The sequence below is a fragment of the Oncorhynchus masou genome, chromosome 33 (genome assembly GCF_036934945.1).
Source record: "Oncorhynchus masou masou isolate Uvic2021 chromosome 33, UVic_Omas_1.1, whole genome shotgun sequence".
Lineage (NCBI taxonomy): Eukaryota > Metazoa > Chordata > Actinopteri > Salmoniformes > Salmonidae > Oncorhynchus > Oncorhynchus masou.
In genome coordinates this window covers 37,869,923-38,013,248 of record NC_088244.1, presented here as the reverse complement: position 1 = coordinate 38,013,248, position 143,326 = coordinate 37,869,923, and the positions used below count along the sequence as shown (strand labels likewise).

At 45.4% G+C, this 143,326-nt stretch overlaps 6 protein-coding genes across 10 annotated transcripts in view; 3 read left to right on the top strand and 3 right to left on the bottom strand.

Annotated features, from left to right (window-relative positions):
* The window catches only part of LOC135528488 (rho guanine nucleotide exchange factor 25-like), a 133,507-nt gene extending 120,714 nt beyond the window's left edge, over window positions 1-12,793 (bottom strand). For all 3 annotated transcript variants that reach the window (XM_064957601.1, XM_064957602.1, XM_064957603.1), the window contains exon 1: window positions 12,375-12,793. In XM_064957601.1, the coding sequence (XP_064813673.1) occupies window positions 12,375-12,470 (96 nt within the window). In that variant the 5' untranslated portion in view covers window positions 12,471-12,793. The remainder of the gene's footprint in view (window positions 1-12,374) is intronic.
* A 14,217-nt stretch (window positions 12,794-27,010) lies between these two features.
* Window positions 27,011-30,873, top strand: LOC135527593 (photoreceptor ankyrin repeat protein-like). Its single transcript, XM_064956083.1, has 5 exons — window positions 27,011-27,268; window positions 27,654-27,783; window positions 28,123-28,263; window positions 29,574-29,753; window positions 30,086-30,873. Exons 1-5 carry the CDS (start codon window positions 27,011-27,013, stop codon window positions 30,757-30,759), a joined length of 1,383 nt encoding a protein of 460 aa, XP_064812155.1. The 3' UTR covers window positions 30,760-30,873.
* Window positions 30,874-33,847: 2,974 nt separating this feature from the next.
* On the top strand, window positions 33,848-52,034 carry LOC135528486 (serine/threonine-protein kinase receptor R3-like). 2 transcript variants are annotated; one of them, XM_064957599.1, is made up of 11 exons: window positions 33,848-34,575; window positions 45,231-45,303; window positions 45,759-45,788; window positions 46,808-47,044; window positions 47,457-47,653; window positions 47,819-47,918; window positions 48,181-48,327; window positions 48,822-49,097; window positions 49,435-49,632; window positions 50,360-50,490; window positions 50,850-52,034. In XM_064957599.1, exons 2-11 carry the CDS (start codon window positions 45,234-45,236, stop codon window positions 50,994-50,996), a joined length of 1,533 nt encoding a protein of 510 aa, XP_064813671.1. In that variant the 5' UTR covers window positions 33,848-34,575; window positions 45,231-45,233; the 3' UTR covers window positions 50,997-52,034. The 2 variants fall into 2 exon arrangements, with proteins under 2 accessions (XP_064813671.1, XP_064813672.1); XM_064957600.1 differs by lacking the exon at window positions 45,759-45,788.
* A 1,436-nt stretch (window positions 52,035-53,470) lies between these two features.
* Window positions 53,471-82,586, top strand: LOC135528476 (activin receptor type-1B-like). 2 transcript variants are annotated; one of them, XM_064957585.1, is made up of 10 exons: window positions 53,471-53,632; window positions 72,975-73,214; window positions 73,498-73,651; window positions 73,783-73,895; window positions 74,133-74,363; window positions 74,558-74,725; window positions 78,140-78,296; window positions 78,480-78,604; window positions 78,870-79,000; window positions 79,268-82,586. In XM_064957585.1, the coding sequence occupies exons 1-10, from the start codon at window positions 53,572-53,574 to the stop codon at window positions 79,391-79,393; spliced, it is 1,506 nt and encodes a 501-aa protein (XP_064813657.1). In that variant the 5' UTR covers window positions 53,471-53,571; the 3' UTR covers window positions 79,394-82,586. The 2 variants fall into 2 exon arrangements, with proteins under 2 accessions (XP_064813657.1, XP_064813656.1); XM_064957584.1 differs by having other exon boundaries at window positions 78,110-78,296.
* A 73-nt stretch (window positions 82,587-82,659) lies between these two features.
* kmt2d (lysine (K)-specific methyltransferase 2D) lies at window positions 82,660-125,937 on the bottom strand. Its single transcript, XM_064957575.1, is given in 51 exon segments — window positions 82,660-85,700; window positions 85,875-85,983; window positions 86,063-86,136; window positions 86,338-86,623; window positions 87,576-87,706; window positions 87,948-88,084; window positions 88,342-89,743; window positions 91,276-91,412; window positions 91,613-91,745; window positions 92,002-92,111; window positions 92,295-92,470; window positions 93,666-93,747; window positions 93,993-94,140; window positions 94,437-94,601; window positions 94,850-94,993; window positions 95,167-98,319; window positions 98,935-99,167; window positions 99,351-99,417; window positions 99,575-99,786; window positions 99,921-101,611; window positions 101,799-101,902; window positions 102,207-102,374; window positions 102,534-103,411; window positions 103,414-104,257; window positions 104,487-104,611; window positions 106,305-106,613; window positions 106,819-106,992; window positions 107,199-107,499; window positions 107,743-107,873; window positions 108,171-108,311; window positions 108,589-108,771; window positions 109,152-109,340; window positions 109,557-109,604; window positions 109,714-109,823; window positions 114,754-114,918; window positions 115,282-115,463; window positions 115,704-115,808; window positions 115,979-116,098; window positions 116,350-116,466; window positions 116,688-116,837; window positions 117,240-118,102; window positions 118,308-118,621; window positions 118,835-119,013; window positions 119,320-119,434; window positions 119,694-119,865; window positions 120,050-120,212; window positions 120,602-120,717; window positions 120,958-121,169; window positions 121,578-121,689; window positions 122,080-122,156; window positions 125,299-125,937. Coding segments are annotated over 50 exon segments (15,522 nt in total). The 5' UTR covers window positions 122,129-122,156; window positions 125,299-125,937; the 3' UTR covers window positions 82,660-85,607.
* Window positions 125,938-129,409: 3,472 nt separating this feature from the next.
* On the bottom strand, window positions 129,410-136,056 carry dhh (desert hedgehog signaling molecule). Its single transcript, XM_064957586.1, has 3 exons — window positions 135,039-136,056; window positions 131,119-131,380; window positions 129,410-130,888 (listed from the first exon to the last, which is right to left on the bottom strand). Exons 1-3 carry the CDS (start codon window positions 135,348-135,350, stop codon window positions 130,029-130,031), a joined length of 1,434 nt encoding a protein of 477 aa, XP_064813658.1. The 5' UTR covers window positions 135,351-136,056; the 3' UTR covers window positions 129,410-130,028.
* Between the last annotated feature and the right edge of the window lie 7,270 nt (window positions 136,057-143,326).

The window sequence follows — 143,326 nt, the reverse complement described above, 5'->3', positions numbered from 1 at the left end:
ATTACGCAGGTACTTTCCCGAAACAGATGACACAAACAACTGGATTTGTTATCCCTTTCATGCCCTGCCTCCAGTCCACTTACTGATATCTTTAACAAGAGAGACTCATCGACATTGCAACAAGCGGTTCAGTGAAAGCCACTGCCAGATTTCTGGACTGGGCTGAGCTCAGAGTTTCCTGCCTTGGGAAGTTGTGGGTAGTTGTCTTCCTTAATGCATGTATAGACTTACGGAGCTTCACATTTGTTTTGTTGTTTATTGAAAATGTACGCTCACCACGCTGCACCTTGGTCCTGTCATTTTGACGAGCGTGACAGAATCCTTTCAAGCACACCCTTCTCGTTGACCTGTGGTGAGTTATTCACAATTTTCGATGAACAAATAAGGTTTTATATGTAAGATGGTTAAATAAAGGAGCACAATTGTTGATTATTATTGTATTATTATATGTGCCCTGGTCCTATAAGAGCGCTTTGTCACTTGCCACGAGCTGTGTTGTGACAAAAACTCACACTCATTCTTATGTTTAATAAATGTATCGTATAGTGTGTGAATGGCAGGCTTACAATGATGGCAGAAAATAAAATGTTAAAGTACGCTGACCATGGTGCTAGAGGGGGTACACAGATGGAGGTTGAATGTTTGAAGGGGTACGGGACGATGAAAGTTTGGGAACCACTGAGCTAGACAAGTATCATAGGAACGTTGCAAGAACATTCATGTGTCCGGGTTTCTGCGGGTTAGGAGAAAATCCCATCAACGTCCCACCAGACATACACAGAACACGGTTGCCATGTTCTCAAAACACATGTATTTAATTGCATGTGTCCTCAGAATTACATTATTAATGTTCTTAGAAACATTCGATGAGAACATTGCTAGGACATTCATGTGTCCAGTGTTCTATGGGTTGGGAGAATAAACCATCAAAATCAAATCAAATGTTATTTGTCACATGCGTCGAATACAACAGGTGTAGACCTTACCATGAAATGCTTACTTACAAGACCTTAACCAACAATGCAGTTCAAGAAATAGAGTTAAGAAAATATTTACGCATTTCTCTCTGTAGCACCTTACGGTCAGATGCCGAGCAGTTGCCATACCAGGCGGTGATGCAACCGGTCAGGATGCTCTCGATGGTGCAGCTGTAGAACTTTTTAAGGATCTGGCGACCCATGCCAAATCTTTTCAGTCTCCTGAGTGGGAAAACGTGTTGTCATGCCCTCTTCACAACTGTCTTGTTGTGTTTGGATCATGATAGTTTGTTGGTGATGTGGACACCAAGGAACATGAAACTCTCGACCCGCTCCACTTCAGTCCCCTCAATGTTAACGGGGGGGGCGTGTTCAGCCCCCCTTCTCCTACAGTCCACGATCAGGTCCTTTGTCTTGCTCACATTGAGGTAGAGGTTGTTGTCCTCTGTCACGACTTCCGCCGAAGTTGGTTCCTCTCCTTGTTCGGGCAGCGTTCGCGGTCGGTGTCGCCGGTCTTCTAGCCATCATTGATCCACTTTTCATTTTCCATTTGTTTTGTCTTGTCTTCCCACACACCTGGTTTCAATACCATCATTTCATGTTGTGTATTTAACCCTCTGTTCCACTCATGTCCTTGTCCGGAATTGTTTATTGTAAGTGCTTGTGCACGTTATGTCTGGTGTACGACGTGTTTTGTACCCATTGTATTTGATTGCTTTGTTTACGGTGATTGTTATTATTAAACTGTGCCGTTGTAACACAGTGTTTGCTGCTGCACCTGACTTCTCTGCCGCCAGTATGCACCCCTTACATCCTCAAATATAAAATATATTTTGATTTGTTTTTTTGGTTACTACATGATTCCATATGTGTTATTTCATAGTTTTGATGTCTTCACTATTATTCTACAATGTAGAAAATAGTTAAAAAATATATATAACCCTGAAATGAGTAGGCGTGGAGTTGAAACTCTGTGTTGTGTATTGGTTTGGTATAACTGGCATAATCCTTGCTTAAATGGCAAATGTGAGACAGTTCAGACATGCTACTGTAAATATACACATTTCTGATATTCTGAGAATATGGCTACCATGTTCTGGGTAGATTTCCAGAAGCAACACTACCGCCAGGGCCATGTTTCCACAACAAATTAGGAATGTTAAAGAACAGAAATGCACGAGACCTGATGCGATTCCTTACCAGAGACACGTTTTTTTCCACATGGCAATATGTGGTGTGGATTTCAAAAAGATTCTCAGCTATCTAGAATCCTTACTACCGATTCCCATCTTTCGATGAGGAAATCGGACAAAAATCAAACAAGTTAGGAACTTTAAAAAATATGATGTGTTTCAATATGAACCTCGCCACATGGCCTATCTTTCATTGTAGTACTACATTAAAATGCAATTAAAATACAAACAATACAGTTGTATCTGTTGCCAAGTAATGACATTAACACGTATTGCTGAGAATCTGAGAATAGTGCCCTTGCACATCTTGTACTCAGAGCACCAGCATCAATGATGAACACCCTAACCACAGTCCCGATAAGAGATATTTCTAGGGCATGTGCTTATTGGGCCTGTATAGTTAGGCCCTGGCCAGAAGAAAGCCTATCCCCTCCTCCGTAGGTACTTATGTAGATCTGAAACTACTTGATATGTGTAATCAATAAGGGGAATTGCCTTTGAAGTAAATCTCAGTGTAGCAGGAAGATCTGACTGCTGTAGAACCAGAAGGTTGTGAGTTCAAATCCTAGTTGAGTACATGCTCCTGAGTGGTGCAGAGGTCTAAGGTGCAGCATCTCAGTGTAAGAGGCGTCACTACAGAACGTGGTTCGAATCCAGGCCTAATCACATCTGGCTGTGATTGGTCCCGTAGGGTGACGCACAATTGGCGCAGCGTCGTCTGGGTTTGGCCGTGGTAGGCCGTCATTGTAAATAAGAATTTGTTCTTAACTGACTTATTTAAAAGATATGGAATAATAATTACTGTATAAATGAACATGAACAATGTAATCATGTGTGTTAAATATTTAAGTTGAAGACACTGTATGTTAAAAGTACACGGTGTGGGTATCCCTTGCCAACAGACAATATTCTCAGACAACTGGACACAGGAATGTTCTCGCTACGTTCCCATGAAATGTGTCTAGAACCTTAATATCTTACATTCTGACAACATGGCAATCGTGTTCTGTGTATGTTTGATGTGACATTGGTGGAATATTGTCCTAACCCTCAGAAAACTGGACACATGAATGTTCTTCCAACGAAAAAACACTAGAATGGCAATGCAATGGAAAGCTGCCATTTTATGCACTCCTGACCAAGTTGGCTACTTTTGTGTGTTTTTTTTTTTGCGCTGATCGTTTCCTATGACCTAAAAGATCTTCTGGACATCAGAACAGCGATCATCAACCTCGATGTGGATGAAGATTTCTACTCCAACGAGTCGGTGGCGCAGGACATACTGCTGACCCCGGACCAGATCCCAAACCCGAAAGCGAGCATCCTGACAAAACTACATCGGTGAGAAAAATAGCAGGTTTCCTAGCTGTTTTTTTCTATATGTCGGCAGGATCGATCCGCAGCCTCGGAGAAGCTCAAGGCGTGTCTCTTTGTTAACAACTATCAAGGCACAAGACGAGACCCAGATGATGACACAGGAGGCAGATGGTTGGAGTATTCCAATGTTTAATAATCCAAAGGGGTAGGCAAAAGAATGGTGGTGGACAGGCAAAAAGGTCAAAACCAGATCAGAGTCCCGGAGGTACAGAGTGGCAGACAGGCTCGTGGTAACGGCAGGCAGGATGGTCAGGCAGGCGAGTAAAGAATCCAGAAACATGCAAAGGTCAAAACCGGGAGGACTAGAAAAAGGAGTGCAGGAAAAAACACGCTGGTTGACTTGACTAAACATACAAGACGAACTGGCAAAGAGAGACAGGAAACACATGGATAAATACACTGGGGGAAATAAGCAACACCTGGAGGGGGTGGAGACAATCACAGGAACAGGTGAAACAGATCAGGGCGTGACAACAACAGCTGGTGCGCGATCTCTAATATTAAGGAAGTCTCGAGGTTTTGCTCGCCTGAGTTAGAATACCTGATAATCTGTAGACCACACTATTTACCAAGAGTTTTCATCTATATTTTTCATAGCTGTCTATTTACCACCACAAACTGATGCTGGCACAAAGACCGCACTCAACGAGCTGTATAGGGCCATAAGCAAACTAGTAAATGCTATTTCAGAGGCGGGGCTCCTGGTGGCCGGTGATTTAATGAAGGGAAACTGAAATCCATCTTACCTCATTTCTACCAGTATGTCACCTGTCACACAGGAAGTACCAGTAACGCGATCAATACGGAAGTGGTCCGATGAAGAGGCTGCTAAGCTACAGGACTGTTTCGCTAGCACAGACTGGAATATATTCCAGGATTCATCCGATGGCATTGAGGAGTTTACCACATCAGTCGCTGGCTTCATTAATAGGGAAAGGGGGATACCTAGTTACTTGTACAACTGAATGCCTTTAACTGAAATATGTCTTCCGCATTTAACCCAACCCCACTGAACCAGAGCGGTGCGGGGGGCTGTCTTAATCGACACCCATGTCTTTGGTGCCCGGTGAACAGTGGGTTAACTGCCTTGCTCAGTGGCAGAACAACAGATCTTTACCTTGTCAGCTCGGGGATTCAATTCAGCAACATTTTGGTTACTGGTCCAACGCTCTAACCACTAGGCTACCTGCCGCCCCTCCATAAGTTCATCGACAACATCGTCACCACAGTGACTGTACGTACATATCCCAACCAGAAGCCATGGATTACAGGCAACATCCTTCATGACTGGCTTCACCACTGCTTGGTATGGCAACTGATTGGCATGGCAACAAGCTCCCTGCCATCCAGGACCTCTATAACAGCTCGGAGTCAACTCAAGTGGGAAACTAGAGACGTTGCTGATAGTGTGTTTGCGAGATGCGGGACAAAGGCAATTTTAAAACCATCGCACCGCTCCTGATGTGTTTACAGACATCCCCAATCAAACAAAAACATACTCTCTGAGAATAAGTGCACAGCTGGTAAATAGTTGCTTATACTATTAATATCAGTCCATCAGGTGGCTAGCTTCCAGCAGAGACTTCTATTGCAGTAACATTGAGCTTTGGCTAGTAATTACTTAGCCAGCTAGAAGGAGGAAGTAAGAAGCTAATGTTAAATGGAGCCTACCTCAGTCAGAGCAAACAAAATAGGCTAATAATAACGTTTCTTTACAGAGAGTAGGCTACTGAGACACACGGAGATGTGGTGCTCAGTGGTGAGACGGAGGTAGGCTGCAATGCATGCAGGAGTAAGCAGAGGAGACAGGGAGAGAGAGTGGAAGCAAGCAGCGAGATTGGTTAGTTACAAAACTTGGGGTCGAGGCCCCATGTGGGGTCCTCTGAGAAAATCTGTACTAATCTTATCCATCAACTTAATAAGATATGTTTCAATATGAACATCTCCACATGGCCTATCTTTCCTTATTGTCTGACATTAAAATGGAATCAAAATGGAAACAATACATTTCTAAAAAATATCATGTGTTATATCGGTGGTTGTTCATCTTATCTGGGGTTTAGTTGACCCATTACCCCCTTCTTCTTTTGTTACCGAAACATCACTGATATTCACACAGAATGGTGAGTAATATTCTAACAATGAATGTGAATGTGATATGATCATCTGTGTGCTCCATTGATGTCTGTTTGTGTGGGTCTTGATTAGGACTGCCTAGGAATACAAATGTGAACGCTATGTCATTTGAGAAAATGAGGTCTATGTGAAGGGCCGATGACTTTATGCAATTCGTCATTAAAACTGACTGAACAGTCGCTGATGCTACATGTCAGTGTGAATCATTTCTAATATAACATTAAACTGTATACTAATAGGCTGTGTGCTTGTAGATCGACTGAGGTGAATGAACCTACAGCAGCCAAGGCTGGGGACATTATATAGAAATGCAGTAAATGAGTTTCAACTTTACAAAAACCCATCAATTACATTTTTTCCCCAAAGAGAATTAACAACATTCTCCAGCAACTGTAATTTATACATTTATATGAGCTATTGATAAGAACTGGGTAAATGAGTAATCCATTTGGAGAAGGGGATTGTAACTACACGTAGCAATTGTTGAAGGTGATTTTTCCTTCCACAGTGAAATAGGACATCATTCTCATAATCTGCGTGGATGAAATTTGGAGACCTAAGTTATTGGCTTCAGTAGGGCTGACCCTGACGAATTGATTCATGCGTTTAATAATGTATTGATTATATGCCTGGGTTTATCTACGTTTCATTGTACAATTTGTATCATGTTAAATATTAGCCACTATCCGGAGCCACGTCAGTAATGCCGACATAGATTTATTTTAGCGTCATTCCATTCCGTTGATCTTTCTTTCCTCTGTCACAACCATGTAAATTGCTCATGAGGGTTGCTAGCAATAGTGGATCACATTAGGCTAAGGTTGTGCAATAATTTGGGACATGTAGCCTATCATTATGGAACTCAGACCGCACGTAGCAGGTTAAACCTGGAGCCTGGAGCACGGTTCACAAGGACTGGACCGTTGTCATACAGTTCCGTGATTAGTGAGAATTAGAGTAGACTATAGTTCAACCCCTATTTCCACCTTCCAATATCTTATGGATTTAACTTGAATATGACCACTTTCCGGATGAATCAAACCAGTGTATTTTGTATTCATCAATATTTCGTGTGTAAAGGCTCTCCAAACTGTTTTTAAAATATATTTGATTCATTCTTACTTTTCTAACCCCAAAAATCGGATTACTTTTCAATCTACCAGTTGGTGCTGAAACGGAAACGAATATGCGTAGATGGCTTTCTGTCATTGATCCCAATATTCTGACCCTGTTCTCTCCGTGTAATCTATTGAGTCTGTCAACAAACTTCTAATTAAAGGTACACCATATTTAAAGGGATGGGTTAAGATCAATGTACTGAATTACATTTATTCAGAGCGCGCGAAGTAGCCACACCTGCAGAGCGCGTTATGCGACTGAAAAGGGTACATCTGAATGCCGAATACTGAGAAGTGCATATAAAGGCATGTGTAAGAAGGGCATAAATTCTTAAGTAGGGATCGGGCCCATACAGTATATCTAAGCTACCTCAATTACCTCATACCTCTGCACATAAACTTGGTATACCTCTGCACATAAACTTGGTACTGGTACCCTAAGTATATAGCCAAGTTATTATTGCTCATTAAGTATTTAGTATTACTTTTGTTATTACGTGTTATTATGTTTCTATTATTTCTCTATTTTATTTCTCTGCATTGTTGGGAAGGGCACATAAGAACGCATTTCACTGTTTAGGAAGCATGTGACGAATAAGATTTGATTTGATTTCTTGCAACGTCCCATAAAACGCATCTAGAACAGTAATATTGTATATTCTGAGAACATTCTAGCCACTTTCTAGATAAGTTCCGCTTGACATTTTAAGGGAATGTTCTGCTAACACTAACAACAAAACAAGCAAAAAAGGTTATAAGGATTTTGCTAGCATAGAGGAGAACAAACAGGAGAACATTATGAGTAACATTACAAAAACGTTCTCTCTCTCTAGAATTGTTAGCTGGGTTAGTTGATTCTCAATGCTGGGAACTCTGAACTTCTAATGAGCTTCTGAGCTTTGAATCTTCTATTTTTATTTATTGTGTCACGACTTCCGCCGAAGTTGGTGCCTCTCCTTGTTTGGGCGGCGTTCGGCGGTCGTCGCCACCGGCTTTCTAGCTGCCACCGATCTACATTTCTTTTTCCATTTGTTTTGTCTTGATTGTACACACCTGGTTTCCATTACGTTATAATTTATTCCCAAGCGGGGGAACGCTTGTTCCATCTCAGACAGGGGATGAGGAGCACACAGGACTTCGCACTGGACTTCAGGACCCTGGCTGCCAGCGCGGGATGGAATGAGAGGGCACTGATCGACCATTACCGGTGTAGTCTACGTGAGGATGTTCGTCAGGAGCTGGCCTGCAGGGACACCACCCTTACCCTCGACCAGCTGGTGGATTTATCCATCCGGCTGGATAACCTGTTGGCCACCCGCAGATGTCCGGATTGGGGTCCGTCCATTCCATCCCCCAGCACCTCCGATCCTACACCTATGGAGCTCGGAGGTGCTGCTCTAAGGGTGACCGGATGGGGGGCCGTTTCCTGAACCACCTGTGGCCGCAGAGGGCACACTGCTGGTCGGTGCTGGAGAGGTTTCCCAGGGAGTCGAGGCAGCAGGCAGGGCACTGGTGGATCATCCCAGGTGAGTAGGCACCCGGCTCACCCAGAGCTCCCTATTGCGCACATGTGTGTATGTATAGAATTTCCCAGCATAAGGCGATAGTAGATTCAGGCGCAGCTGGGAACTTTATTGGCCGTTCATTTGCACTTAGATTAGGGATCCCTATTGTTCCTGTTGATGTGCCCTTCCCTGTACATGCCTTAGATTGTCGTCCTTTGGGGTTGGGCCTGATTAGGGAGGTCACAGCTCCACTATGTATCATAACGCAGGAGGGTCATGAGGAGAGAATTAGCCATTTCCTGTCCACATCAGGGGTGGAGATGGAGAATGACCGCATTTCAGCCATGAGTAATTGGCCGACTCCAACCACGGTAAAGGAGGTGCAGCGGTTCTTAGGGTTTGCCAACTACTACCCGAAGTTTATCCGGGGCTTTGGTCAGGTAGCAGATCCCATTACCTCCTTGCTGAAGGGGGGACTGGTGCGATTGCAGGGGTCAGCTGGGGCGGGCAGGGCTTTTGGTCACCTGAAGGCTCTGTTTACCTCGGCTCCCGTGTTGGCTCATCCTGATCCCTCCTTGGCATTCGTAGTAGAGGTGGACGCGTCCGAGGCTGGGATAGGAGCTGTGCTGTCTCAGCGTTCGGGTACGCCACCAAAGCTCCGCCCCTGTGCTTTATTTTCGAAGAAGCTCAGCCCGGCGGAGCGAAACTATGATGTGGGGGACCGGGAGCTGTTGGCTGTTTTCAGGGCTCTGAAGACGTGGAGCCATTGGCTTGAGGAGGCTAAACACCCTTTTCTCATTTGGACTGACCACCGCAATATGGAGTACATCTGGGCGGCGAGGAGAATGAACCCTCGCCATGCAAGGTGGGCCATGTTTTTGTTTTCACCCTATCCTCCTAATCCTATCAGGTTCCCAGAATGCTAAGGCAGACTCATTGTCCCAGATGTATGACACAGAGGAGCGGTCCACGGATCCCACTCCCATGCATCCGGCTTCGTGCTTGGTGGCACCGGTGGTGTGGGAGGTTGACACGGACATTGAGCGGGCGTTACGTGCGGAGCCCACTCCCACCCAGTGTCCAGTTGGGCGTCTGTACGTTCCGTCTGATGTCCGTGATGGATTGATCTGTTGGGGCCACACGTCTCCTCTGGTCGTCCTGGTATCCGTCGGACAGTGCACAGTCTTAGTGGGAAGTACTGGTGTTCCACTTTAGCTAAGGATGTGACGGTTTACATTTCCTCCTGCTCGGTGTTTGCCCAGTGGAAGGCCCCTAGGCACCTGCCCAGAGGGAAATTACAACCCCTACCCGTTCCACAACGGTCGTGGTCACTCCTATTGGTGGATTTCGTGATGAATCTTTCTCTGTCACACTGAAACACCACAATTGTCTCGGTCAGCCTGACCTCAGGGTTTCACCCCCAGAGTAATGGGCTCTGCGATCCTATTGCCAGGACCGGCCGGGGGAGTGGGTGGCTTTCATCCCCTGGGCAGAGATGGCCCAAAACTCCCTCTGCCACTCCTCCACTACCCTGTCTCCCTTTCCAGTGTGTACTAGGATATCAGCCGATCCTGGCACCGTGGCATCAGAGCCAGATTGAGGCACCTGCGGTGGATGAAGGCTTTCGGCGCTCGGAGGAAACATGGAACGCTGCCCATGTGCGCCTGCAACGGGCCATCAGGCGACAGAAGGCGAGCGCCGACCTCCACTGCAGTGAGGACCCAGTGTAATGCACCGGGGGATCGGGTCTGGCTCTCGACCCGAAACCTGCCCCTTCGCCTGCCCTGCCGGAAGCTGGGTCCGCGATTTGTGGGGCCATTTAAAGTCCTAAGGAGACTGAACGAGGTATGTTATAGGTTACAGCTTCCCCCTGATTACTGTATTAACCCCTCGTTCCATGTGTCTCTCCTCAGACCGGTGGTGGCTGGTCCTCTCCAGCAGTCTGAGGTGCGGGAGGTTCCTCCGCCCCCTCTGGACATCGAGGGGGTCCCAGCGTATACTGTGCGAGCCATCATGGACTCAAGGCATCGGGCGAGGGGCCTTCAGTACCTCGTGGAGTGGGAGGGGTACGGTCCGGAGGAGAGATGTTGGGTGCCGGTGGAGGACATCCTGGACCCTTCCTTACTGCAGGAATTTCACCGTCTCTACCCGGATCGCCCTGCGCCTCGTCCTCAAGGTCTTCCCCGAGGCCGGTGTCGGCGCGCTACAGGAGCTGCGCGTCGGGGGGAGATACCGGCACGACTTCCACCGAAGTTGGTGCCTCTCTTTGTTCGGGCGGCATTCCACGGCCGTTGTCACCGGCTTTCTAGCTGCCACCATTTCTTTTTCCATTTGTTTTGTCTTGATTGTACACACCTGGTTCCCATTATGTTATAATTTATTCCCTAATTAACCCTCTAGTTCCCACATGGTTTTGTGCATGTTTGTTCTATGTTTAGTGTTCAAGACTTCTTTGAGATGGTGTGTTTTCTCTTCATGGAAATGTTGTTGTTTTTTTTGAGTAAAGTACGTCTTTTACTCAGTTCTGTGTCCTGCGCCTGACTCCGTCCTAACCGCTGCACATTGACACATGACATATCGTGTCTGATACTGCACTGTAACACACCGTTTTGATTTCATTTAGCATCTGACTGGCTTCCATGTAAAGGCCTACAGCAGTTGTGTGTTTATAAAACAGTCATGAGAGAGAGAGGGGAGAGAGGGGGAGGGAGGTAGAGTGGGAGAGAGAAATATAAAGGGGGAGAGGGAAGGAGGGAAAGAGGGAGGGGGAGAGAGAAGGAGCAAGAGAGGGAAGAAGGGAGGGTGAGACAGAGAGGCAGTGAGGGTAAGAGAGAGAGACAGAGAGAGAGAGGGAAGCCTTAGTTAGAATCTCATGAGTTTGTTTAAGGGGAGATGTCTTAATCAGTACTACTCCAATTCCTGTGGCTGAGACACATCCAAGATTCCTCCCAACCACTGAAGAGAGACAACCAGGCACATACACTCTCACGTATCCTACTTGCTCTCTCTACCTATTACTCTGTCTATCTCTGTTAGTCTTCCTGTCTCTCTATTGCTCTTTCTCTCCCTGTCTCTCACTCTTGAACTCTCTCACCCACTCTTTCTTTATCACTCCCTCCCTCTCGGTGTCTTTCTCTGTCCCTTTCTGTCCTTATTGCCCGTCTGTTTGTGTGACTTGCCTTAAGCAAGAGTTATCCTTAAGAGTCAAGCTATCAAAAAATGTGTTAAAGTCCAAATGTAGCTTGGTGTTCCTGTTGAGAATGTTATTGATGTCAATGACTGATCGGATTATAATGGGTTACACACACACACACACACACACACACACACACACACACACACACACACACACACACACACACACACACACACACACACACACACACACACACACACACACACACACACACACACACACACACACACACTCTCTCTCATCTGCGGAACATGTTTGTTAACAGTCCATCTGAGGAGTGTCTGACCTATTGTCTTTAACAGATGAGGGTTAAGGGTCATGCCAATATGCGCACACACGTGCGTACGCACATACACACATATACACACACACAATCTCATCTGTGGAATGTGTTTGCATTGTAAACAGTCCATCTGATGTTGTCTGACCTAATCTCTATAACAGACGAGGGTTAAGGGTCATGCCATTAGAGTACTGGAAACTCTGGACACTTCAAAGACGCTAGAATTGCTAAAAATAAAGTCTGCACTATTGTCTCCATTCACACATATGAACAGGGGTTCATGTTCCTGATATGAAATCAGTTAGTTAACTTTACTGTCTTTGATTAACTTGTATGACCTATTTGGTCATTTTAATCTACAACAGAGATTTCCAAAACCATAAGAAACAAATAACCTGTTATAATTGCACTGGCCTACAACACACGTTTCTGAACTACAACACACGTTTCTGGACTACAATCCATTTCTATTCTAGCTTATCTCTAGGACGCACCAAAGAAGTGCTGAATGTGAAGAGAATATCGCAACCCAATAAAACAACACCAATTAACAACACTGCCACCAACCAAAACTTGATATGTCACTCACCCACTGTTGATTGGGCAATGCCAAGGAAGTCAGCATGTCAGCCATAGCACCCAGCATCTGGTCTGTCCGCCCCTGGTTCTTCTGAAGCGCCTTCATTCTTCCCTCAAAAACCTCTCCTTTTCTACTTTGCTCTCTCTCCTTCTTCCTTTCTCACTTTCTCCTCCTGTAAGTCCTCCCTCTGTTTGTTGTTGCCGTTCTTCCTTTCCTCAGTTCACCACGGTTTTTCCTCCTCCTCCTTTCCTCCACAGTCTGTCACTCCTCCTCTCCCTGTTTCTCTCCCCCTCCTCTCCACTGTTCCTTCTCTCTGTCTGTTCCCTCCTTCACCTCTCCTCCTACAAAGCACGGTGCCAGAGTTTAGAGCCGCTGCCTTGTCTCGTCCTGGCCTGGTCTGAGCCACAGGAACTCACACACACGCACACGCACACACACACACACACACACACTACACACACACGCCCACAAACACAATAAACACACTCACTCAGACACACACACCACACACGCACCTACACACACTGAGCGTGAGTCAGAGGATCTCGCATACACATAAACAATTACATTTTGAATAGGAGAACATGTTGTTGTCTGGAGCGTGCCTGGCTGGAACACTCACACATGCACGAAACACACACGCTGCCTGGGACTAAGAGTGTGCCCAGGCTTGCTGCAATGAGCTCAGTCCTGTCCTCACACACACAAACACACATACACACACAGGTGGTGGTTCACAGTGTCTCTTCTTCAGGTCACCTAGTCCCCTCTATACAGGGTTCCCTCTGGATGAAAATACCATCCTTCCCTTTTTTCCCCCCTCTATTCAGTAGATCCTTCACTCTCTCCCTTTTCCTTTCCCAAATGGATTCCTTCCTCTTTTCCTCTCCCGAGTGGCTTTTTCCTCTGTTCAGTAGATCCCTCTCTCTTTTTCTCTGACCACTGGATCCCCCTCTCTTTTATTCTGTCCAGAAAATCTCTCTTTCCCCCTTCCTCCTCTGGCTAATTCAGTGGACAGGGAGTGTACTGTTAGGTCCACGCTGAGATGTACTGCCCTGGGGCATTCTCTTTCTACCTTCTCTTCCCTTTTTCTTCTTCTCTTTTCTTATTTTACCTCAACATTCTCCTGCCTTGTTGTCATTGGCTGTCCATGATCACCTCCCCATCCCCAAACCCATCCTCCCTCTTTCTGTCTGTCTCTCCCCTCTCATCATTGCCTTCCTCCACCCCACTTCCTAGAGTCCCCCACTTCCCCTAACTACTTCAATCCCTCGTTTCCTCGAGCTCTCTCCCCTCCCTCTCTTCTCTCAGTTTCTCTACTGCTCCTGACAGTCTAACTCTCTTCGTCCCTATGGCCCTCTCTCTCTCTTTATCTCTCCCCTTGTCTGAGGGTGTGACACATGGTTTGGGTGAACTGTAAAGGGTCAGGACAGGCCCAAATAAGGACTGCAGCACACTGCCCCTCAGTGCAGGATGCCTCCATTTAGATTACGCAGTCACTGATTATACAGTAACAGTGGACTCACTCTGCAGACTGCACGCACACACACGCGCACGCACACGCGCACACACACGCGCGCACACACACACACTCAAGTACTTAGTCAACCCCAGATGTGTTCTCAGATAAGTGATTCACAGGCAGGGAGAAGCAGTAGCCTAGTGTTGTTGCTATTCTGCAGTGAGAGATTGGCCTGATAAGTGCTTGGTGATGGTGTATTTACGGTAGATTGAGACCCACCGGGTGTGATGGAAACGGCCTAGTTTCAAGTTTTAATAGTGTTATGTGCAGGATACACACAGAACACACCGGCCAACACACCGTCCAACAAAATGCTTACTTGCAGGTTCCTTCTGGACAATGCAACAACAACAAGCTCTTGTCCGTGTGCATTAGTACACATTCCTCTAGTCCTGCACACAGGGGCGTCATGCCCCTCAAACATCTGAGGGGGCACAAAATATATGAGGATGGCGTCTTGGTAGATAGTTATGAGGTTGGGAGCTTCATAACATTATCAAGTGGCTAGTAGTATTACAGAGAAAATAAATGAATAATGTTATTTGAAAAATCTGGCCCCTGTTCCCCCTATGGGCACGGTGCCTCTGCCTGCACATGCAACTGGTTGTTGTCATCGCTTGTTGGGACCATGGCCTGTATCCACAAAAGCCCTGTTTGTATCCTAGGTGCCGACGTGTCGTTTGTCTTGATCTTGTCCACGTTCTGGGTGTGCCCACATTTTTTGACAGGTGTACATGATTTAAAGATGCATTTTGTGATCTGATTGATTTTGTGATCTGATTGATCTGATTGAGATCAGTTTTTCTGACCACCTCCAGAGGTACTCAGGGATGCGTTGTGTCTGAATATATTACACGTGTTAGATGGATCTGGACAGTGATCATTATTACCCCGCCCTCAGTCATCATTACCCCGCCCTCTAAAATCATTGACAGGAGGCACCACTGACACATAGTATCAATATGTGTCTTAAAAAATATATATGCAGAACCGGTCAAAAGGTTTTAGAACGCCTACTCATTCAAAGGTTTTTCTGCATTTTTACTATTTTCTACATTGTAGAATAATAGTGAAGACATCAAAACTATGTTAAACAAATTCAAATACATTTTAGATTTTAGATTCTTCAAATCAGATGGAATGGCATATCGCTGCAGAATGCTGTGGTAGCCATGCTAGTTACAGTAAGTGTGCCTTGAATTCTAAATAAATCACTGACAGAGTCACCAGCAAAGCACCCCCTCACCATCACACCTCCTTCTCCATGCTTCACAGTGGGAACCACACATGCGGAGATCATCCGTTCACCTACTCTGCGTCTCACAAAGACACGGCAATTGGAACCTAAAATCTCAAATTTGGACAGATTTTCACCGGTCTAATGTCCATTGCTCCTGTTTCTTGGCCCAAGCAAGTACATTTTCCTGATTGACTGATCTACATGTCTTAAAGTAATGATGGATTGTCATTTCTCTTTGCTTATTTGAGCTGTTCTTGCCATAATATGGACTTGGTCTTTTACCAAATAGGGCTATCTTCTGTATACCACCCCTACCTTGTAACAATACATCTGATTGGCTCAAATGCATTAAGAAGGAAAGACATTCCACAAATTAACATTTAATTTGTTTTGGCACACCTGTTAATTGAATTGCATTCCAGGTGACTACCTCACGAAGCTGGTTGAGAGAATGCTAAGAGTGTGCAAAGCTATCATCAAGGCAAAGGGTGGCTACTTTGAAAAATCTGAAATGTAACTTGTATTTTTATTTGTTGAACACTTTTCTGTGTACTACATGATTCCATGTGTATTATTTCATAGTTTTGATGTCTTCACTATTATTCATAATGTAGAAAATAGTAAAAAAATCAAGTAAAAATCTGAAATGAGTAGGTGTGTCCAAACTGTAAGTCAACATCTAAGTATTAAGAATGAAGTATTTGTATTTTATGGCTGTATTGTTTTAAAAACCCAATAATGTTGTAGGTCCATCAGACCCGCAAACATTGGGTGAATAACAAAAACATGAACGCCACACAAGGGTTAATGTGTGTCTTATTGTCTATACAGTCATTCCCTTGTAAAGTTGTGTATTTAATCATTGCCGTTTTTCCAAGCTCAGGCATTAATTTACAGCCCAGTTTCATGTTAAGTTACATTGATTCAGTTCGCTAGTGAAAGTTTATTATCTTTAATTATTCCATGTCATTTATCTGCGGTTTGATCCGCTAAATGGATGCAGTGTTTAGAACCTCAAGATTCATCATTTTTATACAGTTGTTTTGTTTTGTGTATTTTTTCTGTTCCTATGCTTCACCAACCGGTCATGTTCTCCACTGTGTATACAGATGAGTGTCTTGATGAGATCTTGATTTGTTTTAGAATTAGGCCTAGGCAAAACTATTACTTATTAGTGAATAGACTGTTGATTTAAGTACTCTGACTCACAGGCACCAGTCCACTTCTGACCCCTATGTTGTGAACTTTTGGGGGATAGCCCCAGGAGAGACTCGAACCCAGATCCAGCAGCTGTCAAGCAAACATCTTATCCATTACACCAAGACGGCCGGTCAACTTGATGAGGTTGCTCGGTGTTAGGTTAAAGGGGAAATCCACCCCCCCAAAAAATGATATTTTGGCATTTTTTTCATTAGTCCAAAATGTTTTGCGTGTCAGCACTCAGGTTTTCAAGATATTGGACTTTCGAGAAGCAAAGTGTCACTGACCACACCATCAGCCTGGTAGACACCTCCTGTGAAAAGATAAACAAGGTGCTAGACTCCACCTTATATTTTTTATTTATTTTATTTTTATTTTAGCTTTATTTTACCAGGCAAGTCGGTTAAGAACAAATTCTTATTTACAATGACGGCCTCGGAACAGTACGAGTACATTTAGGTTGGGTGCTGAATCCTCGTATATATAATCCACAGTACATAAATAGGACAGCACTCCGGTGAATAAATGCAAAGGTACATTTTTATTGTCGTACGAACATTGGGTATAAGCCCTTCTTCACCGTGCCATGGCAAAGGCAATCAATGTCACAAAAACGATACCACACACAGGTGGTCATAATTATGAATAATCAGTCAGTATTGGCCCAATCAAGAGATCCCAGCAGGGGAAGCTGTGGGGGAAACATGAAAACCAAATAAAAATATATAAACGCACAATACAGATACATTATGACATCATTGCCTAAATGTTTGACCTGCATGTTTAAAACCTACAACAAAAACAAGAGAAATAACATTCCTCATTAAGGCCGCTGGAGAAAGAGTGCCTAAACAGTCTATCCAATTATGTGTCTCATTTATCCCTATCGCCTCCTGTGCCAGTCGGTGTTCAGATACTAATACTATAGCGCTTCAGGTACACACACACGAACGTACACATCCTAATAACTTTAAGACTATCCAAATGTATGTCACACCACTGATTCTTCCCTCTTCTCATCTAGCCTGGAGTCAGGAAGTCACACGTTATTCCTTGCAGAACTCCAAACTCTCACACACACACACACACACACATTCCAAGAACTCCAAACACTAGTTCCTCGCCCTTCCACTGCCAGAGCCTACTTGGCATGGACAAATATGGGGCTGATTTCTCTAACAGACTCATTCTTCACTGGTGATGCTGTAGAGCGATAGAACTTTGGGCTTTGCTCTTCAGAACGAGAGGAGGAATTATGAAGGTGGGGTGGAGGAGAAAGGAGAGACGTGGGTGACAAGGAGAGGAATGGGTGAGGAGGAAGAGGCTGTCAACCAGGCACATAGCTGAAAATAATCTAGCAGATCCCTGCAAGAGAGGAGTCTAGCAAAGTTAAGATCGGTGCTGGAAACTGCCAACAGTCTAATATTAGCTATGCACACAGCTGTCTTTAGAACCAGTACTGTGGCTAAACTTAGTTCTCCCCTCTTTCTATCCCCAGACCCCTCCCTCTCTATCTCACCAACCTGGAATCAGGGGTAAACGTACCATAGTAAAAGTTCATCCGAGACACACCAATTAGCATGATATGGTACATTTCTTATAGTATGTATTAATTTGAGGATGTCCATCATTAATTTCGTATGATAGGTTACGAATTGCAATTTGCATAGTATGTTACAAATTGAAATTCGTACGATATGTTATGAATTTTCTAAGTGTATGATATGTTAACGAATTCCAATTTGTTTAACTTTAGCTAGTTGGTTAGGTGGCTAATGTTAGCTAGGTCACCAACATAATGTAGGCTAGGGGTCAGGGTTACGGGTTAAAGTTAAGGTTAGGGTTAGGATTCAGGTCAAAGGGTTAAGGTCAGGGTTAAGGGAATGGTTAGCGAACATGCTAAGTAGTTGCAAAGTAACTAAAAAGCAGTAAGTAGCTGCAAAGTTGCTAATTAGCTAAACTTGTTCTCTATGAGATTCGAACGGCCAGTCTTTTGGTTGCTAGACGTTTGCATTATATGCGAACCCAACCACCCTATTTCGATTTTGACTTAAGTAACCTTCTGTCTTATATAATCATACCAAACTTAACATATGATACAAAATGTTCCGTATTTACATTTACTATGTTACGTCTAGTCTACACATTTATATTTTTGTCATTAGGCAGAGTCTCTTATCCAGAGCCACTTACAGTTGGTGCATTATCTTAAGATAGCTAGGTGAGACAACCCCATATCACAGGCAATAACGTAGCTATCAGTAGAGTCAGAGCTAGGGGGGTGGGTCAAGTGCTGGTTAAATTTGTTTTGGTGGGGGTTTTTTTGGGGGGGGGGGGTCGAGGTGAGGAGGAGTATTATTTAATTAAGACTTTTGAAGAGGTAGGGTTTCAGATGCTTTCAGAAGATGGGCAGGGACTCTGGCTTCATGGAGATGCTAGTTCCACCATTGGGATGCCAGGACAGAGAAGAGCTTGGACTGGGCTGAGTGGGAGCTGCCCTCCCGTAGGGGTGGGAGGGCTAAGAGACCAGAGGTGGCAGAACGGAGTGCTCGGGCTGAGGTGTAGGGTTTGAGCATAGCTTGAAGGTAGGGAAGGGCAGTTCCTCCTGCTGCTCCGTAGGTAAGCAGATATGGTCTTGTAGTGGATGCGAGCTTCGACTGGAAGCCAGTGGAGTGTGCGGAGGAACAGGGTGACATGAGAGAACTTGGGAAGGTTGAAAACCAGGCGGGTTGCAGCGGGCTGGATAAGTTGCAGGGGTTTGACGGCACAAGCAGGGAGCCCAGCCAACAGTGAGTTGCAGTAGTACAGATGGAAGAGGACAAGTGCCTGGATTAGGACCTGCGCCGTTTCCTGTGTGAGGTAGGGTCGTATTCTACGGCTGTTGTAGAGCATGAACCTGCAGGAGCGAGTCACTGCTTTGATGGTTGCAGAGAACGACAGGGTGTTGTCCATGGTCACGCCAAGGTTCTTTGCACTGGGGAGTTGTCAACCGTGATGGCGAGGTCTATGAGACCAGGCTGGTCTCCCTCCTACTCTGTGAGTTTGGGCTCATTACTTCATTAAGGTCAAAGGACAGGCAGGTACAAAATGTGAACTCGGATTGCTGGATTCAGTACATCATAGAACCTGAAATCAACTTACACACTCACTCTGTCACTCTCACACACCGAGGCACTTCCCCATTTTGTAACCTCAATATTCATTAGGACTCTGGAAAGAATTTGCATCCAGACAAATGAATCAGCATGGAAGGGAACATCAGGAAATGTCTGGTTTGGAAGATGTTTATAAAAATGTCATCCATTGAAAAAGTATAAATTGAATTCACATGTTCAACTGGATTTAATCTTCTTCATAGGACAAGTAAAATCTCCAATCTTTCAGTTAGTTTCTCATACCCAATGTCCACCAGATGCATATGCATTTTGATTTGCCAGATGTCTCGCCCACATTGTCCGTACTTGACACACACCTACATCTCTTTGCAACTAGCTAAAAGCTAGCTAGTTGGAGTCTGTGTGTGTACTTCCGTTTGTACCACCGCGCGCTAAAGCCGCCCGCGGGTTGAAAATATTGAATGCATGCGGTACACATAATGTACCGCAGCCTAGTGTGGCACCCCCAACGTAGCGTTGCGGACGGCTCCATTGACAATGAATGACTTCCTCCTTAACTCCAAAGAGTTTGATGCCTCTGGTGGACATGAGCTGTAACCAACTGTTGCGGCCATAGACTACATGGTTGGCGCATGTGGACTATGCTCTGCTGCCCCTGTCTGGTACTGGGTGGAGTTGCAGTCTGATCTTTTGTAATTCAACCTCCCCTTCTAAGAGGTGGAGAAAGGCATGTTGTTTTTCATGACATGGGTCTGTGTTCTCACAGACTGAGCTAGTCGTCTCTTCAACAGTCATTCCTTCTCTTCTCTGGGTTTGCACGAAATGGCGCCTCGTTCTTTATATAGTGCACTTCCCTATTCAGGCCCGGGTCAAAATTCATTCACTTCATAGGGAATAGGGTGCCATTTGCGATGGGATTCAGGTTTTGAATTTCCACTTAGGTGCAAAAGCCAGGCAGATTGCACTGAGGTTCGAGCTCAGATCACTGGATTCAAAGTCTGATAGTGAGGCTTGATGTCTCCTCCGCTCTGCTTCTACCCCCTCGCCCCCGCCCACCCCATTGATCGCTCTCCCCCGCTCTCATTCCCCCGGTCTCTCTGACCCCTCTCCCTCACTCCCTTCTCTCTTCTCTGGGGGATGTAGTGACTGACCCTGGGTTCTAAGCTGACATATGGAATTGTTTTAAGAAGGTCATACCATGGATCATTTAGGTATTTGATTTTTTCATTTTTAGGAGCCCTTTAAAATATAAAATATTGAATTTGGACGTTACTACTATATCCCATAAAACGCATTGAATAAGACATTCAGAAATGGCAAAAAAGACAATAAAATAACTCATAAGGAATAAGGTTTTGATGTGTCTGTCCTATATATAGGATATATAAGAAGGCTCAGGAAATGTATATATATATATATATACACTACCGGACAAAAGTCTACCATCAATTGACTCCAGGGGGGTGTAACCGCGGCATGTATCCTAACGGTTTTTGAGTGTTGAGCCAGTTACAGAAAGGTCACTGGTTGGATTCCCCGAGTCGACTAGTTGGAAATTCTGTTAACGTGGCACTTAACCCTAATTGCTACTGAACGTCACTCTCGATAAGAGCGTCTGCTGAATGACTAAAAATGTAAATGATATTTCTCTTCTTGTCTGTCAAACCAGTCAGGTCCTGCTACGATTTGAACTCTGATCACTGGATACAAAATCCAGACTACAAACCGTTGCACCATAGCACCTGGGAACTTGTGCTTTCTGGCATCATGTGAATCTCTCTGAATCTCTTTGTGCCTCGAATGACTGGCTGAGATGTTGCAACCTAATATTCCAACATACCTCCTACTGTATAAATGCCTACCACTTCTTGTTCTATGGAGCTTTTAGTTTAGTGAATATTACAGCATGTTGATGTCTTGAAAGTTCATTTCACTGGTACTGCAAAGTTGATCTGACAGAAACGCCAAAGGCAGCTTTTGATAAGCTATGAGACGTCTTCAATGGGCCTAGGGACATTTGATAGGATTGACAGAGATTGGAAGCCCTTAGTGTTTCCTGCAACAGCAGTCTGTTGTCTAATGAACTCTTAATGCCAGGCAGATGCTTCAATCGACGATATCTGACAGATTTTTGTCGTTTGTTTTATGTGTATGGCTACAGGGGTTTTCACAAGAGCTCGCTATGATAGGCATAGTTATAGAAATGTGGGTGTCCTTGCATTAGTGTTGTCAGTGAGAGGAGGGGCAGAGAGCTCAGAGAGCACAGGTACCTTTGGATGTGGATAATGTCCTTGCCTTAGGCTTGTTTTAAAAGGCTCAGCTCAACGGTGCCCTTAAACTGTACACTCAGGGATATTTTAGTGCTTCTAAGACATGGATGCTTCGAAACACATGTAGCACTGGCCCTAACTGGTCACTTGAGTACTGTTTACATACTGTTTTACCCAATATATATGTATATACTGTATTGTAGTCAATGCCATCCGATTCAACTATTTCTGTACATATACTATTCTATCCTATCTATTCTTCAGATATAATATATATTCTGTCCACATACTGTCCATAATGTCTATACATTCCATCACATATATATATATACTGAACAAAAATATAAACACAGCATGTAAAGTGTTGATCCCATGTTTCATGAGATGACATTTTTTTAAATCCCAGAAATGTTGCATGGCACAAAAGTTTATTTCGCTCATATTTTGTGCACAAATGTGTTTATATCTCAGTTAGTGAGCATTTCTACTTTACTTTCTACTCTATTTTTGATACTCCGGACTCTGACATTGCTCACCCTAATTGTTCTATATTTCTTAATTCCATTCTTTTACTTTTAGATTTGTGTGCATTGTTGTGTATTGTTAGATATTGTTGGAGCTAGGAACACAAGTATTTCACTACACCCTTAATAATAACATCGGCTAAACATGTGTATGCGACCAATGACATTTTATTAGATTTAATTCATTTTGAACTGTATTGGAGCTCTATTGTGCTTCTGCAAACAGCCAGTAAGGGGCAGACTTACTTAGTCAGTAAGCTCTCTGCTAGGCTGGTACACACCCTGACGACAAATTGCATACTATTGGGACTGAAAACACAGTTCTAAGCATCTTCTGTGTATCATTTCAAGTGATTGTAACCTATCGTCCATGTTACCTCATTTTATAGCAGACACCTTTCTGTGAACAATTATGTTGTGTGTGAATGTGGGTATGTGCTCCTCCCTCCCTCTATATGTGCGTGCGTATGTGCGTATGTGCGTATGTGTGTGTGTGTGTGTGTGTGTGTGTGTGTGTGTGTGTGTGTGTGTGTGTGTGTGTGTGTGTGTGTGTGTGTGTGTGTGTGTGTGTGTGTGTGTGTGTGTGTGTGTGTGTGTGTGTGTGTGTGTCCTTTGCATGCCATTTTTGGAACAATTAACTGACTAGGCCCCTGGCTCGCAGTAACAGCAGGGTTAGTTTGTTGTCCCTTCAAATGGATTAGACCATTAGAGAGGCTAGCGCTAACAGAAGGAGAAAGATGGAGAATGGCAACGAAAGAGGGAGAAGAATAGGATGGAGAGGGGGAGAAAGAGAGAGAGAAAAAAAGAGGAGAGACAAAGAGAGAGGGAGATGGAGATGGAGAATAACTTTCAAAGACAGAGAAAGAGAGCAGACCAGGAAAAGAGATATGCAACATAAGGGTAAAAAACAGGGAGAAAGAGAAAGAGAGCAGTCCCTCCTGCTCTGCTCCTTGCCAGCCTGTCAGGAGAGCTGCTCCTCCTGCTGTTGTTCCTTGCCTTCTAATCCTCCTGTAAATCTCCTGTAATCGGGATGAGAGCTGAGAGCATGCTGCCTCCCGACTAAATTAGACCAGCAGCTTCAGGCTGCCTGTTGCCTGACTTAGCATTCAGTGTCTATGTAAAGACCTGGAAGGAGGATTGCATGGTGGTGGTGATGCATCGGGCAGCCTAGGCTAAGTGGCCAAGCCAAGCAGAGCGAGGCACACCGTGTGAGGAGGGAAGGAGGAGGAGGTTGGAGTGGTCTATAGCTGGAGAAGCACGAGTCTGATGTCACTGGGACTCCTCCAAGATCCCAGAGGAAAAGAGGAACAGAGGAGGAAGAGGGGATGCTAATGCAGTGTTGACCCAGGAAGAGAGAGAGAGAGAGGGAGTAAACAAAGGAACAAGAGGAGAATACCCTATTGGATAGAGACTTTTTATGGTGAGACATGGACGTGTGGTGGATGTGGGTTGATTTATAACTATGTCAAAGGTCATGGTCCCACTAGTCTGTTTGTTGGGGAGTTTATCAGAGGCAACACTGGTTGTGGTTTGTTGTTACCTTTATAACCTATTTTCTCCTTCCACAGTTTGTTGTTCAGATAAACAACAGAACAGAGAACTTAATCAAATCATATTTTTCAGTGGAAGTTTTTGGAGAGAAAGAAAGAGAGAGAGAGAGAGAGGAGGGGGGCTTGTAGCGATACTGATCTTCATTCTTCTGAGAGGAACGACAGAACAGCAGAGGAATGAAAGCAAAGGCTTGTGGGATTAGAAGAGGTAGAGTGCTCCCCTCTGTGTTTTAACTAGATCCTACTGAAAGGAAGCTTTTAGACTAATGAGTAGACTAAGACCATGTATATTGTTAAAAGCCAACCGCTGCGGGGTAGGAAACAACAAAATACATCTGGTGTTCAGGGGAAATGAAAAGAGAGACGAGCTTACAGAACAGACTTATAGCAAATGTGTGCTCAGCGAGGGTCTTAAAACCTCTTAAGGATCTGACAATTTTTTCAATTTTCGCCAAAAATGACATACCCAAATCTAACTGCCTGTAACTCAGGCCCTGAAGCAAGGATATGCATATTCTTGGTACCATTTGAAAGGAAACACTTTGCAGTTTGTGAAAATGTGAAAGGAATGAAGGAGAATATTACACAATAGATCTGGTAAAAGATAATACAAAGGAAAAAAACAACCATTATTTTGTATTTTTTTGTACTATCATCTTTGAAATGCAAGAGAAAGGCCATCGTGTTATTCCAGCCCATCTGCAATTTAGATTTTGGCCACTAGATGTCAGCAGTGTATGTGCAAAGTTTTAGACTGATCAAATTAACAATTGCATTTCTGTTCAAAATTTGTATCAAGACTGCCCAAATGTGCCTAATTGGTATATTAATAACTTTTCATGTTCAAAACTATGCACTCTCCTCAAACAATAACATGGTATTCTTTCACTGTGATAGCTACTGTAAATTGGACAGTGCAGATAGATTAACAATAATTTAAGCTTTCTGCCAATATCAGATATGTCTATGTCCTGGGAAATGTTCGTGTTACTTAGAACCTCATGCTAATTGCATTAGCCTACGTTAGCTCAACGTCAGGGGACTCACCGATCCTGAAGAAGTTAAAACCCCCAAGGATTTATTTAAACGGAACTAGATCTGATATCTATGTCCACTAATCTCAGTACAAGATCAATCATCAAGCACCAAGTCTCCCAGTAGGGTGTCCTGATATCTAGGCCTCAAGCCAGTTACCAAACATTATCTTCTCAATGGCGGTTCTAGCTTGTATGACTCCCTGGACAAACCCCACAACAAACAAGAAGGGGGGCCCCACAACAAACAAAAAGAAGCACCATTCTGCACTAACTGGCATTCTTATTCAGATATTTGGAACAACACAAATAAATAATCATAACATTTACAACTATATAAATATACAAATATATACAAAAATACGACTCATGACTATCAAAAATAAGTAACAAAGACAAATAGAACAAATAAAAAAATAATCAAATTATTACACTGTTACCCTGGTGCTAACAAAAAACACACAAATAAAACTAAATTGCACAAATCCTATATCACGCAAATACACAAATAGAATAACACACTTAGAAAGAAGAGAACCAGATTATTACACTATTGCACTTCAAACAAGAAACACACAAACTAAATTTCACAACTAATTGCATTATTAATTGCACTAGTACGGTACAAAGTTAGAGGTACTCTGTTTGATAGATTCCCCACGCTCCCCCTACCTCGGGCTTCCAGTGGGGAGACCTGAGGTCAACCTACCCCCATCCCCTCCACATCTGGTACTTCTGAGTGAGATACCTGCCCAGGCAGTAGCCTGCCTATCTCCCAAACTAGAATCAGGGCGCCCACTCCGACAAGGTTAATTGACCCACAGTTCCACACGGTGACATGATACCATTGACGTGACATGCAAATGAGCAATAGAAAACCAATTGCGCAAATGTCACCATTCGGAATATATTTGTATATTGTTTTTCTTTTTGCATTTATGCATTTATTTCTGTTTTATTTTTTTGTGCGGGCGGGCGGGCGGGTGGGCGCCCCATGCCGCCCCGGCAAGATGCCGCCCTGGGCGTCTGCCCATGTCGCCTGTGCCTAAATCCGCCGCTGCTGTCAGGTTGCACAGTGCAGAAGGACAAGAGGGCCGACAATTTCTGACTGCCGTAATGGCTCAGATTACATCACCTCCTGTCAGTCACACCTAGTGGGGCTAGGTCCTCCTCAGGTTCTCCTCAGCCTGATTCACACCATAGGAACTAAGCGAGCCAGCCCTAGTCGAGCTGTACTGGCCTGGATACGTATCCCCAATAGTTGATGGAACCGTGCTGAGAAGGACAATGTGAAAAAGAAAATATCTGAACAAACGCAATTCAGATGAATCAGGCATTAAGGCTCACTTCAGGTAGGGGGTGAGTTGAGGCTCATCCACTTTAGAACCTCACATGGACTTGGACCAATCAATGGACCTGTCCATACACTCACACCATGCTGTCAATGGAAAACGTAGGAGTTACGACTGTGCTGTCTCAGGTCAATGAGAACCTTAAAAGGATGCTCGGGAGCAAGCTATTTAACGGATCAAGATTGATTGAAAGATATGGACGTGAGAGGGTCAACCAACTACAGTATGTAGGCTAATGATTAGAAAATGTTTTGTTGTCACATTGGTCATTGATTGTAGGGTAAATACAGCCTTAATGGCTATTCTTCTACAATATATGTCTGCAGACGCCAGCTAGATGGTTTATTTGAGTTGTTGTACTGTGAATCAGAGAAGTTTGAGAGACGCTGTATGAGCAGTTAAACAACACTCTGATCCAAAACAGATGATATGGTTGGGGAGAGGGAAGACAAGCGTACTATAATAGGGTACGAACAGGACTTTTGCTTCATCACATAATTGAGCGAGCCAGTTGCTACATCACATAATTGAGTGAGCCAGTCATTTCACAATGTGTAACTGAATTAGAGGTCTCTGTGTGATGCTCGAGTGTGACAGTGATATTGTGTGTGTGTGTGTGTGTGTGTGCGTGTGTGTGTGCTTGTCTGTGACCCTCCAGACAGTCATATTGTTTGTCTGTCCATTCCTCCAGAGATCCTCCAGGATGCGGTCATTATCAGCAGGGCAGAGGCAGGGTCCTTTCCACCTCCACAGGTTCTGACCCCATCCTTCTGGGGGCCGAGGAGGCCTCTTGATTGGGTGTGATCCCCTCGTCTTGGGGCTCCTGGAGTTCCAGCGATGGCTCATGCACTAAATGACCCGCAGCTGGGCGCTGGCCCCTCCGAGGACTCGGAACTCTCTCAGAACGAGTCTGAAACGGCCAGCTTGGTGTCTGAGGACTCCATCATGCCAGACTATGAGATGAGGCGGGGTGGAGGAGGCACCACCTCTACACTGTACGAGGCCTGTAACAGGAACGAGGCGCAAACCCTACAGAGGGTCCTGGAGAGGGGGGTTACTAAGGAAGAAGTCATGGAGCTGGACATCAACGGCAGGGTAAGGATGCACAAACAAACAGAAACACACACACACACACCTTACTTGCCCACATGATCAATAGTAACATAAGAAGTGTAATAGAGAAGTGTAATACTTCTCTCTGGTGTTCCTCGCACTACCCACCACTATCATCGAAACCATATTGGCCCCAGATATTGTAAATTAGAGCAGAGTTTCTCAACCTTTGGTCCTTGGGTCTCTGGCATGATGTGGACCAGTCCCTGAGAGGGTTAGCTGACACTATGTCAGTTACTCGAGTGTTGGTTTTAATGTAAGCGGTCCCACAAGGAGGATGAGCAAAAGTATGCCGGTTGCTGGTGTATGAAAGCATACACCTAGTTAATACCCACATGTCTTTGTTTCTGCTTTGACCGCATGTCAGAACGGCCTGATGTTGGCTGTCTCCAGAGGCTACGTGGACATCGTCTACGGTCTACATACGTGTCCACTGATAGACATCAACCACCAGGACAACGAAGGCAGCACGGCAGTGATGATCGCTGCCCAGGCCGGTAAGCACCGCGATATTAGGATGGTTCGCTTGGGTGAGCAAGAGGTGGGATGATTATATCATATCATTTCAACCTCTAACATGGCCTATGATTGGGTGGTCAAAAGTACTGCAATCAGGGAAGTATCTGGAAAATAAATCCCTTTACCGTTGTCGCGGAGCATACTGCTGAAGCATAAATGTAGGTTGTACTGAAAATGTTTGTTAAAGGTGTATAATAACATACAAGATCAAGTAAATCTGTGGAGTATTAAGATTCCCGGTGTTCTGGAGTTTATTTTCTATGTGGTTGTACTGTAACAACAACGTTCCTAATAACCCCCCCCCCCCCACCTCCCAGGCTACATATCCATCCTCAACTTCATCCTGAACTACTACCCTAAGGTAGACCTGGAGGTGAGGGACATCAGAGGCTTCACTGCCCTCATCAAGGCAGCCATACAAGGCAGGGAGGACTGTGTGTCTTCCCTGATAATGGCCGGTAAGTGACTGGAGTCAGTCAAATCAAGAATTGGAGTTCTTTGAGTTCAGGGTGGGAAAATCTTCTAAGGGCTATTTTCGTGGGTTTTCCTTTTCCAAGTGGCATAAATCCTCAGTCTCCGCACTGGCAATTTGCGAACATATCTTTTGTCTTGTTCTCGAAACAGTAAATGCACAGGTACTAGGGTGAAATGGGTTGTCAATTTGTCAACGTAGAAACAGAATGACTGTTCTTTTATTCATTATTTCTATGGTTTCTATGGTTACCATGAAAACTCTGTGTGAAAAAAGAAAAAGCGATGGCCTGGTCAGAAGTAGTGCACTATATAGGGAATAGGGTGCCATTTCAGACACAGACCAAGTGCATGGTTATGACAGATTCTGATGACGCAGACCTAGCTGAGTTAAGGGACAAATCGAAGGATTTCTAAGGAGTTCCCTTTCGGATCTTCTTATCTGATCTGGGACTAGCAGTTTTGGGTTACAGGCTGGATTAGCTAGCCCTGAGTGGATTTACCAGGACTGACATAGGCGCGACTCTGGAAATATCCCACTCAGTCTCACCTGTCACACGTTTATAAGCCAAAGACAGGTCAAAATGATGTTACCTTATTTACGTAGCGTTCTCCATAAGGCGCGGCTGGTTGGGAGTATTCCTGTGTTCATGTCTTACACCGACGTGCCTTATAATGTGTTGAATGAATGGTTGAGGACAAGCCTCTGAAAATAGACACTGCTAATAATGACTCCAATGACACATCGAGGAGCTAATTAACCAATTAACCCTAATGGAAACCTTAGGTTCTCCTGCCTCAAAACTGTAGATGCATTCATTCATTCAAGGCCATCGTCATGCTGTCTCGTAATTAGTCAAGGCAAACAAATGGTGACAAATTTCATAGTGTTTTTTTTTTAAATCTCCTGTTCTGTATCTCGCTGCACCATTTTGTGCTCCCTTAACGGCCACTTGGTGGGGCAATTATGCTGACTTTGAATACAAGTTACCTTCTGAAAATCTGATCATGCCCAGTTCAAGGTTTTATGCATCTGTTCTCTCTCTCTCCCTCTCTCTCTCTCTCTCTCTCTCTCTCTCTCTACATTTCCCTCCTCCCTGTCTCTCTCTCTCTCGCTCTCCCTCTCTCTCTCTCTCTCTCTCTACATTTCCCTCCTCCCTGTCTCTCTCTCTCTCTCTCCCTCTCTCTCTCTCTACATTTCCCTCCTCCCTGTCTATCTCTCTCTCTCTCCCCCTCTCTCTCTCTCTCTCTCTCTCTACATTTCCCGCCTCCCTGTCTCTCCCTGACCACTTACCAGGTGCTGATATCAACGTAGTGGACGATGTCAAAGGGAAAAGCATAACAGACTGGGCCCTAAAGACAAGTCGCTTCGAGGTCCTGCAGCGTCTCCGTCGCCTCCAGGCGTGTCCCGTCGCCGAACAGTTCTGCGATAGCTACGTGATGGAGTGGCCCGAGCTGAAGGAGCTGGTGGCTAAAGGTTTGAGAGACGAGAACCTGAAGGGTTGCTGGTTCAAATCCCTGCTCCAACTGGGAAAAATATATCGGGGAGGGATGCAAGCCTAAATAGGCTACATCACCTGTTGTTGTGCCTTTGAGCATAACACTTAACCCCTAAACTGCTTCAGGGGTGCTGCTGCATTGCAGCGGACACATGTGTGGAGGCTGTGTGTGTGTCTTGGGTGGGTAGGTATAAAGGAAAAAGACACATTTCAGTGTCTCTGTACTAATGGGATGAAAGCGTCTGCTAAATTGGCATGTATTCTTATATTGACAATAAAGTAATCTTCTTCTGTCTCCTATCTTCTAAAGCCATGGCCCCCAAGAACCTGACCCAGCGTCTGAAGGACAGCTTGACCTTCAGCTTCCCCAACGACCCTCAGGACAATGGGGTGTTGGACCACATGGTGAGGATGACAACGTCCATCCACAGTCCACTAGTCTCCATGGGCTGCCGGCCACTCTGCCCCACCAGCCCCCCCGAGGTCGGGAAGCGGCGGCTGGCTGTGCCGGAGCTGATGGAAAAGCACAGCAGCAAGGAACTGGAGGAGAGCTCCGTGTGTCATAGTAACGGTGTGAAGTGTTCCTTCACGCCGGCGCCGGCGTCGTCCTCCCTCTTGCTTGCCAACTGCTGCTCAGACACGAAGCGGAGGGGCAGTGTCGTCTCAACGGCTGCAAACGGCGTCCAGAACTTCCTCCCCCATTCCTTGGCGAATCGGAACAGTGTCTTCCCGTACGGCTGCATCCCCACGATCACCTTCACTAAGTCTGCGGAAAAAACACCCAAGAAGGCGAAGAAGACGAAGAGGCACAAGGGCCACCTGGAGCCTCCAGTCTGGAAGTACAAATCGGATAAGCAGGAGAAGAAAAAGGAAAAGGAGAAGTTGGAGGAAGAGAAGGAAGTGCAGGAGAAGGCACTTAAGAAATCTAAAATGAAGGCAGCCAAGGCGGCGGCCAAGGCTAAGGAGCCCGCCAAGGCAAGTTAAACTGCCAGCTGCCTGTTTGTAAACTGCCACAGAGTGAGGGCACAGAACCCTGAGAGAATAGAACGGCCTCTGTGCTGCCATCTCTTACTAAGTCCAATCTGTGATGATGTCATATAAGAGGGACGGGGGGACAGCTCCCCTGTGGTGGACCCTTTCCGGGGCCATCATGGAAGCCCAGTTTCAGCCCTGCAGTGGTGTCTTCAATAACATGGGTGGAAACTAGCATCTGAGCCAGACTAAGACTAATGGATGGACTGTTGTTTTTCCTCTTGATTGGGATACGCTGTAAGGACTTCCTGAAATGGCCTGAACATTCCTAGACTTTACTATTCATGTATCTATCAAGAGGAATATGCTTTTTATATGTTAACTTATTTTGTCGTTTCATTTTTGGGGAGTCAGTCGTTAGAAAGATCAGTAGAGTTTGTTTGGGCTTCCGCTTTCTTAACATACAGCATGTCTGAAACAACTAACTATTATCGAAACTGTGAAGGAACCAGAACCATAGCAAAGAAATGTCAAATGTCTATCTGCTCCCATGCCTCAACCGATCCGTCAGGTTCCTGCGCCCCTGCTGACCCGACAGGTTTCCATGCCTCAGCTGGCGTGACAGGTTCTCGTGCATCAACAGGGGTGACCGGTCTGCTCCTGATCCCCGGGTTCCTTCCCCTTTGACGGTGTCCTGCGGCTAGAGCCGTGTGTCGGGGGTCGGGGAGGGGGTACTGTCATGTATACTCCCTCTCCGGCCTCTAGGTCATCAGACTGCTTATTACCCCGCACACCTGTCACCGTCGTCTCGCGCACCTGCGCCTCATGACACTCACCTGGACTCCATCACCTCCTTGGGTATCTTCCCTTTATCTGTCACTCCCCTTGGCTCTTTCCTCGGGTGTTGTTGACTCTGTTTTCATGTCGCCGTTGTTTGTGCTACGTGTTATTTGTTTATTAAAGCACTCACTCCCTGAACTTGCTTCCCGACTCTCAGCGCACTCGTTACACCGGGCTAGTTAAATCAGGGATAACCTCAGTTTGATGAGGCTCAGGTTCTTAGATAAGCCAGACACCGAGTGACTTTATTATTATGTGGCACAAACTGACTCAGAAGTCTTAGCTATGTTAACAGATGCACTGTAGGTACAGTGCAACTGTTAAAGGTAAACTTGGCGAAGTGACGTTGCCACGAGCAGCACCGCGGATATTGAGACCAGTCTGTAGAGCAAACGAGACAAAATTGGAAAAACTAACTAAACAAACAGACAAAATGTTTTTTTGGGGGGGAGGAATAAGATCAAAACTAATGCAAGAATTGCAAAATTGACCAGAAACCCCTCATCAACTTTCATGCAAGTAGATCAACATATCCAGTGAACCCAGAGAAACTTTCTCACACTATCTCTGGAGTATTTAGTTTCAGTTCCCTTTTACAGTTGGGGAACTAGTCAATATAAAGTCAACATTGAAACAAGAGTCTTATGGAGGTCAGAGAGAGGCCAGATTAGAACCTGTGACTAAAGACAGAGAGTGCGTCGCAAATAGTACCCAATTCCCTACATAGTGCACAGAAAGTTCATATATATTTCCAGAACTGCTAAAACCTTTCTTGGAAAGGAAGTTCTATCGTCAGTCTTATGCTCCCACCCCTCGTCTTCACAGAAAATCAAGTGGTTCGACTGCAGTTTAGTCGTTTCTGTAATTCGATTAAGCCTTTCAAATGATTATTTCTAATCTGTTATAATGTGTCCTTGTAGACCATTTCTTTCAAAGATTGTTGAATGTCAAAGCAGACTGCCCAGACTTTCCCTCCATTCTATTCAACCCTGTCCCGTGCGATTATTGCACAACAACAAAACAAAGAGTCCCAACGAAGCCTGGAGAAAACAGAGACACACTGTGCTGCCCATAGACATTGGATGACATATCATTCTCTTTCCATGGTGTTGCCTGGCACTGAAAGAATGCCGAGAACAACCCGGATCTCAGCAGCTCACAGATGAATGTGGGGAGGGAAAAATACATGCTGCTGCTGCACGAAATAAGGAAAACATTTTTTGCTCTCTCTCTTCCCTGAGATTGTTGATGTGAGGCCTCCCAGCTGTGTATCTAGCTGCTGTACATAGGCCAAGAGGATCATATTCGGGATGATGGAATTCACATAACTCAGACGAAGAAAAGATCTCACCCACACATCAGTAAAATAAAACATTCCCATAAAGGAGTCAAGTCATATTTGGATCATTGTGAGAGATAAACAGTTCAGTATTAATCTAAATTGATCCACTGGGTCTAGATAGCTATATTTACTGGATTTAGACCCACTGTGAGCGTTGCAGACTTCTTTTTAAAGGATATTTCATGATGACCAAAGCTGGCTAAAATAGTGCAATGTTCTCCTAGAGCTCCGACTGTGCTTCTGAGGAGGATAGCCTAATATAGTAACAAATACAAAAATAGTGTTTGTTGCTGTAACACAAGAGCGAAAAGAGACCGGATGCCAGTTGTAATGCCATTAGCAGTTAGTGTGTCATCCTCCATTACTCAGTTCGCTCCGCAAACGCTGGAGGGTTAGATCCAAGGGGTAAGAGGAGGGGTAGGGAGTGAATTGGGACCGGCCGGCTCAGAGAGGCTGTGTCCCAAATGACACCCTATTCCCTATGTAGTGTACTTCATTTGGCTAGAGCGCTATGGCTCTGGTCAAAAGTGCACTGCATAGGGAATAGGGTGTCACACTGTCTGTCTCCGGTCCAGTCTCCATGGACGGCTCATAGTCAGATGAGACAGACAGTGTTAGTGATACAAAGGCAGTGAGCATCACACAAAAAAACAGCACACACAGACACACACAGTGTATGTTAAGGCCTAATAATGAAGTTATGATTAAAGTTCAAGTGTAAAAGTGTTGTCTGCTTAATGCCTAATTATGTAGTTATAACATATTTACTACAGTCTATCTCTTAATTAAACTCGCATCACTGAAAGACCCAAAGCCACATCTGCCCTGTAATTGTAGTCTTCGTAAACGCCAGGCTGCAAGAGAGAAAACTAGAGAAAATAAGAGGTTTGCCAGCAACAGGAAAACTGCTCTGAGAGAGCACATTCCAGCCAGACCCCGTTCGAGACAATGAGGGGTGGGACACAATTTTATTTAAAATCTCTTTAGGCCTAATCTTGCGCTTTAATCAGGAACAGAGCAAAGTTAGGTTGAAGGTTCCTAGGCGGGCTACGTAGGCTACTTTATCGAGATGGAGCCATGGGCTGTTTGTGAATTTATTTCAAAGCGGAAGGCTGACGTCTAGCCTATGTTCCAGCTCGGCTTCGTGTTTTCGGTTTATCAGTCAAAGATTTTAGACAGAGATTTCGCGTCACAGCGCCGCGCTTGAGACGAGACAAATCTGGTAAACTTGGACGGACCATATATCTTAGACCGAAAGGACGGGTGTTCATTTTCCCAGTCAGGTATCTTGGATATTCAGTTTAGAGTCGTTTCATTGTAGCAGAACTGAAATTATTTGACATAAAGTTGGGAGGAGCGCCATATAAAAATACTGACTTTGATTCGCATCGAAACAGGAAAGGATGTGGAGAGATTCTACGATTCAACATCTGGGACTGAGAACTTTCACCGAACTCAAAGGTTGACATATGAATGGAAGACGTATCGAATACATTCATTTTGGTTGTCTTTTAACACTTTAAAGTAGTTTAAAAGACACATTTTGTTTGTAATATGGGACCAACGTGGCGCATGTCTGTGGTGATACATAATTTGGCTTCTTCGTGAAAAGCAAGAAGCTGCGCTTAAAAGGACAAATAAAACGGGTAAAAGTCTTCAAATATATATTTTTATATGATTTGAGTGTTATGTTGAATATTTAGTACGCTGCACATTTCATCTGGCATTTGTGACAGCTGTTGCCCATTCGTTTAACCTTTTGTCTGGGTATGGATAGCTGTTTTAAATAAAATAGGTAGGTAAAACTTCGTTATTACAAGTCTGTTATGATTAGAATGTTGTAGGCTATCAAATACGGATGCCTAACTGACACATTTCCCACAATGACCACATCAGAAAAGCGTCAAACCACAGCGATGCTTATTGGCTAGAACACCTGCACATGTTTCCACTCTAGATTGTCTCCAGTTTAGCGATGGCATTTACCCCAAGGCACGGTTCAGTTTACAGAATAGCTGAACATTGCAAAAAGTGTCCCTTATATTGAGTCCATTCAAAGCGAAACCCAGAGCCCGTATTCATAAGGCGCCTCTGCGTGGCCGTGCTGCCGATCTAAGATCGGTTTTTGCCTTTTAGATCATGATAAGTGAGATTCTATGGTCAGAGGCGACATGATGCTAGATCAGGGGCAGTCTTCTTAAGGTGTCTCAGAGTAGGAGTGCTGATCTAGTATCAGGTCCCCCCCTCATTCATTATGATCTAAACTCAAAACTGTTCCTGACATCACCACTCCTTCTCTGAGATGCTTTATAAATATGGGCCCAGTAGATCCTTCCCATCATTACTAGTTTATGAAGTGTTGTATGGGCTATGATGAGACATGATGTAGGCCACCTGTAGTTGAGCTGGCAGGTGTGATTACATAGACCTGTGGGTGGAACACAACACATCAGCCACGGAGGCATGTTTTGTCACTGCAAACTCTTCTCTCACTCAGGTGTGAAGGAACAATCTCTCAACACACCTCAGCCACCATGGTTCACTACAGCTGCATATCTTCAGTGTTTTAGTGTTTTCACAATGACTAAGTGGTTCTAGCAGAAGGCCCTATGATTAAATAGAAATACAAGAACAGAACAGAACTGTATTGCAATTCATGCAAATGCTGTACATCAACTTTTGCATAAGCTGAATCCAATGACTATTGGAGCTTTACACAGAATAAATTAGGCCCTATTGTGCCGTAGCTCTAAGGTTTGCAAATCCCTTGAAGTACTTTGTTCCCTTAAAAGACATGTCTTTGCCTTTTATAAATGTATCATCATGTTGGTTTAAGCATGGGGGTATAGAGGGAAAGCTGATCCTACCTCACATGTGAGAAGAGAACACACACAATGGGTGCGTCGCAAATTGCACATTATCCCATACATAGAGCACTACTTTTGACCAGAGTCATATGGGCCCTGGTCAAAAGTGGTGCACTAAATAGGGGATAATGTGCCAAATGGGATTTAATTGAAGCATGTAGACAAACGATAAGCCCGGCTTTGTCACGTCTGTCTAATGCAGATACAATCAGACATACCAGACCAGACAAGTCTCTCTCTCATCATAACAAGCTCTGAGTCACAACAATCACAGGATTAAAGCTGTAAAGCCTTTACTAAACAACAGATGCTAAACAATCATGGCTATCTGTGGATAAACAGTGAAAGATGAATAATTATTTAAATGATAAAGATATACAGTACATGGTCAAAAGTATGTATACACCACTCTAAATTAGTGGATTCATCTATTTCAGCTACACCCGTTGCTGACAGGTGTATAAAAGCACACCGCCATGCAATCTCCATAGACAAACATTGGCAGTAGACTGGCCCATACTGAAGTGCTCAGTGACTTTCAATGTGGCACTGTCATAGGATGCCACCTTTCCAACAAGTCAGTTTGTCAAATGTCTGCCCTGCTAGAGCTGCCCCCGGTCAACTCTAAGTGCTGTTATTGTGAAGTGGAAACATCTAGGAGCAACAACGGCTCAGCTGTGAAGTGGTAGGCCACACAAGCTCACAGAACGGGAACACCAAGTGCTGAAGCGCGTATCGTCTAAAAAATCTTCTGTCCTCGGTTGCAACACTCACTACTGAGTTCCAAACTGCCTCTGGAAGCAATGTCAGCACAATAACTGTTCATCGGGAGCTTCATGAAATGGGTTTCCATGGCCGAACAGCCGCACACAAGCCTAAGATCACCATGTGCAATGCCAAACTTGCTGGCATTGGAAACACGTTCTCTGGCAGTCCGATGGATGAATCTGGGTTTGGCAGATGTACCCTACCTACCCGAATGCATATTATTAGTGCCAACTGTAAAGTTTGGTGGATGAGGAAAAATAGTCTGAGGCTGTTTTTCGTGGATCGGGCTAGGCCCCTCAGTTCCAGTGATGGGAAATCGTAACGCTACAGCATACAATAACATTCTAGATGATTATTTTCTTCCAACTTTGTGGCAACACTTTGGGGTAGGCCCTTTCCTGTTTCAGCATGACAATACCCCCATGCACAAAGCGAGGTCCATACAGAAATGGTTTGTCAAGATCAGTGTGAAGAACTTGACTAGCCTGCACAGAGCACTGACCTCAACCCCATCAAACACCTTTGGGATGAATTGGAAGGCCTAATTGGAAGGCTTTATCGCCCAACATCGATGCCCGACCTCACTAATGCTCTTGTGGATTAATGGAAGCAAATCCCCGCAGCAATGTTCCATTATGATTGGCTGTTATAGTAGCAAATGGGGGACCAACTCCATATTAATGCCCATGATTTTGAAATGTGATGTTCGTGTATCAGGTGTCCACATACTATTGGCCATGTATTGTAGCTAGATATTGTTATGTCATCTGAGCTGTGCAGTCAGTTGTCTTACAAATGACTTGTACATATTGTATATATGCCATTTAGCAGACACTTTTATTCATGCAGAAGAGTAGCAGAGTTGTAGAAGAGTTCCTTCAGTTGCATTAGGCAGATAGAGGCCCATTGCAGGAGGTTGGAGTCAGTTTGCTGTAGCCTCTTCCACTGGTGGCCTCCCAGCTAGCACATTTGGTTCCTTGAAAGTTGTGGGAACGTATGTTTTTGGTTTCCCATTGGTACTGAGAACGAAGCCATAGGTTTCCTGAGCTGTACTATGGTTCCTGAGCTGTACATACATTTTCCTGGGAGGTTTTATTGATGTCCTGAGAATGGAAATGATAGGTTATTTGAAGGTAATTAAATAACGTTCTGAGAACATTGTCTAAAAATTATGAATGTTTTGAACGAAATGTTAAGGTTATTTGGATGTTTTTGAATAACTTCCTTAAAAACATTCCCTGAGTGTTTCGACTTCAAATAACACTGCTAGCTTAGGTTAACTGTTTTGAACTCCCAAGTACAGATAGAACACATGGAAATGTTTATTTATTTTATTTTTATTTCATCTTTATTTAACCAGTAGGTCAGTTGAGAACAAGTTCTCGTTTACAACTGCAACCTGGCCAAGATAAATCAAAGCAGTGCGACACAAACAACAACACAGAGTTACACATGGAATAAACAAACGTACAGTCAATAACACAATAGAAAAAAGTTCTTTATACAGTGTGTGCAAATGGCGTGAGGAGGTAAGGCAATAAATAGGCCATAGTAGTGAAGTAATTACAATTTAGCAAATTAACACTGGAGTGATAGATGTGCAGATGATGATGTGCAAGTAGAATACTGGTGTGCAAAAGAGCAAAAAAGTAAAAAAAATAAAAACAAAATGGGGATGAGGTAGGTAGATTGGGTGGGCTATTTTTACAGATGGGCTGTGTACAGCTGCAGCGATGGTTAGATGCTCAGATAGCTGATGTTTAAAGTTAACGAGGGAGAGATAAGTCTCCAACTACAGTGATTTTTGCAATTCGTTCCAGTCATTTGCAGCAGAGAACTGGAAGGAAAGGTGGTCAAAGGAGGTGTTGGCTTTGGGGATGACCAGTGAAATATACCTGCTGGAGTGCGTGCTATTGGTGGGTGTTGTTATCGTGACCAGTGAGCTGAGATAAGGTGGAGCTTTACCTAGCAAAGACTTATAGATGACCTGAAGCCAGTGGGTCTGGCGACGAATATGTAGTAAGGGCCAGCCGACGAGAGCATACAGGTCGTAGTGGTGGGTGGTATATGTTGCTTTGGTGACCAAACGGATGGCATTGTGATAGACTGCATCCAGTTTGCTGAGTAGAGTGTTGGAGGCTATTTTGTAAATGACATCGCCGAAGTCGAGGATCGGTAGGATAGTCAGTTTTACTAGGGTATGTTTGGCGGCGAGAGTGAAGGAGGCTTTGTTGCAAAATAGGAAGCCGTATACAGAATGGTGTCGTCTGTGTAGAGGTGGATCAGGGAATCACCCGCAGCAAGAGCGACATCGTTGATATATACAGAGAAAAGAGTCGGCCCGAGAATTGAACCCTGTGGTACCCCCATAGAGACTGCCAGAGGTCCGGACAACAGGCCCTCCGATTTGACACACTGAACTCTATCTGAGAAGTAGTTGGTGAACCAGGCGAGGCAGTCATTAGAGAACCCAAGGCTGTTGAGTCTGCTGATAAGAATACGGTGATTGACAGAGTCGAAAGCCTTGGCCAGGTCAATGAAGACGGCTGCACAGAACTGTCTTTTATTGATGGCGGTTATGATATCATTTAATACCTTGAGCGTGGCTGAGGGGCACCCGTGACCAGCTCGGAAACCGGATTGCACAGCGGAGTAGGTATGGTTGGATTCTAAATGGTTAGTGATCTGTTTATTAACTTGGCTTTTGAAGACTTTAGAAAGGCAGGGCAGGATGGATATAGTTCTGTAACAGTTTGGGTCTAGAGTGTCACCCCCTTTGAAGATGGGGATGACCGCGGCAGCTTTCCAATCTTTAGGGATCTCGGACGATACGAAAGAGAGGTTGAACAGACTGGTAATAGGGGTTGCAACAATGGATAATTTTAGAAAGAGAGGGTCCAGATTGTCTAGCCCAGCTGATTTGCACGGGTCCAGGTTTTGCAGCTCTTTCAGAACATCTGCTATCTGGATTTGGGTGAAGCAGAAGCTGGGGAGGCTTGGACAAGTAGCTGCGTGGGGTGCGGATTTGTTGGCCGGGGTTGGGGTAGCCAGGAGGAAAGCATGGCCAGCCGTAGATTAATGCGTGTTGAAATTCTCGATTAATGTGGATTTATCGGTGCTGACAGTTTTTCCTAGCCTCGGTGCAGTGGGCAGCTGGGAGGAGGTGCTCTTATTCTCCATGGACTTTACAGTGTTCCAAAACTTTTTGGAGTTAGAGCTACAGGATGCAAATGTCTGTTTGAAAATGCTAGCCTTTGCTTTCCTGACTGACTGGGTGTATTGGTTCTTGACTTCCCTGAAAGTTGCATATGGCGGGGACTATTCGATGATAGTGTAGTCTACCACAGGATGTTTTTGTGCTGGTCGAGGGCAGTCAGGTCTGGAGAGAACCAAAGGCTATATCTGTTCTTACTACATACATTTTTTGAAAGGGGCATGCTTATTTAAGATGGTGAGGAAATTACTTTTAAAGAACGACCAGGCATCCTCTACAGACGGGATGAGGTCAATATCCTTCCAGGATACCCGGGCCAGGTCGACTAGAAAGGCTTTAAGAAGTGCTTTAAGGAGCGTTTGACAGTGATGAGGGGTGGTCGTTTGACAGCGGATCCATAGCGGATGGAGGCAATGAGGCAGTGATTGCTAAGATCCTGGTTGAAAACAGCAGAGGTGTATTTGGAGGGAAATTAACTTGTGGCACGGCATCAGTGAGATTCAAACTAATGGTGTTCTGTTTTCTATCAATGGAATTCGTCCACTGCACCACCAGGATGTTAACTCATATAAAGCTGTTCATTTTAGTCTATTCAAACAGACCCCATTTCAAAGGAAACAAGCACTCATTGAGATCAGGTGTAGCCAATTAGTGGGCAAGGCCAACACACCTGAACACACTTAACAAGATAGAGGCTTGAGAGAGCTTTGTTGACGCTAAGAATCGATTGTATATGAATTTAAATAATATTCTTAGAACGTTCTTTGAATTCCCTAATGCTTTCTTGTGGTTTTTGTGGAAAGTTTTCTTAATGTTTTGAGAACATGACTTTAAATATAACTATTGAGTAAACCTGCAGAAAACGTTGGGCTGAAGTACTGAAATTCCTACAGAAGAACGTTGTTTCTTAACGTTCTCGGAACTATTTGAGAACATTCCCAACGTCAAACCAGTTGGAGAAAACGTTCTTGGAACATTACCAAACGTAATTAAATGTAACCATGTTTGAACTTTTAGGAAACGTTCTGTTAATGGAATGAAATACCAAGAAAATAATGTTATCTTGTCAAGTTCTTTAAATGTGCTGAGCATGTTTCAAAGCCAAGCAACCCTTGCACCATTCCCAGAATGTTGTGGGAAGGTTGTATGCAAAATAACCATAAGAAAACCAAGCTCTAACCAAGTAGTATTTTTAGAAGTATTTAATGGCATCCCCAATTAGCCGCTGCCAAGGCAGTGGCTACTCTTCCTGGGTTCCAGGAAACAAAACACATAAAAAACATAATATACATAATATAATATACATAATAAACATAATACTACATAATACTACATAATACTACATTATCTCCTGCCTCTGCCTTACGCTTCAGAAACAGGAGACAGCTCCTGCCCTATGAGCCGTTCCGGCTCGCACAAGACGAGGCTCATGCAAGGCCACCCACCAACATAATACAATACAAAAAATACGAAAATGGCTGTGTCTCTCCACAGTCCCCGTTGTGCCGTAAGACGTTCTTTTATGTGTTTAAAAAAAATCTGGTTTAATTGCTAGCTTGAATTACTTCGGGTGGCAGAGAGTTCCATGTAGTCATGGCTCTATTTAATACTGTGCATTTACCAGCCTGTGATCTGGACCTGGGGACTGTGTAGAGACCTCTGGTGTCTTGTCTTGTGTTTTACCGATGAGTGTCCGAACTGTGTACCAACTGCTTGAACAGACTGTTCAGTACCACCAAGCTCTAAGAAACATGGTTCTCAGAACATTATGTGCTCGCTGGGTTGCCCCCCCCCCTCCTGGGTTGCCCCCCCCCCCCCCACCGCAGCATAAATGTAATCCAGATGGAATGGGAGATGGGACTGTGAAGTCAAAGCTTTTAAGATGAGAGGAAGAGATGACAATGGCTGTGTTTTCCCACGGGTCGGTGTGACCGCCGTGGTGTTGTGGACAGAGTGGAGACAAACGACAGGGAAACGGAGAAAGGAAGTGGGCTGTGTGTGTGTGTGACTGGTCTGCCTCTGCCTGTCTGCGATGGCTTAGGCAGATTACTCATCTCTACCCAGATCTGGTGGTAGATCTGGACGAGAGGGGGAATCAGAGGCAGACAGTATGGTTTGTGCTCCTCCATAGAGAATAGGCCAATTCAATGGGTGGAGCTGTGTTTACAGAATAGTCGTCTTCCTAAGGGCCATATTAAAACACAGCAGATAAGTAGACTGCTGCATGATATAGTGACAAATAGCAACGTGTGCGCCCCCCCCAAAAAAGTGTTCTTGCTTTACTTTAGACTTTAAAAAAAATTAAATTCAACGCAAAGCAGCTCTGAGGTTTCAGCTGCTAGGCATTTCTCAAGGGATGCACGGTACAGGAAGTCGTATCGAACCCTCTCCTAGTCAGTGTTTAATAATGCACCGTGATGGAAATGTGGTACGTGGTGTAGCCGCTGAGCTGAGAACCCTGATTGTGGTGTCGCGGCCTTGTTCCTCATTGCCAAACCAGAACTCTGTGGTGTTCTCATATCAAGATCGTTGAGTTGAGCCCGGAGACACCATTTGTGCAACAGCAACAAAAAGCCCAGTGGTAAAGATGCCTTTTTAAAGATTTAAGCCAGTTTTGCAAAGTTGTGGCCTGTTTTGTCAGTTTTATCATATGGACAGATTGTTCTTTTGGTGTGATGATTCAACGGAATTACGTTGCTTCCACCAAGCAGCCATCAACAAAATAGGAGGATGATTCCACAAACGGTCTGGATGTGTTGTGTTATCATAGACGTACACTATAGTGTATTGTGTTTTATACGTCCTTGAGCGGTACCACCGGAGGTTGGGGGCACCTTAATTGAGGAGGACGGGGCTCTTGGTAACGGCCGGAGCGGAACACGCGGAATGGTACCAAGTACATCAGACACACGGTTTCCATGTTGTTGATGCCATTCCATGGACGTCATTGTGAGCCGTCCTCCCCGCAGCAGCAGCCTCCTCAACTGAGTGGCACATGAACTGACTCCATCGTTTCCCTGGGGAAAACGCAGGGGCTCCGAATCAACACAGACAGTTGCAACATGTGGCATTTCATTTCAAGCGTTCATTGTTTGTGCAATAGCTGGAAGTCCGTCTGCCAAATATCCTGTGGGCAGTTTTCATTGCTCAGCCGTTTCAGGGCTGTTTCAGGAGCAGAGCCCGTGTTTTCCACTGATATCGCGCAGTACATGACTTGTGAACCTGCATGAGTGTCAATTTAATGATGGTAGGTGGTTGGTTATGAAAGGGTGCACTCTACGCTATAGTGTAAAACTCTACGCTATAGTGTAACACTCTACGCTATAGTGTAACACTCTACGCTATAGTGTAACACTCTACGCTATAGTGTAAAACTCTACGCTATAGTGTAACACTCTACGCTATAGTGTAAAACTCTACGCTATAGTGTAACACTCTACGCTATAGTGTAACACTCTACGCTATAGTGTAAAACTCTACGCTATAGTGTAACACTCTACGCTATAGTGTAAAACTCTACGCTATAGTGTAACACTCTACGCTATAGTGTAACACTCTACGCTATAGTGTAACACTCTACGCTATAGTGTAACACTCTACGCTATAGTGTAACACTGTACGCTATAGTGTAACACTCTACGCTATAGTGTAACACTCTACGCTATAGTGTAACACTGTACGCTATAGTGTAACACTCTACGCTATAGTGTAAAACTCTACGCTATAGTGTAACACTCTACGCTATAGTGTAACACTCTACGCTATAGTGTAACACTCTACGCTATAGTGTAACACTCTACGCTATAGTGTAACACTGTACGCTATAGTGTAACACTCTACGCTATAGTGTAACACTCTACGCTATAGTGTAACACTGTACGCTATAGTGTAACACTCTACGCTATAGTGTAAAACTCTACGCTATAGTGTAACACTCTACGCTATAGTGTAACACTGTACGCTATAGTGTAACACTCTACGCTATAGTGTAACACTGTACGCTATAGTGTAACACTCTACGCTATAGTGTAGCACTGTACGCTATAGTGTAACACTCTACGCTATAGTGTAACACTGTACGCTATAGTGTAACACTCTACGCTATAGTGTAACACTCTACGCTATAGTGTAACACTCTACGCTATAGTGTAACACTCTACGCTATAGTGTAACACTCTACGCTATAGTGTAACACTCTACGCTATAGTGTAACACTCTACGCTATAGTGTAACACTCTACGCTATAGTGTAACACTCTACGCTATAGTGCAACACTGTACGCTATAGTGTAATAAGCCTGCCTGGTTCCTCAACAACTGGTTTGCCAGAGCAGCAATATTCTTTCTTTGCGACTATGGCAGGGCACAAGCACTACTCCAAAGGATGACCATACACACCAATCAGTAGCCACACATCCCCCTGTTCAGTACACCAGCTTAAACCAACCCTGTCCCATTGCGTAGAAACCCAACCTCTACCCTCTCTAGCTTGCGTGACCCACAGCAGCGCAGACCTAAACAATGAGCAGGTACACACACAATGAGCAGGTACACATACACACACACGCACACAAACAATGAGCAGACCTGAGTCTCCTTCCAGGGCGCGACTTCTCAATGGCAGGAAGCATAGCAATCAATATTTACACTGTGATCCGGGCTGCCATGGAGCTGACAGGCCTGAGTCTGGGCCTGGGTAGCTTGCTACACAGTACACAAACACACATACACGAGCAGAACGCACGCACACACACACACACAGGGGTTTGACACACAAACACACAAACCCCCCCTCTTCTATCCAAACCACCACCCACTCCAATTACAGAGCAGGCAGACTGACTGGACCCTGGGCCTGACGCTCTCTCTGTTGTTGTTTCTGACCTCATAACTTCCTCTGCTGACAGACTGGGAGTCAGTGGGAATGACTAGAGCTGTGTGGCACCAACCTGCAGCTGGGCCTGGTGTTGTCATGCTAACGTTAGCCGGAACCCAAATTGTGGACTCCATTGTGTCTCTACCCAATGTTGTAGGAATGTTTGCTGGGCTGGAGTTGCGTCGATCTTGCGGCAGCTGTTTCCATTTGGTGTTTTCATTTCAGAGATGCCCAGTCAGCTTAGCCACAGCAGCCGGGCCTAGGCTATCATGCTCAGAGAGAGAGAGAGAGTGGGAGGACAGATTGGTAGGAGCCAAGAGAGAGAGAGCGAGAGAGAAGAGGGAAAATGAGAGGAAACTGCTCAGGAGTTAATGAAACAGTGTGAGAGAGAGAGAGAGAGAGGACAGAGAGAGAGAGAGTGAGAGAGAGAGGACAGAGAGAGAGAGAGACAGAGAGAGAGAGAGAGAGAGAGAGGACAGAAAGAGAGAGAGAGAGAGAACTGTCTGTCCCGTATCTTGCATCGAGTGCCTAAAGCATAATCGATGCAGCTCCAATCGTTGTCTTGTGTCTCTGACAGAGAATGGGGGGTGCTGCCATGGTCACAGTGCTGCTGGCTGGGATGTGCCTGTGGACCTCCACAGCTAATGCAGGTAGGTCAACAAAGAATGTGTGCGTGTGTGTGTGGCTGTGTGTGTGTCCTTTGAGTGTGCTAGCTTACGTAATCACCCGTGTGTGTGCTCATTGTAATATCTTTGTGTTTGTGTATCTGCGCTGGTGTGTATCTGAGTGTGAGTGAGCTTGTTGTTGCTGCTGCTGGGGAATCAGCTAGGTGCAGATGCATGTGTAGATGAGGAGTGCTCGTTGTCGTACGGTAGTGAAACAATAGAGCAGAGGAAGTCTGCGTCTTCCTGCCGTGCCCGTGCGAGTGCTGCTGCTGCTGCGACCCCTGACCTGCAGGCCTCGGGGAGAAAAAAGAGAGACAACCCTTCAGTCCCTCAGTGACCACTTCCTCACCTCTGGTCTACACTGAGGCCTCTAGACTCTACCCAGCCCAAGGCAGGCCCACCAGACCTGCTCTTTCTCATGCCTCTTTTGTATTTTGCAGATCAGTCATCTGTGGGATCGCCGTCCAGGGGTAAGTTTGTTTCTGTGTTATAATGTGAACCACAGTTGCTCGTCACTAGTCCTCGGTATCACACTCCCGGAGGGAAACAAAGTTGGCAACAAAAAAAATGGCACTAGAGTTTACACCGACAGAACCACTGGCGAAACAGTGGTGCTGTGATGGAGGAAGGCCCGATCGATTGAGATTATTGTGTGTCGCATCGAATCCAAGTAAACGGCACAGGATGTCACGGCACAGGATGCAACAGGTGCAAACAATCCCGGTGAACGGTTGCTCACAAAAGCTCTTCCTCAACAAGGCAGCGTTCAACGTCAGAGGGTCGAATTAGATTAGTCCAGAATAGGATCTTAAAAATAGAAAAGAGAAGCACGGAAAGCAAAAGCTAGGTCAGATAAGAATGAACACAAGCGAGAAGTAAAACACAAGCTACTGTATACACAAGACCAGCACCATATCAAAGTGCAGGGGTACGGTGGAAGTTGAGGGAATATGTACCTGTAGGCGGGGGGGATAAAACGTCACTGGGCAGCAGGATATATAAAAACACGTAGATTCATAAATAGTAGATTATGGGGTGAGAGTGTGTGTGCATGATATGTGTGTAGGTGTGTGCGAGTGTATGTGGCGTCAGACTGTGTGTGAGAGCGATGATGTAAGTGCGTGTGCGTATAGACCCGAGCGTGTGCATGGAGTCTGTGCAGAGGGTCCGTGGATGAGGGTGAGCAGCTGTCGGTTTACCTGTTCAACACTCTTATTGCTTGGTGATACAAGCTATGACTTGACGCTCCGGTAGCGTTTGCCAGACAGTAGTGTACAGAACAGTCCCAAGTCGGCTGAAGTCTGTGTGCATCTGTTTGTGTGTGTGTGTGTGTGTGTGTGTGTGTGTGTGTGTGTGTGTGTGTGTGTGTGTGTGTGTGTGTGTGTGTGTGTGTGTGTGTGTGTGTGTGCGTGTGTGCGTGCGTGCCTGTGTGTGTGTGTGTGTATATACGCACGCAGCTCACACACTCGCCGGTTCCCTCTCCCCCCAGGCCCTGACGGCGTCACCGACCTGCTGTGTACGTGTGAGAACAAGAAGGGGACGTGTAGGAACGGCACCTGTAGAGGTGCCTACTGCTTCTACACCAAGGTGCATGGCAGAGAGGAGAGGGGCTGCTTCCACAAGGACCACTACAAGGAGCAGTGTTACACCAGCTTCCAGGGACTGTACGTCCACTGCTGTACCAAGAACCTCTGTAATGTCAACAGCACCGCTCCCCCAGACCCAGGTCAGAACACTGCGGCTCCGGCTGGAACTTCCTCTCAAACAGTCTAGAACCCCTTGTCATATCTGGGCCTTACGGTTCCATGTTTTTATTTTATTTTTTATCCTTCCCCTACTATAATCAGGTAAGGATTCAGACCTCAGTCATACAGGCTTCTAATGGGAACTCGGTGTCTGGTGTCCCCTAGTGGCTGACAGGGGTAATGCCATGAGTCAATAATAAGATGCTGTGTGTCAAATGACCAACTTTCTTTTTTTTATAGAAAATAAACGTTTCTGGAGCAACATCGTCTATATCGTATCTGGTTGGAGGTCCTGACCAGTTTGAACAGCACCGTGGGCAGCTTAAATCGAAGTCTGTCGTTGTACTGCTACTCACTCTTGCCTGTATGCCCCGTGTGCCCATTGTCCATTAGTTGAGCCTACGAGGGAGGAGGACAGCGTGATTCTGCTGGTGGCAGTCCCTCTGCTGGTGTTGCTGATCCTGTCCATGGCTGTGTGTGGCCTGGTGCTGTGGCTACGCTCCAGACGACAGCACCACAGGCTGGGCTACAGAGAGGACCGTGACGTCTCCATGCTCAAGGTGCCCAGTGGGACAGACCCTACCTACGGGGTAAGAATGGGACTTCGTTTAATCGACATGCACAAGAGGAAATGATGTCATAGAATCACTAGCAAGATCCCAGGCACTTTAGCAATAATATGTTTATTTATGTACTACATGAAAACCAGTGGCGGGCGGCTGTGACCCTTGACCTGTGTGACTCTCTCTGTGTAGGAAATCTTCGATGAGTTCTGTACCTCAGGCAGTGGGACTGGCCTGCCGTACCTGGTGCAGAGGACCATGGCTCGGCAGATCTCTCTGGTCGAGTGTGTCGGTGAGGCATCCCCCTGCCTCCTTTTCTATCAGCCTCACTCTCTCTGCCAGTCTCTCATTCGTCCATAGCTGCAGCGCTATACAGACCCCGTGAACTCACTTGCCAGGGTCTCATGGACCTGCTGAAAAAGACAGGGTAGCCTCCAGCGCTACTAGTCTACTAGACACAGTGGCGTGAGGCGAGGCTATACTAATCCACCTCCATGGTTGCTGTTATGTCTGAGAAGTCTCTGCGTCTCTGTCCCCTGTCCCTCTATCCCCAGGTAAGGGCCGGTATGGGGAGGTGTGGAGGGGCACCTGGATGGGCGAGAGTGTTGCCGTGAAGATCTTCTCCTCCAGAGATGAGCAGTCCTGGTTCCGAGAGACCGAGATCTACAACACTGTACAGCTCAGACACGACAACATCCTGGGTGAGCCGGCGTAACCTGGAACCCGTGTGGTGCAACGAGGCAAACACATATACATCGCCTCCCGATGCTATGGTTTTGGTCTGGACTAATTGCTTGCACTAAACCGGCGCGTACAGATACCTGTGTCATGTGTCAATGAATGTATTTCTTTCTATGTTGTGGCTGGAGAAATGCACTGCGACAACCCAGTGCGCACGTATCGAGAGTTTATAATATTTGACTAGGACAATGATTTGAAATCGTGCATCCGTTTGTATTGTATACGATCACGTCTCTCCATTACGGGCGGTTATACGCGGGTACAGATTTCTACGACTAAAATAACTTGGAGCCGATTTCCTGATGTTTTTACAGTCTTTTATGTCCAAACCATGAAGATCAAAGTATAATAAAACAACCCAGCTGGTGAATCCTGGCCTTCAATTCCTACCAACGCCAACGCGGGATCTCATCGTTGTTAACATGCTGCGTTGTCGTCTCTCTCTCCCCCCCAGGCTTCATAGCATCTGACATGACTTCTAAGAACTCCAGCACCCAGCTGTGGCTGATCACCCACTTCCACGAGCTGGGTAGTCTCTACGACTTCCTCCAGTACAGCAGCCTGGACCCCGAGGGCTGCCTAAGGATGTGCCTGTCTGTAGCCTGCGGCCTGGTCCACTTCCACACTGAGATACTCAGCTGCCAGGGCAAGCCTGCTATCGCCCACCGAGACCTAAAGAGCCGGAACATCCTGGTCAAGAGGAACGGACAGTGCTGCATCGCCGACCTGGGTGAGAGGAGGAGGTGGGAGGGGAGGAGAGGGCTGGAGGGGAGCAAGACCAGAGCTAGGCTGCTAGGAATGGACCGAGAAAGGAGGGCATTCCATTCTATTCTATGAATTGCTGCTGCCTGTTTATGATAAGCCTGGAGAGACCACGTAGACAGCATTCCCTAACCTTTTCCTGTGTTCGTGGGTTGTGTTCAGTGTGGCACGCTGTAGGGAAGAAGGGGGGGGATGTGTTCGAAAGATCGGTGTTGTTGTTGTACGAATTCAGGTACGACCTCCCCTGTTTCACTCTGTTGAGAAATGTTTTCTCCCTACTGAACATGGCCCTGTTGTGTCTCCAGGCCTGGCTGTGATGCATTCTCAGACCAGCGATTACCTGGACGTGGGGAACAACCCCAGGGTGGGTACCAAACGCTACATGGCCCCAGAGGTTCTGGATGAGACCATCCGCATGGACATCTTTGAGTCGTACAAGCAGACAGACATCTGGTCCCTGGGCCTGGTTCTCTGGGAGATTTCTAGACGGACCATGGTCAACGGTAACCACACACGCACACGCGCATGATTGAACAAGTAAATACTTTCAAAGTATACCATCTACTGGAGCAAATGGTATTGAGAATACATGTCACACTGTCTTAGTACTACTCTCAGTACTATTGTAGAGTGTAGGAGGGGATGAGCCCATGTCTCTCATCACTACAACGTTGTTCTTTCTGGGAGTCTGTGTGTGTTTCTGTCTCTATCCTCTCTCATGATTAGCCCTCTAGTAATTATAAACACTCTTATCTAGTGTCAGCACTCTCCCGCCTCACATAGTCCAGATACTCTCTCACATGCACGCACGCACACACGCACGCACACACGCACACAACCAGACCTCCCAGAACAATACACTCTCTGTCCAGGGATTCAGTATTTCTCAGTTCTGTTTTTAGTCCAACATATATTATAGCCCAACGGTCCTACTCTCAACTTCAGTGTACTGTTTCAGTCCCTGTGCGAAGTGAAATATGTATACAATCCAAATCTAATATAGTCCGAGAGAAGATTCCATCCTCGTCTGAGAGAAGATAAACGTGACTTATCTTTGATGTCGTCTTCTCCGGTTCTGTTTTCTCCGTCTTGAAATCTTGGAACGTTATTTCAATGTCACCTTAGTGTCACCATGTCTCGTTTTTGACTTGGAATGAAGACACAGTCATACTGCTGCTGACTGTACAGTATCTGTAACATGTATTCATTGTGTGTGATTGTGTGTTCCAGGGATAGTGGAGGAGTACCGGCCGCCCTTCTTTGACATGGTGCCCTCTGACCCCAGCTTTGAGGAGATGAAGAAGGTGGTGTGTGTAGACCAGCAGAGACCCAGTCTGCACAACAGGCTCCACTCGCACCCGGTGAGAAACACACACAAGCATTTGTTTGGGGTGACTTGTAAAGCTCTGCAGTTCTTGTCTTATGGTATCTCTCTCTCCCCCTCTCTCTCTCCCTCTCTCTCCCTCCCTCTCTCTCTCCCTCCCTCTCTCTCTCTCCCCCTCTCCCTCCTCTCTTCCTCTCTCCCTCCCTCTCTCTCTCTCTCTCTCTCTCTCTCTCTCCCTCTCTCTCTCTCTGTCTCTGTCTCTCTCTCCCTCTCTCTCTCTCTGTCTCTGTCTCTCTCTCCCTCTCTCTCTGCTCTCCCTCCCCACTCCCTCTCTCTCTCTCTCTCCCTCTCCCTCTCTCTCTCTCCCTCTCTCTCTCTCTATATGTCTGTGTACAGATCCTGGCTTCCATTGCCAAGGTAATGAAGGAGTGTTGGTTCCAGAGCCCCCCAGCCCGACTCACAGCTCTCCGTGTCAGAAAGACTCTCTCCAAGCTGGACCAGGACCATGGCTACCCCACAGAGAAACTCAAAATGGACCTGTAGGCCTCGACACCGGACTGCAAGCAGGACGTCTAGACCTCAACATAAGACTACGACCAGCACACCAAAAGTAGGGCTTATAGTCTTATATAGAGACGATCTATATCCTCTCCTACTACTTAAGACTCTGTGTCCCATATATCTAGTGCTTCTTCCTACACGGCTGTCGCCTGGATCATGTAATCTGGAATGCAATCGAAAAATGTCATGTATTTGCTTTGGCCTATTTATCTGCTGAGATCTGGAATGGGAAGCATAGCAACCGACACATTTGGACTTGGATCATTCTATGGACAGAACCCTTTGCCGGTAACTGCCTGATTACTCCTGTTGAAAGAGTTCACCAACTTCCGGTCTTCCATAGAGCATGGACACTGTCTTCCATAGAGCGTGGACACTGTCTTCCATAGAGCGTGGACACTGTCTTCCATAGAGCGTGGACACTGTCTTCCATAGAGCGTGGACACTGTCTTCCATAGAGTGTGGACACTGTCTTCCATAGAGCATGGACATTGTCCTCTCCTAGGGGCCCACCGGTTTGAGAGATCTTCAGAGTTTGGTGGATGTGATGTCCTTGTGGGAATGGGTGTCTCACCGTTGGATCAGTGAGGCCTTGTGGACATAGCGTGATCATTTCAAGCGGCCGTTTAATGCCTCGCTGGTTTCTTAATTGTTTTGATGCACTATACAGGATCTATACGTATTGATTTATTTTGCATTTCCTGAAAACCTTTTCAGCTGACCATATACAGTGCCCTTGTAATGCTCCCATTACTGCAATGTGTTACTCATGATGATATTGTAAGCACAGAGCTAATAAATCAGTTCTATCTACTCTTAACAATAGGATGTTTCTTTCACCGATTTACTGTTAAAAGCTGTTTTAAAGTTAAAGTACTTCTATATTTTACGATGTTCATTTTATACATGCGTTTGTTTTTTATCTGAAATTATATCTGCAAATACTTTCAGCACAGAATTACCATCACGACCGTTCAACAATATTGAAAAAGGGAATTAAATAAAAACCATCACGCTGTTTACAGGGTGTTTCATTTGTCTTTGGATGCATATTTTTAATCCTACTCAAATTGGTTCAAATGTGTTTCCATGCTGCTCACCTCACTCTGAAATGTCATCTGAATTAGGCTACTAAAAGCTGTTACGCTGGTAGGGAAAAAGAACCTGCAGTTCTATAATTGTCCACCAGGGGGTACCAGACACTAAATTGTCCACACCACTGAATGATCCTTTTGGTTCAATGGAGTAATCTTCAGCTATATATTTGTTTTTTAGCGTAGGCCAATACAATCAACAACTATTATCAAAATGTGCATTTTTGCATATTCACTTTGACTTCCATTTTTACTTAAAAAATAAATAAATTCAGATGTTAACTTGAAGTCAGTTGGCATTGTGAATGACAGGTTTTATAAGCAGTCTGTTCTGTGCCAGCACAGGATGCCACTCCCCAAGAAGCTATCAGCAGATAGTTCAGACTTGTGAATCACAATTCAGGAAAATAATACAGAGGTTTATGATCACATTTCATCCAGACTTATATTTACTCTCATATAAATACATATCATACAGCACTTTTTCAGACAAACGGAAAAATCAAATGGGAATTTTTATGGGACAAACTCCTGCTTATGCACAAACAGATACATTCACACGCAGAGGCCTGCATACACACAGACATATAGTACATGCACACATTCACACAGACATATAGTACATGCACACATTCATGCCTCATGCACTCAATCAGTGTGTGTGTGCATACGTGTATCTGTTTGTGTTTAGTTAGAGAGGTATTTCTCTCCCAGCTATTTTATTTTTTGACAGTTACAAAACTGCCCGAATGTGGTATTGGTGAGGTGTGAAAGAGAGGGGTCTAATTCGGCCACCATGTGTTTTCACTATGCCTGGAGGCTCTCTATTTGTTTCTACAAAGTGAATACCGGTAAGCAGACACTATTAGACTTCAGGACAGGAGCAGAGAGCATAGTACCAGCAAAGGGCCAGGTGATAACAGCAGAGAGAGATCGAGCTATATATAGCAGTTTGCCAAATGCATCCTGGGTGGACCTGACCACGTCATTTAGGAGAGTGAGTGGAGGTATATCTCACTTAGATTAAATCATTTTCCACTGAATACTCTCATAGGTCATTGCCCAACATTGAAATGTAAACGTAAGTGCCCTGATAGACCTACATTCTATGACAACCAGTGCAGTCAGGTCATTTATCTGCCCGAATGAATCAATTGTAGGCTAATATAAATTATTTTAAAAAGCAATGCCTAAAAACCATTGCAGTCCGAATATGAAACGTTGTCTGCAGCGCAAACAACTCAATCAAGTCTAGAATAGGATCGGGTCTTCTACCACAACAAAAGGGTCTTTGGCTAAACCACAGAAAGCCCTCCCCTTTAAAAATCGACGCACCGCCCTTTAATTCCGCCGCCTGTAGCACTTCAACAGGCTGGCAGCGGCTGTATGGTGTGTGGTTATGTTTAGGTCTGGCCGTGGTGTTGACAATACCACCCTCCGAATGCGATGGGAATGCTGAAGGAATGGCTTTAAAACGATTTGTTCTCACGTTACTGGCCCTGTCTGGGTTAGCCATCGGCGACGGTAAGTGAAATAGCTACATGTGCCATCTTTTGATTTTGACTTCGTGTTTGTTTGTTTAATAACAGGAGGGTGGCTTGCCTAGCTCTGGCATCGCCTGTCGATCATCATGGCGTTGCCTGTCTGGGATTTGTTCAACCACGGCTAGCTAGCTAACAAATCACATTTGACACATTGTGGCTAGCGCTGCTTGCTGAACTCGTTCAGGAACACTGCCGGAGGTATACGGGCCCGTGTGTTTGTCAGCCGGCAGCTCACATGCTCGTGTTACGTCAAGTAAATAGAAACTGTGATTTATTAACGTGTCGGAACAAAAACCTCCTTCCGTCTGGCGCGAGGTAACGTTAGCTGGCTAGCTAATTTGTTAGCCAGGTGTGCACAAAAGGCCAGTAATGTAACGTTAGTGTTTTGTCGATGGCTTGTGCATTTCAATATCGCTTTATTTGCGTGTCCAGTTGGGTATACTACAGAGCAGGGTCAATGAGTGAGCCAGTTAACTGGCCTACATATTCTGATGTTTGAGGGGGAAATCTTGAAGTGGGCACGGTCTGATTCCGGGTTTCCCAAACTCGGTCCTGCGGCCTCCCTTGGATACACGTTTTTGCCCTAGAACTACACAGCTTTTTCAAATCCAAGCTTGATGATGAATTGGTTATTTGTATCAGCTGTGTGACATTTTAGTGTTAGATCAAAAACCGAAATGTGCACCCAAGGGAGGCCCCAGGACCGAGTTTTGGGAAACCCTGGTCTAATTGACCCAACAAAACGATAGTGAACGAGAGAATCAATCTTTCTTTTTTTTAACTGGCTAACTCATTGATCACGTTTCTGTTGATGTTGGTTATCTGTGTGTGGCTGTGTTATGCTTTAGTGTTTACAAAACAATCAAGTGGCGATTAGAGTAACGTTAGCTCTTCCACGGAAAACAAAGTGAAAGACCACATTTACAGACCTTTTTAAATCTTTGATTTTTCTGCATCTATTAGTTATCAATACCGAAGTAATTTAGCTAGCCAATATCCTTCAACCAAGAGAACTGGATAGAAAAAAAATAGACTTAAATCCAGATATGGTACATTTGTTTTTTGTTTTTAAACAACAAGTAAACATGTTGTGAAGCTAATAAATGTATTTGTCACATGCTTTGTAAACCACGGGGCGGCTGGGTAGCCTAGTGGTTAGAGCATTGGACTAGTAACCGGAAGGTTGCAAGTTCAAACCCCCGAGCTGACAAGGTACAAATCTCTCATTCTGCCCCTGAACAGGCAGTTAACATCATTGAAAAATAAGAATTTGTTCTTAACTGACTTGCCTAGTAAAATTAAAATTTAGACTAACTGTGAAATACTTATGGGTCCTTTTCAAACAATGCAGAGTAAAAGATAAAATAGAAATTGTGACGCAAGGAATTAATGCAGTGAATAAGGTCTCCGCGTAAGTGTCTCTGTTACAGGAGTAGTTAAAAGACCACCATGCACTATCCAAGTGGAAGCAGGCAAGGGTGCGATGACAGCCATCCATTCTAAGTATGCAGCTGACGCCCTCAGTTCGGGGCATTCCTGCATGTGGGCACTCCTTGCTAGATAGCGTGAGCGACACCGGAGGACCGTGTCCTTCGCTCCCGCCTGTTGAACACTTTGCCCTCACCGGCGGGGGCGAAGGACACTGTCTAGCGACCGGAGAAAACCGTGCCCGGAAGGCAGGGGCGAAGGACACTGTCTACCGGTCATCCTACCTCCCGCTGGCACAGCAGGCAGGAGGCTACGCCGACACTGTACTAGCTAGTTTGATAGTGAGCTAGCACACAATGTCACACTTGCCTGGCTAAGCTAGCACACGGTGTCCTTCACTCCTACTTGCCCTCGCCATCATTAACAGAACTGTGGGAGAACAGTGCCCAATAGACAGAGGTGAAGGACGCTGCCTACCAGTCTATGGCTAGCTAGCTACCGTTGTTGCCCCCGCCCCTTCTTCTGTGGGGTTTATCGTTAGCTGGCATCCAACGTTATTGTGCATTAATTCCACCTTTACTGTACTGGAGCGCCCCTGCCTCCCGCAACATAAAAATTGACCAACAGAAGTATAAAGAGGGGCTCCATGCAGGAACGCCCTGAATTGCGGGCCGCAGTTGCACCCTTCTCGTCCATTCAGCCGGCCCAGACAGAAGTTAAAGTTTAAGTCTGGGTTCTTTGTGGCGAATGGGGGTCTTTTCAGACTCCTGCATGGGCCCCACCCCACTGTCTTCTCAGAGCAGCTGTTGACCAGATCCAAAATGGTGGTCCTCTGTGGCTCAGTTGGTAGGGCAAGGTGTCAGGATAGTGTGTTTGTTTCCCTGGATCACCCATACATAGGTTCCTTTGTATGAAAGTCTGGTAAAATGGCATAATATGATAAATTCATACATCTGGATTGGGATTTGGCATATGGTGTACCTAGTCTGTAGCTACTAGCTAGAGCTGTTTGTGCCTGTGTACTGGGTTATTTGTTAACTTTTTGAAAGGGTAAAGTATGTTCAACTAAACTGCTGGAAGGGGCTGGTGTTTCTTTCTTTAGATTGAAAATCATTGCACGTTATTCCTCTTGGGGCATTTAAATGGAATAGTGGTGGGAGTGTCTGGCCAGCTCCCAGTAATTTCTCTCCCTGTGTGATCTATTCCCTTGTTGCAACTTGCCACTCACAGAAACTTAAAATAATGACTGAGAAAGTTAACCCTATCTGCCAATGTCAATAACCTCAAGTCTGCTGCCACCCATTTAGTTATGTTAAGTGACTCATTCCTCTTCCAAGAATCAGAGCTACATTCCTCCCTCATCCGGCCGGGTTCAGATAAGGACATTGATCCACAATGATTTGTCACCTTTTTCTGTCACTATTCACATCTTTTAGGTTAAAAAAAAATAGACCGTGTGGAAGTGAGATGGCGGGAGGGTTAAATGGACGGGCTCAGGGATTGAACCCTGGTATCACCACTAAACCAAACTCCAGAACTGGTCTCGTTTTTAAAGGTAACTTTATGGGAACATATGACTGGGATGCACCGGAGTTGACCATTTGACTGGGGTAGTCAATGTAGCGCTCAAGGACTAGTAAGTTCTTTAGTACCAGTGAGAGTGGCGATTTCTCTGGCTCAGGGTTTCAGGTTGTGTCCAGCTGGGCTGCTGTGTGAAGAGGGGCCGATGCTGCGCAGCCTGGAGCCAGACGTTCACACCACATAATGGATTATGCTGTAACAAAGCTCAAACTAAAACCTGACAAACTCAAAGGTAGCGCAGGCCACCTAGTAAAAAGTTGGCCGAAGACCTCTGCTTAACTCTGGACCCTGACTCCAGCTCCCCTCTAATCAGGACTGCTTTAGACCTAGGACACCAGGTGTGTGCATTTACTTATCAAGTTGGACAGAAAGCCAGCAGGCTCCAGACCTGGTAGGAGAGTTGAATACCCCTGGACCAGGACTACGACTGGCGGGTTATCTGGTCTGTGACAGTACGTCTTTACTCACAGGGTCGCCATGGCCCACAGGTTGCCGGTTTCCTTTCCCGCTGAAGACATTTGGCCCGACCAATCATTAGCCACATCGTTATGAAGCTGACATGCTTTTGTGACTTAACTAGGTGCCAGAATAAAATGGATGTGCAATGTGATATATGCACTGTCTGGGCCACAGATACACTGCCGTGAGGCAGGGCGCGTCTCTCCTGCTTTCTCTCTGGCCCCTCTGTCTCTCTCCCCTCTGTGTTTCTCAATCTCTCTACACCCCCTCCCCCTCACATACTATAGCCTATAGTGGACCTGACTGATCCATCGCAGACGTATCTTCTCAATGTTATGTCGTGCCACTTACAGTTCCTTCAGAAAGTATTCATACCCCTTGACTTATTCCACATTGTGTTACAACCTGAATTCAAAATGGATTAAATGGAAGTTTTCTACACACGATAGCCCATAATGACAAAGCTAACATTTGACAGAAATAAAAAAATAAAATGCAGACCTACCTCATTTACATAAGTATTCACACCCCTTTGCTGTGACACTCCAAATCGAGCTCGGGTGCATCCTATTTCCTTTGATCATACTTGATGTCACTACAACTTGATTGGAGTCCACCTGTGGCCAACTCAATTGTTTGGACATAATTTAGAAAGACTCAAGGTCCCACTGTTGACAGTGCATCAGTGGAGGTTGGTGGGATTAGCTATAGGAGGATGGGCTCATTGTAATGCCTGGAATGGAACAAAGTCAAATGGGGTTTCCAATGCATTTCTCCTTTGCCAATATGATGCCACACCTGTGAAGTGGATGGATATCAAGAAGCTGATTAAACAGCATGATCATTGCACAGGAGCGCCTTGTGCTGGGGACAATAAGTAGGCTCCTAAAATGTGCTGTTTTGTCACACAACAACTTGAGACATCTACGAAGGAGCATGCAATTGGGATGCTGACTGCAGGAATGTCCACCAGACCTGTTGCCAGAGAATTGAATGTTAATTTCTCTACCATAACTCGCGTCGGTCCTTTTAGATAATTTTGCCGTACGTCCAACCTGCCTCGCAATCGCAGACCGTGTGGAACCACGCCAACCCAGGACCTCCACATCCAGCCACCAGGACAGCTGATGAAACTGAGGTGTATTTGTCTGTAATAAAACACTTTTGTGGGAGGAAAGCTAAGTTGGTGGGCCTGCCCGGTCATGTGAAATCCATAGATGTAATGAATTAATTTCAATTTACTGATTTCCTTATGAACTTTAACTCAGTAAAATCTTTCAAATGTTCCATTTTATTTTTGTTTACTATAGTTACATTTTCTAAACAAGTTTTCACTTTGTCATTATGGGCTATTGTGTTAGACAGGAAAAAAACTATTTTTAATTTGGGCTAGAACACGACGATCACTTTAACTCTACCTACATGTATATATTACCTCGTCTAACCGTGACTATGTACCGGTACCCCCTGTGTATATAGCCTCGCTATTGTTATTTTACTGCTGCTGTTTAATTTATTTGTTACATTTAATAAAAAAATGTACTTAACCAACAATGCCTTTTAAGAAAAAAGTGTTAAGGGCTTGTACGTAAGCGTTTCAATGAGGTCTACACCTGTTGTATTTGGTGAGTGTGACAAATATGATTTGATTATGTCAAGGGGTATGAATTCTTTCTGAAGGCACTGCATGTGTCCTTGTGCTGCCCACTGTGCCAGTAACTTGTAGGGCTACACAGCTAGTCTGGCTTCTGTTTCAGGGTTTGCTTGAGGGGCTTAAAGTACTTGAATTTCAAGTACTGGAAAATCTGAAAATAATTTCCGGGCAGACTACTTTTCTCTCGTTTCGTGATGTGGTTGCCACCCACACTGCCAGGCAGGTACTGAACTGACTGATTAGGTGTCGGCAAACGTCATATCGGTAGCTAAAATGCCAGGTTAATGTAGATTCAAACCTGCCTTTTGTGCGTATGGAACATTTCTAGGATCTTTTATTTCAGTTCATGAAACACTGGAACCAACCAACCCACAAGGTGCAAAAATGCGTCAGACTTTGGCATTGCGAGCATGGGTAAAAGAGCCACATGAAAGGCAACACTGCATCCTGCGCTAGCGCCAGTTCTACATAATGATTTGTTTTCTATGCAACGACCTCCAACCCCTATTTCGATATATACAATTGGTAGTTAGTTTTGTTCCATCGCTGCAACTCCTGTACGGACTCGGGAGAGGTGGATGTCGAGAGCATTGTTGTGAACCCGGAAGCCAGCCGCACCAATGTTTCGGAGGAAACGCCGTACAACTGGCGACCGTGTTGGCGTGCATGTGCCCGGCCCACCACAGGAGTCGCTAGAATGCGATTGGACAAGGACATTCATGCCGGCCAACCCCTCCCTAACCCGGACAACGCTGGGCCAATTCTGGGTCGCCTCATGGGTCTCACTGTCACGGCCGGCTGCTACACAGCCCAGGTTCAAACTGGGATCTGTAGTGATGCCTCAACCACGGCAGTGCTTTAGACCGCTGTGCCATTCGGGAGGCCCTCCAGAGCATTTTAACAATCGCATCATTCATGGAGCGCCTGCTATACTCCGGTTTATCAAGCAGCAACTGATGCTGCCGTTCTGGTGGACGTTCACGTGTTGTTTTCCACAATGCCCTTCCCCCGACCGGCGACTGAAGCTGCCAGTCGGAAGCAAGACGCTTTTTCGTAGCTATTAAGTAGTAGACGTCCAATTTGTAAAACTGTCACTAAGCTGGAAATGTGTGTTCACCATAAGGCATATCCCAAAATTCTGCTCATCACTACTCAAATGACAAAATCAACAGCACGAACACATGTATGTAGTGAAACGTGTGTTATTGCGTAGGACTTGTAAGGTAGTGATGAATACTAAGATTTTTTTTTAACAAAAATTTTATGATATTGTGGCTATCAGTTGGCGACCTAGAAACAATTGCAAAAATTGAACTGTTACAAACTGGTGGTCCTTGAAAATAAATATTAGTGCTTTGAAAAAGTATTTGAAAAGCCTTGAATTTGACTTTCCACTGTCTGTACAATCCCTTTCCCTTGTTGCAGAACGGAGTGTTGTGGTTTAATGGGCTCAATTTCCTTCTTGTATTATGTACCTCTTGTAACCACTGGACACTAGACCGGACCACTGCTGTCATTATCTCTCCTTGCCTCATGTAATCACCGAGAACATTAATTTAGTACAACCAATAAGAACAATCTCCTTTTCCTTGGATGAACTGTAAACAGAATAGGATTTGGCGTGCTGCTGAACTAGCCATTCGGGTGCTGCTGTGTGAAAGCTGTTTCATGTCCTAATGATGTTATGGAAATGAAAGGGAGCACATAGTCAGATTCCAACATGTGCATGCCTGTCTACCAGATCAGAGCCAAGGGAATGTACAGGAACTGAGTTGCCTGGAGTCACTGGGTTCAGGATAGATTCGCGTATAGGACAGTTTTTCTCCTTTTACGTTGTGTCTGTGTTTAACGTGTGGTGTGACTTAAGATATGGTCTGGGGCTTCCTATATGTTCATCTATGTGTGTATGAGGTAGTTGAATTGTTTTTTACGTGTGTGTACTTTGTCTCAAGTTCTGTTGTGGGTCTATTAGTCTGTGTCGGGCTGAGTGAGAGTAGCTTTCCTCCCTTAATCACCAGGCTAATAACCTCATCTTTTGGTTCTGTGTGTTGTGGTGAATGTTCTAGCCTGGGTCCACTAGGGGTGAGTGTAGCTTAACGACCCGGGCGCCTCTAATGACCTCCAGCCCAGAGAGCCCTGGAGGCTGAGAGGCCTAATCGCAGCCACAGACTGTCTGGCCTCTCTCTCACTGACCTGTGGACATGATCACTTAAATACAAATTCAGAAATATGATTCGGTGGTCATTAGCCTTATGTGTTATTGCGGTGTCTGTGTGTCACAGTGCAGTGGACTCTTATGGAGGATCTGAACATGATACCCACCTTCCACTGCACTGCCGTTTTAGTCTCCAATCAGTACACATTTCAGAGAACAACGCCTTGAATAGTGTAGCTGCACTTATACACACGTAGACAGACATACAGAGGGTTAGGCAGGTACTAGTGGGCTATGCTGTTTAGAATTGTATGTAATCTGACCCTGTGATTGAGACCAATGTAATGACTTTCCTCTTTCCTCCCAGTATTGATAAAGGCTGAAGTGTGTGTGTGTGTACGTTTTTTCTGTCTGGTGGCGTCTGCTTGTCTTGATCAGCCCTCTGTCTGGTAGCTAACTATCTAATTTCAGATAGTGCAGTTTGTGTAATGGTGCTTACACGCATTCTGTCTGCTCTGTGCTGTGCTGTTTAGCCCCCAGAATTCTTTGCTGCTGTGTAACAGTTTTGTCCCATGCCAAACAGGCTTAGGCTAAACATTTTCCACTGACATCATACTCATTCTTGAGGTGTACTGTTGTAACTGACTGATTCACCATATGCACATGAACACAAGCACTGTGAGTGTCAGCGTCTGACTGGCACACCAACACAGTCACTGCAACCATGTTTGTGTTAAACCCATTTCTGTGGTTTTGGAGTCCGTCTCCCACAAAGCTCTCTCCTGAACCACACCTGGGTTCTAACACTTTCAAATCTTTCAAATACTTTTAGCGTTTGCTTCCGCTTGCCTGGAGTGCCAAATGGGTGGGGTTTGCAGTTTTTCTACTATTCTATTGGTCCATCGTACTAGGCAAGCTCAACCATGCCCAGCTTAACTATTTGGAGTAATTTCTAATTGTATTTTTAACCCAGGTCTGTCCTGAGCTCAGTCCAAATGAAGCAAGCACTGGTTATGGCAACGTTTTATTCATCTCTCCCTTCACTGTTTGTGTCCCAAATGACACCCTGTTCTCTATGAAGTGCAGCAGTTTTTACCAGAGCCCTTTTTGGCACTTTATAGGCTACATCCCAAATGGAACCTTATTCCCTATGTCTGCCCTTACCTGCCATTTCGGATGATAGGGTCTTAACACTTTGCTGTTAAACGGCTCCATCCAACCTGTATTCAGTTTAGACTGGGTTTTAATGATTGAATGTCACAGCTGGTTACTCTAGCTAGCTGCAGACCTCTCACAGAGGGGGGTTCTGTGCTCTTCCCCTCTGCCTGTCCCCTGTCTCTGCCCACAGAAGATGAGATTTTCAGCAATTCCTCATAAGACACTGAAAGTTTGTAGACATTTTAAACTATTTTTTATTTTTATAAATGTAACCAACATATTTTGTCAAAGTCCCTCAAAGTATTTGATCTATTCTATCCCCAGAGCAAAAGGTTTGGTGAGTGGAGCACTACTCCACCTCCTCTCCATGCTTCCCTGCTCTTTGTTTAGCACCGGGCCTGTCCAATCCCTCCTCGTTTCCCTGTAATCCCAGCACAAAGGACCAGTGTAAGGACACCAATTATGTGAAGAGTTCACACCAACCAGCTCAACCCCCACAGTGGAGCTGACTGTCCCTCCCCTGGGAAGCCTACTCTCTGAAAAGAGTCAATTCTGTTTGAAAACTTTTGAAAGGAAATTAAATCATGAGCAAAAATGTTCTGAGTTATCTGCTCTGTTTATATTCTGACACATTTAGAAGTCTTGTGTTTATATATTAGGCACACTGATGGGTTGTGGTATTCTGTCTACTATATGTAAGGCCATGTAAAATGTTTCGTTTAAAAAAAAAATTATTACCTGAATCTGTTTTAGTTTTACCCCATATTGCATTTCTGTTTTTCCTGGGTTTCAATGTAATTTTTTTACCCAAAATCACTTTACATTTTGTTAAAAAAAAAAAAATGTTCTAAGTCCACAACAATGCTTAAACCAAGAATACTTTTGAGGTCTGGGAAAAAATACAAGAAATAGATTTTTGGTTGTAGTTATACTTTAATGCAAATGCACATTAACCATTAATGTTTGGTTAGCAATGTTGCTGATTTGAAATTTGCACAACAATATTTGCATGTGACGCTAGCTAGCTAGCTATGAACCTAAACTTCGATCAACGGCACCATTTGTGTTGACTAAATTAAACTGTCCTTTTCCCACCGAAGGATGTAAAGACACACACACACACACACACACACACACTGTAACATTGTACCTTTCGCAAGTAATATGCTACAAATTGAATTATGGTTTCTTTTAATATTAGAATTGTCATATTCTAGCTAATGGCTCATGTTCTATGATACATCTCGCAATCCACCACCTCCATGCCATTGACCTTCTGATTTTGTTTCTGCATTGTAAGATAATTCTCAGCAAATGAGGTAGAATTCCAACGCCCCATTATTTACATTCTTTAAATGTTTAATTAGCTGACTTTTTTTTGGGGGGGGGGGGCTCCTTATTTTCATGTACTGTACCTAGAATACAAATGGTTGGATTTGCACTAAGCAATTTCCTCCAAGAACCAAATGTGAAACTGGCATATGTTTAGATCGTGTGTATATACATTTATCATTTAGAATTGGTAACACGTGACCAGCTCAACAATATGCAAACAAGGTGAGTTTAGGTATTCTCTGCTTCAGACGTACAATGACCTGGTGACGCATGCCATCATCACCTGCAAAAGGGGTTCACCTGGCTAATATCCTGAGACGGTGACAGTCAAACCGATTTGGAGAGCTCACAACTGGACAAATGCAGTGCCTTCAGAAAGTATTCACACCTAGACTTTTTCCACGTTTGGTGTGTTACAGCCCAAATTTAAAATGGATTCAATTGAAATTCTGCCACTGCCTACAATGTCAAAGTGGAATTGTATTTTTACAAATTAATAAAAAAATAAAACTGAAATGCCATTTAAAAAGGGGTTGAAAACATGACAAGCCTAATTATGTTCACGAGTAAACATTTAGCTTTAAGTGAAATATTAAGTTGCATATACTCTGTGCAATAATATTGTTTAACATATTTTTATTTTGACTACCTCATCTGTACCCCACACACAATTCTGTAAGGTCCCCAAGTCGAGCAGTGAATTTCAACCACACAGACCAGGGATGTTTTCCAATGCCTCAAACGTAATAATGAGCAGACATTGAATATCCCTTTGAGCATGGTGAATACAATGTGTTGGATTCGACCCAAACACAATGCGTCACCGAGTACGACTTTTCATATTTTCCAGCATGGTGGTGTTTGCATCATGTTATGGGTATGCTTGTCATCGGCAAGGACGAGGGAGTTTTTTGAGATAAAAAATACCATCTGTTGAAGATGCAGTATCTCTTCTCATTCCTGTTGGCCAGTCATCATAAGGCTAGGGAGTCTGTAGCATAGCAACCCATATTTTTCTCCCTGCCTTAGTTAAAGGCTTGTCCCCTCTTGAATGGATATTTTCACTGATGTTTTAAACTTCTGTAAACTGTCTGTGTGTATGGGACAGTCATCACATCGGCGAATAAACCACAGTTTCTGGTTGGGGTAGGTTTTAATAGTCAGTGGGTACAGCATCTCCAATGCACTTCCTTATAAACTCACTCAGTCAGCGTATAGATGGTGTTCTCTGAGGCTGACCGGAACACATTCCAGTCCGCGTGATCAAAACAATCTTGAAGCGTGGATTCCGATTTGTCAGACCAGCATTGAATGGTTCTAGTCACTGGTACATCCTGTTTGAGTTTCTGCCTATAAGACTGTAGGAGCAAGATGGCGTTGTGGTTGGATTTGCCGACGGGAGGGCTTTGTGAGCATCGCAGAAGTTAGCGTAGCAGTGATCGAGTGTGTTAACCCCACAAGTTTATAATCAATATGCTGATAGAATTTAGGTAGCCTTGTTCTCAAATTTGCTTTGTTAAAATCCCCAGCTATAATAAATGCAGCCTCAGGATGTATGGTTTAGAGTCCAGTGAAGTTGCCTGAGGGCCGTCGTGGTGTCTGCTTGAGGGGGAATGTACACGATTTGATTTAAAAACTTGGCAGTAGTCTCGTCCCGGGTCCTTCTCCCTGCCTTATTTAAACTATTTTGCTAAACTATGCTCCAGAATAGGATGTGGCACTGGGTTGTTTTTCTCTCTCTATCAAAGCCTGTTGCTTCATCTCTGTGTAATCTGCAGGAAATTCCGTGTCTGTGATTGCGTGTGAACTGCAGTGAACTTGGACATGCGCCACTAGGAGTTACTGGCACTTCCTCAGTCTGTCCCTAGCTCCAAGAGCAGTCCACATGCTGTTGCTGACGAGAATGACTGACTGAATTACAAGAAACTGCACACTGCTGCTGACATGAAATGGCAAGACGTCGACTCATTCCACTTCCACTTTCCTCAAAACACTGTTCCAACAACACGCGCGCACACACATACAGTGCATTCAGAAAGTATTCAGACCCCTTGACTACTTTTTTTGTTACGTTACAGCCTTATTCTAAAATGGATTCATTTGTTCCCCCTCCAATCTACACACAATACCCCATAATGACAAAGCAAAAACAAGTTTTTAAAAACAGAAATATCACATTTATGTAAGTATTCAGTACATTGTTAAAGCGACTTTGGCAGCGATTACTGCCATGAGTCTTCATGGTTGTGACGCTACAAGCTTGGCACAAGTATTTGGTTTCTGCCATTCTGCTCTGCAGATCCTCTCAAAATTATCCTTTCTGGCAAATTTCAAGCGGGCTGTTGTGCCTTTTACTGAGGAATGGCTTCCATCTGGCCACTCTACCATAAAGGCCTGATTGGAGTGCTGCAGAGATGGTTGTCCTTCTGGAAAGTTCTCCCATCTCCAAGGAGCTCTGTCAGTGACCATCAGGTTCTTGGTCACCTCCTTGACTATGGCCCTTCTCTCAGTTTGGCCAGGCATCTTCCAATCATGTAGAAACATCTCAAGGAGGATCAACAGAAACACGATGCAGCTGCGCTCAATTTAGTGTCATAGCAAAGGGTCTGAATACTTGTGCAACATGATGGACGATGCCGCCAGAGAGAATGGCTGCCATTTTATTGGCTCTTAACCAACCGTGCTATTTTTTTATTTATTCTCATTGTTGAACTTATTTTGTACATAATGTCACTGCTACCGTCTCTTATGACTTCTGATGTCCAGAAGCTCTCTTCGGTCATTACTCACCTCGAATTGGACAAAGAATTTTTCTTTTAATTAATCAGATGACACTCATCGGACATCATGTTACACAGTACATGTATGTTTTGTTCGATAATGTGCATATTTATACGCAAAAATATGTTTACATTCGTTACGTGCAGTAATGTTTTGATTCCAAAACATCTGGTGATTTTGCAGTAATACTCATAATAAACATTTGATAAAAGTGTTATTCACAGAATTAAAGAGACTTCTCCTTTTACTGCAACTGCTGTGTCAGATTTTTTTGTTTTTTACTTTACGGAAAAAGCATAATCTGAGAACGGTGCTCAAAGCCCAACCCAGCCAGAGAAATATCCGCCATTTTGGATTCAACAGAAATTAGAAATAACACAAACATTCACTTCATCAGTGATCTTCATCAGAAGGCACTCCCAGGAATCCCAGTTTGACAATAATTGACTTTGTTCCATAAAGTCAATTTATGTCCAAATAGCCACTTGTTGTTAGCGTGTTCAGCCCAGTAACCCATCTTCATGAGGCGCAGGCACTTCGTCCAGACAAAAACTCAAAGTTCCGTTACAGTCCTTTTAGAAACATGTCAAACGATGTATGGAATCAAATCTTTAGGATGTTTTTAACATAAAACATCAATGTTTCAACCGGAGAATTCCTATGTCTGAAGAAAAGCACTGGAACGAGAGGTAACTCTGTCAAGCGCGCGTCATGAGACCAAGGCACTATGCCAGACCACTGACTCAAACAGGTCTCATGAGCCCCTCCTTTATAGTAGAATACTCATTCAAGTTTCTAAAGACAGTTGACATCTAGTGGAAGCCGTAGGAAGTGAAACTTTATCCATATCCCACTGTATTCGGTAGGCCAAGCTTTGGAAAAACTACAAACCTCCGATGCCCCAATTCCCGGTTGGATTTTTCTCAGGTTTTTGCCTGCCATATGAGTTCTGTTATACTCAGACATCATTCAAACAGTTTTAGAAACTTCAGTGTTTTTGATCCAATAGTAATAATAATATGTATATATTAGCATCTGGGACAGAGTAGGAGGCAGTTCACTCTGGGCACGCTATTCATCCAAAAGTGAAAATGCTGCCCCCTATCCCAAAAGAGTTAATGAGTCAAACGGGAAGGATATACTTCAAACAGGCCCTCATCCCCGCCGTTCGCCGGAGAAAGATTTAGCGGAAAGAGATCGGGGTTCCTTGTGAGGATCAGGTGATGGGTGGCTAATCTGCCTTTACCATCCGTACTGTTAACCAACGTTCAATCGCTGGAAAATTTAAATGGGACGAACTGAAAGCACGTTTATCCAACCAACGGGACGTTAACTGTAATTATCTTGTTCAGTCAGGAGGGGCAAATTAAACTCTAGACCACCTTTACTCCACACACAGATGCGTACAAAGCTCTCCCTCGCCCTCCATTTGGCAATTCTGACCATAATTCTCTCCTGCTTACAAGCAAAAACTTTAAGCAGGATACATCAGTGACTCGGGTTATGAAAAAGTGGTCAGATGAAGCTGATGCTAAACTACAAGACTGTTTTGCTAGCACCGACTGGAATATGTTCAGGGATTCATCCAATGGCATTGAGTGCACATCAGTCACTGGCTTCATCAATAAGGGGATTGACGACGTCGTCCCCAGAGTGACTGTACGTATATACCCCAACCAGAAGCCATGGATTACATGCAACATTCTCACTGAGCTAAAGGGTAGAGCTGCTGCTTTCAATGAGGTGGGGCGGCAGGGTAGCCTAGTGGTTAGAGATTTGGGCTAATAACCGGAAGGTTGCAAGTTCAAATCCCCGAGCTGACAAGGTACAAATCCGTCGTTCTGCCCCTGAACAGGCAGTTAACCCACTGTTCCTAGGCCGTTATTGAAAATAAGAATTTGTTCTTAACTGACTTGCCTAGTTAAATAAAGGTAAAATAAATTTAAAAAATAACCCCGAAGCTTACAAGAAATCCCGCTATGCCCTCCCACAAACCATCACAGGAAAGGCGTCAATACAGTACTAAGATCAATTCGTGCTATGTCGGATGTGGCAGGGCTTGCAAGCCATTACAGACTACAAAGGGACGCATAGCCGAGAGCTGCCTGGTGACACAAGCCTACCAGAAAAGCTAAAAAAAAACTTCTATGCTCGCTTCGAGGCAAGTAACATGGAACATGCATGAGGGCATCAGCTGTTCCGGATGACTGTGTGATCATGTTCTCCGCAGCCGACGTGAGTAAGACTTTTTTTTTTTTTAGGGTCAATATTCAGGTCAATATTCACACGGCCGCAGGGCCAGATGGATTACCAGGACGTGTACTCCGCGCATGCGCTGACCAACTGGTAAGTGTCTTCACTGACATTTTCAACCTCTCCCTGATTTGAGTCTGTAATACATGTTTCGAGAAGACTACCATAGTCACCCTGATCCCCTCCTGTAGTGCAGTCATGAGTGAACAGGGACAACTCCAACACCATTAAGTTTGCCGATGACACAGTGGTAGGCCTGATCACCGACAACGATGAGACAGCCAATAGGGAGGTGGTCAGAGATCTCATCGTGTGGTGCAAGGACAACCTCTCCCTTAACGTGATCAAGACCAAGATGGTTGTGGACTACAGGAGAAGGAGGACAGAACACACCCCCATTCTCATCGACGGGGCTGCAGTGGAGCAGGTTGAGAGTTTCAAGTTCCTTGGTGTCCACATCACCAACAAACTAACATGGTCCAATCACACCAAGATAGTTGTGAAGAGGGCACAACAGAACCTATTCCCCCTCAGGAGACTGAAAAGATTTGGCATGGGTCCTCAAAAGGTTCTACAGCTGCACTATCGAGAGTATCCTGACGGGTTGCATCACTGCCTGGTATGGCAACTGCTCTGCCTCTGACCGCAAGGCACTACAGTGGGTTGAGTGTACAGCCCAGTAAATCTTCCTGCCATCCAGGACCTCTACACCAGCTAATGTCAGAGGAAGGCCCTAAAATTTGTCAGACTCCAGCCACTTTAGTCAGACTCCTCTCTGCTACCGCTCGGAAAGTGGTACCAGAGAATCAAGTCTAGGTCCAAGAGGCTTCTAAACAGCTTCTACCCCCAAGCCATAAGACTCCTGAACAGCTAATCAAATGGCTACCCAGACTATTTGCATTGTATAATAAAGTACACATTACTTCAATTACCTTGACACTGGTGCCCCCCCCCACGTTGACTTTGTTCCGATACCCTTTGTATATAGCCCTGCTATTATTTACTGTTGCACTTTAATTTTTTTTTAGGTATTTTCTTAACTGCGTTGTTTAAGTAAGCACTTCACTGTAAGGTCTACACATGTTGTGTTCAGCGCATGTGACAAATAAAATTTGATTTGAAATTGGGCATTTTTTTTTTTTAGACATTTGCTAAAATTTCTAATCCTTTTTTTTTGCTTTGTCATTGAGGGAAATATATTTAATCCATTTTACAATAAGGAAAAAGTCAAGGGGTCTGAATACTTCAAAGAATGTACTGTACATGCAGACACGCAGGCGCACATTACACACAGCAGTTCAACTGTGGGAATGGCTCCCAGTCACACATTATGGTGGTGCAATAGGTGGGGGGGGGTAAACTTAAGGGAAGTGGGTTGAGTAAGACTGAGTGGGTGGGAAAGTGTTACTAACCCGACAATATTTGGATCCTAAGGAGAGTGGTGAAACTACAGCAGCAGGAGTAGCTCAGAAAGAAAGTTGCGTTTCAAACTGTTCTGTTCTGATTGAGGATGGATATTTTTGCAGGAGACCTGCTGCTGTTGAAACTCCAGAGATGAACCTACAGGGGAAGGTTGAAGCTTTGTGCTAACAAAGTCTGTCTTGGCTTACCAGTGAGACTGAGAGACTAGTGCTCATTGTTGATGATCCAGCAGACTTCACAAATTCCAGGCCAATCTCAATTTTGCCGGCCATCTAAAAAATGTTAAAGCATATAACGGATGACTCTAATCTTAACAAGGAAAGTCAGTTTTATGAACCTCAGTATGGTTTCAGAAATCTCACCCTTCCTACATGGCTGTTAGTTACTTAATTGGTGAAATACATACGGCAAATGATTGCGAAGATCATAGATTAGATTATTATTTATTTTTTTAAGCATTTGATACTGTTGCTCATAATAGTTTGAATAAAAATGTGAAACTGAGGAGTATTTGTCTGTAATAAAGCCCTTGTGGGGAACTCAATCAGAATGAGTTTTTCCCCACAAGGGCTTTATTACAGACAAATGCTCCAGTTTCATCAGCTGTCCGGGTGGCTGGTGAAGAAGCCAGATGTGGAGGTCCTGGGCTGGAGTGGTTACACGTGGTCTGCGCTTGTGAGGCCGGTTGGACGTACTGCCAAATGTTCTAAAATGACGGAGGCCGCTTATGTTAATTTCTCTAACATTCAATTCTCTGGCAACAGCTCTGGTGGACATTCCTGCAGGCAACATGTCAATTGAGCTCTCCTTCAAAACTTGACATCTCTGGCAATGTGTTGGAAAACACTGCACATTTTAGTGGCCTTCTATTGTCCTCAGCACAAGGTGCACCTGTGTAATGATCATGCTGTTTTATTCAGCTTCTTGATAATCCATCCACCTGACAGGTGTGGCATATCTTGTTAAAGGAGAAATGCTCACTAACAGGGATATAATCAAATTTGCGCGTATGGAACATTTCTGGGATCTTTTTTATTTCGGCTCATGAAACAGGACATACACACTTGACTAGATTTATATATTTGTTTTGTATATTTGTGTGTTTTACTCTCACAAAGATTTAAATGTTGATGAACTGAGGTAAATTATCTAATTTCTCAGTGTTTTAAAATGAACATTGTCACTGACTTATTATTTGGTCCAAAGAAAATAGAATCCAGATTATATAGGGGTCCATATTGATGATATACCTGTAGATCATGCCTGTACGCTTTCTCGGTGTTCTGATTTGATGGTCAATTGTCATGGAAACAATAACCGCGAAGATCACCAAAAATATGAGGAGAACTGGGCAAGATGTAGATATCTCCTGAACAGAAGTGCTGCACTCTCCATTACACGATGATCGTCCCATTCATCAGTTACTGTAACATTATATGGGCCAGCACATACCATACCACTATCGATCTCCCTGCAGAAACGCTCTGTATGAAGAATATCATCCGACTACACCTCAGACCGTTCAGCACCTCTTCTAAATAAATAAGAGGACTCCTGAATATTGATCAAATGTAAGTTGCTCAATGTGTTTGTGGTACTTTTAATCACTTATTATCCTCTTGAATTCCCTAACTGCGGCTACGCCGCCCATGTTCAGGAGCGACCAATTCTCAATTCCGAATTACCTATTATAGCCCCATGATCTGGAACGCGTTCCTGTCTGATTTTGCTAAGCTATCCTTGTCATTTTGTTTAAAAAAATTGTTAGAGGCACCTATTGTCCATCACAGTTATACACCCCCAGTAGCTTGACTTTCTGTTTATATTTTCTATTCCTTTTCTCTTTTGCGTCTAGTTTTGATTTGATTGTTTGTCCACACTGCTAAATTGGTGTGATTTATGACCCTTGAGGGGGGGGGTGTTGAAAAAGCTATTTTGGGCTTTACCCCTCCTGCACATACTGTCTTTTTATTTTTTAAATTACAGTTACAAACTGTTTCTGTTTGAGCAAATAAACTAACCGGGCGGAAGGAGAGGGCTCAAGGGCTGCTTGGAAAACCCCCCAGAATAGGGAGAGGATTAGCAGAAGGCTTCAGAGTTAAATCCCTTTTTTATTTAATTTTTTTAAATCCAGAGGGTGTTGAGGTCTGACAAGGCTTGGCCCTTTAGAAGTGTCTTTTAGGTGGCAGCAGACCTGAATTCACTCTGTCCCCCTCTGTTTGAATTTGTTGCCATTTTTGTTCTAGTCTTGCTTTCAATTTCCTCTGAAGCAAGAGTGATTTAGTTTTGAGTGGCCCAGCTATTGTAGACTTGTTAAAACAGGCCCCTATCAAACTGTCTGTGCTGCGGGCTTTAAATCAAAGCTATGATCCTGACAGTGTTTTGGGGACCGAGTGGCGCAGCGGTCTGGGTGTCACTACAGACCCGGGTTCAATCCCGGGCTGTATCACAAGCGGCCGTGATCGGGAGTCCCATAGGGGTGGTGCACAATTGGCCCAGCATCGTCCAGGTCAGGAGAGGGTTTGGCCAGGGTACGTTGTCATTCTAAATAAGAATTTGTTCATAACTGACTTGCCTAGTTAAATAAAAATGTGTTCTCTTGCTTTCTTTGAGTAGCAGAATGCTGCATTGGGGATTTGACTGTTGGGTTTTGGTGCGTCTGTCCCCCAGCATCCCAGGACAGTCTCCTCTCCATGGAGTATTTGGCTTCCTCTGCTTTAGAGAAACTGGTTTCCGTCCTGGTCTCTGTCTGCTGCTAAACCAGTCTACACACTCCACTGGCTGTGTTGTTGCGTCTCTTCCGAACGGGACTCTATCCTGGCTAGTCCGGTAGATGGAATGTACTTTGTCTTGTATTGTTGGTTTAGACGCCCTCTGCTGGACATCTGAGTACTGCAGTGACTCAAGTTTTCTTACAGTCCGGACTAAAATTGTATTGCTCATCAACGGTCCTTCATCGCATTCTGTTCTGGGAAGTTCTCTCCAACTCATCTCACCCCATGCCTGTTATCTCAGTCTCTGATTCAAGCGCCCATAGAATAGTCCTGATGCCTAACTAGTACTCATTCTAACCTTGTTCCTCCCTTTTTCCCTCAGCCCTGCGGTGTAACTGCACCAACTGTGTGAAGTCTGGTTATGAGTGTGAGACTGACGGGGCCTGCATGGCCTCCACCTCCTTCATCCAGGGGCATGAGCAGCATGTAAGGATCTGTATCGCCAGAGACAGCCTTGTGCCCCCTGGCCAACCTTTCTACTGCCTCAGTGCTGAGGGACTGCTCAACACACACTGCTGCTACACTGACTACTGCAACCGCGTCGACCTCAAGGTTCCCTCGCGTGAGTAAAGCCGAAGTCACACCGTCTGCGTTTGTGTGTCGCATGAGACGAGGAAGCTTTACTTATGTCTTTTTCTTTTTTTTTTTTTCATCTGCACTGATTTGAAAGAACAGGGCTGGTGAAGCCCCCACCACCCCTTCAATGTTTTCATATCGGTGCACATAAGAGAGAGGAGATGGAAGCCACTTCGTACTATTGAGATGCACCCTTTTTGTTTTATTTGAATGGGAAAGATGGTAATACCACTGCTAACACCCTGTTCTCAATTTCTCCCTCTCTCCAGTCCCGGTGAAACCAGGGGAGCTGGGCTGGGTGGGCTCTGGAGGCCCCTGGGGGCCAGTGGAGCTGGTGGCTGTGATCGCAGGGCCGGTCTTCCTGCTGTGCATGCTGCTGCTGGTGGGATTATTCCTCTTCCAGCATCACCAGAGAACCTACAGGTGAGTCTCTGGTCCCAGGTAGTACCATCTGAGTACGCCCTACAGATGGGACGGCAGGGCTGTGGTGTATTTGGAGGAGGGGGTGGGAAGATAGAATTTTAGTTTCTGACAACTGATCTTCTTTTGTACAGCCACAGACAGCGGCTGGAGGTGGAGGACCCCTCCTGTGAACACCTCTACCTGGCCAAGGACAAGACCCTGCAGGATCTCATCTATGACATGTCCACCTCCGGGTCTGGTTCTGGTGAGTAGACTGAGCCTACACTGCTGGAAGTAAAGGTTCTATACACAGAACCGCCCTGAACTCTACCTTCGCCTGCGAACAGAGGTCCTATTACACTGTGGATTCATTCAATGTTTAGAATACACTTTAGCCACGTCTGTATGTAACACAATAGATGCATATGTGTACACATACAAGTTATTGTTTAGGCGAAAGCCCAATGGTATCAGTGGTCCTTCTTTCTGCTTCCTCCTGCAGGCCTGCCCCTGTTCGTGCAGCGTACAGTGGCCAGGACCATCGTTCTGCAGGACATCATAGGGAAGGGCCGCTTCGGGGAGGTGTGGCGGGGGAAGTGGCGCGGGGGAGACGTGGCGGTAAAGATCTTCTCGTCCAGAGAGGAGCGCTCGTGGTTCAGAGAGGCTGAGATCTACCAGACCATCATGCTGCGACACGAGAACATCCTGGGATTCATCGCCGCCGACAATAAAGGTGAGCGTTCCGTCGCTTTTCTACTACAGCACCACACGGAGAACCGTGTACACACACACACCACTTACAACACAGGCATATCCCTGGTGTTATGAAGGTGAATTTCATCAACGTGCCGTTGACTCAACAGTTAATTATTTTTTATTAACAGTAGAATTATCCTTCATCTTTCTCTACGTTTCTCTTTCTCTCAGATAACGGCACATGGACCCAGTTGTGGCTGGTCTCAGACTACCACGAGTACGGTTCTCTGTTTGACTACCTGAACTACTATTCTGTGACTATAGAGGGCATGATCAAACTGGCCCTGTCTGCCGCCAGCGGCCTGGCTCACCTGCATATGGAGATACTGGGCACGCAGGGTAAGCACAGCGGCGAGATGAATGGACCATACCGTGCATTCGGAAAGTATTCAGACCCCCTTCACTATTTCCACATTTTATGTTACAGCCTTATTCTAAAATGGATTATTATTTTATTTTTTTACCCTCATCAATCTACACACACTACCCTATATTGACAAAGCGAAAACGTGTTTTTAGATATGTTTGCTAATTTATTAAAGAGAAACCTGAAATACCTTATTTACAGAGGTATTCAGATCCTCTGCTATGAGACTCACAATTCAGCTCAGGTGCATCTTGTTTCCATTGATCATCCTTGATGTTTCACAACTTGATTGGAGTCCACCTGTGGTAAATTCAATTGATTGGACATGATTTGGAAAGGCACACACCTGTCTATATAAGGTTCCACAGTTAACCGTACATGTCAAAGCAAAAACCAAGCCATGAGGTCGAAGGAATTGTCAGTAGATCTCAGAGACAGAATTGTGTTAAGTCACAGATCTGGGGAAGAGTACCAAAACACTCCTGCAGTATTGAACATCCTCAAGAACAGTGGCCTCCATCATTCTTAAATGGAAGAAGTTTGGAACCACCAAGACTCTTCTTAGAGCTGGCCAAACTGAGCAATCGGGGGAGAAGGGCCTTGATCAGGGAGGTGACCAAGAACCCGATGGTCACTCTGACAGAGCTCCAGAGTTCTTCTGTGGAGATGGTTGTCCTTCTGGAAGGTTCTCCCATCTCTGCAGGACTCCACCAATCAGGCCTTTATGGTAGTGGCCAGATGGAAACCAAGCCTCAGTAAAAGGCACATTTACAGTCCACTTGGAGATTGCCTAAAGTACTTTCAGACCATGAGAAACAAGGTTCTCTGGTCTAATGAAACCAAGATTAAACTCTTTGGCCTAAATGTCAAGTGTCACGTCAGAAGGAAACCAGGCACTGCTCATCACTTAGTCATTACCATCCCTACGTTGAAGCATGGTGGTGGCAGCATCGTGCTGTGGATATGTTTTTCAGTGGCAGGGACTGGGAGACTAGTCAGGATTGAGGGAAAGATGAATGGAGCAAAGTACAAAGATCCTTGATGAAAATCTGCTCAGGACCTCAGACGAGGGAGAAGGTTACATTCCAACAGGACAATGACCCTAAGCACACAGCCAAGACAACACAAGATTGGCTTCGGGACAAATCTCTGAATGTCCTTCTGGCCCAGCCAGAGCTCGGACTTGAACCCGATCTAACATCTCCGAAGAGACCTGAAAATACCTCTGCAGCGACACTCCCCATCCAACCTGACAGAGCTTGAGAAGATCTGCAGAGAAGAATGGGAGAAACTCCCCAAATTACAGGTGTGCCAAGCTTGTAGCATCATACCCAAGAAGACTCGAGGCTGTAATCGCTGCCAAAGGTGCTTTTTAAAAAAAAAATTATTTTTTATTTCACCTTTATTTAACCAGGTAGGCTAGTTGAGAACAAGTTCTCATTTACAACTGCGACCTGGCCAAGATAAAGCATAGCAGTGTGAACAGACAACACAGAGTTACACATGGAGTAAACAATTAACAAGTCAATAACACAGTAGAAAAAAAAGGGGATTCTATATACAATGTGTGCAAAAGGCATGAGGAGGTAGGCGAATAATTACAATATTGCAGATTAACACTGGATTGATAAATGATCATGTACAGGTAGAGATATTGGTGTGCAAAAGAGCAGAAAAGTAAATAAATAAAAACTGTGGGGATGAGGTAGGTGAAAATGGGTGGGCTATTTACCAATAGATTATGTACAGCTGCAGCGATCGGTTAGCTGCTCAGATAGCTGATGTTTGAAGTTGGTGAGGGAGATAAAGGTCTCCAACTTCAGCGATTTTTGCAATTCGTTCCAGTCACAGGCAGCAGAGTACTGGAACGAAAGGCGGCCGAATGAGGTGTTGGCTTTAGGGATGATCAGTGAGATACACCTGCTGGAGCGCGTGCTACGGATGGGTGTTGCCATCGTGACCAGTGAACTGAGATAAGGCGGAGCTTTACCTAGCATCGCCTTGTAGACGACCTGGAGCCAGTGGGTCTTGCGACGAATATGTAGCGAGGGCCAGCCGACTAGAGCATACAAGTCGCAGTGGTGGGTAGTATAAGGTGCTTTAGTGACAAAACGGATGGCACTGTGATAAACTGCATCCAGTTTGCTGAGAAGAGTGTTGGAAGCAATTTTGTAGATGACATCGCCGAAGTCGAGGATCGGTAGGATAGTCAGTTTTACTAGGGTGAGCTTGGCAGCGTGAGTGAAGGAGGCTTTGTTACGACTCTTGATTTGATTTTCGATTGGAGATGTTTGATATGGGACTGGAAGGAGAGTTTGCAGTCTAGCCAGACACCTAGGTACTTATAGGTGTCCACATATTCAAGGTCGGAACCATCCAGTGTGGTGATGCTAGTCGGGCAAGCGGGTGCAGGCAGCGATCGGTTGAAAAGCATGCATTTGGTTTTACTAGCGTTTAAGAGCAGTTGGAGGCCACGGAAGGAGTGTTGTATGGCATTGAAGCTCGTTTGGAGGTTAGATAGCACAGTGTCCAATGACGGGCCGAAAGTATATAGAATGGTGTCGTCTGCGTAGAGGTGGATCAGGGAATCGCCCGCAGCAAGAGCAACATCATTGATATATACAGAGAAAAGAGTCGGCCCGAGAATTGAACCCTGTGGCACCCCCATAGAGACTGCCAGAGGACCGGACAGCATGCCCTCCGATTTGACACACTGAACTCTGTCTGCAAAGTAATTGGTGAACCAGGCAAGGCAGTCATCCGAAAAACCGAGGCTACTGAGTCTGCCGATAAGAATATGGTGATTGACAGAGTCAAAAGCCTTGGCAAGGTCAACAAAGTACTGAGTGAACGGTCTGAATACTTGTGTAAATGTGATATTTCAGTTTTTGAAAACATTTCTAAAAAAATCTTTTTACTTTGTCATTATGGGATATTGTGTGTAGATTGATTGGGGGGGGGGGGGGCTTATTTATTCCATTTTATAATAAGGCTGTAACAAAATGTGGGAAAAGTGAAGGTCTGAATACTTTCCAAATCCACTGTATGTGTAAACACACATTCCTAATTAGCCTGGTAGCCAGGGTGTTCTACAACACAGCAGGATCACCAAGTTAGCCAGTTAACTTTTGTTCCCATCACTTTACACCTTACACCTCTCACACGGCCATTGTTAGCACTCATTGCCCTGCCTATAAATTAGATTTACAGCTAATCTTCCTGGGGTCCGACACACAACTAAAAAGGCATTACAGACAAACGACTTTACAGCTAATATATATTACAAACGATGACCTGGTTCAAATGTTAACCTGGTTTAAACATTGTCGTGTGCTCCTGTGCTCCTTCCATTCCAGTCTTCCAACTCAGTGTTTCCTCCTCTCTAGGTAAGCCTGGTATCGCCCACCGTGATCTGAAGTCTAAGAACATTTTGGTGAAGAAGAATGGCATGTGTGCCATCGCTGACCTGGGGCTGGCAGTACGCCACGAGTCCATCACTGATACTATAGACATCGCCCCTAACCAGCGTGTTGGCACCAAGAGGTACTGACCCGACTAGCTGCCATGTCTATTCATTTAATTCAGGACAACATTGTAAAAATGTGGAATATTTTTGTTCAATTCAGCTCCTGAATTTGGCGTATTTGATACCGTATCTCAGTGATATACTGGTACACAAAACATCCTTTCCTTTAGTGGAAACCTGTTTGTCTCTCTGTCTCCCAGGTATATGGCTCCAGAGGTCCTGGAAGAAACAATCAACATGAAACACTTTGACTCGTTTAAGTGTGCTGATATCTACGCCCTGGGGCTGGTGTACTGGGAGATAGCGCGCCGCTGCAACACTGGAAGTAAGACACGGACTGGGTACCTTGCAGATGGTCCAATCTCACAAGGCCTGGGGAAGTGCTTCAGCTCATTTTGGCCACACGAGTAGTTACTTAGGCTACATGGGGATTTGTAAATGAGTGATTCTGTGCAGGCTGACTGCAATGTAGTTTCATTGAAACACACCTTCACTTGTCAAGAACCACATTACTATGAGAACAATCTTCTTAGACGTGAGCATGTGACTGACCAGGCTCTCCCTCTGTTCTGCCCCCCCCCCCCACCCAGGTATCCACGAGGATTACCAGCTGCCCTACTTTGACCTGGTGCCCTCTGACCCCTCCATAGATGAGATGAGGAAGGTGGTGTGTGACCAGAGGCTGAGGCCTAACGTGCCCAACTGGTGGCAGAGCTACGAGGTAATGAGAGAGACAAATACGTACAAAAAAAACCTCAGACTTTCTGGACAGAAACATTGCATTTGTAAGTTATTAGTGATTGACTGCATTTGAAATGTAAATATGGTGTAAACAATTGTTTTTGCAGTTTTATTGTACTTTTTAAATTCTTTATTCACATAAGGCAATTCATTTGACATTTCCTTTTTACCCTGTGGGACTAGGTAAAGGTAAAGTTGGTTGATTGTGTGTTGACTGACTCTAACCTCCCCCTCTCTCATCCTCCAGTCTCTGCGTGTGATGGGTAAGATCATGAGGGAGTGCTGGTACTCTAACGGAGCGGCCCGCCTCACGGCTCTACGCATCAAGAAGACTCTCTCTCAGCTCAGTGTTGAGGAGGACATCAAGATGTAAGAGAAGAGTGGGACGGACAGGCGGCAGAGCCACGTAGCTCGCTGGAGACGCACAACGATAGACACAGGCAGTATATCAAATGGCGCCCTATTCCCTATCTAGTACACTACTTTTTGACCAGGGCTCATGGAAAATAACACGGAAAGGACTGAGACTAAATCCTGCCAGTTTTAAAGCCACACTCCCAAGTTGTGACAAGGCCTACCCCGCCTTATTAGCCATAACTACTGAGAATCTCCCCTCTGCCGCTCCTCTCTTCTTTCTCCCTCCTTCACCTGGTTATCCCAACCTCCTCTCCTTCACCCACTCTTATGGGCCACCACACTACAACATGATTATCCCCAACAACCTCCCTGTTCAGTTTTACTTTGTGCTCCGAGGCAGTAAATATTACTATTGTACAGTGACAGGAATTTAGTTTGTAATATTTTGTACATCTTTTTAATTTTTACATTTTTTTTGCCACAAGACTAGCTACGTCCTGAACTCATATTCATAATGTGGTTTCATGTCCACATTTATAAGTAAAAAAAAAAATTGCTTTTGGGAGAATGTGGGAGAGTAGCAGATGACTCGCTTGTCGTCACCCAACTATCTGTACAGGATGAAATCAACCATATTAGGCAGGAAAGTCACTTCTATGGACATGTCACAATATACACTGAACAAAAATATAAATGCAACATGTAAAATGTTGGTCCCATATTTCTTAGGCTGAAATAAAAGATCCCAGAAATTATCCATACTAATTTGTCTACATCCCTGTTAGTGAGCATTTCTCCTTTGCCAAGATAATCCATCCACTTGACAGATGTGGCATATCAAGAAGCTGATTAAACAGCATGATCATTACACAGGTGCACCTTGTGATGGGGATAATAAAAGGCCACTAAAATGTGTAGTTTTGTCACAACACAATGCCACAGATGTCAAGTTTTGAAGGAGTGTGCAATTGACATGCTGACTGCAGGAATGTCCACCTGAGCAGTTGCCAGAGAATTGATGTTCTCTACCATACGCCGCCTCCCATGTTGTTTTTAGAGAATTTGGCAGTAGGTCCAACTGGTATCACAATCACAGACCACATGTCACCACGCCAGCCCAGGCCCTTTACACTCACCTGTGGGAGTGTCTGAGATTAGCCACCCGGACAGTTGATGAAACTGGGTTTGCACAACCTGAATTTCTGCACAAATGGTCGGGCAAACTCATCTGCATGCTTGTCGTCACCAGGGTCTTGACCGCTCTACAGTTCGACATCGTAACCGACTTCACGCCCGAAAAGTGTTATTTTCGCAGATGAATCTTTCATCTGTTCTGGCGTCGTGTGGGCGAGCGGTTTGCTGATGTCAACGTTGTGAACAGAGAACCCCATGGTGGGGACATGGTATGGGCAAGCATAAGCTAGGTTTACGAACACAATTGCATTTTATTTATGTCAATTTGAATACACAGACATACCGTGATGAGATCCTGAGGCCCATTGTCGTGCCATTCATCATCACGTTTCAGTACGGTAATGAGCAGCCCCATGTCGGAAGGATCTGTACACAGCGGAAAATGTCCCAGTTCTTCCATGGCCTGCATACTCACCAGACATGTCACCCATTGAACATGTTTGGGATGCTTCACGTGTACAACAGCGTGTTCCTGTTCCCGCCAATACCCAGCCATTGGAGGAGTGGGACTACGATCAACAGCCTGATCAACTCTGTGAAGAAGCACTAATTGTGTGCCTCATACTGACTGATTTTCTGATCCACTCCTCTACTTAAACATTTTTTTTTAAGGTATCTGTGAACAACAGATGCATATCTGTATTCCCAGTCATGTGAAATCCATAGATTAGGGCCTAATGAATCTATTTCAATTGACTGATGTCCTTATATGAACAAACTCAGTAAAATTGTTGCATGTTTCATATTTTTCTTCAGTGTACATCAGTAGAGTAGACTCTCAGCCGTTCCTGTACAGCTTTCAGAAGCCTGGAATACCTTGTAGTTGATTGGACATTTAGTCATTTAAGACTTGTCAAGCATTAAAACAGATGGGTTGCATTCTGCTACTTGAATACCCCACGTCGCTCATGCCTGCTTGTATGTGACTCCTACATGTATCACATTTTGAGATTTGGTCCAGTTTTATGTTTTGAAATGTGGCAGGGATGTTTTTTGGAATGGTTTTATTATATATTTTTGACGACTACAGAGATTTGATGTGATTTAAGAAGCCAGTCAAAGATGTAGCCTAATTGTTTTTAAATTCAGTCCAACATGTAGGTATGGGTAAGGAGCCTTTTGGAATTAGACTTAAGCGTTCCAGTACTGCTTACCGTGCGGTAGCAGAGAACAGTATGACTAGGGTGACTGGTATCTGAGGCATAAACGATGGTAATGAAAACTGTTTTCCTATAGACACTACTGATGAAGACATTGTGATTTGTATACAAAACATAGGCATCTCTCTCTGTACTGTGGTCATTTTTCTTCAGTGACATCTTCAATGGTACTTTCAGCTGGTTTCTTGGAGATGCAGAAGTCAAAGAGAGCTCAGGAAAACAAATGTTTTATTCTTGGCTTTTCTTGGATTGTAAGGTATCGATTTTCCCTTTTACACTGGGCTAGTTGATATTGTGATGTAACTATGAGCTCATCTCACCATTTGGTGTATTTATTTTTGATTGAACAGGGCAAGAAGAATAGGCTTTGATATCTGTTAACACTGGAACTGGGCTCTCTGAAAAAGGATACAATTTGTTCTGATGGTATGCAGAACAAGGGGGCTGTCTCAACACTGGGACCTCTGTCTTTACTGAGGTAAAAGATATAGAATGCAGAGGGGGAAAAAATGTTTTTTTTTTTCATTTGGATTTGGGGCATGTATACCCCAGTAAATGTATGTTGCTGCTACTGTAACATTGGCAAGGAAATGACGGATGGAGTATTTGGGGGTCAATCTATCCTCGTACTTCATGAGGGCTTTGAGGAAGAGATGGTTGTCATGAGAACCAAATGTCAAATATTCCTATCCATGTTTTAGCATGGGAGTTTTTTTGTTATACCATCAACTGTCCTATTCATACTGTAAACACCTCAATATTTCAAACACCATGTTAAACTACTTTTTTTTTTCAGGACTAGTTAAATGTGTACATATGGTAGGTGATATACATTAAAATACAAGTTTTGTATTAGTCTGTCTGAGTATCACTTTAGCATGCAAGTCTCAACTCGCATGTTTTATTTAAATGAAAATAACATTCCAAATTATATTTAAAAATGCATTTTATTTTTCTTTAAAAGAAATAAAAGCAGAGACAAATGGATGGGGGAAGGGGGGGGGCTGTATAGAAAACCTCTGTCGTTCTATGTACAATTCAAAATTATATCCATACAAAACATGCCACATACAATAAAAATTATTCATATTCCCTTAAAGTAGCTCAGCTGTACAGATGTAAAACATTTTTAAAAAGTTAGGTAAAAAAGTTCAACTTTTAGCAAGCTCTTTATTTAATTTAAGATATGCAGAAAACTTAAATTAGATATTCAAACATGATAGAAGGTAGGAAGAAGTTACTTAGGCTAAAATCCAGTGAGCGGCAAAATGTCTAATGGTCTTCCCTTCAAATAAACAGGACAAAAAAATAGCACTGACTCATACTTTACCAATATCTACCACTTTTAGAGAAGTACTATTGAGTGCAATTTATTCTCAGGTAAGTACTGGGTTAACTTTTAATATTTAGTCATAACATACATCAGACCGAGTAGCCTGTTTTCACAAGGTATACCAACACATTCACTTCTATAGGGAAGATGAAACACCAATCATATTTAACTAATATCCTAGCCAGGGAGAAGTTAAAGATTTTCCGTATACTAATGATCAAATTGTGACCAATCAAGGGAGAGAGGTTTTGGTAAAATTGACTAGTAGCATAAATTAAAAGTAAATGAACAAATACATGAACAATTTGACATAAATACACAAATGCTATGCACCCTTCAAGTGATTTCTCATTGTTGTAATAATCTTGACAACTTTCCATTATGCATCTACAACATTCTTTCACTCTTGGCTTCTCATCCAAGTCATTGAAGACCTAACATCTTCACATACCTATTTTAACAAACTGTCTTTGAAAGCTTATAGCAAAAAATGCTAATAGAAAAACAGGTAAATGCAAAAACACTCCATTTTACATATATTTATATATATATATACACACACACACAGCATAATCTTTGATAAAATGATATCCAGTGGTTGATTTCTTTCATCAATTTTATTTCTCTACAATTTTAGATTTTTATTGATTAAAAAGGGGTTGGATAAAGAGTTTGTTGCCCCCCTATAGAATATATATACAGTTTGTACACTTTTGCATTTTTCTTACGTGAGGTTTTAGGTCAGGGTAGAGGGGACATCACCATGGAGACTTCAGAACTCTCCCCTTTGAAGATCTACTTTGTTATTCATTTCATTTAAAAAAAGAAAAATGCCCCTTTTTTTTGCCAAGTCTTCCCCTGCCCTTGATTAAAGACTCCAGTATAGAAAAGACCGTACTACCACTAGAAAACCACAACACAGGGATCTTTAGAAACACACCTAGCTGTGGTGTGGTTAGACAGGCAGGGCCAGGCAGAGAAAGACTCACTACAGTAAAAAAGTTTACAACAGTCCACTACATGATATAGAGAGGAAGATGCTAGATTCATGGTTGACGTCATTCGAGAAAAGAAAATATAAAAAATGCAGATGGGATTTCAAGGACTAAAAGGTGGAACACAAACAGGATAGTAGTCTTGCATTATTACCCGCAAGCTTTCTGCTTAACGTGTGACCAAAAGGAATAAAGCAGCAAGCGTACGTTACACTTCTCGCACTCATTAGTTGAACTTGATCGTCTTGCCAAAGAAGACTTATTAAATTAGCGCAGTGATCCTGCTTCGCTTTACGCGTTGACGCACCAATCCCTCGCTCGGTCCTCCAGAATGCAAGGTTAGATGTTACTGTGCATTCAGTCAACTAAAAAGCATGATATCTTAAATGTGTTTATAAATATGCAGAGAAGGGCAACAACAAAGGAGCGACATGAAATTCAGGATGATCAAAAGTCATCTCGTGATACCTGTTAAGCTTGTGATTGATCTTAATGGGATATCTTTTAAAAAATGATCATATAATTTATTCCGTCTGTATAGATAATGAGGAGTAATATTGTTGGCTCATTATTGTAAAATCAGCATAGAATAGATAGAGCAAACCGGCTGCTAGTTTTAAGTTTCCCTGCTTGTCCGAGAAGGCTATATTATTAGCCTAATGAAAACATTCCCACCGACCCCTTTCTTCCCCCTTTTCCACAGTAGCAGTTTTTACACAAAGTAAGCAGTCACTCCCACTAGATCAATGAGGTAGACTGGGGGTCCAACTAACCCACCGTTTATAAACTCCTTTAGTCAGTCAGGCCAATAAAACCGTTATGTCTGGTGCCTCTAGAGGTCACCTTTTATTGTATCAGACATCTTTCTACTCCGTCTCCATCAGCGATACATAGTTCTTCTATACAGACTCAGAGCCACTGTCTTCAGGATTGTCTAGCTAGCCAATAACATCCACGTTGGGGAGTCAATCTCCACCAATGACAACGGGAGAGTGTCTTTTCCTTAAGGGTTAGGTTAGGAAGAGGGGGAGTGCGGGGGGAGAAGAATAGGATAGGTAAAACCCTAAAAAAAAATGCATTCGTTTGTTCTTAGTACTTGAAATGGCTTCTTTCTTCAAAGCTCTAGGTGAGATCTGTCCTAAGAGAGTATTGATATCACATAGAATCAGAACATTTGGTAGGTTTAGAGGATTGTATTCCAGCCATAGTTATTGAAGGGGGAGCGGTAGGTAGGTAGAGGAAAGAGTTGCTTTTGGCAGAGGACACAGTTCATCCACAAAGAGATTGTCCCACCGTTCGGCTGGATGTCAATAGAGGTGGGTTTGTTTGCGTTTAGAATCAGTAATGCTCTTCAAACCTTTGGCTACAGGTGTGAATGCAAACGTCTTCGTCTTATTGATTTGGAGGTTAGATTTCCCTCCTCGTTCGTCAGCTTATGAACTGGGTAAGTAGTTCTAAAGACTAGGCTTTGGCGCAGCAGGAGTGTTCTGTTCTGGCACCCAGGAGAAAGAAGGGACTCCTCTCTCTCCTCTGGTTTTCCCTGTTCGTTTAGTTCATCCACTTTCGGCAATTCCAGGCTCCGCAGTGGCAAGGGATCTTGTGCTGATCGTCCTCAAAGTCAAACTGATAGTCGTACGTCAGCTAGGAGAAGAGACAGAGAGGGTCAACAACAACACTGCGCTGTAATATCACTATTACATCAACAGTAGTCACACTGCTTTACTGTAACACAACCAAGACCTCCAAAGAGACAGTTTAGGGCTTTTAAATCGGTGAAGGAAGCTGTATATTGACCAGGGTTCTCTGTGGTCTCACCTCTTCTCCTTTGGGGATCCGGCGACTGGAGATAATGATGATCTTGTCCTCTTTGTCAAACGTCACCACCTCGGCAACACAGTTGGGGGCACAGGAGTGGTTGACATAGCTGAAGAGGAAAACAGGAGGGTGAGCCCGGAACAAACACAATAGGGGAAAAAAAGAGAAAGTACACTTCCAACACCTACCGAGCTGGGCCGCCAGTCAGAGTGGCATCGATCACGTGCTCGTTGTTGGTGCGGAACATGTAGATCCCACGGTTCTAGAAGAAAACAAGCAGGAAGAGAGGTCATTCTAAAACACTCCAATTCACTGACACTGACTATGAACAAATATTTACAACCTATATCGGTCTTTTCACCCTTGGGTTAAGTTTTTGTGTAAAATCAACAATTCAAATCACAGTTATGCCTGGAGGGGAACTAAACAGACAAAAGACTGTTTCTACTCGAGAGCCACCCACCTGTTCCTCGTAGATCTTCTCGCGGCGGTTGGCCACCTCGTTGCGGATGATGGTTCCTATATACTCGATGACCATGGTGTGTTTGTCCAGGTCCTTGGCAGCGTATAGCCCCAGGCCCTGGATCTGGGACCGGGCCAGGTAGACGTTGTTCTTCCACTCGGTCTTCAGGCGCCGGTACTGGGAGGACTTGGAGTGGACAAACTGCTTGCTGTAGGGGGTGTTGATCTCGCCGGTGAAGGTGCTCTGGTAGGCCTTGGACATGGACGTACTGTTCAGGGTGTGAGGCCTAAGAGAGAGAGACACAGAACTAGATCAGAGTCAGTCTGCACAGTCATCATGTCATTCAGTTTAGAAATGTTTCAGTGTCACTCCTCAGAACATTCGATGAAACACTTTTTTTTTTTTATAGGACATTTAGGTCAACAGTGAGGGAGAGCGCCCTCATTATTGTGTATAATGCATGGAACACACTTTTTGACCAATCAGAATGGGCCCGAAGTAACAACTTTATAAACAACTACTAACAGACCACACAGCTAGTTTCTCTACACCACTTATCTATTTCAAATGGGTTGCTGGTGTCTGAGTAAAATAAATATTTTAGGATGTTTATTTTTTTGGTGGTGGATAAAAACTACTCACGTCTGAACTTACACTACTAAAGCCAGATAGAATGTGTGTAGAAATGATAATGAACATTTTAGAAAAAACAATTTCTTCAATTATCTAGAATTTTCTATATATAGAGCTATTAGCAGCAGATTTGGTTGAATGTTGTGGTCTCAAACCAGTCAGCTAACTAAAATTTGTCATCAAGAATAAAGGCAAAATGGATTATTGTCAATGGAAAAGGTGGGAACGTTGTTCTCTTGTCACATAAATTGCTACATTTACTATCAATATAGCATTCAAAGAAGTTGCTGCTTCCCAGTTGGCCATTTTGGCCCCAAAAAATTGAAATGCAATTATTGAGTTGCGACTGAGACAATCTGGTCTTATTTGGGTCCCGAGTGCAAAACCAGCTGACAACCACTGCTTATCGATATCTAGATCACCTATATCTTCTATACTAGTGTACTATTTATTACTATTTTCTATAACTATAAATCTATTTGGAAGACTATACTTGCAGTCTTACCTCTTGCCGTGTGTGAGGATCTTGATCAGACTAAAGTTAATCGCTACAGCATATTATCATATCTATGTCATCTACATGGAGGACTATACTGCAGTCTTACCTCTTGCAGTGTGTGAGGATCTTGGGCTCGGAGCGGGCGCAGCCGGTGGGGTTGATCATGAGCGGCAGCTCCATCAGAGGGTGGCGACCGTATCGGAACACATAGTCCTGGCAGCTCTCCACTCCAGGCAACTAATAACGTAACACACAGGATGTTAGTGAAGTCAAAGATGAAAAAGCAAGATCCAAACCTCCGATGGCACCCTATTCCCTCTGCGGTGCACTCCTTTTAACTAGAGCTGTAGTGCAAAGTAGGGCACCGAATGGGCAATAGTGTGTTATTGGAGACACAGGCCTTGGTGTCATGGAAGCAATGAGAGCACAGGAGGGAAAAGCCAAATGGCGATTCTGATTTCGGGAAAGGACTTCTTACCGACTCAGTGATGCGCAGAACGGCGTGGACCGTGAGGCCGTACATGTCCTCTCCCTTCACATGGTCAGTGAAAAGCTTCAGCATGGCAGACTCTTCTCTCAGCTTAGCTACAGACTTAACCACTCTGTCCCAGATACCTAGAGGGAAGGCAGAAAAACACAGGACATGGTCACAGACCAGATTAGTAAATTGCAGCGATGGAGTCAATTCCATTTTAATTACGGACATGGCTGTGTTGCAATGGTGCAATGATGCAATTACCCAAAAAATGGCAACTCAATTACAAATCAATGGCAATTTAGACAAATTAACCCAAACTGTGTTCAGTTCTGTGATTGGACATTTCAACAGAGGCAGCCTGAGCAGGCTCTGGGTGTGGGGACAGAGAACGTACCTTCTGGGCTGGTGTCGCGGTAGTGCAGGTCCTCCTGTCCATGCTCCAGCACCCGTACCTCGAACAGCGGCCTTCCCTCCGTCTCGCTGATACGACAACGATACCGACACCGGCGGTTAGGCACCCGCGTGCTCCAGTAGATCCTGGTAGCCTCGTAGCCCACGGGGAAGATGGCGGTCGGGGAGTGGAAGGCTTGCATCTGAGACGGCAGCAGCTGGCCCACGGCGTGGAAGATGAGGCCGCCTACGCGGAACAGGTGGATGCGGTCGCCGCGTTGTAAGATGCTGGCGATCTGCTTGACCTCGTCTCTCTCGATGTAGACCCGGCGGAACACGGAGAAGCCCGTCAGCTCCTCCTCGCTGGGCCCTTTCAGTTTGTGTTGGGTGCACAGCATGGTCTTGTCCCTGAAGAACATGCAGCGGGCCTGGATGCCGCAGGCAAAGTGGTAGACGTTGGGGCAGCGCAGGCGGTTGCAGCTGTTGGTGGCGCCCGTCTTCTGGCAGCAGGCACAGCGGGTGCGGAGCCCGCGCCTCAACGCCATTTCGACGTTCATCAGCGCGCCTCCCTGCGTCTCGTACACCTCCGTGCTCCACAGGGCGCAGTTGAGATGAACCCACAGGTCCACGTCGATGTTGAGGAGCCTGGCGGGGCCGTCCGTGGCGCCATCGCCCTCCTCGTGGCAGAAGCAGCACTTGCGTTTGTCCCGGGGCAGCTTGTCAGGTCTCAGGGTGATGCGGAGACGCTCCATGAGCTCTGAGACCCCGCGGCTGCTCTCCTTCTTGGAGCCTCCTTTACGGATGGTGATGACGATCTGGAGACGCTTCCAGCGTAGGCCCTTCCACTTCTTCACCTTGGGCCGGACCACCATCTCCTCAGGGTCGGGGGAGAGGGGCCTGCTGCGGTGCTTCACCTTGGGGGAGGTGGGGGTGTCCTGGGGATGGGGGGCTGGCTGGTCAGCCGTCGTGGCATCATAGTCCGCCTGAGCAGCAGGAGCCTCAGCATCCGCAGAGTCAAGAACAGGAGCCTTAGTGTCAGCACCAGGGTCAGAGTTGGGGACAAGGACAGGGTCCGGAGGGGGAAGGATGGCCTCCTCAGCCTCAGTCTCCGTTTTGATCTGAACGGTGGCAGGCTCCGTTTTGACCTGAACCGTGGTCTGAGCAGGGCTGGAGGGAACTTGAAAGGGAAAGGCTAGCTGAGAGGGAAAGGCTAGCTGAGAGGGGGAGGCTGGCTGAGAGGGGGAGGCTGGCTGTGTGGGAGGCTCAGGTTCACTAGGAGGAGGAGGAGAGGGAGAGGAGGGCGGGGAATCCTGGACAGGGATGACGGGGAGATGGCGGACATCCAGGTCAGACACGTTGGTGGTGTAACAGTGCTGAACCGGTTTGTCCTCCTGTTCGGGGAACTCCTGAGAGAGAAATTAACATGTTGAAGAATCTCCTGACATTTGACAAAAAAGGCCATGTGCAAAGGTCTGTAGCTAACCTGACTAATGTATATGAGTTATATAGCTCCATTTCCAGACACTCAAAGCAATCTGTGTGTGTAAATTAAGTATGTCTATGGTGTACACTATGTAGGCACCTGATTTGAGCCATAAGGGAGATTAGGCATCTACCACCCGACTACCACCATCAGAAGGGGACGGCCATGATCTATGACATAGCCAATGGATATATAGCACAACTTTGGATTCATTCACCCCCCCCCCCCAACTCAAAATCAAATGGTTTTGACCGTTCGGAAGTTTTTAAGTCAGCTTCTTTTTCCTCTTCCTGCTTTGGCTGATCCGTGCACCTTGCAAAACTGATTCCTTGTTATGAAATTATCAACGTTACCCTGTAACCTTATCTAAAAATGACCATATATACTGACTTAGCTATTGCTTATGGTAGAACCTGAACCAATCCAAATGAAAAGACACTGTAAGCCCCGGTTCAGCAGGTGCAACCAGATGAGACTTGAGTCTCCGGTAGCTTACTTTTATTCCGGTAAAACACACATTTTCAACAGCGCATAGATAATAACCTAGCAAATGACATAGGCTTTACTTTATTCGTTGAGTGACAACCTAATGCCGCGCAAGCCATTTTAGCACTTGAACGCTGAAGGTGCAGCGCAGATCAGGAACAGGCTAAAGCTGGGCACAGTGCACAAATTGACTAGGCTACGGATGTCCCCAGGGTGATTCAGCATGCAAAATGACTTGCAGATCTATCTATGACTGCAAACCCAGTTACATGCTTAGTTTGACACAGAAGGGCGACGTATCAGTTGTCACAAAATATGAGATATTTTCAGAAGGTCGAAAGTAATGAGCAAATTTTTTTTATTGACGATTCGTAATGTTTTCAATCAAAATTTATTTTGACTGATGCATGCAACATTCGGATTGGTTTGGGGTCCGCCAATCAATACAGTCCCATCTTAAACTTTTGAATCGGGGACAAATCCGTATCGGTGAATCGTTACACCCCTAATAAATATATAGGGTTGTATCATAGGGAGACTGTACAGCAGGCCTCCAAACAAACATTTTACCCTGGTGGCACTGGTGCAATAAAGTTCAGCCCATGATTTGATTGCACACCAATTTTTTTCCCCCACGGGCGTCACGCAATATACCTTTTTTGTGCGTGTAATGAGCTCAATAAAGTCATTCAGTGCTTTATTAGGAGCTGCATGTAGTACACTACTGATATGGCATTCAATAAATACGTTGTTTCGTTTGACATGTCCAAGCAAGAAAGCATGATTCAACATATTTTGATGTTCAACCTAATCCATTGATTGCCATACATTTCGGGCTTGCCAGTCTGGAGCAATGCTGTTCAGGGATGTTTTGGCTGAGGAACAGGCCTGTCTATTGGAGGAATATCAGAAAAGGAACTTTTCTTTCAGGGATATTCACATCCCTGAAAGAGAGTGAATGTGGCCTACCTGTTTGATGAGTGAGAGGATGTCCACCTGTTTCTTCAGAGTGCAGCCTGGCAGAGAAACATCAAACTGTCTGAGCCACTCTGCGTCCTGGCTGGCTGAACTACCATCTATACCACCAGCCTTCACACACAGAGCACCTGAAGGCGAGAGTTTGCTAATTAGATGATTGGTTTCTTCAATTATTTTATCGAGCTAAGAATTTAAGATGGAAGGGGGGGGGTTCAACATTAAGCTTAGGCATAAATCTAGGATCAAATCTATTTAGTAGGTAGCTACATTCTATTTGGGACTTGACTGTGAGGAGAAATGTAATAGAAATCACCTGGCGGTCCAGTACCTGGTTGTTCGGGGCTTTTCCCTGGTCCTGAGGCTCCTGCTCTGCTCGGGCTGGGAGAGAAAGCCACCTCATAGGAACCAGGCATCCGCATGTGGAGGAGCTGAGCCACAGCCACCATTACATGGTTCAGATTCTGGAGAAGTACCAACCCACCCATCCATCAAGATCATAACTAGCCAAATTGTTGTCGTTTTTTCTCTCTCACAACAGACAGTTCATGGTTTAGTTCAGATAGGAGGTAGCCTGGTCCCGTATCGGTTTCAACCCATATCTGTATAGACAGCACAAACTGATCTGGGACCAGGCTAGATAGGAGATGGGTTGAAGTGAAAATGATAAGGGGTCAGAAAAGGGGTGTAGAGGGACGGAAGAGGATTAAGCTCAGTAACCTTGGCTGCAGCGGAGGTCAGTGTGAAGGTCACAGCCACCTCGTTGCTCTTGGCTTTGTCCCAGGGGTTGGTTGTAGACGCGGCTTCAAACGGCTTGTTCTCTGGGAACACTGGACAAGGGGAAGAAAATATATATATGACGTGGACTGGCAAGTCACATTATTTGTTTTGTGCTTGCATTTTGAAATATTTTAGCAATGCTCTTAGACACTCAAGAGCAACTTACAATAAGTGCATTGTCAATAAGTGGCCTATATTATTTATGACATCAGAAGCTTGTGTCGTGGACCTACCTGGGATGGCAGTGCGGGGGATGAGTGGTATGATAGGGGATATGGTTCTCTCCGTCTCCTCCTCTTTGGGTTCTCGGAGGCGAGGGAAGCGTGGCGACTCGTCGCCTAGGTCACTCTCAGGAGAGGACGCTGGGACGATACTGTCTGGAGCGTCGCTGTCCTCGTCACTCTCCATCCTGAAAGATATAAGTAAGGTAACGTTCGCAATCAACTGCTCATTATTATCGGAGTAGTTCTTTCAGTATAGAGCAAAACATATGCTCTCCATCTTGGAAAACACGGTCGGTCAAGGCCACACTGTGTATGGGACGGGCGGATACTATACACGCCAGAGGCAGCTACTCCGGAGAGAAAGAGAATGGTTCTCCTCAAACTATTGAGGAAAAGCTCAAAACAGTAACAACAATGTGATCCCAAGGGGGGGGAAGAGAGGAAAAAAGTAGCCACCTACAAGCGCTAGTCAGACAAATGTAAATGCCATCATCCCATTTGGCAGTGCCCGTCTTTACTGCATCAAATCAATATAAAGAAGCTAGCTAAGATAGCCAGACGTTCGCTAGCCAGCTAGCTAGGCTAGTCGAGGCTATTTTACTGCGCTCCCCATCCTCGTCCACAACAACGTCATTAAGTCAAAAGTCGATTTTTATTAAATGAAGGATTTCAAACGCCATGGTATATCCTTGTGTGCAGCAAGAGCACAGATCATTTTATTTAACTGAGACAACGGCCTATTTTAACAATGCTATGAATATCTTTTAACAAATGAAATGAATGCTCACGCAAGTATTTCGAATACGAACGTCCGTTTGACATTCTGTGCCCATCCCTAACACAGGATTAGGACAGGTGTCATATCATACCACCAGGGCCTAAAATGAACACCCCACCACCCGCCAGATGTGGGTCAATTTTGGCATTTGCGGGTAAAGGTGTCGGGGCTCTCCAAGGTGTCAGCATTTCACTCGCATTCGTGAATACATATAGGTCAAGTATGACCACATACAAAGCTAAATAAGTGCTGCACTGGCTGTTTCTTGTTTGATAGCTGGCAAATTCATCACATGAAAGTCAAAGACCTACGAATCCTATAGCCTATCCCACCTCGCGCTACAACACTGTTTGGCTGGCATAAAAGTTGGTCTAATTTACTTGAAACAAAAGTCTACTAAAAAGTGAGACTTTGTCCTTGTGTTTCAGTTCACAAGCTAGGTTGTTTTATCAATGTTTGAGTTTCAACTGTCAGGGAAGAGAAGATGACAGGGCTTCTAGTCAGACTCAATCTCACAGGCACAAACATGACAGCCACATTACCACGGTAAACCTCCCACCCTTAAAAAGGACAGGTGAACATTTAGGCCCTGCATATCATACCTGATGTCCTCGTTCTGGTTGTGAGGAGGGGTGGGGAGCGCTGCAAGGATATCCATACTCTTCACCTCCTCAGTGACAGAATCTGCAGACACATTGTAGCGAGAGATGCCATTCACAGACTGTTCAGCTGCTCATCAAATCTGATTGCACAAAACTCTTACATTCAAGCCGGATAGGAACAAGGGCCATGAAATTACTATGGGGTTTTGGATGACAAAACATACAGGCTTGGAAGTGAGACGAAGTGAGTCTTTATTTAAAAGAACGACCTTAAAAACACAAAATAGCTTTATTTCCATTTATTTTTTTATAAAAACCTTGTCTTACCCATAGTGTCCTCTGTGGTCTCGGTCTCCTTCTGAACCTCAGTCAGCTCCTCCACAGCAGTCGTCCCATTGAGCATCTTGTGCTGTACCGAGGGGGGTGGTGTGGGGGGCAGGGAGGACGGGGGTGTTGGTGGATTACTGAGGTTACTCTAAGGATACAGGGTGCCGTGGTTAAACAGTGGACAGTGGGATAATTGAGAGCAATAAAAGTGATTGTTGTTATAGAATAACGATAATCATTTAAACTTCTATAGCACTTTTCATAACAGAAAGAAAGCGCTTCAAAAGCTACAAATATGAAAATCTTGTTAAAACTACTGGGAGGGTGAATACACATAAATAAAAGACGAGAACATAGAGACACTGTTACTCCTGCATCAAGAACAATATGCAGCTGGAAATCTGGACCACCACAGTAAGTCTACGCTGTACACAAGACAGTTACCTTGGTGAGAAGCTGAGAGTAGTAGTCCGGGATGTTGTCCAGTACTGCATTTCCAAAGGAGCCCTTGAGCTGGGCCTTGCCGTCGGCTGGGCTGCTGCCGAAGGGGGCGAACAGGTCCAGACTGGCAGTGATGGAGGGCTCCATCAGGGGAAGGAGAGAAAGGCCCTGGATGAAAATAATGTCACAAAAAAACAAAACAAAGACAAATTAGGTATTACTGTAAAAAGTGACATCCTACAAAATATGCACTGCTTTTGTTAAATTTAATTTAAATATCAAAGTTAGCAAATAATACAGCATACACTAAAATCAACAGTTAATTGCCACCCTTTCATTCAATTAAAATGTCCCACTACGTTTCGGGGAGAAAAGGTCCGGTATTCATTCACCAAGCCTCGGAGGTCATCTCTTACCTGTTTCAGTTGTTTCATCAGGGCTTCAGTGCTCTTCCCAACCTCCTCTTTCTTCTTCTTACGGGACTGGGGCGCTCGTTCTCCAGGCTTGTTGGTGCGCTTTACCTTGGCAACAGGAGCCCTCTTTGTGATGGACTGCAGATCCTGTGATGAGGACCAACAAAAGCAATGAAGCAAGGAATTGCACCATCGCCCCCATTTCAGAGGACTAGTACCATCAAAATATGACAATCTAAGTATATTTCTATGACTAGTACCAACTTACTACCTTGCAAAAACGAGAACAGTCCTCACGGGATAGGATATATCTGACTCACCTCCATGTTGCGTGGAGTCCCCTGTAGTTTCTGCTCCAGCATGGCCAGCTTGCTGTTGATGTGTCCGTTGATCTCGTTGTGGATGCCGTCAGATGGCCTCTGAGCTGCCAGCTGCAGGTTCTTGGTCCTCAGGAGCTTCTGCAGCAACTGTTGTCCTGACTCAGTCCTGGGGACGTGGGCTCCGGCGTCCCCTCCTGGTCCAGGACCAGTGTTACCAAACCCTCCAACCGGCTCCCCAGTCACCTCCCTCTTGATGGCCCCGGAGTGAGGACCACCACCACCTTCTCCATCACAAGTCACCTCTCTGGGCTCCTGTTTGATGTTCTGTAGGGTCATTTTACACAGAGCACCCTCTCTGGAGCCTGGTGGAGATTGAGGACCACCCTGGCTCTCTGAGCCCTGATGTGGATGCTGCTGGCCCTGCTGTCCACTCTCACCCTTCTGAGGCGAAGGCCCGTTCGGAGGGACTTGGCTATGGGTTGGGTCGCCACTTCCCGCCTTAAGCCCAGGGTAGTCCAGGGGACTCTTGGATGCTCCAGGTGACCTGAGAGGAGACGCCTTGATATGACTATAAGGACTACCTTTCCCAGCTGCCCCTTCAGTTACAGACGGAGAGGCACCGTGGGTGGAGTGTGGTGTGCCTGGGGTTGCTGGGCTCATGCCTGCTTCCTGTTTCTGCACTGAGGATCCTCCAGGGGAGCCTGCGTGGGAGGGAGATCCCTGGAAGCGTTGTTGAGCCATGTGGATCTGTGGTTGTTGCTGGTGTTGCATGACTTGGTTGGGTTGACGCATTCCCATCGCCTGTGCCATGGCGTGGCGCTGTGGGTCACCAGGGGAGTTGGCCAAGGGTTGGCGGGGAGACATTGGCCTTATGAGGCGGCCCTGGGGGGGCCCACCACGTATCTGCCCCATGGGGGAGCGAGCCATGGGTACCTGACCTCTCATCATCTGTTGTTGCTGGGCCTGTTGTTGCTGTATCATCATCTGCTGCTGTTGGACACTCAGTGCGTACTGAGGCGAGGCTCCTGGCTGCTGCTGTTGGACTACAGGTCCTGTGATCCCTTGCTGCTGCATCTGAGGAGTCACCACGCCCGGTGGTTGGCCGGGGCCCATCATTCCTGGTTGTTGCGGGGAGCCCACTCCCCCTGGTTTCCCAAGAGCTCCTCCATAGTGCATCTGCTGCTGCTGGGCTTCCAGACCGCCAGGCATCCTCTGGACCTGTCCCACCTGCTGCCCCGGTCCTAGTGGCCCCTGGGGCCTCATCTGGCCTGGCTGTCCTTGACCCACCTGGAGCCTCAGCATCTGGCCCTGTTGTTGTTGCTGCTGCTGCTGCTGTTGGAGCTGGCGCTGTTGGATCATGGCCTGGATGTGCTGTATCTGCTGGTTGGGGGTGAGGTGTCGGAGCTGGGGGTTCTGGGCTATGATAGTCTGGATGTTGACTGGGGTGCGTATCTGACCAGGTGGACCCCCAGGCCTCTGGCCAGGCATCATGCCCTGCTGCTGGGCTCTAAGCATGCCCATCATGGCCTGCTGCTTCTGCTGCTGGGCCATGAGGGCCTGTTGCTGGGGACTAGGGTGGCCTGGCATACCAGGGACGGGCTGAGGCTGACCAGGGTGGTTCTGTTGACCCATCACATTTTGCATCTGGCCCATATTGTCATGTTGTTGTCTAATGGGGTCTTGGGCTTGCTGCATAATATTCTGTTGTTGTTGTTGTTGTTGTTGTTGTTGTTGTTGCTGCTGCTGCTGCTGCTGCTGCTGTTGTTGGGCCATGTAACACATCTGCTGTCCTTCCTGCTTGACGGTAACCAAACCAGACTTTGAGGGATCAGCATTGAGGGAACTCTGTCGCTGTAGAGAGAGTTGCTGTTGAAGCTGCTGTTGCTGCTGTGATTGCTGCTGTTGTACTTGGGGGTGCATGCCAGCCTGTTGGTAACCTGCTTGCTGTTGATGTCCAGCTTGAGCATTTTGAGGAGGTTGTTGTGGTGCCTGTTGCTGCTGCTGGGCCATGTATTGCTGCTGTTGTTGTTGTCCCACTACCGCCTGTTGCTCTCCAGAAGCCCCTGGTTGGGTCATCTGGCCAGGGGTTAAAGGTCCAGGTCCACCCTGCTGTGGAGGTGTCCTGGAGCTAGGACTAAGGATTCCACCCTCCCCCTGCTGCAGCCCCTCAGTTGGTTGCGGGGTGACCCGTGTGCTCCCCCCTGCTGAAGCGGGAGAAGATCCCATCTGACCTGGGGTAGCAGGTTGAGAGAGTCCTCCCTGGGAGTCGTGAGACTGGTTGGGTTGGCTGATGAAGCCCTGTGGTGGTGGTTGCCTGAGCTGTTGTTGTGCCACTTGCTGCTGCTGTAGCTTCTGTTGCGCCAACATGCGCTGGGCCAGGATTTGTTGTTGTTGAGGTGTGAGCTGGGCCTGGCCGGGTCCTCTGAGTCCATGGTGCTGAGGGGGTCCCACTACTCCCTGCTGGCCCATTAGGACCTGAGGCCTCTGTTGCTGCTGTATGCCTGGCTGTGCCCCCATCATGCCTGGCTGAGCAACCATCATGCCTGGAGGCTGGTTCATAGGCTGCCCTCCCATCAGGGTCTGAGCTGGCTGGGCCACAGTCTGCCCTGGTACCATACCCTGGGGCACCATGGCCTGGTTGGGCATAATTCCCTGTTGGAGGTTTGGTTGTTGTTGACTAATCAGAGAGTTACCCATGACGCTTGGCTGTGGCAACATACCTGGTTGGACACCTGGATGTGGCATGGGCTGCTGGCCTTGCATCATCGCCTGTTGTTGCTGCTGCTGTTGTAGTTTCTGGATCATCTGCATCCTGTGTTGTCTCTCCTGGAGAAGTCTTTGGTCTGCCCCTTGGACTCCTCCTGGACCCTGGGGGAAGAACCCTGCAGGAGGACCACCAGGAGGACCAGGGGATCTGACTCCCAGAGCTCCAGGGTGCTGGCCTCCTCCTAGGAAAGGCTGCCCCTGTGGGGGAATTCTGACAGGCATACCTCCTTGCTGACCCATCATCATCTGCCCGGGCATCTTGGAGAGCAAGTGGGTCCCCTGGGTGGAGGGCCCTGGGGCCAGGAGACTAGAGCCCTGCTGGTGCTGCTGCTGCTTGCTCCTGTACTCTGCAATCAGGTTGGTGTGTTCCTTCTGCTGCTTTCGCACCTGAAACACAACAAGAGATGTGTTAACAGGAGCCAATATTAAAGTAACTGTCCAGTGTTTCCAGATTTCTATAAAATATGACTTAGAAATATGGGTGAAATAGTTTTCCTTCCAAAAATTGATAATTATGTTAAAGGAAAATATCACAATTCTGCAAATTCATATTAATTATCTACAGCACCACCCCAACCCAACATATGTGAAAACTGTGCAAGTTGAAAAATGTTGACGTTTCCCTTTAAAAAGCAGCGTACCAACAGGTCATGGGCGTACCAACAACAGAATGTGTGAGTGTATACTGGTCACTAAAAATATGTATATGAGTAGACCGCTGATTGGCCAGCTCATCTTACTCGGGAGGATAACATCATCATCCATGAGGAAATAGCAACAGTTTAAGTCTGGGGTGGGGTTTTCATGTGTTTTTTCTCTGCAATATCTGCTTTGGGCACAAATACACGACGAGTCAACAACACTATTTGTTTATGAGTTAACAGAATATGAACTTTTAAAAGTGAGATTTCACACTGGACAGTTACGTTAAGACAGGAAAGCATGATGATGGGTGGGTGGGTGGATGGATGGGGTAAAGATTTTCAGAGAGTCTTCCCCCACCTGGTCCAGTTGTTTCTGGATCTTGCCCTGCTCCTCTGTGACCAATTTGAGTTTCTCTGCGTCAGCCTCGGCGAAATCACGGCCTGCCTTTTTGGCAGTGCGCTGCTTGGCACACAGAGCCTTGCGGGACTTGCGGTGAGCTCCGATCTGCTCCTCCAGGAACTTGAGCTGCATCTGCAGCAGCTGCTGGGTGTGCAGGAGCCACTCTTCATACTGATGCTGCTCTGCATCATCTGGTAGGTAGAACAGGGGGGTGATTCGTTGACCAATTCAAATCAGGTGTGCTTATATTGGAATACATCAAATATGTGCAATGGCTGGGGGTAACTCAAATGGAGGTTTGGGAAAACACTGGAATACATCAACTAACAAATATATGGAAGTATTATAACGCTGGAACAATTTGTAGAACTTACTGATGATCCCTTGTACAAACTGGGGAGGGTTGGGTCTCGATTGTGTTGGGTCACTGCATTCCCCTTCCTAAAAACAAAAGAAGTTGTCAAAAAACATAAATCAGATAGACAGACAAGAGTGATTGTGTTTTGAGGATCCCACAGCAAATGATCGGAATTACAGGATGAATATTATGAACACATTATATTGTCCTGGTTATGTTTGGACAAGTGAGACACTGTACCTTAGATGGGCCAGATGCGAGTTGACCCTGTGGATCTCCTGTTCCCGGTGCCGACGCTAGTCTCTGGGCCAACAGAGAGACCTGTTGTCTGTTGATTCCAGAGGGTACCCCCATTGGGTCCTGTGCCAACACTCTCTTGATGCCCTTCAGTGCCACCATCTTTGCCTTGGCGATGGGATCCATGACGTCGTCAGTCACAAACTTGTCTAGATCTGTGACGGAGCAAAAGCAGAAACACCGGGGGAAATGTATTAAAGGAAAAACGTCATGATTCAAAACAAGGATTCAGGAATCATGCAAGAGTCACGATTCAAACAAGATCAAACAATCTTGAGAATTTATTTACCTTTATCAGGGAAGAAGTTATCAGCCAGAGTTGACTGTTTAATCTGTTGTTGTTGCTGCTGCTGCTGTGGGTTGAGTCCTGGGTGAATTCCCCCAGGATGCCCCATCCTCATCATGCCTTGTTGCTGAGCCATGGCAGCCATGTGCTGTGGGGTCATCCCAGGTTGTCCCATGATCCTTTGCTGCTGCAGGAGGTGTGGAGGGCGTGGCACCATACCTGGCTGTCCCATCATACTCTGGGGTTGGGGGCGGTGGTGCTGGGTCAGCATGATATGTCCAGGACCCCCCTGGTGGTTGGGGTGGCCTCCCATGTGAGCCCTCATTGCCCCCTGGTGGAGGGAGCTGAGCTGCTGCTGTTGCTGCTGTTTCTGGAGCTCCTTCTTCTCGTGCTCCAGCAGGTCCTGGATCAGCAAGGGAAGCTCGCTGGCTTCCAGAGAGCTCTCGACTTTGTCTAGATCCACGGCTGGGGAGTGCTGTCCCCCTCCATCGGGCAGCCCTAAAGGGTCCTCCCCCAGAGAGGATAAGGAGTCAGCCTGACCAGGAAGAGGGTATGGGAGCCCACCTAACCGCACAGAGCTCAGAGAGGCACCCTGGTTCTCTGACTGAGTGGAGGATTTGTTTGTTTGAAGGAGCATGGAGACTGCTTCTCCCATCTCATCCTTCACCACCGCTTGGCCTGGCTCCAGCTTGATCCTGGAGGTGTCGGCAGACTCCGAGGAGGAGGGATGGGGTGTTGTGGACAACGTGGAGCCCCCCGTGTTTGAGATGGGGTTTTCCTCCACTTTTGGTTTCTGTTCCACTTTGATGTCCTGAGCTCCAGAGGTACCTGGTGTTTCACCCTCTGCTTCCACCAACCGCAGCTGGTCCGAGAACACATCCTTGGGGTCCCCTTGGTCCAGCTCAGGGTCCGTATAAGCCAGCAGGTCAAACTCGTCACTGTTGAGTAAGTCGTCTAGGTGAGGATCTGTGGTTTCCAGGTTGTCAAGGTTACCCAGGTCGTCGTCACCCTTATCAGGGTCTAGATCTAGAGCCAGGTCATCCTCATCTTCCATTCCTCCATCCCCGGGGGCATTCCCTAGCCTTTTGGGGGCAAACGGATCCTCCAGGTCGGGCTCGGGGAGGTCAACATTAGGGTCCCCTGAAGCTCCAGCCTGGGACTCTGTGGAGTCCTGGGAAGGCTGGTGCTGCTGCTGCCCAGAGTGAGAACTGGGAGCGTTAGCGGTCTGGGAAGTGCCTGTGTGGGGCTGGAGATGGGGTTGCTGCTGTGAGGGGCCAGTGCTCTGCTGTGGCAGTAATAGACTCATACCACCCTGCTGTAGCCCCAGCCGTGAGTCTCTAACCCCCTCTGTCTGAGAGTCCATACCCTGAGGCATTGGATGATGAATAAACTGTCCGGGGGCCATTTCCTGCTGCTGGGGGATATATAGACGTGGCCGTTGCTGGGGCCCACGTTGGAGAAACTGGGTCCCCAGGGGCAGCCTCTGAGAGTTGTGCCTCAGCTCAATGAACTGTGGTGGGGGTCCTCCGGGGTCCATGCCGGGCTGCATGTTGAGGGGGGAGTTGAGGTTGTGCCTGGGGCCCACACCCTCTATACCAGGCTGGGGGAACCGACGGGGACCCGGGCTCTGCTGCCACTGGCCAGGGAACGGAGGTCGACCATAGATGCCCTGGGGGTTGGGGGGCCCTGGTTGTCTACAAAAGACAAATACAGACAAAATGTCAAAACGTACCGGAAGCTAGTGAGAAAGCGATGTGCACAAAAACGTTATCTTGGCTGAAATAATTCCTGATGGCATTTCTTTCAATGTACAGCAGCTGTGAGTGCATTTAAGAAAGAGAAAACACAGACGGAAGAGAAAGGAGAGATTTGAGTGTATACCTGAGCTGGTTGGGGTCCATCATGGCAGGGGTTCCTGGGGGTGGCAGGCGGCCACCATCCATCTTCCCTGCCAATGCTGCCTGGGCACCAGCAGCAGCACGGTCCTATTAGGACAAACAAGGGCCTACTATTCAATTCAATTACAACTTTATCAATCCCCTCAAGGGCAATTCAAATAAAATACTAAGAAACCGCTGAGAATCACCAGCCAAACGGAGACATTACCACAGTCATATTCAGTAGGGCAACACGTAGAAAACATTTTTGAAATGGAAAACAAAAATGTGTTCGTATTGTACAGGTTTAAGTAGTATCTCCCCAGTTCCACTCAGATTCAAAACATTTTGAGCCTGACCCAAGTTGATGCAAGTTGATGTCGGACATGTTGTTCGACATATTATAGCGTACCTGTGGGTAGGGTGGTGGAGCACGGCGGGCTTTGTCTTGCTGATAGGCTGCCATGTCACCTCCAGGCCAACAGGGGGCAGCACTGCTGGCGGCTGCAGCCTCTTTCTCTTGCCGGATTGAGTTTCGCTGCATCTGCTGTCGGATCAACAACTCCCTCAGTTTCTGTCGCTATCAGAGGAAGAAACACCAGTAAGGGGTTATATCAGGCCTATGAATGATAATAAGGGACAATTATTTATCTTGTGATGTTGAAGGACTCTTAGAAGATTAGCCCCATAGTCATAGTGGAATAAATTAGATCCTAGTTAAAGCAAATAGAACATATACCTGTCTCTGCTTCTCCAGCTCAGAGGGGCTGAGGTCCAGTAGTGAAGGATCCTGGACCGTTGACATGTCAGGCATCTCCTGGGCGCCGGACATAGTCCCCTGGGTTTGAGGTGCATCCGGGGGTTGGGGGGCTGTGGGGTCCTGCTGGGGGGGCATCCTGGAGTGGAAGTTGGAACCCATGGCCTGAGTCTGGGGCTGTTGCTGCTGCTGCTGGAGCTGCTGTTGTTGTTGTTGCTGCTGCTGCTGCTGCTGCTGAAGCTGCTGTTGTTGTTGTTGTTGTTGCTGCTGCTGTTGGAGGAGTTGTTGCTGTTGCTGCTGGGCCATCTGATAGGCCATGTTGGGGCCCCGGCTGAACCCAGGCGGCCCAGAGGGCTTCCCAGAGAGAGGGTCCCCGACAGGGGTGGAGGACGGGGGGAGTGAAGGAGACTGGTTGGGGTGAGGTGAGCCTCTGTAGCTTGGGGTGCCCTCTGGAACAGCAGAGGTGGGCCGGGGGGGCTTGTGCAAAGCAGAAAAGGGGTCCCTGGACTGGGGGCGCGAGGGAGGCTGGGAGTAGGGGTCAGGCGACTGGAAGCGCGAGTTGGATGCCGGGGACTGGACAGAGAATGCATCGTTGGAGAGGGCTCCAGGAGTGAGGGGAGACTGGGAGCTGCCTTGGGACTGGGGGCTGGAGGGGACCCTGGGGCAGGACTCCTGTTGGGCCTGGGGATGCCTCTGGGGGAGGGGGGAGCAGCTATCCCCAGACTGGGGTCTGGGGGTGAGAGGGGGCTGGGCATAGGGGTCCTGAAACGGGGTAGAGGGGGACTGGCGGTAGCCCTCAGAGTGGTGGTTGGGTGAGGCTCCAGGGTGGAGTACCACCCCGCTGTCCCCTTGGTGCATCCGGGCGTCATGGGAGCCTTGAACAAGCCATCCCCAGAGTCCAGCATCCCTGCAGGGGAGCCCGTGTTACTCAGGTCCTGGCGTCCCGTGGAGGAGGAGCGGGGAGAGGGTCCCCCACTCATATCAGCCCTGTACTGTCCCATCCCGGCAGGTGAGGACACATGGGAGGGGGAGGAACCGTATTCTGGACGCCCCATCCCCTGCTGCTGGCCTCGAAACGGGTCTCCATAGTGGGTGGTGTGGGGCGGGGAGAAGAGAGGGGAGTCCCCAGGCCCTCCACCCCTGGACCGAGGGCTTTCTGGGGGGCCTAGGTGCTCCTGAGAGCCCTGCTGTGACTGGGGTAGGTGACACTGGATCTGTTGTTGTGGCCTGAAAAATGGGTCCACCTGCTGGGCCCGCCGGGGGGTCCCTGGGTGCATGTCGAAGGGGCCGAGGCTGGCCGGCCGTCCCTGAAGAGGGCCCTGCGGGACAGGATGGAGGTAACCTGAGGAAGAGGCCTGGCCCTGCATGGGGCTGGAGGCGGCCTGGTGGGAGGAGTATGGGGTGGAGGGGTGGGAGTGGTGAGAGGGGTGGGGGGACTGGGGAGGCTGCTTGGCAAAGGGATCTGTCCTCATATCTGCCGATGCCGAGCTTGGGGTCTTGAGAGGACCGTCGGGGAAGAAAACCGAAGAGGAACCCGAGTCGGGGTGGAAGGGGAAGGGGCTCTCTGCCGAGCTGGGCTGGGAGGGGTTGGAGACAGAACCTGAGGGTGGCGGGATCTGGAGGTGCAGGCTTGGACGTTCCCCTTTGACCCGAACACTACCATCATCCTCTGTCTTGATGGGCCGACACACCTGGCTCTCTGCCTGCTGTATAAGAGAAGAGACAGTTAGAGAAAGGCAAGGAGACTGTATGTAGACATCCTTACAGTGACAAACGTATGCTTTGGGCTGGTTTCCTGGACCCAGATTAAGTCTTGAAGTGCATTAAAAGCATTGTCATTGGAAATTCCAAACAGATTTTTTTAGTTCAGGCGTGGGCTTGATCTGGATCAAGGAAGCTGGCCCTATGAATCAATTATCTGGCCTAAACTCCCACCTTCTGTGCCTTGTTGATCCGCTGAGCTGCTCTGTTGTCTTTGGCCTTTTGCAGAAAAGGAACCTTGTCTGCAGCTGAAACCTTCCTCCAGATCTTCATGATCTGTTTACAGCGACTGGACCAGTCTGTCAGAGAGAAGAGAGAGGATCACAACTTACAGTATCAATCAAAAGTTTGGACACACCTACTCATTCAAGGGCGTTTGTTTTTTTTTTACAATTTTCTACGTTGTAGAATAAAACTATGAAATAACACATATGGAATCATGTAGTAACCAAAAGTGTTTAACAAATCAAATATATATATATTTTTTGAGATTCTTCAAAGTAGCCACCCTTTGCCTTGATGACAGCTTTGCACACTCTTGGCATTCTCTCAACCGGCTTCATGAGGTTATCACCTGGAATGCATTTCAATTAACAGCTCTGCCTTGTTAAAAGTTCATCTGTGGAATTTCTTTCCTTCTTAATGCGTTTGAGCCAAATCAGTTGTGTTGACAAGGTAGGGGTGGTATACAGAAGATGGCCCTATTTGCTAAAAGACCAAGTCCATATTATGGCAAGAACAGCTCAAACAAGCAAAGAGAAACAACAGTCCATTAAGACATGAAGGTCAGTCAACACAGAAAATTTCAAGAACATTCTTCAAGTGCAGTCGCAAAAGCCATCAAGCACGGGAAAGGAATACCCAGAGTTACCTCTGCTGCAGAGGACAAGTTCATTAGAGTTACCAGCCTCAGAAATTGCAGGCCAAATAAATGTTTCACAGAGTTCAAGTAACAGACACATCTCAATAGCAACTGTTCAGAGGAGACTGTGTGAATCAGGCCTTTATGGTCAAATTGCTGCAAAGAAACCACTAATAAAGGACACCAATAATAAGAAGAGACTTGCTTGGGCCAAGAAACATGAGCAATGGACATTAGATCGGTGGAAAGTCCAAATGTGAGATTTTTTTTGTTCCAACCGCTGTGTCTTTATGAGACGCAGAGGTGAACAGATGATCTCCGTATGTGTGGTTACCACCATGAAGCATGGACGAAGTGGTGTGATGGTGCTTTGCTGGTGATACGGTCTGTGATTTATTTAGAATTCAAGGCACACTTAACCAGCATGGCTACCACAGCATTCAGCAGCGATACGCTATCCTACTGGTTTGCGCTTAGTGGGACTATTATTTGTTTTTCAACAGCACAATGACCCAACATCTCCAGGCTGTGTAAGTGCTATTTGACCAAGAAGGAGAGTGATGGATCAGATAACCTGGCCTCCACAATCACCTGACCGCAACCCAATTGAGATAGTTTGAGATGAGTTGCACCGCAGAGTGAAGGAAAAGCAGCCAACAAGTGCACAGCATATGTGGGAAGTCCTTCAAGACTATTGTAAAAGCATTCCTCATGAAGCTGGTTGAGAGAATGCCAAGAGTGTGCAAAGCTGTCATCAAGGCAAAGGGTGGCTACTTTGAAGAATCTAAAATATATTTCGATTTTTTTGTAACACTTTTTTGGTTACTACATGATTCCATATGCCTTCTTTCATCGTTTTGATGTCGTCACTATTATTCTTCACTGTAGAAAATAGTAAAACATTAAGAAAAAATGTTGAATGAGTAGGTGTGTCCAAACTTTTGACTGGTACTGTATATAATCCGGTAAACTGCTGTCAAAACATTTGATATTTGGTTCATTTTCAGAGATAATTTTTTATTTTATTTCATTAGAACTTTGGAAGCACCATCTCATCCAGAGCAAACCTCCTAAAAATTTGAAAAGGCCACTTATTCATTTTAACTAAGATCTCCCCTCCATCCACTCACCTGGGTAGTCCCGTCTGAGTGTGGGGAAGTTTGTGTTTGCGTAGAGTACAGGGGAGATGGTGGACATCTCTCTTAGCTCCTCGTCCTTCTCCCAGCGCTGGAGGCTGCGCTGGTTATAGGACAGCCCGTCTCCATCTGCCTCGCCGGGGGTAGGGGGAGTGGAGGGTGTAGCAGGGGTGGAGGGGGTTGCCCATGGGCTCTCCTCTCCCCCGTCTGGACTGAACAGACCTGCCCGGTCCCGCATGTCGAAGAACGGAGACTGAGAGAGTCCAGGGAAGGACTCCATCACACCAGCTGAGGGCAGTGACCCTGAAAGGGATCAGCTTGTATGAGTGACATGTCCTGCTTTACTATGAGCCTAACAGTTCCTTAACGACAACAAACTATTACTCCATATATCATCACGCGGTTCACATTTTCTACTCCTGTCTCTTAGTGAGATGTCTTAAGTTCGACGTCACACTCATTTCCACATTTATACTTCATATGAAAAATGAGCACTCTAGGCCTGTACCAGCGAGGAGGCTCCTCTGTGGCAGACCACTGCGGTTCATCTCCCCCTTCACTCCCTCCAGGATGGGCATCATGCTGCTCTGTAGCGACCCTCCTAAAGAGGCCCCCTCTGACGTTCCCAGGACCTTCCTGAAGAACTGCTCAGAGTCCTGACTCTCCATGCCCTGAGGAAGACCTGGGAGAGAGACCGAGCGGGAGGCATGTTAGACTAGTGGGGAAAAGCATCCGTCAAGACCAAACTGGTAGCATATGGCAAAACTAAACACCTGCAACTCCAACACACAGATCTCTCAACCAAAGAAAATAAGCTCCTGCACACTAAGCTTGTCAAGTATCCCTTTTATATTCTGCAACATTTCAGCATCACCGTGATCTCTTTACCTTCATTCTTCTCCGTGTCGGAGCCTTGAGGGTCCGTCGAACTCGGTTCTTTAACGGACGAAGACGACCCTGCTCCCTCGCCCTGAGCCTGGGATCCTTCACCCCCCTCCTGCTTCAGGTGCATCCCAGACCCCATCGCTCGCTCCCTGGCCTCCGTTGCGTCAGGTGCGGTGGGTCTGTCCCCAGGTGCATGGGGCAGTGGAGGTCGGAGGAGACCAACGGCACCTTGATGCCTCGGTCCTGGGGGAACCAGGAGAGCCTTCTTACTCAGGTCCATCAGTTGTTTACCAAAGAACGCCTCCTGCACAGAGAGATAGATAACTCTGATGTTAGAGAGCTGGTCTCTAGACACTACGGGCTAGTTTCCCCAGACACAGATTTAAGTTTAGCCTTGGACTGAGAAGTAACTTCAAATGGAGAATCTTAATTGAGCATGCTTTGTATTCCACTGCGCTTAATTTGTGTCCGGGAAACAGGTTCCTCTAGGTTGCTAACTGAAGTCTTTAGAATAGCCCATGGTGAGAGGTGGTGAGAGAGAATGTACCTGCAGGTAAGCTGGGAACATGTCCTCCAGTTTGCTCTTCTTCCTGCCCCGTCGTTTCTTGGCCTGCTCCCCCTCTCCCTCAGCTGGCTTAGTCTCCGGGGCGCCATCTATAGGTGTGTCTGGGTGGGGCCCTGTCAACAAACAGCACGTGTCATTTCAGATGTTCAGAATCCCAATTTTGAAAGCATTTTGTTTTGGGTTGCAAATAAAATCATTCATCGACACAATGTACACTTGAAACCCGGAACATGAGACATGAAAACACATGAACAATAACTTATTTCCGCAGCGGCCGGCCGTGTAAGGTTTATTCTATTTTTTTTTTTTTACAAAACGTCTAAGAATTTGACCTCTCTCCAACAGATGCGAGTATTTCAGTGATTGACCAGTACAATGGCAGCAGGTGGCTGTTGTAACTTGTAACTTGCCTTCCTCTAGGGCTAGTTTCTCTCCTGTCCGTCCATCTGTAGTAATTGTCCCGTCTCCAGCCAGATGAGACAGATGGGGGAACAGACCTTTCTTCATCCGCGTGTGACACTTCCTCTGGCGCACCATGAAGCCACCAATCCCTGCGGGAAATATAAACGTTTATTTGAATGTGACCGTCATAGAGAGGTGACAAATGATATGATGTCACTACAGGGGTCTGTTGGATCGACCTGGGTTCTAATAGTATCCGTTTTCTTTCAAATACTTTCCGTGTTTGATTGAGACTGTCTGGTGTGCCAGACCTGCACTTTTAGGACTATTCTTTTAGTCCCATTGTACCAGGCAAGCGAGGCTAAAGCTTCGCAAAAGAAACTAATAATATTTTAACCAATATGTCAAGTTAGAGTGCCCTCTGACCTGGTCTGTAGGGTTTCCTCTTCCTCTTCTTCCCCTCGTCAGTCTCCTCTACTCCTCCTTTGAGGAGGCCCTCCTCCATCCCCTCACCACCTCCTTCTGCTCCCAGCTCTCTGTCTGGGCTCCCTGGAGGCTCCTGTTTTACACCAGGGGCTCCGGTCTCACATTCCATGGGCTCCCCACAGCCTGGAACAACAAGAGAGCGAGAAATTCATGGTCAATGCAGAGGAAATGACAGACTAAAGAGGGTGCACAAATACATGCATGACGTAAGGAATCACCTCTTGAAAAACAATAAATGTCAAATCAATAAAGTCCAAGATGACCTTTCAAAGCATATAAAAAATTTAAACAATTTTTTTTTTTATAAATTAAAAACTTTTGGTAGAAGGTGTTTAAAACACACATCTAGGATTAGTTTGCAACCCCAAATCTGAACCTGAAACCTATTAGGGGAGAATGGCAAATCTGACCTTCGATCAGTGTCAAGGCACGGAGCAATTTCATCCTCCTCCTATAGAAACCCTGGTCACTTAGAGAAACAAAACAGCAGATAGTCCACCCACCTTTTCCCTCGTCCCCGTCTCCCTCGCCGTCTCGTAGCTCAATGCCGTCATGTCCTCCGTCGCCACACAGCATATCCAGGCGGGAACGCCGCTGACGCCTCTTGTGTAGGGGAGACATAGAAATGCTACGCAGCAGGGACATGCCCGTCTCGGTCAGCCACACTCCCTCCAACCGGTAGAACTGACGCTCTGGGTGGGACAGGGAGGAGCGAGGGTTGATGACTGATAAAACTACACAAACATTTGACGAGTGAGAGCTACTAAACAAAAAATTACTTGGATACATACAAATAAAAAATGTGCCGATTGTTAAAACTACAAGAGGTCGGTGTAAGGCACCTCGGGAGGTGAAAAAAAAACATCATGTGTCCTCACATTTACAGTTCAAAAGTGAAAAAAACCAACCTGGTTCTTTTATCTTCATGGCTGACATGTAGGTCGTATCCACTGTTACTGCAGACAATCCGAGGGGGAAGTGTGAGAATTACAGAACACATTTCATGTCGTCACCATTTTCACTTTCTTCTAATCAAATGCACTGGTTTGAAGTTGATAGGCTTACCTATCGGTTTGGGGACGTAGGGAGTGCAGGAGGTGCAGGCAAAGCCCTCATCAGAAGCTTGCTCCACCTCGTCCTCAGTGTACAGACTCTCACACACCGCGTGCACCCATCTACATGGAGAGAAACACATGATGAAAGAGATACCGCTCTTTCTGGACAAAGCATTAACATGTTACAACCAAAACAGTAGAACGGGGGTCCCTAAAGGATATGTCTTGGGTCCTCTTCTCTTTAGCCTAATATACATGCAGTGGGGCAAAAAGTATTTAGTCAGCCACCAATTGTGCAAGTTCTCCTACTTAAAAAGATGAGAGGCCTGTAATTTTCATCATAGGTACACTTCAACTATGACAGACAAAATGAGAAAAAAAATCCAGAAATTCACATTGTTGGATTTTTAATTTATTTATTTGCAAATTATGGTGGAAAATAACGTTTGTTATTGACCAAATACTTATCTCAATACTTTGTTATATACCCTTTGTTGGCAATGACAGAGATCAAACGTTTTTTGTAAGTCTTCACAAGGTTTTCACACACTGTGGCTGGTATTTTGGCCCATTCCTCCATGCAGATGTTTTGGGGCCGTTGCTGGGCAACACAGACTTTCAACTCCCTCCAAAGATTTTCTATGGGGTTGAGATCTGGAGACTGGCTAGGCCACTCCAGGACCTTGAAATGCTTCTTACGAAGCCACTCCTTCGTTGCCCGGGCGGTGTGCTTGGGATCATTGTCATGCTGAAAGACCCAGCCACGTTTCATCTTCAATGCCTTTGCTGATTGAAGGAGGTTTTCACTCAAAATCTCATGATACATGGCCCCATTCATTCTTTCCTTTACATGGATCAGTCGTCCTGGTCCCTTTGCAGAAAAACAGCACCAAAGCATGATGTTTCCACCCCCATGCTTCACAGTAGGTATGGTGTTCTTCGGATGCAACTCAGCATTCTTTGTCCTCCAAACACGACGAGTTGAGTTTTTACCAAAAAGTTCTATTTTGGTTTCATCTGACCATATGACATTCTCCCAATCTTCTTCTGGATCATCCAAATGCTCTCTAGCAAACTTCAGACGGGCCTGGACATGTACTGGCTTAAGCAGGGGGACACGTCTGGCACTGCAGGATTTGAGTCCCTGGCGGCGTAGTGTGTTACTGATGGTAGGCTTTGTTACTTTGGTCCCAGCTCTCTGCAGGTCATTCACGAGGTCCCCCCGTGTGGTTCTGGGATTTTTGCTCACCATTCTTGTGATCATTTTGACCCCACGGGGTGAGATCTTGCGTGGGGCCCCAGATCGAGGGAGATTATCAGTGGTCTTGTATGTCTTCCATTTCCTAATAATTGCTACCACAGTTGATATCTTCAAACCAAGCTGCTTACCTATTGCAGATTCAGTCTTCCCAGCCTGGTGCAGGTCTACAATTTTGTTTCTGGTTTCTTTTTAAAGCTCTTTGTTCTTGGCCATAGTGGAGTTTGGAGTGTGACTGTTTGAGGTTGTGGACATATGTCTTTTATACTGATAACAAGTTCAAACAGGTGCCATTAATACAAGTAACGAGTGGAGGACAGAGGAGCCTCTTAAAACCTGTTATGGCTGCGATCCCCGTACAGGGACCAACATCAGGGGAAATTTCAGAGTGAAAACTAAAAATACAACTTCGTAACATTAAACATTCTTGAAAATGCAAGTGTCTTACACCCTTCAAAAGATAAGAATCTTGGTAATCAAACTACGTTTTCCAATTTAAAATAGCTATTACAGAGAACAAATCTCATGCTTTTGTTTGAGAAGAGCAATCAAGAACAGAAACATTTTCTGCCATGACAGTTTTTACACATTCACATCTGAAGGTAAAATTATGACTTACATTCTGATATATTGCTCTTATTTCTCTTCCTGAGTGTCCCATTGATCAAATGAAGTGCCGTTTTCTTTGATAAAATCCATTTTTATAGCCTAAATCGATACATTTTGTAAACCGTTTGTGCCTTGAAATACATCTCTATCAACTTTTTACGGAGCATTCGGCGTGATTACACACGGTAAAAAAACGTTTATCTAGTCATGGTAGGTTTCAGTGCATTCCTCTGGATGTTTGCAACACAGCCAAACTTCATTGTTTTTTTTGCAGGGAGTATTGACCGACGTGAATTGATTTGACGACTACGAGCAATTACTCCCTTACGCACCAATAATTTTAGCGAAGCTTCAATGATTGACTGTATTTCTGCCCAATGACCACTGATCTTCTTGAAATCTAGCTGGGTAGATAGCCAATGAGCTGAGGTAAATGCCAGTATGTAATGGTTTGGGTTGGACCACAATTCCTTGGTTGTAATCGCACTTGCAGGGAACTCCATTTTCGCCTTGACGATCAGAGGAGTTGCTGTAAGGCTTTTTACACGCAGCTGTATTTCGGAAAGTTGTAGTTTCAGCGATTTCATTGAAGATATCATGGCGAATACATCATGTAAAGCGAAGTCAAACTCTAAAGTGAAAGTGAGACAGATTTTTTGTTTGAGGAATCTTGGAGTGTTATGATTCAAACGAACTGAGGAGCTGTTTCTGCAAGGACAGGACGTACTTCTGGACGGGTAAGTGCTAATGACGTTTTATGAAATATAAAAATATATAGAAAAATAAATAATAATTTTTAAAAATTGCAATGAAATGTGTAGTTTGTATATGTGTGTGTGTGTGTGTGTTGGTTTGTTTGGGTGTGTGTAAATACACCCAAACACACAACAATGGCCGGAGTTGAATGGAACACCTTAGTGACTTTTCCCTCTGCTCTATACAATCAATACATATGTTTATTTTATGTGATGATAAAAGGCTCATACAATACAAATATTTTTTAAATGTTTTCTTTCACAGTGATAGCGACTCCGACTGGGAGCCCCCGGTGCCAAGCTACCCGCTCTACCTGTGCCCCCAGTGGTGTTCATATGCCACAGTTCATTACTGCAGGCATGACTGTGCCTCAGGGCCAAAAGGGCACAGCATGGAGGCATTGTTGTGTTCTGTGTCACATGAAATGCACCACTTGTTCAGTTTGCCTCTGCTTTACATCAGAAAGAGACTGCTATGGGACATGGCACAGGCAGCAAAATATTATGATGAAGACTTCCAAGGGGTGTGTACTGTTTTTTTTAAATATTTATTTTCTAATATTAAAAAAAAGAATTGTGTGTGTGTGTTAGAATTGCTTTTTGATATGTTGTATATAGTTATTTGCACTGCTGTATATAGTTATAGGTCATTTCACCAATTCGGCCACTTGGGTACATTTGCTGAAACTATAGTTTGTTAACAAGAAATTTGTGGTGTTTGAAAAACGAGTTTTAATGACTCCAACCTAAGTGCACTTCCGACTTCAACTGTACATACATACATACATACATACATACACGCAGTATCAGTATCAGTCAAAAGACTAATTCAAGGGTTTTTATTTGAGATATTTTGTACATTGTAGAATAATGGTGAACACATCAAAACTATGAAATAACACACATGGAATCATGTAGTAACCAAAAAAAAGTGTTAAGCAAATTTATTTGAGATTCTTCAAAGTAGCCACCCTTTGCCTTGATGACAGCTTTGCACTCTCTTGGCATTCTCTCAACCTGCTTCATGAAGTAGTCACCTGGAATGCATTTCAATTAACAGGTGTGCCTTGTTAAAAGTTAATTTGTGGAATTTATTTCCTTCTTAATGCCTTTGAGCAAACCAATTGTGTTGTGACAAGGTAGGGGTGGTATACAGAAGATAGCCCTATTTGGTAAAAGACCAGGTCAATATTATAGCAAGAACAGCTCAAATAAACAAAAGAAAATTGCCAGTTCATCATCACTTTAAGACATGAAGGTCAATCAATCACGAAAATTAAGAATTTTCTTCAAGTGCAGTTGCAAAAGCCATCAAACACTAATGATGAAACTAGATCTCATGAGGACCACCACAGGAAAGGAAGACCCATAGTTACCTCTGCTGCAGAGGATAAGTTCATTAGAGTTACCAGCCTCAGAAATTGCACACCAAATAAATGTTTCACAGAGTTCAAGTAACAGACACATCTCAATATCAACTGTTCTGAGGAGACTGCGTGAATCAGGCCTTCATGGTCAAATTGCTGCAAAGAAACCACGACTAAAGGACACCAATAATAAGAAGAGACTTCCTTGGGCCAAGAAACACAAGCAATGGACATTAGACCGTTGGAAATCTGTCCTTTGGTCTGAGGAGTCCAAATTAGATTTTTTTGGTTCTAACCGCCGTCTTTGTGCGGCGCAGAGTAGGTGCACGGATGATCTCCACATGTGTGGTTCCCACAGTGAAGCATGGAGGAGGTGGTATGATGATTTAATTAGAATTCAAGGCAACCTTAAACAGCATGGCTACCACAGCATTCTGGAGCCATCTGGTTTGCACTTAGTGGGACTATAATTTGTTTTTCAACAGGATAATGACCCAACACAACTACAGGCTGTGTAAGGGCTATTTGACCAAGAAGGAGAGTGATGGACTGCTGCATCAGATGACCTGGCCTCCACAATCACTCGACCTCAACCCAATTGAGATGGTTTGGAATAAGTTGGACCGTAGAGTGAAGCAAAAGCAACCAACAAGTGCTCAGCATGTGGGAACTTCTTCAAGACTGTTGGAAAAGCATTCCAGGTGAAGCTGGTTGAGAGAATGCCAAGAGTGTGCAAAGCTGTTATCAAGGCAAAGGGGTGGCTACTTTGAAGAATCTCAAATAAATAAATAAAAATTGGTTTAACAATTGTATGGTTACTAAATGATTCCATGTGTTATTTCATAGTTTTGATGTCCTCACTATTATTCTACAATGTAGAAAATAGTAAAAAATAAAGAAAACCCTGGAATGAGTAGGTGCCCAAACCTCTGACTGGTAATGTAATGTAATGGTATGGTATGTAATGGTATGTATGTGTGTATATCTATCTATCTCTTTATCTCAACAACCTTCCAGATATCTGTATGTATGTTTGTGTAGTTGTAATGAGTGGTACCCACCTGTCACAGTGTTGGCACTGCAGCAGCAGCTCTTCCTCCATGAAGTTCTCCCTGCAGACAGGGCAGGTGACCAGGCTGGCACAGGGGCCACAGTGGGTGTAGTTGTTCTGCCACTCACAGTGGAACCCCGGGCTGCTGGCACCACACTGCATACAGCTCACACACCTACACAAGGAACAGACAACAGGGACAATGAGCAATCAGGTTCAAGTACAGTATCCGACAGGTGAATGTTCAAAATGGTGGTGTAATTCTTGTTCCTGGTACTGTTTGTGAAAATGTATAAGTTCAGATGTAACCGAGAAACAGAAAGTAAAAAGACAGACATCAGAGCATTTAAAGTTAGGCTTCAGGACGTTTTTGTTGTCGTGTGCATACTATGCAGATTCTGGTACACGTGAATTTACATTTTCACCTTATTCAGACCCAAAAGCATGACTGAACAGGCTGTCTCGGTGAAAGAGTTGCTGTCGTTGCTTCTTTATGGGGATATTTGAAGAGAGAGAAAGAGCTGGGATTCATGTTTACCATTTGCATTTCCATCCCCCCTTGGGTACAGTGTGTAGGGGCGGGTCCAGGCAGTAGGTGTGGTAGCTGACGTCACAGTCGTCACACAGCAGCAGGCGGGCCGGGTCCGAGGCCTTGCCGCACACCTCACATACGATACATTCCAGACAACGCCAGCCCTTACGCAGCATCATCTTAGTCATCTGCAGGAGGAAGGAGAAGGGGGGGATACAGTGTAAAAATACAAATAAACAGTTAACATTTGATTTCTGAAGATGGCATCAAGATGAAGCCAGAGGCTTGTGTGTTATAACTCTTGAACCTTTGTTTTATTTCTTTACAGTGGCCTATTGCAAAGCATCTGCGAAAGGCTCGCTACGTAATATTATTAGGAAGACTAGCTGTATGAAGATGTTATAAAGAATGAAGAAGTTGCTGCTTACTTTGCTGTTCACGCAGTACGGATGGTAACACTGTGCACACTGAGCACATGCCAGCAGCTGCCCCTCCACACCCTTCCCAAAACTGCCACACACCACACACATGTCCTGATAGAAAGAGAAAGATGGAGGGAGGGGAGGTGACAGAGAGAAGGGAAAAACACAGGCAGCTTGGGTTACAGTGAAGATGCTTAAAAATGTCTAAGATTGTCTGACATGGTACATGCCAAAGGGGAACTGGAAAAATATCAAAATGAAAAGCATGAGACCAGAATTACCTGAAGCAGGACGAATTTATCGGTGTTGGAGAAGAGCACCACCGTGTTCTGCATAGCCTCATCTTCCTCCCCCTCCTCCTCCTCCTTACTCAGTCCAGTGTCTGCTGCTGTCATGCTCAGCTAGGATCAGCAATAACACATGATGTCAGAATGTGATTGGCTCTAAGTTACAATCAAGTGATCTGTATCGAATGAACTTTAGACAAAAGATCAAGTTCCAAACATTCTAGAGTTCCGTGACAAACTGCCGTTGTGGTTTGTGTCTATGGTAAGGTTCAATGTCGACATTTGATGACATAACGAAGTGAGTGAGTGAGCGAGTGAATAAATCACATTTGAATGTTTTGGTGTCGTCGATCGGTTTTACTCACCAGGAAGGCGTCGATGCAGGAGGCCATGGCTTTGAGGCGGTTCCTTCCGCCACGGCCCCTGCCACCGCCACCACCGCGAGGGCGCCGCTTCCCCGGGAAACTGCTGCTGCCCCGCCCCTGAAAAGACCAACACCAACCGTGTCAGTACCTCATCAACTGATGAATAAGACCACTGCATACTGGCCAACATATAACACAGAACATTTGGCAGAGACAGTTTTGTAACCTCAACGTCATTGTGTAATGGGACTATTGTAACAACAAAAGCCCTATGACATAGTTAGACATTTGAATGATTGTTGATTGTCTATGGACACCAACTTGTTACTGGACCATACCTGTTTGACCCGGGAGCGTCCCGGAGAGCCTCTCCTCTTCTTCTCCCCGTCTGGTTTGAGGGGGTCAAAGGGCAGCGAGTCGTCCGTCTCAGTGAGCAGGGAGTCGGAACGCGAGCGGCCGGTGGGCATCAGGCTCAGCTCCATGGACAGCTGTCAAATCAACATAGAGCTTTATTCAGAGTGCATTTCAAATCGCAACACACTAAACAGTAAAACAATCAAATGAAAGTAAAAGCAAACGAGAAGCAGCAAAAGGGATGAAAATAGAAACATAAAACTCCATGAATGTCTAAAACAAGAAAATTACTGATTAAAAGGGCACTCTGCGATTGCTACATCCATTTTTTTGACTGGAATGTCAGTCCTTGTATCCATAGCCCTGTCCATGAATTTGAGAGGTTACATTTCTCCAACCCCTCAGCTTTTTACCGAAACAGTAGCAAGGTGACACTTTATTGTTTCACCTGCAGATTTCCCTTTTTAAAAGGCCAAGCTAAAAAGGTGAGGCTTTAAACGTGATTTCTAAACGTCACTGTGTCTGCCCCCCATTACCTGTGCGTCAGGCTCCGCCTCAGCCTCGTTCTCGGCTGGGGAGCCAAGGAAGCCAGAGCTGCTCTCGTCCCCGGGACTCTGGTGGCTCTGGTTGGACATCTCATCTAGGAGGAGTTGATCAGGCTTCGTCTCCTCCTGCTCCTCCGTGGGGTCCTGGGGCTCCTGCTTGATCTTGACCCTTCTGTGATGACTATGATGACCCTCTCCGTCTGTCTCCTTCCCCTGCTGCTCCTCCTCTTCTTCTACAAACTCCTCCTCCTCCGAGTGAGTCCCCCTGTCCTCCATGTCCACAGTAGAAGGAGCAGCCTCCTGTGTGTAGGCCTGTGGAGCAGGAGGAATGGGAGACCCTGAGCGTTCCTCCTTTAGCCCGGCCTCTTCTGTGTCCATGGAAACTTGCTCCGCCTCTTGCATGGAAATGGGAGGGGTCGGTGACTCTGGCAAGTCCCCAATGGATGGCTTGGTGGTAGACATGTCCTCACCCCTTATCTTCTCCTCCTGTGTGGCCTGCTGCTCTGTTGAGGGCTTGACCTCCTCCCTCTCCTTCTCCTTTCTGTGATCAGGGCCGACCTGCACTACTGGTGCTGGTTCTGGTGACTGTGGCGGTTGCTGTTCTGGTGACTCCGGAGACTCAAGGATAGGGACATAGCTGACCTGGGGATGTGGCATCTGGTTGGAAGCATCCCCTGTTCTCTCTTCCGCAACAGCCACAGGTAAACTAGGAGCCTCCTGTTGTTCGGTTGTTTGACATTCTTCTATAACCTCAGCCTGGACCATGGGCTGTTCTGCAGGGACTTCCTCTGTATCCAGCTGAGGCCCCGCCTCCATGGTGCTCTCATTCATTTCTACCACTTTAGCCTCTGTCCCTGTTGAAAAGAAAGTCAGCTTCACCACTCCCATCATGCACTCTGTGTACTACCATTTATCGCGCGTCACAAAAGAAAATGGATGGCTTAGGTAAGAACGCGGGTAGAGTTTGTCATGCTGCTCTTTCAGAGACGACGCCAACTGTTAACTCATCCCTTTTTATCAAGTATAACGACAAACAAAAAAACAGTCAAGTCAACCTACCCAGCTCCATGGGCACCTCCTCGTCCGTCTTGGTCTCCGCCTGTTCTATCGTCACCTCCTCAGACACGTCCGTCTGCCTTTCCACCGGAACTTCAGCTGCTGTGTCCGTCTGGATCGTCATCTCTGCAACGGTGTCCGTCCGTCCTTCTATCGTCACCTCCGACCCCGTCTCTGTGGGCTGCATCTCCATTGTGTCCGTCTGTCCGTCAGTCTGTGTGACAGGGGCTGGCGCAGGCTCTCGGTCTCGGCAGAGCGAACAGGTGCACTTTTCCTCAGGTGGCTCCGACGTAGAGGAGCACTCACTGTGCACCCACCTAGGTCGATGACAGAGGAATGCTCAAGAATGAATGAACAAAGGTGGGACAAATTCTACATAAAAAGTTAGCAAATGACTGCGATTGTTCTTTAGGCTGAGGGTCAAGGCCGGGTAACTGTAAAATACTTTGCTAACAACTCAATGAGGAAGGCGTTCTAAATCGTTTCGATTGATTGATTGACATTGATTCCTTCTGAGGCGGTAGACATACCTGTTGCAGGTGATACAACGCGGCAGCGTGACGGGTGGTTCCGAGGCTTTGCCGCAGACGCCACACGTAGAACTGCGGGTACGTTGGCAGCCCTCACACACGGCATAGTTGTCAAACCACTGGGCCGAGCCGGGCTGCGTCAGACCATTAGCACCACAGTCCGTACACACCCGACACCTCTGAGATGGGGGATACACAGCGGGAAAGTACAGAGGTTATTCACACAGGAAACACACAGTGATTATTTTCTGATACCTTCACCTAGAAAAGGTTATATTCTCGCATATTCATACTTTAATTGACAGAATTGTCATTAAAAAGCCTCCAAATAAACAGATGAATAACTTTAACCATTTACAGTAATATGTGTTTATTGACAACACATGGGTTAGGATTTCAATTATAGGGCAGCAGGATCCTCCTTTCCTAACAGAGGAGACTACGGCAGGAGTAGCAATATCAGCTCCGGTTCAGCACACTCTTACTCTGCATTTCCATGTGTCGGAGGGAAGAGAGACCATGGCTGGCTGGAGACAGAAGGTGTGGTAGCCCTTATCGCAGGCATCACATACTAACATCACGGAGTCTTCCCCTGGTTGCCTGGAAAATGAGAGAGAACTTGATTTGATTCAGTAAACAGCTGTATGCATCAGCAACAGCCCAGAGTGTTTTCCTGAAAAAGTCCCATGATCAAGGAAACCCCTGCCCCTACTAATTGGGAGCATGTGGGTAGATGGTTTCACAGTTTCCCAGAGGGCACATCAATCCATCGAACAAAACAAAAAAAAGTAAGTTTATAAGAGAGCGATTTTTCCATTTCAAAAATGGATGACCCATTGGGCAGCAAGGAGACACTCACCTGCATGTCTGGCACACTTTACACTCTGGGCACTGCCACCCTGATCTCTGTATGGGTGTGGCGCTGATCTCCAGACAGGCGGCGTGGTAGTGCTGCCCACAGCCCGTACAGAACAGTAGGTCCAGCAGCTCCCCGGCAGAGTCACAGACGGCGCAGCGCGCCTCCTCACCCGCTGAAGGGCAGACAAACAAACCATAGTTTGCCAACCAAACGATCGAGTGACCACACATACATACACCAACCAAACGATTGAGTGGCCCAATCACTCACACACACACACAGTACCTCACAGTTACAGAGCATAACCTAATGATCGAGTTGGGGCTTTAGACCTCAACATTGGGAGGTGTCCTTACCCATCTCCTCAGCCTTGTCTATGTGCTCTGGACAGAGGAGAGCCAGGAGCTTCATGGACTGGAAGGAGCCGCTGGCAGCAGAGCAGGGGAAGTGGTAGAACCGTGAGCAGCCCTCAGCATGGCAGCGGATGGTAGCACCAAGACGCTTGCAATATTCACACAGCTAAACAGAAGGTTCAGAGACAAGGTTATGGGCGAGACACTAGAGGGAAGAATTTGAGCTACAACAAAGAAATGTTAGAGGAGAGAATATAGAACCACAGCATTCAAATTAATTGTACTTCATAATACTATTGAGAGAGTGCAGGTTTTCCTTTAAGAATTTCTGAAAACCATTACTGAATGTGCCTGCGGGTTTAATGGAAGGTACATTCTATGTTACATTCACTAAGCTGAACCCAGAATAGCCAAGAACCATGCACAGCTTTGCATCAGTGTTCAGTTGAATTCTTCTTTAAAACTCCTGGTTAGCAACAATTGTTAACGTTATATAGAGTCCTGGAATCTATAAAAGCATTTGTCATTTGTGTAATCTACGAGTGGTCAACTTACCCGCTGTGTCCCTGAGATAACGGCCTTGTCCACATTCTCCAGCACCTCCTCAGCCTCCTCTGCCTGCTTCACTCCATCTGACCACAGCGCACACCAGTGATGCACCCAGCAACCCCCTGCTCAACACATTAAGAATCAGATACTACACCTGTATGGTCTCTGACTTCTGTTCTGATCAATAATTGGAATTTCTGTAAAATGCTTTATAATATGGGTTTGGGGATAGACTTACTATTTAAACTGCACTGTGTGTACAAGCTCCCCAGTGGGTAACATATTAGTAATACACCCCTGACCAAGAAAACTGTTTCCGTAAAACAAAATAAAAATGGGATGTGATGAGTGTGGAGTCCCACCTGTGTCCTCCAACTGTGCTGCCAGACAGGATGCGTCGGAGTTGGAGAATCCGATGGAAGACAGGTCATCGCTCCCAGGCCCTGGCAGTGATGAAGCTGCGGGCTCTAGGGCCGGCCGGGAGAAAGATGGCCCAAAATGTCGGAGTTCCCGTTGTCCGTGCAAGCTGCGCTCCACGCAGTTACAGAGAGCACAGGCCCTCACGCTGCTCTCCCTGCGCAGACAGACAGTGTCAGACAGATAACATGCAGGTAAGGGGATCCAAAAAAGGAATAATGTGCAGGTCAACAAGAAGCAAAATTACTATAGCACTCACTTCAAACATCAATGCTATTACATTCCATATTATACTTCAACATTAACAATTTAAATCCCGCAAACCTTATTTGGGAGTAAACCTCTGATTTCACATCTCCCATGTAATGCTGGGCAGTGCACTACGGGCCCTCATGATCTGACAATTTTCATCAACTCTTAGCAGACCAATGGGAGTCTGCTCTAAAAGTCTTTGTAGAGAATGTCATCTCGGTGTGTGACTGGCAGTTTGATTAATGTGCCAATAAATGTCATTTGAAACGTCAAAGAAAAAGAAAATGGCCAAAACATCTAAAAATGGACTTACACATGTGTGTTGGAAGTGGCGGCAGCAGTGTCCGACATGTCCTCTGCAGCAGAAGGGGCCTCTGACTCCCCCTCTGAGGGGACTGGCTGCTCTGCAGGGGTGCTTTCATCAGCTGGTTGAGGAATCAACATAACATTAGTCCACATGGTCTTTTTTATTATCAATGGATATTGCTTTTTAAAGTAAGTGGCATTCTGATAACCTTTGCTAAAGAAGATTCCTATACAGGCTACTGTATGGAAATCCATTCCAAAAAAATGTGCAACGACAATTTAATTCTGATATATCTATTGATTAATGTTCTAATAAAATCTAATCTGCTCAATAACACCTACATTGTAGAACCTAGATGAGCATTTCTTGGAGAATAGTTGCAGAGGAAGTAATGAAACTGACATTATACATTTGTGAGTCCTTGAAATAAAACAAATGTGTGTAGGTGAAAATGTTTCAAATTATCAACAACTACTGTTTTCTGACCACAGCACGCATATCATTGTACCTGTCGGTTCAGAGACATTTTCTTCGCAGTTTGATTTCGGCTTGTCCATCCCCTCTGCTGATCTCCTTGACAGAGACCTGAAACATAAACAAACAATAAAGTCACCGAATTATATTAGAGGCAAGCCACGTTATCATATACCAAAATAAACAATTACATATGATTACATACACATGATTTACTTCATATTCGTACGCGGGACAAACCAACAACTACCGGTTGTCACAGTTATGGTATCGGACTTCCAATCGCAAAATCATGCGAGGCTCAATTCCCTTTTGTGCAGGGCAGAAGCCCGATATTTCACATTGTTGCAGTAGCTATACTAGCTAGACTATTAAACAGACAGCCGACGTCAGCTAGCTGTTTTGGCTATCTCATAACCTCCGACGACTGACAAGAGAGACGTCTAAATATAACGTTCGTAGGAAGATAACTAATTCAATACAAACCTTTAGTTATTTGCATTGGGATACTAAATGCATCATGTTGATACACGTCATCGATTGACCGCGATCCAATCTATCGGATTGAATATGGCTGTTTATGTGCTCAAAGGTAGTTGAAACCGCCAGCTACGTCGTTAACTGATAGCCTTCTTGCTAACCAAGTAGCTAGCTGGCTACCCGGGATTCGCAAACTATTTGCGTGAAAATAGCGTGTCGGCGACTAGCTAAATATATTAGAAATGTTTGAAGACATTTCAATCTTTGTTTTGCCAGCAATACATAATCCAAACCCGCACAAGTCATGTATGAAAAAGAACAAAATATAGGAACTTAAATGTTGTTTTCTTTAAATAAAACAACCCTAAACCGAGATACACAAAGAAAATACAACTTCCGTGTACATGACTTCCTGTTGCAACAGTGTCAATTTCGTGCTGAAGCCATACCACTGTGCAGCAGAGTTCCGCTAAAATTATACGGACTAAAGGTACAGTGAAAATATGACATTGTTGAGTAATCGATTTGTTAACTGTGTAGATTACATTTTCCAAGATGTAGCAATATGACATATTTAGTGAAGGTTGAAGCTACACAACTATGCCACCTGCAGTAATGGCTGCAGCCCAAATTAACCCAACAACAGTTAGTTTGTCTTCTGTAGTTGTGCCTTTGTTTATTGAAAAAGAAAAGATATCAAACAATCACATAACGCTCAGGGCAAATGCGCATGTGCCAATTGAATCTCAGCAAGGAAACAGTCAGTGATTGTATTTTATATAAAAACAAACATAGGTACATGGTTAGTGTTTTCACAATGTACATTTATTGATCTTGGGCGAATCAATGTAGTCAGAGATGAATTTCACAAAGCCTGGTCCCTGCTCCACTCCTTTGGTGGAGTTCATCAGAAACTTCCTTCAACATTGGAGTTTAGTCAGCTAATTGGACAGGAGTTAGCCTTGTGGTTAGAGCGTTGGACTAGTAACCGAAAGGTTGCAAGATCAAATCCCCAAGCTGACAAGGTAAAAATCTGTCCCACTGTTCCTCGGCTGTCATTGTAAATAAGAATTTATTGACCTGCCTAGTTAAATAAATGAGATCCATGTCCTAACCTTCTCTACTGTGAAACATGAACAACTAATCAAATGTACCTCGCCTCCACATAATTTATGTAATGTACAATTAATTGTATGCAGTGATGTGTACCCTAATTGGGGAGGACGGGCTCATAGTAATGGCTGGAATAGTATTGAACTCAAACTGATGATTTCCAGATATTATTATGAGCCGTCCTCTCTTCACCAGCCTCCTGTGTTTGGCGTATCCCATTCATCAATTTATTTTACTAAATTGGGTCTACTGTAAGAAAAACTTACAAATCCCTGTGTTAGGGCCATACCTGTGTTTATTACAGCAAGCCAAAGTATTGCTCATTCCAGTGCAGCTGGTTGTGTTCAGAATCAGATCACAATTTGCACATCTTCTTGCCATGAAAATGAACAAGATGGCTACAATTTGCACATCAACATGAAGTAGGCACATAACTTGCCAAGTATCTCAACTCCATGATGATTTCATCCACGGAGTTGAGCGTGCGCTATGCAGTTGATACTTCAACACGTACATCTTAAACCCTTACTGTGTACCTATGTCCTCTGTTGCACGCCATTGTTAGCAGAAATCCATACATTGTAATAAAACAATCAAATACAACTACTGGCTGTGTCCTTGTTGAGATTCAATTGCCACATGCACATTCGCGTTGAGTTGTCATCTTAGAGCAACAGCAATGAGGAAAATGTCGGTGGTTGTATTTGATCAAGGTTTTATTAAAAAGTATGGAATTCAGCTAACAAAGAAAGCCACGCAACAGAGGCCACGCATAGCTACACGGTAAATGTTTAACAATGTACATTTAAGTATCGACTACATAGCAAATCGAAGGAGTCAGAGGTTCATTTCAAAACCTAGTCTGGGGGCAACTCCGCGGATGAAATCATCGTGTAGTTGAGGTAACGAATTACTTGGCGAGCACATAGCCAGTATCTCAAACTGTATAATTGGAGTAACGCAGAATGTTTCGGGGGGACTGGTCCATTTCCCGAAGCGACTGTTAGTGGTCTACTGCTACCTACTATACAGTATAGGCTACAAGAAGACGTATATTGTATTGTGACTTTTGTAAAGGGTGGCCATGTAACTAGTTAGCCATTTTGTAACCAAGCCAATAACTAGCTAGAATCTCAGTGATCACTATGATTACTGTAAACACAGACATAACTGAAAGCCACCGACAACCACACAGCAAAATTAGTTGATTACCTATTCCGTTTACAGCGTATTTGTCACTTATTAACGTTTAGAACGAAACTCGTGTAGCACACCGAGCTAACTAACGTTACTAGTAGCAAGTTAACCAGCTAACCTTAGCTTGTCTGAATGGACCCTGATTTATGACCTAGTTAGCTATTGCCAAACAATGACCCTGCCTAACGTTAGTTAACCAAGAATAACACACTTGAGTCCACTTGATAGGCAACTACAAGCTGAAATCAACAATGCATATGTCCAAAACAGCAACCCCAACGGTTGTTTGAATTAACAGTTGGGTAAACTAGCTAAGCGACATGATTGATGAACATAGCTGCTAACTATGAAACAAGATAACTAACGTTATGGCACTGAGTTGACTAGCTACGCAGTTCAAATAATACGGGTGGCCAACAGTTAACTAAACATAGCTGTTATGTTACTCAACCAAACAACTCACCTTACAATGTGGTGGTTGTGTCTTCATACATCAGATTACAATCCATTTTGCAGCAGGCTACACAGTTAAATAGTTGATGCTGGTCTCATTTTACTTAGCGGGCTAGCTAAAGCTACCCCGCTGGAGAAGGAGGTGAGTGGGGGAAGTGCACAGCGGGTGGCACGGCAGGCTGGATAACTAGCTTAGCTAGCCAGCCAGCCACGGTCGGAGCTGGAGAGGCAGAGTTGATACAGTTGCAAAGACGCTATGAAAATAATTCAACTAAAAGCAACGGTCGACAATTCTGCAATTGTAATCCTCCGGGAAAATGCACAATGAATATCGATGTTCCGAAACATAGGTGGAGAATGTTCAGTAGTTGATGCTAACTAAATTAGGTAACTGGCTAACGACACTAGCTTCTCAGCAGTTTGCTGGTCCGGAGATTACAGTAAATTTGCATCCGATATTCGATCCAAAATTAGGCAATATCTCGATTTATTAGCTTGCTAAACTTTCAGGCAATATTTGAAACAATGTTTAAGACACTTGACGCATTGAACGTTAGCTAGCTAGCTACTCTTGTCCTGATCACTTTCACTTAGACTTCATTGAACAAATCCACACGAGTGTGCTCCGTCAAGTGGCTAGCTAAATTAGCAGCTAGCAAGCTAATAACAACAACGTCAAACATCTCAAGTCTGGAAGGGAGGACATTTGCATGCGCAACTCCAAATTGCTGGCTGTATAGCTAGCTAGGTTAGCTCAAAGCCAACAATGTATCTAACCTTTTCAGGAATATAATATTGTAGTGGATAGTTTATCCTAATTTTACAAAAGAAGTCGGTGTGCGGCAGATTAGTAATGTGTTTAAAGGGATGGACATTTTGGAAGACATTATTTTTACACCATAATTTCAGATCATCTGAGTGAGACCAATGTCAATTACTACACACGAAGCAAAACTGTGAAAACTATAATGGAATGTGATTGCTTTGGATATGTTGTAGAGTTGAGGAAGATGGCTCATTGTCTGAAAGGTTATTGTATTCCACACATGCTATAATTGCATCTTTCTCTCACTGATACTCAGATTAAATCCTACTTCTCCAGGTAGGCTTCTTGTCTTGAATGACCCCGTCACTCCTCCCAGAGTCCAAGTATGCTACTGTCCCGATAGCACTGGCCTATAACGGTCTGCATCTCCATGGTGATTCCTGTACCCTGGCCATGCACTACCATGCCATTGTCCATGAACATGGCAACAATGTTCTGCAGATCTAGCATGTTATTCAGAGGAATCAATCAACCTAATTCTGCCCCATTCACTTAGTTCCAAGTATGAATGATCAAGTGCTCTCTCACTGGTCTACACCACTGCAACTCCCTCTTGGCTATAATTTACCTGCTTGAACCAATAAGTGTCTTCAGCCCATACAGAATGCTTATTCTGGCCATTTGGTCCTTCCTCTACTGACTTCTAGGTAGATAGGCATCACTGATTCATCTTTTCTGAATGTGTGCATCAAATCCAAGGCCCTGATTCTATATCTTGGTCCTCACAATCACACATACACTGAATGCAACAAACACATCTCAACATTCACTCCTGAGTCCTGATACAGGGCACGGGAACGTGTTCATGTCCCACAGCCGTTCACCATACTGAATTTTACCCTGATCATTCGTTATTGAAAATGTGTGTTCGTTTTGTTAATGAATATGCCTAAATCACTGCACTGCAGGCTGTCCAACGTTCTAATGAAAGACCTGCTATTCTCTCAAATCAGATTAACAGTTTGCCTGTGAACTAACTAACCATGTAATGGTTAGTTGGTTGTGCTGGTTTGGTTTTCATAACTAAAAAGCTGTTTTAAAATAGGCTGGTGGCCCTGACTGGATTACCAAACTCCTATTTGGTTTAGCAGGATTGGATTGGATTTTGGAAGGCCGGGACTGGTTGGGATTCTGTGATAATCTGTGACACTGTGCTGTGATTGGTCAACAATGGTAAAAGGTGGGTGGTATTATGTTATTGGGCTTCTCCCATTGGTCTGATTTGATCTGTCTGTGCGTCCCATCTGCCCCTTCTATCTCTGCAAGGATAATCCCCTGGATAGAATACCTCCACAGCTGTCTACTACCCAACGCTAACCAGAACAATGACATTCAGCTTGTTCCTTTTTATTTAGTTTCGAACACCTTTTACCTCCCCCAACCCTATTACTCTATTCCCCTCTCTCTATGATTTCCAAAACAAACACCGCTCTCAACAATTAGGCTATCCCTTCTTCTAGTCCATCTTAATTAGAGTGCATTTATTGAGAATACAGAATGAGGCTAAATGAGGATGGAGCCCTTACCTGGACTGGATAACTTATTGCTATGCAATTAAATTAGTGCATTTTATTTACATTCCTGTTTTTTTAATAGCAAATTACTAGTGTAATTATGGCATTATTACACAGGTATAAGAGCAAAAGCTAGAAAAGACTGAAGTACATATAATCCACAAGCATGATTTCAGGTTCTCCACAAGGGGGTGTATAACCTTTGAATTATTTGTCTTGGGATAAACACTGTGTGTGTGTGTGTGTGTGTGCTGTGAGGATAAAAGAGCTGAGAAGAGAACATTTCAAGATAAATAAATGAGACAAATAAGACAAGGGACTGGTTTGTTCATGGTACAAAGGAGAATAAAAACGTGGACTTAATAATTAACCCACAACTTACCGGTACTACAGGCGCTATTAACAAGCTGCACATACGCTTGTAAAATATTTGGAGAATTGGAACATAGAGATTCCATTTCCCAGGAGCCAGGATGGAGAATATGATTAAGATAAACAGAGAGAGAGAGAGAGAGAGAGAGGTCAGCATGGGAGAATATTAAGTCTGTCTGGGTTTCTTATTAACTACTGTCGACTACGCCAACAGTCCTGCTGGATATCTGAGGTTTAACCCGCTCTGCTAAATTACACAGGCACCAAGACATAGCTCCCACTGTAGTTCGGAATCTCCAAAAATGACTATAGGCCTTGGTCATATTTCTCTAGTTTTACATGTAATTTGTAACCCAAATCCTAGCAGAGGTGGAAAGATTTAACAGAGAGAATCTACATTCACAAGCAGGATTATTGTTTTGCAGGGTTTACATTACAAAATAATACATGATTGTTTTGTTAAATTAAAGGCACTTGAACAAATAACAAGTGAGGCTATAGTTATAATAATTAAAATACAATGAACAAAAATATAAATGCAACAATTTTCAAAGATTTTACAGAGTTCATATAAGGAAGACATTCAATTGAATTAATTCATTAGGACCTAATCTATGGATTTCACATAACTAGGAATACTGTTGGTCACAGATACCTTTTTTTTTTTAAAGGGACGTGGATCAGAACTCGTAAGTATCTGGTTTGACCACCATTTGCCTGATGTAGCAGGACATATCCCCTTCGCATTGAGTTTATCAGGCTGTTGATGGTGGCCTGTGGAATTTTGTCCCACTCCTCTTCAGATGTGCGAAGTTGCAGGAATTGGAACACGCTGTTGTACATGTCGATCCAGAGCATCCCTAACATGCTCACTGGGTGGCATGTCTGGTGAGTATGCAGGCCATGGAAGAACTGGGATATTTTCAGCTTTCAGGAATTGTGTCCAGATCCTTGCGACAAGGGGCCGTGCATTATCATTCTAAAACATGAGGTGATGGCGCGGCGGAGGAATGGCACGGCAATGGGCCTCAGGATCTCGTCACAGTATCGATGTGCATTCAAATTGCCATCGATAAAATGCAATTGTATTCGTTGTCTGTAGCTTAACCCTGCCCATACCATAACCCCACCGCCACCATGGGGCACTCTGTTCAAAACGTTAACACCATTCCTGGAGTCAGCATGCAAATTGCACACTTCCTCAAAACATGAGACATCTGTGGCATTGTTGTGTGACAAAACTGCACTTTTTAGAGTGGCCTTTTATTGTCCCCCAGCACAAGGTGCACATGTGTAATGACCATGCTGTTTAATCAGCTTCTTGATATGCTACTGCAGTCAGGTGGATGGATTATCTTGGCAAAGGAGAAATACTCACTTAACAGAGATCTAAACAAGTTTGTGCACGAAATTTGAGAGACATTTCTTGGATCTTTTATTTCAGCTCATGAAACATGGGACCAACACATTTACATGTTGCGTTTTATAAATTGCTACATTTATATATTATGATTCAGAAAGTACAAAAAATAAATATTTTATTGTTTCTGGTACATACTCATATTTCCTCATTGTTTTAGAATAATAAAGTATATAGGAAAACCACATTGTCTGTTGACTTATAGATGTTATCTCAGTTAGATACAATGGGTTCTTGACAACACACAAACATTTTATGCTGATGCAGTAGTTATTATGGCGAGTTCATTTCTCTCAGGAATTAACTTGTGTAGAAGCATTTTATGACACATTTTAAGCATTACCTTTTGAAGATGGGACGATTGTTCATTCACCATAACCAAACAACCGTTAACACATTTAATGAATGTAAAAGAGGAGGTACAATGTGAATATATAAATACATTACGATGCAAATACCGGTGAGTAAGATGCAAATACGCCCTTTCAGTGCATAAGGTTTAAAATGAGGTTGCAGCAGTAAGAGATGGGGCAAAAGAATATGAGCGTTATAGTGGAAATGTATCTCGGTAGGACACGGTGTAAAATGGAACTACAGTGTGTTTTATATTAGGGATGAAATGTCTCCGGGTCTAGACAGATCTGTCCAAGCCGGTGTAGCAGACTAGCATACCAGTGCACACTCAGAACTTTATCTGGCACGGCGTCACAGTTCCCTCCCTCCATGTCTCTGTTTCTGGGTACAGAGGTCCAATGACTTTGTCTGTCGGAAGTGTTTGTATTCACATACACGCCTGGGCTGCTGAGGTTCTGATTCCCCCAAACTCTCAGGCTCTTCTGGTGAGTGTTGCAGTGACTGGGCGGTGTCTCCGTGTGCCCTCTCTCTGCTTCTGTGACCTGCGCCCCCTGTGTGCCCTCCCCCCGAACTAGTTGGATGACCGAAAGCAGCAGTCTCAGAGGCCCAAACGCCCAGTGTGCCAGTCTATGGTCCTCTAGAAGTGCATAGCTGGATGCCAGCACCCCATCCACAAACAGAGTGCCGTGTTCAGTCAGGGGTGCGTAAACTCCCACCCCTTCCTCCTGTGATACCGAAACGACCCGAGATGGTTGTAGTCGACCGTCTGCTCCATGGACGAGTACATAGTCTCCCCGTTTGGCTCTACTGGCAAACCGAGCCTGGTACTCACTGTGGTGGAGTTTGTAATGGGGGGCCAGGAAGACCAGGTGGTGGGGAGTGAGGGCAAGGCTGTGGCCATCTTGTGTGGTCAGGACGAGGAAAGTTGACCTGCTCTCATGGTCCTGGTGTAGCAATAGAAGGACACGGCTGAGGATGATGTGTCCTGACTCAGACAGGGCCAACACTCTGTCTCCAGGCTCCAGGGACGCCAGGGTCTTCTGTCCGCCTCCAGCTACACTCACCCGGGCCCAGGCGGGGAAACAGCCCCCTTTCTCCACTGCCACGGAGTGATCTGAAGGGAGGAATCCAAGTCAATGGAGAAAGGCTTCAGATGACTGAAACGCTCTATTTCCTTGATGTGATATAATAAGATTCAGATGAATGATGTTATTATATTAATCTATAATATATGATTGTGTGTGTGGGGGGGGGGGGGGTGTACATGTTAAAGCAAATCACAGGAAATGTGATGGTGATGTCTGTTGTGTTAAATATGCCGATTATTAGCCCTACTTGACTTACCAGCTTTGACAGAGCAGTGCACATGGTGCTTGGACTCATAGTACACAAAGTCAAAGCCAGCCTCCACAGCCAGCTGGGCTAGCATGCCGTACTTGTCTAGGACGCGGTCCGACGTTGTGATGTCCACGGCCCTCCCCTCATAGTGAAGAGAGTCAGGGGGGTGATGGCCATCCTCATCCCAGGCCTCTGTCACCCTCAGCTTCGTCCCAGGCCAGTGGTTCATCACCGCTATGGCCAGCTTGTTGAGGCAGTCCTTACAGCGCTGAGGGACAGGGAGAGGCATTGAAGGAATCAAATATGATACTATTCAATACAATGCTACTGATAAGAGTAAGGGTTTATTTGGAGCAACACTTATATATATACTGTATGAGTTTGGAAAATAAACACTGACAGAGTAGAGAATATGCCGTCACAATAACTACAGTGCATATATACTATGCTACCTAATATAATGTTTACATACCCTACATTATTCATCTCATATGTATACATATATACTGTACTCTATCATCTACTGCATCCTTATGTAATACATGTATCACTAGCCACTTTAACTATGCCACTTTGTTTACATACTCATCTCATATGTATATACTGTACTCGATACCATCTACTGTATCTTGCCTATGCTGCTCTGCACCATCACTCATTCATATCTTTATGTACATATTCTTTATCCCCTTACACTGTGTATAAGAAATTAGTTTTGGAATTGTTAGTTAGATTACTTGTTGGTTATTACTGCATTGTCGGAACTGGAAGCACAAGCATTTCGCTACACTCGCATTAACATCTGCTAACCATGTGTATGTGACGACAAATAAAATTTGATTTGATTTATGAGTTTGAAAAATAAACACTGACAGAGTAGAGAATATGCCGTCACAATAACTACAGTGTATATATACTGTATAAGTTTGAAAAATAAACACTGACAGAGTAGAGAATATGCTGTCACAATAACCACAGTGTATATATATATATATATATATATATATATATATATATATATATATATATATATATATATACTGCATGTCAATAGTAATTCATTTTCAACATGATTGCTTTCAATTCAATTAGCCCTCATATTCTCATGAGAATTACTAGGCTGTTGACAAGTAGTTTCAGCGTAATGTAGATAGCGACTCTAGGACTATGGACATGTATGAAACCCCTTCGAGCTGAGGCAACAGAGACGGGTTGAATCATTCATTAACGGGAGAAATGGAACTGCTTGAGACTGAACGTAGCTGTGAGCCCTCAGTCTACCTCACCCACTGTGACTGTTCACTCAGTCACATTCAACCCCTTGTAAAAGCAATACCAAATAAAACAACACTTCAGTAACTAACTGTATTCCTATCACCTCTGCCTAGATTATAGAATAACTTTGGTAACGTTTGTCTCCATTGACATCATCAGATTTTTCCCTCCTGTGTTCAGTGGTTGTAAAGGCCATTGCCGCCCTTCTCCAACCTTTCTCAAACAATCAGCATAAGAACACAAAGCTACTGTAGCCATTCTAGAACATTCCTTGGCCTTTTTCTGCAGGGTGAGGGAATAATCAAGGCCGTTCTCTAGTTCAGAAGGTTTTAGTCATGATGTCTTTGTGTCACCTTTGAGACATTTTGATCAGAAATGTGAACATCATGACTCTTACACCCAGTGATGCATACGGTATTATGTTTGAATGTCACACAATAGCAGTTAGCGAGATGTCACGTCAGAGGCTAAATCTAGGCTCTTTACGCATCGGCTCCTGAAAGTCCCAATTACCAGCGAGTTGGAACAGAGAGGTTTTTTTTAACCATATTTCAGAGCGAGAGATTCAGAGAGCAAGAGAGATGCTGAACAGCGAGGAGGCCAGGTTCAGACTAAGTGAGAGGGCAGAGAGAGAGAGGGGGGAGGAATGTATGGGGCATGCACTTGAGAGTGTGACAGCCCAAGTGAGAAAAGAACGAGGGACAAAAAACAAACTGGCTACATTTTTTCTCGCCATGCCATTGAAGAGAGGCAATTCATTGTTATTGAACTACAATAGTCGGCTTTTCCGACGGTGCCATTACTTCAGCAGGCGAGAATTTTGTATAGGCGACCCCTCTGAGTGTCTAAACCCTACACAAAGAACGTCTTTCACATCTGGTCAGAGAGAGGGGCACATGCACACATACTGTGCACACACATGCACACCCATGCTGGTCCTCAGACTGGGCATCAGAAGGGTATGCACACACTGGACCACAGATTTCCTTCACAAATACTGTACAATCATTCAAAAAAAAGGAAGGAACATAGATTCACATCATACACAACCAATCAGGAGCCAACGAAGGACTCCAAGCATCACCACACCAGTGTAGAGTAGCCTACTTTGATAAGAAACGTTGTTATGCTCAATTGTGAAGGATGGTATTGATGTTCCTAATGATGGTGCATTTTAAGAAATCTGACAACTAGTTTGAAGATTACAGCAGACCTATTGTACGCTTGAAATATCCCACGACCTCTTGTAGCCTATTATTCATAGATTCTCACTTGACATCAGAAGTTGAGAATACAACCAAACGGGGTTCATCGGCTGTCCCCATAGGAGAACCCTTTGAAGAACACCTTTTGGTTCCAGGTAGAACCCTTTTGGTTCCAGGTAGAATTCTACTTGGAACCAAAATGGGTTCTTCTATGGGGACAGCCGCAGAACCTCTTTGGCATCCTTTTTGTCCGGAGAGTCGACCAGCCATTTGAGAGCAATAACAATATGTCTATTGTTCCACAACCTCAAAACTCAAAATGCCAACATCACACTGTGGCTTCCTTGATATTCTAAAGAGGTCAGCTACAAGATATGAGAGAGGTTTGTGTTCCTGTGACTGTCTCTCAACTCCTGTTCACCAGTCCTGATAATATTTTAAATGTTCCTACTGCATACCTGACGCTAATGTACACTATGCAAGGTTACCTGCCTGGCCTCACCTATGAATCCCTCCTGGTAAGCACACACGGAGCAGGCAAGTGGAACCAGAGGAATCATTTCATTACCAAGCAACAAAGACTTTGGTTAAAGATTAAGGGGAAATGATCACGGGTTGGAGCGCATTCTCCAGAGAGTCATATTAAATTACATCCTGATCCCCCCCCCATCTTATTAAGATAGAGGGGAAGTGTGAACTTCTTTTTCATCAAATAGATCCAGTTCCGGGCGTCCATTTAAAAAAATTCACATCAGAATACTGTGAGTAACTTGTCTAATACAGAGGTCATGACAGTGAATCCACTATTGGATCAACTTTTCATGAGGTAATTAAAATTGTAATTGTAGGGATGACACACAGATAAACTGATGTTCATTTAATAACCAGTTTATCAGACTAGAGAAGAGAGCAACAGGTACATCGGTGTATACCACCACCTGCTGTAGTTAATCAATCATCCAGTAGGGGGATTTCCCATATGAGCTGCCACAAGGAACCAGCTTCCCTGCACTGAAGGAGTATCCTCCATCTATGATATTAAGATAGTATTAGACAGGCCAGTAGGTCCCTAACTACATTACTTTACCAGGGCCGCACAGTCACGAGTGACCAGTGAGTTACAAGGGTCAATGGAAAGTGCACCAAGTGGGTCTGTCACCTTGGAAGTGATCCCACAGTAAATGTAAATGTAATATAAAATCAAACTTAATCCTGGAGATAATTGAACTAGATTAACCATTACACACTGTCTGAAGTCTGAACCAGTTGTACCTTATACTGACCACACTTACTGTACACACAGTCTTCAACATGGATGAAGTGAAAGGACACCAAGTGGGTCCCATGGGGCACAGAAGAAGTTACAGTTTGTGTACAATCAGATAATTGAACTTGGCTAACCATTACACACACTGTCTGAGCCAGTCTCTGAAGAACCAGTCTTACCTTGGTCATGAAGCGGTCAGCAAGGGTTTTCTCCTCATCTTTGAAGATGATATCAGGGTTGTAGTTACACACCAGTTCATTAAAGCGTTCTGAGTTGCGTGTGATCTTGCCCTCTGACCTCCCACTGGCACCCAAGTTGTTCTCAGAAAGTTTGGGGAAGTAGGTCTTGTAAGGCATGGGGGTGAGTTTCCTGGACCTATGGCGGAAGCCGTACCCAGGGCCTGGCCCGCACCCCTGGACCATGGAGCTCCATGTGAAGATGGCGAGCAAGCCAAGCCATGCCAGGCTTACCCACCAGGAGGACACCTTCATTGGGGAGAGTTCTGGGTCTGGGTCCCTAGTATCACTGACCTACTGTGCCCGCTGAGCAAGCCCTGCTTCAGGCACCTGATAGCATTAAGATGGTGGTCAAATCTTGGTGGTGGTCCATTCTAGATCATGGAATGTAAAGGAGTTATAATGTTTCTATAGAGAAAGTTTGGCCGTTATGGATCAGAATCCACACCGAAAGTATACAAACTAATTTCTTCTGTAAAACCCATGTTGATCCTTTAAATTAACTTCATAGTTAATACATTCTCTACTCACTACTGTATTTTTTTTTCTTATCTTTCTAATGTAGTTTGTTTTGTTAATTGCTTCTCCTTAAATAATTTGACATTTAAACTATTTTCCTTTCCAGAATGTTCATCCTTTTATTCTGTTCACAATTCATGAAAAATAAATAGATCTCATCCTTATCCGTTGTTGGAGGTAGGCTACCTGTTACCAAGCAGGTGTTTCGTGCGTCTCTCTGCCTCTCTCTCCCGTCCCCGGGCACTTCAGTAGCGATGCGCAAACCTGACTCGCACCTCACTTTTGCTTATCTGTGAAATATCTGCCCTGCGAATTCTCAGTGGCGTTCTTTGAACCTCATCCCATGTCTGCCTTCAGCAATGCACCTCGAGAGGTTTAGTCCGTCTACTTGTCTCTCGTGTCTCGTTGAAGCGCTCCTGTCCGCTGTGCCCCAGCCATTGGGTTCTTATTAGTGTGTGGACCAGTTTGCCCTCCCTTCCTATGCGCTCTCCCACTTCGAAAGCACACGCCTCCAATTCAAGTTTACAAGCGATACATGATTAGCCCACTTACGTTATTGCCGGACTTTGTTGTTATACAGTAGGTGTCCGGGATTTTCCCCTCTAGAGGCAGAGATTAAGATAACCTCGTATAGGCCTATACGAGGTTATGGTGATGTTGGTAATTTATTATGTACATTTGTAGAGGTGAACCAGTGGGACTACTAGCCTAACTTGCTCAACAACACATTTATCACAGAATCATCGAACAGAAATGACTTATACAAATAGTAATATGGTTAGTTTATTGTTTAACTTAATAAAATATACTTTGTTGGACATTTACCCAGTTTTAGATTTGAAGTAAAACTCTGATATGTCTAACTTTCCGACATCAATAAGCATCCTGATATCCCTATAAACTTGATATGCTTTTTGTCCACAGATCATCATTGGAGGGATTCCCCACCACTGTTATCACTCTCTTATTGGTTTATTAAAGCCTAGATGGAAGGTTAAGCGTGTCCGTTACAGAAAGGCTGAGTAAGAGCAGGAGAAAGTCACTCCAGTCGTATATCTGCCAGACACACACAACTGTCTCTCTCAGACTTCCAGTTGCCTTCCTTTGTTTTCTGAGACCCAGGTTGACACTGTGCTCCCCCCCCAGCCAGCCCTCCTCAGACCCTGAACCCAGCTCACCCAAGACACCGGCCCCAGCCACTGCTAGCTATACCAGCATATTATTTTTATCCATCGCCGAACAATAGCTGGGAGTCATAAAAAGGGGAAAGATACTGACTTGATTAGTGTAGTGTAGTGTAGTGTAGTGTCAACATCGCAGCCACTACCAGCTAGCCTACTCCAGCAGTACTGTTTCATTTCAATCATTTTAGTCAATAAGATTCTTGCTACGTAAGCTTAACTTTCTGAACATTCGAGACGTGTAGTCCACTTGTCATTCCAATCTCCTTTGCATTAGCGTAGCCTCTTCTGTACCCTGTTAACTATGTGTCTATCTATCCCTGTTCTCTCCTCTCTGCACAGACCATACAAACGCTCCACACCGCGTGGCCGCGGCCACCCTAATCTGGTGGTCCCAGCGCGCACGACCCACGTGGAGTTCCTGGTCTCCGGTAGCCTCTGGAACTGCCGATCTGCGGCCAACAAGGCAGAGTTCATCTCAGCCTATGCCTCCCTCCAGTCCCTCGACTTCCTGGCACTGACGGAAACATGGATCACCACAGATAACACTGCTACTCCTACTGCTCTCTCTTCGTCCGCCCACGTGTTCTCGCACACCCCGAGAGCTTCTGGTCAGCGGGGTGGTGGCACCGGGATCCTCATCTCTCCCAAGTGGTCATTCTCTCTCTCTCCCCTTACCCATCTATCTATCGCCTCCTTTGAATTCCATGCTGTCACAGTTACCAGCCCTTTCAAGCTTAACATTCTTATCATTTATCGCCCTCCAGGTTCCCTCGGAGAGTTCATCAATGAGCTTGATGCCTTGATAAGCTCCTTTCCTGAGGACGGCTCACCTCTCACAGTCCTGGGCGACTTTAACCTCCCCACGTCTACCTTTGACTCATTCCTCTCTGCCTCCTTCTTTCCACTCCTCTCCTCTTTTGACCTCACCCTCTCACCTTCCCCCCTACTCACAAGGCAGGCAATACGCTCGACCTCATCTTTACTAGATGCTGTTCTTCCACTAACCTCACTGCAACTCCCCTCCAAGTCTCCGACCACTACCTTGTATCCTTTTCCCTCTCGCTCTCATCCAACACTTCCCACACTGCCCCTACTCGGATGGTATCGCGCCGTCCCAACCTTCGCTCTCTCTCCCCCGCTACTCTTTCCTCTTCCATCCTTTCATCTCTTCCCTCTGCTCATACCTTCTCCAACCTTTCTCCTGACTCTGCCTCCTCAACCCTCCTCTCTTCCCTTTCTGCATCCTTTGACTCTCTATGTCCCCTATCCTCCAGGCCGGCTCGGTCCTCCCCCCCGCTCCGTGGCTCGATGACTCATTGCGAGCTCACAGAACAGAGCTCCGGGCAGCCGAGCGGAAATGGAGGAAAACTCGCCTCCCTGCGGACCTGGCATCCTTTCACTCCCTCCTCTCTACATTTTCCTCCTCTGTCTCTGCTGCTAAAGCCACTTTCTACCACTCTAAATTCCAAGCATCTGCCTCTAACCCTAGGAAGCTCTTTGCCACCTTCTCCTCCCTTCTGAATCCTCCTCCCCCTCCCCCCTCCTCCCTCTCTGCAGATGACTTCGTCAACCATTTTGAAAAGAAGGTCGACGACATCCGATCCTCGTTTGCTAAGTCAAACGACACCGCTGGTTCTGCTCACACTGCCCTACCCTGTGCTCTGACCTCTTTCTCCCCTCTCTCTCCAGATGAAATCTCGCTTCTTGTGACGGCCGGCCGCCCAACAACCTGCCCGCTCGACCCTATCCCCTCCTCTCTCCTCCAGACCATTTCCGGGGACCTTCTCCCTTACCTCACCTCGCTCATCAACTCATCCCTGACCGCTGGCTACGTCCCTTCCGTCTTCAAGAGAGCGAGAGTTGCACCCCTTCTGAAGAAACCTACACTCGATCCCTCCGATGTCAACAACTACAGACCAGTATCCCTTCTTTCTTTTCTCTCCAAAACTCTTGAACGTGCCGTCCTTGGCCAGCTCTCCCTCTATCTCTCTCAGAATGACCTTCTTGATCCAAATCAGTCAGGTTTCAAGACTAGTCATTCAACTGAGACTGCTCTTCTCTGCATCACGGAGGCGCTCCGCACTGCTAAAGCTAACTCTCTCTCCTCTGCTCTCATCCTTCTAGACCTATCGGCTGCCTTCGATACTGTGAACCATCAGATCCTCCTCTCCACCCTCTCCGAGTTGGGCATCTCCGGCGCGGCCCACGCTTGGATTGCGTCCTACCTGACAGGTCGCTCCTACCAGGTGGCGTGGCGAGAATCTGTCTCCTCGCCACGCGCTCTCACCACTGGTGTCCCCCAGGGCTCTGTTCTAGGCCCTCTCCTATTCTCGCTATACACCAAGTCACTTGGCTCTGTCATAACCTCACATGGTCTCTCCTATCATTGCTATGCAGACGACACACAATTAATCTTCTCCTTTCCCCCTTCTGATGACCAGGTGGCGAATCGCATCTCTGCATGTCTGGCAGACATATCAGTGTGGATGACGGATCACCACCTCAAGCTGAACCTCGGCAAGACGGAGCTGCTCTTCCTCCCGGGGAAGGACTGCCCGTTCCATGACCTCGCCATCACGGTTGACAACTCCATTGTGTCCTCCTCCCAGAGCGCTAAGAACCTTGGCGTGATCCTGGACAACACCCTGTCGTTCTCAACCAACATCATGGCGGTGGCCCGTTCCTGTAGGTTCATGCTCTACAACATCCGCAGAGTACGACCCTGCCTCACACAGGAAGCGGCGCAGGTCCTAATCCAGGCACTTGTCATCTCCCGTCTGGATTACTGCAACTCGCTGTTGGCTGGGCTCCCTGCCTGTGCCATTAAACCCCTACAACTCATCCAGAACGCCGCAGCCCGTCTGGTGTTCAACCTTCCCAAGTTCTCTCACGTCACCCCGCTCCTCCGCTCTCTCCACTGGCTTCCAGTTGAAGCTCGCATCCGCTACAAGACCATGGTGCTTGCCTACGGAGCTGTGAGGGGAACGGCACCGCAGTACCTCCAGGCTCTGATCAGGCCCTACACCCAAGCAAGGGCACTGCGTTCATCCACCTCTGGCCTGCTCGCCTCCCTACCATTGAGGAAGTACAGTTCCCGCTCAGCCCAGTCAAAACTGTTCGCTGCTCTGGCCCCCCAATGGTGGAACAAACTCCCTCACGACGCCAGGACAGCGGAGTCAATCACCACCTTCCGGAGACACCTGAAACCCCACCTCTTCAAGGAATACCTAGGATAGGATAAGTAATCCTTCTCACCCCCCCCCCCCTTAATGACTTAGATGCACTATTGTAAAGTGGCTGTTCCACTGGATGTCAGAAGGTGAATTCACCAATTTGTAAGTCGCTCTGGATAAGAGCGTCTGCTAAATGACTTAAATGTAAATGTAAAATACTGTCACAATGAAAAGGGGTGATTAAGAAATGCTAAATGTCAGTATCTCCACAGGTCTCATACCTCTTATTATTTATAGAATATTAAATTAACAGGTTAGAGGTCAGAGGCCATAGTGTGTCATTACCAGATCCTTCCAGCTTCCTGGAAAATTTCCTGAACACTGTTTGCCAGTGGATACATTATACTGGCTGTACAATACTGCTGTACTATAATGCCCTGTGCTGCCTCTAACAACAATTTAGTCTTTCAGCCTATGACACATTGTGTATGACCCCCATAGATATTGATACATCACTTTCATGTGCCCCTCATTCTTTCCCGGCATGCAAAAGGTTATTTAAACCAGATACAGAGACATTTTATGTAATAGGTATCAATCACACAAACAGTCACAGGATAATAGTGAATATAGTACAGTTGTGATTTCTCTGAATTGTCAAATGGATATGAGAGACTTAAACGGAGATGATGGAGCTACGGGCCAAAGAGGGAACGCAAGGGACGTTGGTTGGAGAAGATGTTGAAGGAATGGAAGTCAGGGGACTGCCAACTCCATCTTCCTGTCCTTATGATCAACATGGAGGAAAGTCCAGGGCTGAACCGTCTGGGCCGAGACGCGCCTATGAGAGATATCACAGTACATAGTGACAAGTGTCGGGAATGCCACAGTCCGGCTCAATCAAAAGAAGAAACTCCTTTCATATGAACCAAAACAAATCAGCGATATTGATATTGTTTTTTTTTGGGGGGGGGGGGGGGTGTGGTTGGCAAAAAGAAAAAAGTGACTTCATCTCATCAGACATTAAAAGGGAGGGGAAGGAAGCAAACATCTGTGTGTTTTGAGATGGAAATAAAGTAATTATTATTCGTTTTTATTTCGGGGGTGGTGCCCCTCCCTCTCTCTATGCCCTCCCTCCTCCTGGCTCTTAACAGGCTCGATCACTCCCCCAGCCCAGTTCAGGATGGGAGTATATGGCTGGGTGAATGGCTGAGTTTCCTGCACAGCCATAGCACAGAAAACGAGATCTTTCCTGCCGGGAGGACAGGGAGCGTGTCCCAAATGGCACCTTATTCCCGATGTAGTGCACTACCTTTGTACAAATGTAGTGCATTATTTAGGGAACCTGGACTATTGTCATTGACCGCCCCGCTACTCACTGTTTATCTAAGCATAGACCCTTTATGTACAAATTACCTCAACTAACCTGTACCCCCGAACACTGACTCAGTATCGGTACCCCCTGTATATGGCCTCATTATTGTTATATATTTTACTTTAGTTTATTTAGTAAATATTTTGTATCTTCTTAACTGCATTGTTGGTTAAGAGCTGGTAAATAAGTATTTCACAGTAAGGTACCTGTTGTGTTCGGAGCATGTGACAAATAAAATTTGATTTGGGATTCAACCTGGGTTAGGGACAGACTACAACATCTTTATTTTAATCTCCAATGGGTGTGTTGCACATGGGGCTCACGGTCAAAAACAATCATGTCACATTGTCACGTTTTTCTGGTTTGCGTGAAGCTATTAGTAATTCAGGAAAATACTTCCTCAAACGGAACTTTGTTTGTGATGTCGTCTAGTTACAGTAAAGCAGCAGCAGTTATGTTGTCTGAACAATGCTGGCTTTGACATCTTTAAGAAGTGTTGGTCTTGTCTCTTGAGCTGAACAGACACTGCAGGATCCACTTCCTCAGACAGAGGCCGTTGGGAGGGGTTTGTACTTGTGTGTGTGTGTGTGTGTGTGTGTGTGTGAGCCAGCGTTTTGTTGTTTTTTTTTTTGGGGGGGGAGTCAAGGAGCTGACACTATTCCCTGGCCCCCTCGTTAACTGAATCACCACCCCGTCATACTGTCTCTCACCCTTGTCTGTTATCAGTGCAGGAAGAGGCAGGGTGGTGTGTGTAGGAGAGCAAGAAAGAAAAGCTGCTACAGTGAAGCTGGATTTCTGTGTGTAAACTGGATGCCCTTCACCTTAAAGAACCCACTAATCACAGTGTATGTCAAGCAATGCGTGGTCAGGTGTCATGTGTACATAAACATGTTTAAGGCCCCATTCAAAAATGATCAAGCATTCACCGGGTAGCTGTTGTTTTGGGCAGAGCGGCTGATGGTGTGTCCATTGCCACGAAGCCTCACCCGAAGTTCAGAATGAGAAAGTGTAGGCTATATAGAAATAATGACAATTCAAATTGAAAATCATATAAGGATTTATATTGGCCGAATCAACATTCCATTGTATGAACTTGTAACAAGGATGCATGGGGTTATTACTAATGCCCCTCAGGGCAGCCAATGGACATGTCCACAATAGGTATAACGCTGGGAGCCGTTTGCTGATTTCACAGCTCCAAAGCTGTTTTAGTTGTTTTTACTTAACCAACAACTGCATAGCAGATCCATTGCCTAAGGCAGAACTGATCTATCCCTTCAAGCCGAGATTCTTTTTAACGAGTAAATTTGGATAGCCACGCTTGCTTTTCCCTCATGTTGGTGCTAGTAAGCATGCTAGGTAGTGCTAAGTATCAGCTGCCAATCCAGTAGGGTCTGGAAACTATAGTGAGCGTCAATTGACATGACGTTGCGATTGACCAGAGTATTTGAATAAAAGTTAAGCTTATTCCAACTTTGGTTCCCCCCAGGTCACGTCCCTCGCCCATGCTCGCATCTCCCCAGGGTTCCCTGCCCACTTCGCTTTCTTCATTGAAAGTGAATGGGCTTCCATTGTTTCATTGCCCCCAATGTGCTATGTGAATCTCTTATTTGAGTCCAGGTTTCAGCACAGTTCCTCCAGTCACCGTAGATACAGTGCATTCGGAAAGTTCAGACCTCTTGACGTTTTCCACATTTTGTTACGTTACAGCCTTATTCTAAAATCAATCTACACACAATACCCCATAACGACAGAGCGAAAACAGGTTATAGTTTTTTCACATTTAAAAATAAAAACAGATACCTTATGGAAATAAGTATTCAGACTTTTCTATGAGACTCTAAATTGAGGTCAGGTGCATCTTGCTTCCATTGATTATTCTTGAGATGTTTCTACAACTTGATTCGAGTCTACCTGTGGTAAACTCAATTGATTCCAAATCATGTCAACGGTCCCACAGTTGACAGTGCATGTCAGAGC

What these genes read in the sequence shown, in the direction of transcription:
- LOC135527593 (XM_064956083.1), top strand. Translation starts at nt 27,011, where the DNA reads ATGGCTCATGCACTAAATGACCCGCAGCTGGGCGCTGGCCCCTCCGAG. An exon ending in AGCTGGACATCAACGGCAGG is followed by an intron (nt 27,269 to 27,653) that starts GTAAGGATGCAC and finishes ACCGCATGTCAG; the next exon opens with AACGGCCTGATGTTGGCTGT. An exon ending in GATGATCGCTGCCCAGGCCG is followed by an intron (nt 27,784 to 28,122) that starts GTAAGCACCGCG and finishes CCCACCTCCCAG; the next exon opens with GCTACATATCCATCCTCAAC.
- LOC135528486 (XM_064957599.1), top strand. Translation starts at nt 45,234, where the DNA reads ATGGGGGGTGCTGCCATGGTCACAGTGCTGCTGGCTGGGATGTGCCTG. An exon ending in GACCTCCACAGCTAATGCAG is followed by an intron (nt 45,304 to 45,758) that starts GTAGGTCAACAA and finishes TGTATTTTGCAG; the next exon opens with ATCAGTCATCTGTGGGATCG. An exon ending in ACAGGCTCCACTCGCACCCG is followed by an intron (nt 50,491 to 50,849) that starts GTGAGAAACACA and finishes GTCTGTGTACAG; the next exon opens with ATCCTGGCTTCCATTGCCAA.
- LOC135528476 (XM_064957584.1), top strand. Translation starts at nt 53,572, where the DNA reads ATGGCTTTAAAACGATTTGTTCTCACGTTACTGGCCCTGTCTGGGTTA. An exon ending in TGGGTTAGCCATCGGCGACG is followed by an intron (nt 53,633 to 72,974) that starts GTAAGTGAAATA and finishes TTTTTCCCTCAG; the next exon opens with CCCTGCGGTGTAACTGCACC. An exon ending in GCGCCGCTGCAACACTGGAA is followed by an intron (nt 78,605 to 78,869) that starts GTAAGACACGGA and finishes CCCCCCACCCAG; the next exon opens with GTATCCACGAGGATTACCAG.
- dhh (XM_064957586.1), bottom strand. Translation starts at nt 135,350, where the DNA reads ATGAAGGTGTCCTCCTGGTGGGTAAGCCTGGCATGGCTTGGCTTGCTC. An exon ending in CTGACCGCTTCATGACCAAG is followed by an intron (nt 131,381 to 135,038) that starts GTAAGACTGGTT and finishes CCTGTCCCTCAG; the next exon opens with CGCTGTAAGGACTGCCTCAA. An exon ending in GCACTGCTCTGTCAAAGCTG is followed by an intron (nt 130,889 to 131,118) that starts GTAAGTCAAGTA and finishes TCCTCCCTTCAG; the next exon opens with ATCACTCCGTGGCAGTGGAG.